Source organism: Canis lupus, chromosome 7 (assembly GCF_011100685.1).
Source record: "Canis lupus familiaris isolate Mischka breed German Shepherd chromosome 7, alternate assembly UU_Cfam_GSD_1.0, whole genome shotgun sequence".
NCBI lineage: Eukaryota > Metazoa > Chordata > Mammalia > Carnivora > Canidae > Canis > Canis lupus.
The window spans coordinates 53971612-54074452 of record NC_049228.1 but is presented as its reverse complement, the minus strand read 5'-3'; the positions used below and the strand labels follow the sequence as shown (position 1 = coordinate 54074452).

At 39.3% G+C, this 102841-nt stretch overlaps 2 protein-coding genes and 1 pseudogene across 7 annotated transcripts; 1 reads left to right on the top strand and 2 right to left on the bottom strand.

Annotated features, from left to right (window-relative positions):
- Window positions 1-24541: 24541 nt before the first annotated feature.
- Window positions 24542-45747, bottom strand: SLC39A6 (solute carrier family 39 member 6). The gene is made up of 10 exons (NM_001287155.1): window positions 45106-45747; window positions 42493-43227; window positions 40570-40753; window positions 39598-39767; window positions 38134-38352; window positions 32892-32997; window positions 29764-30141; window positions 28422-28502; window positions 27067-27257; window positions 24542-25756 (listed from the first exon to the last, which is right to left on the bottom strand). The coding sequence occupies exons 2-10, from the start codon at window positions 43216-43218 to the stop codon at window positions 25604-25606; spliced, it is 2208 nt and encodes a 735-aa protein (NP_001274084.1). The 5' UTR covers window positions 43219-43227; window positions 45106-45747; the 3' UTR covers window positions 24542-25603.
- Window positions 45748-45890: 143 nt separating this feature from the next.
- ELP2 (elongator acetyltransferase complex subunit 2) lies at window positions 45891-94543 on the top strand. 6 transcript variants are annotated; one of them, XM_038543488.1, is made up of 22 exons: window positions 45893-46086; window positions 48674-48752; window positions 53051-53121; window positions 57133-57289; window positions 57702-57779; window positions 59538-59602; window positions 60394-60460; window positions 60959-61099; window positions 63081-63176; window positions 64628-64728; window positions 64929-65060; window positions 68528-68677; window positions 71460-71648; window positions 73819-73885; window positions 75044-75139; window positions 75289-75346; window positions 76143-76215; window positions 84125-84317; window positions 85886-86007; window positions 87757-87890; window positions 88436-88549; window positions 93295-94543. In XM_038543488.1, exons 1-22 carry the CDS (start codon window positions 45949-45951, stop codon window positions 93449-93451), a joined length of 2478 nt encoding a protein of 825 aa, XP_038399416.1. In that variant the 5' UTR covers window positions 45893-45948; the 3' UTR covers window positions 93452-94543. The 6 variants fall into 6 exon arrangements, 5 of the variants coding, with proteins under 5 accessions (XP_038399419.1, XP_038399416.1, XP_038399415.1 ...); XM_038543487.1 differs by having other exon boundaries at window positions 73816-73885; XR_005362507.1 differs by lacking the exon at window positions 87757-87890 and having other exon boundaries at window positions 45892-46086; window positions 73816-73885; window positions 93295-93434.
- On the bottom strand, window positions 61402-61775 carry LOC102151696 (annotated as a pseudogene).
- Window positions 94544-102841: the final 8298 nt, after the last annotated feature.

Below are 102841 nucleotides of genomic sequence, written 5' to 3'. Positions count from 1 at the left end.
ACTATTTGGTGTGATATACTTTAAAATTGCACCTTCCCTGTGACCCTGTAATTTCGCTAATTGCTCTCAATGCTAGGGAAACAGCAGCGCTGCTGTAGGCTAGTTGGGTGTGGCTCATTCACAGCAGATAAATAGATTAATTGTGATACTGCATATTGCAGAATACACGTAGCAGTTTAAAAGATTAATAAATCCAGTGGTGGATTGGAGGTTTTTTTTTTTAAGTTCCAGGATGAAAAATACACATTTGTTTATGAAGTGTATATTGTGGGGCACCTGGGTGGCTCAGGCCTTTGAGCCTCGGATTCTTAATTTCAGCACGAGTTGTGATCTCGGGGTTGTGGGATTGAATTCCCCCATTGGCCTCCCTGCTCAGCGAGGAGTCGGCTTGGGATTCTTTTCTCCCTCTGCCTCTGCCTCTCCCCACTCCCTGCTCATGCTCTCTCTTTCTAAATAAATAAATAAAATCTTGAAAAAATAAAAGTGTATATTGTATATGAGGTCATAAGTATGTAAATGCATGGCAAAAAGTGCAGGAGAATACATACTACATTAACAGTAGTGTCAAAGAGAGGATCAGAATTGGAGCCCTTAAGCTATGTGTATATTGTTTTTATTTTTTACAAGAATTGGTTATGTATTCCTGATAAAATTTATTGGTTTATGTATTCCTGATAAAATTAAAAAATAATTTCAAAATCCATAATTAATCCAGTATTTTGACGTGTGACAAATGACATATGATCTAGGAAAAACCTATACATTTTGACACAGTACTATGGGTTCACAAAGGGAGCAGAAAGATACTGTCACGTTCCAAATATTAATATAAACTTCAAAAAAGATAAATGAAAAACCACAGGAATTCTTGGGTTTTGAGAAGCACTGTTCAAGAACTTTACACCAAGTAGGCATTAATATGATTTTGAGAGGCAGCCTGGGTGGCTCAGCAGTTTAGCACCGCCTTCAGCCCAGGGGCCTGGTCCTGGAGTCCTGGGATCCAGTCCCAAGTCTGGCTTCCTGCATGGAGTCTGCTTCTCCCTCTGACTGTGTCTGTGCCTCTCTCTCTCTCTCATGAATAAATAAACAAAATCTTTAAAAAATATATATATATGTTTTTTGTTTGATTATAGTTTATCATTCCCATTTTTAATGTTACTGCAACTTGAGGTTCAGAGGATACCTCAAGAGGTGAGATAATAATAATAAAAAAAAGAGGTGAGATAATGCTATTCTCTTTTCCTCTCACTTCAATGTCTATTTCCTTCTCTTCACTCTTCTTTCCCTATCGTATGTCCTTTTGTTTTTCCCATCTGTTTAGTCTAGTTTTTATTTATTTTTTTTATAACATTTTTAAAAAGATTTTTTTATTTATTCATGAGAGAGAGAGAGAGGCAAAGACATAGGCAGAGGGAGAAGCAGGCTCCATGCAGGGAGTCCGACGTGGGACTCGATCCTGGGACTCCAGGATCACACCCTGGGCTGAAGGCAGGCGTTAAACCGCTGAGCCACCTGGGGATCCCCTTAATCTAGTTTTTAGCCTGAATTTAAGCAGAGTTTAACTTATCTGTCTTCTGAGACCTTAAAGTAGCTTTAGTGCTATTCCCTTCCATGAACCTTGCAGCCACCAAAATTGCTAAATATCATTCCCAAATTATGTCTTCACCTAAGATTCCAATTCTTCATACTCGCTTATTCTCTACTTCAATTCTATTTGAAATTTAATGACCACCATAACTTCCACCTTCTTTTCTTTCCCAACCAGTTCAATGTATGTAAAAAGTTCATACCTGTATCATTTACTGATTTGAATGCCTTATTTAGCAATCGCACTACTAATCTATATTATTTATAATCATATAGTTTATGGGGATCCCTGGGTAGCTCAGCAGTTAAGCACCTGCCTTCGGCCCAGGGCGTGATTCTGGAGTCCCGGGATCGAGTCCCACGTCAGGCTCCCTGCATGGAGCCTGCTTCTCCCTCTGCCTGTGTCTCTGCCTCTCTCTCTCTCTCTCATGAATAAATAAATAAAATCTTTAAAAAAAAATCATAGAGTTTATATATTCTCTCCCCATCTAGATTTTGTTCTCAGTGACTCAGCGAAATCACCAACTCTTCTGTCTTAGTCTTCATTCTGATTTGGCTCCTCCTGCTCTGGACTTCTACAGTATTCTGTATATGTGTGAAACATGGCTTTCCATAGGAAGCTGTTAGATCTATGCTTATCGACATTGCTACTTATTGCTGTGTTTTCAAAATATTGGTTGTAGCTGTATATGCCCTTAGGTAATCTTTTTAAAGATGATTTTTTAAAATTTTTATTTATTTATGATAGTCACAGAGAGAGAGAGGCATAGACATAGGCAGAGGGAGAAGCAAGCGCGATGCACTGGGAGCCCGACGTGGGATTCAATCCCCGGTCTCCAGGATCGCGCCCTGGGCCAAAGGCAGGCGCCAAACCACTGCGCCACCCAGGGATCCCTAAAGATTTTATTTATGTATTTATTTGAGAGAGAGGAAGAGAGCATGAGCAGGGAGGAAAGGCAGGGGGAGATGGAGAAGCAGACTCCCTGCTGAGCGTGGAGCCCAAAGTGAGAGCCCAATTCAGGCTTGATTCCAGGACCCTGAGATCATGACCTGAGCCAAAGGCAGATGCTTAACCGACTCAGCTACTTAGGCACCCCTACCCTTAGATAATTATGACTTATTTTCATAATATCCTCTGACTATATTTCTTGATTTTGTCCTTCCAAATATAGGCCTTAAATTCAGAATAATGCATTTTTTCCATAAACTATCTTTGGCTTTCCTGGAATGGGCATTAAATAATAAAGAGCTGTGCCCCTTCAACTTAAAAAGAGAAGCCTATTGCAAGAAGAGACTATAGGCCAATGTCACTTATGAATATGGAAGCAAAAATCCTTAACCAGGGGCCCCTGGTGGCTCAGAGGTTGAGCGTCTGCCTTTGGCCCAGGGTGCGATTCAGGAGTCCCGGGATCGAGTCCTGTGTTGGCTCCTGGCATGGAGCCTGCTTCTCCCTCCTTCTATGTCTCTGCCTCTCTCTCTCATAATAAATAAATAAATAAATAAATAAATAAATAAATAAATAAATAAATAAATAAATATTTTATAAAAAGAAAAAAAGAAAGAAGCCAGAAACAAAGGTCACATATCATATGAAAAGAAAGAAGCCAGAAACAAAGGTAACATATCATATGACTTCATTTATATGGAATGTCCAGCATAGGTAAATCCAGGGATAGAAACATTTGGTAGAAGCTGGGGGAGAGGGACCAAGGGAGTGACTGTTTCATGGAGATTTTTTTTTGGAATGATGAAAATATTTTGGAACTAGATAGAAGTGATGGTTGCAGCACATTGCAGATGCGTGAAATGCCACTAAAGTTTACACTTTTTTTTAAAGATTTTATTTATTTATTTGACAGAAAAAGAGCACAAGCAGGGGGAGCTGCAGAGAGAGAGAGGGAGAAGCAGACTCCCCACTGAGCGGGAAGCCCAAATGAGGGGTTCAATCTCAGGACCCTGAAATCATGATCTAAACTTAAGGCAGATGCTTAACTAACTGAGCCACCCCGGTGCTCAAGTTTACACGTTAGAATGGTTTAATTCTAAAAAAAAAATAAAAAATAAAAAATAAGGGATGCCTGGGTGGCTCAGTGGTTGAGCATCTGCCTTTGGCTCAGGGCGTGATCCTGGAGACCTGGGATCGAGTCCCACATCGGGCTCCCTGCGTGGAGCCTGCTTCTCCCTCTGCCTGTGTCTCTGCCTCTCTCTCTATGTCTCTCATGAATAAATAAATAAAATCTTTAAAAAATAATAAATAAAAATAAATAATTAAAAAACGAATGGTTAATTCTGGGGTTCCTGGCTGGCTTAGTCTGAAGAGCATGTGATTTGTGAGTTCAAGCCTCATGTTGGGTATAGAGATTACAAAAAAAAAAAAAAAGACATAAATAAATAAAATGCTTAATTCTGTGTTATGTGCATATTATCTCAGTACCAAAAAAAAAAAAAAAGCCTAATAGGAATAATTAGGTTTATTTCATATATTTTCCAAATTTTAATTGACCCAAAACTGCTGTGAGGGCTTTTATATTTACCAAATTTAAGATAAAAGAAAACTCACAGGGCAGCCGGGGTGGCCCAGCAGTTTAGTGCCACCTTCAGCCTGGGGTGTGATCCTGGAGACCCAGGATCGAGTCCCTCCTCAGGCTCCCTGCATGGAGCCTTTTTCTCACTCTGCCTGTGACTCTGCCTCTCTTTCTCTCTCTCTGTGTCTGTCATGAATAAATAAATAACATTAAAAAAAAAAGAAAATTTACAAACTAAAAAAGTTTAGTCTTTCTAAGTTAAATTATGTATAAACTACTAATATATATATGTTTCAATGATGTACTTCTCAGATTAAAGGAAGCATACGAGGGGCACCTAGATGCCCATAGAATGATTCATAGAACGTGTGACTCTTTTTCTCGGGGTCATGACTTCAAGCCCCACATTGTGCATAGAGATTATTTCCAAAAAAAGTAAGATAAAAAGTATCATATTAATGCTCATGTACAAGGGCTGTACAAAAATAGCCTACAATAGATTTTACTTATAGGTTTCCAGGTTTAAACATTCCTGTCAACTGAAGCATGTATAATATTTCATGAACTAAATTAAAGGCCCTGGAGATTATTTACTAATTCTCAGAATTATCATAAATTAGTCCCCAAATAATTCTACTCTCCTGTATTCTGATAATGGAACTAAGTATGATAAATTAGGGAAAGCTGTTTAGTTCTATCACCAATTTTATGAACTGCCACTGTCTATAACAGCTACACAATCAGTTTCTACCTGATTTTAGACCTAGAGCTTTTAAGTTCTGAAGGAAATCAGAGAATAACGTCAATGGGAAGGACATTAGTGACCACTATTATCAACTTACACAGTGGTAAAAATCCAAGGTGTTAATCCTTGTACTTAAATCTCCCGATTAGAAAGACACGAGCCACCCTCAATTTATTTTGCTCTTGGTATCTCTTGAAGCATAACAAATCACCTTAAAACATGAACTTCAAACAATAACAATCATTTTATTTTACTAAAAAATCTGGGAAATCAACTGCGCTCAGTTAGGTAGTTCTCATTCAGAGTCTTACATAAAGTAATAGCCAGAGAGTGGCTAGAGTCATGCCAAAGCCTTCATCACTCATATGTTCAGTGTCTAGGCTAGGAAGACTCAGACAACTGGGAGGTGAAACAGCAGGGCCCTCCAGACCATCTCTCTTCTAATCTCTCTCTCTTTCTCTCCCTCTCTCCTTTACACCTACCTCTACACATGGTAGCCTCAGGGTAGGCAGATCCCTTCCATGATTACTAAAGCCTTCTAGAGTTAGTGTCCCAGGGGCCGCTGGAAGTCACACAACATTGCTTCTACTTTATTCTATTAGATGAGAAAGTCAAAGCCCACCCAAGCTCATGGGAGTAGGGACGCAGACTCAACCTCTTGATGGAAGGAGTGCTAACAACTTGCAGACATGTTTTGGAATCACCATATACTAGAATACTGTTCCAGGCAGAGTTCCTTATGTGGGGAGTCTTAGGAATTCTCCAGAAGCAGAAGACTACAGATAGGAAAAGCATACACCCAAGATCTTCAGATCAAGTTTTCAATTGCATGGAGTACACATTCTGACCCTAGACCCACAGAACTAGATCCAAATACCTGCAAACAAAGATTATTATGTTCTAATGTCTTGCTTGCTTGCTTGCTTGCTTGCTTCCTTCCTTCCTTCAGTAATCTCTACACTCAATGTGGGCCTCAAAGTCATGACCCTGAGATGAAGAGTTGCATGCTTTATTGACTGAGCCAGCCAGGCGCTCTTGCTTCTTATTTATTTATTTTTTAAAGATCATATTTATTTATTCATAAGAGATACAGAGAGAGAGGCAGAGACCCAGGCAGAGAAAGAGGCAGGCTCCGTGTGGGGAGCCCAATGTAGGACTCCATCCCAGGACCCCAGGATCATGACCTGAGTTGAAGGCAGATGCTTAAATACTGAGCCACCTAGGCATCCCCTGTTTTTTATTTTTTAGTTATTTTTTCTTCCTCTCTTTTGCTTAAGACACCTGATACCAGGACGCCTGGGTGGCTCAGTGGTTTAGCACCGTCTTCAGCCCAGGGCATGATCCAGGAGTCCTGGGATCGAGTCCCACATCAGGCTCCCTGCATGGAGCCTGCTTCTCCCTCTGCCTGTGTATCTGCCTCTCTCTGTGTGTGTCTCTCATGAATAAATAAACAAAATCTTAAAAAAAAAAAAAAAGACACCTGATACCTCTAGAGTGCAATCCCTATAAGGCCCTATTTTTGGGATGCCTAGGTGGCTCAGTGGTAGAGCACCTGCCTTCAGCCCAGGGAGGTGATCCTGGAGTCCCAGGATTGAGTCCCACATCAGGCTCCCTGCATGGAGCCTGCTTCTCTCTTTCTCTGTCTCTCATATGGAAGGGAAAGAGAGAGGCAGAGACATAGGCAGAAGGAGAAGCAGGCTCCATGCAGGGAGCCCGAGGTGGAACTCCATCTTGTATCTCCAGGATCACACCCTAGGCTGAAGGCAGCACTAAACCGCTGAGCCACCGGGGCTGCCCTAAATAAAATCTTAAAAAAAAAAGGCCCTATTCTTAATATTGTTCTTTTTATCTTTTCTTTTCTTTTCTTTTCTTTTCTTTTTTTTTTAAGAGAGAGAGAGAGAGCATGAATAGAGGGAGAAGCAGAGAGAGAGAGAGAGGGAGAGAATCTTAAGCAGACTCCATGGCCAGCACAGAGCCTGACCTGGGGCTGGATCTTAAGACCCTGAGATCATGACCTGAGCCAAAATTAAGAGTCAGTCACTCAACCAACTGAGCCACTCAGGCACCTCTGTTCTTTTTATCTTTAGTTGGTCATTGGTACTGAGTCTAATACCTAGTGTGATTTTCTTATGATTTACCTAGAACATATAATAAAACCAGTTGCTATGTTTGTATCCACTTTCCTTGGAGGGCCACCCAGTTCCCACTACTACTATCTTTCCTCAGTTCCCAATGGTAAAAATTCCATTGATTTCCTAGTTAATTAGCTTCAGTTACTAACAATTCTTTTTTTTTCTTTTAAGTCCCCCAATGTGGGACTTGAACTCATGACCCCAAGATCAAGAGTGGCACACTCTACCAACTGAGCCAGCCAGGTGCCACACCAGCAACTTTTTATACAGCTTACACTGCAACAGACAAGGTATTCAAAGGTTTATAATCCCTATCATGTCATACTAGGAAGGGACTTTACTGTCCACCAAAAAGTATGTGTGTTGTGGCAGGGGTTAGGGGGGTTAGGGGGCGGATTTTACATGGTAAGTTAAGGAAATAGCAGCAAAGGTAAAGGTAAGCCACTAATTTCTTAGAATCCCTCTCCAAAGTTCATAAACTTGAATAGGCAATGATGAAAATAGAGCAGCTCCAGATAGATTAGCCTCTCAAGGTGGGATATGTGCTATCTTAAAAATGTTTGGCTGGCCCTTTAGCAACACGGGTTTGAACTGCATGGGCCCACTTATAAATGAATTTTTTACAGTATAGTACTGTAAATGTATTTTCTTTTCCTTAGGATTTTCTTAACATTTTTTCTCTAGCTTACTTTATTATAAGAATACAGTATATAGGGATCCTTGGGTGGCTCAGCGGTTTAGTGCCTGCCTTTGGCCCAGGGCATGATCCTGGAGACCCAGGATTGAGTCCCACATCAGGCTCCCTGCATGGAGTCTGCTTCTCCCTCTGCCTGTGTCTCTGCCTTTCTCTCTCTCTCTCTCTCTCTCTCTCTCTCTCTGTGTGTGTGTGTCTCTCATGAATAAATAAATAAAATCTTTATAAAAAAAGAATACAGTATATAATGTATATAACAAAATATGTGCTGTTATTGGTAAAGCCCAGTCAACAGTAAGCTACTTGTAGTTAAGTTTTGGAGGAGTCAAAAGTTATACATGGATTTTTGACTGTGCAAGGAGGTTGGAACCCTTAAAAAAAACCTCACCTTGTTCAGGGTCAACTGTACTTACATCCCTACAGACTTCTCTGAAATCTTTAGGATTACAAAAATGTTCCAGGAAACAAATAAATTAGGAGATCAGGTACTTCGACTGATTTTCCCATTCATGTAAATACTGCCTGCCATACAGCCTTTGTCACATCAGATGATTCAACAGCTCATCTTCCAACAAAAGGAACACGAAGTACTGACTTTAATTCAATAACAGATGATGTTCTCTAAGCAACCTTCCAATCAATGGAATCTTGACAATGGATCTGAACTTCACAGAATAATAGATCCTGCAGGCTGACTTCATCTGTCCCCTGCTAAAAGGGGGAAGTGAGAAAGGAAAAAGATAACCCTGCAAGCAGATAACTAGTCTAAAGTGTTTCCAACAAAACATCAACTACTCTCACAGGATATAAACAATTATTAGACAAGGCCATTCTGTGACTGTAGTGAAATAAAACAGAGTGAAGGTCATTTTGAAACCACAATAAATTGCTAACATCTTCCTCTTATAAATAACATAAATGATTATAGGTCCTTTACCAACACCAATGATATTTCTAACCCCACCTTAATTCTTAGGCATTGTAGATAAAAATTACCAAAGATCTACCCACTCACCAAATTACCCCTGCCTCTGGCCAGCACCCGATCCAGAACAGACCCCTGCTTTCCTTAACCCCCACAGAATCAGCCAACACAAGCTCAAACGTTATAATAAGCCCCTCCCAATTCTTTCCCAAAGACACATCCACAGTTTCTCTGATGCACATTCTCCCTTGCTGCAGCAAACTAAATAAACCTCACTTTAGGGGTGCCTCGCTGGCTCAGTCGAGAGAGCACACCACTCCTTCAAGGTCATGACTTTGAGTCCCACAATGAGTGTAGAGATTACTTTAAAAAAAGTAAAGACCTGGGATTGAGTCCCACGTCGGGCTCCCGGTGCATGGAGCCTGCTTCTCCCTCTGCCTGTGTGTCTGCCTCTCTCTCTCTCTCACTGTGTGCCTATCATAAATAAATAAAATTTTTTAAAAAATTAAAAAAAAGATTAAAAAAAATAAAAATTAAAAAAGTAAAGAAAGAAAAAGAAAAAGCTACCCCCCAAACCCCTAATTTTAAGTAGTTCTTGTGGTTTTTCAGCTGATGAGCTTTAAAACAAGATATACATCAAACTGTTAGTGGTTAGCTCCATGGGTAAGAAAACAGATAATTTCTTCCTTACAGTGTATATATTTCAGGATGGTTTGAGTTTGTGACCATAAGCATGGATTGAGAAAAAGAATAAATATATTTTGATTGGGGCCAGAGAAGGACCTCCACTGGCTCCCTTTACCTACAAGGAAAAGATCATATGCTTAGTATGGTGTGCAAGGTTCACATTAATTGAGTTCCACTATTCTCAGCAGCCCCATTTTTCACAGCTTCCCTATGTTCTTGAGCCTCTAGCAATGCCAAACTTCTCTATTTCTTGAATCCTATGCAATTGCATTTTCTACTGCCTTCTATCCCTTTAAACATGCAAACAATATCCTTCCTGCAACTGTCTGCCCTTTCTCCAATAAAGAACTTCATTTTAAAAATTGGTTAGAATCAACAGATATGTGTACAAACAAAATGCAGTGTATACACATATAACTGGATGTTGTTCAACCATTAAAAGTAATTAAATTCGGATACATGTTACAACACAGGTGAACTTTGAAAACAATATGCTAAGTGAAATAAGCCAGACATAAATGGACAAATATTGTCTGATTCCACCTATACTAGGTACCTTAGGTAGGCAAATGTACAGAGACAAAAAGTAGAACAGAAGTTACCAGGGACTGCGCAGAGGAAAGAATGAGGAGTTACTGTCTCAGGTACAGAATTTCTGTTTGTGATGAATAAAAAGTTCAGCAAATAGCGGTGATAATTGCACAACATTGTAAATAGACATGATGACACTAAATTATACCCTAAAACATGGCTGAAATGGTAAATTTTATGGGATACCTGGGTGGCTCAGTCAGTTAAGCATTAGACTCTTGATTTTTTTTAAAGATTTTATTTATTTATTCATGAGAGACACAGAGAGGGAGAGACATAGGCAGAGGGAGAAGCAAGCTCCCTGCGGGGAGCCTGAAGCACGACTTGATCCCAGGACCCCAGGATCACTACCTGAGTCGAAGGCAGACCCTCAAGCACTGAGCCACCCAGGTGCCCCCTGACTCTTGATTTTTGTATAAAATACTTAGCAGCATCTGTGGCCTCTACTTCTAAATACAAGTAGCACTCCTCCTCCCCTCTGTGACAACCGACACTGTTCCCGTATGTTGCCAAATGTCCAATAGCGGGCAACATTGGCCCCCAGTGAGAACAACGTCTTCAGAACTCCTCTTAAGAACTACATTGCCTATGTTTGATTTCATTTCTGTCTTCACCTCTAGACCATAAAATCCTCAAGAACAGAGAGATCTTCTTTTTCATCTTATAGTAGTCAGTGTCTGATTCTTTTTTTTTTTTTTATGATAGTCATCACAGAGAGAGAGAGAGAGAGAGAGAGGCAGAGACACAGGCAGAGGGAGAAGCAGGCTCAATGCACTGGGAGCCTGATGCGGGATTCGATCCCGGGTCTCCAGGATCGCGCCCTGGGTCAAAGGCAGGCGCCAAACTGCTGCGCCACCCAGGGATCCCCCCCCTTTTTTTTAAGATTTATTTATTTAGGGGCATCTAGGTGGCTCAGATGGTTGAGCATCTGCCTTCAGCTCAGGTCATGATCTCAGGGACCTGGGATCGAGCCCCACTTTGGTCTCTCTGCTCAGTGGGACCTCTGCTTCTCCCTCTCCCTCTGCCTTTCCCTTCCACTCATGTTCTCTCTCTCTCAAATGAATAAAAATATTTATTTATTTTAGAGAGAAAGCGAGAGTAGAGGGAGACATAGAAGGAGAGGGAGAGGGAGAATCTCAAGTAGACTGTGTGCGGAGGGCAGAGTCTAACACCTGGGCTTCATCTCACCACCCTGAGATCATGACCTGAGCTAAAAACAAGAGTCAAACAACTTAACTGACTGTGCCACCCAGGCACTCTGCCAGTGTCAGATTCTTACTGGGAACTTCATAGGAAGAAAGCTGGGAGGCCAGGTGAGCTTTGGCAGATCTTCACAGACCTACACAGAAATCTGGGGCCATTAGGTCCAGCCTTCCATTCAGTGCCTTAGTTACTTCTACAATATCCTAGTCCATTATTCCTCCAGCCTCTGTTGGGCAGTCAATAGAGTCCATATTTATGTCTATCATAAATAAATAAATAAATATTACAAAAAAAAAAAAAAAAAACCTAAGTGCTTCCTAACGTCCCTGAACTCAGCCGCTCCATGGTTCCTCCTAGCGTACATTCTCCCTCATTACAACAGCTAAAAACCCAACTTGTTCAATGACTGGTGTGTTGTTCCTCGTGGTCTTTGACAGCTACATAGGGAACACCTAACATAAGCTAGGCACTGGGGATACAGCAATGAATGAAACAGACAAAAAACTCTGTCCCTTATGTAGCTTTTTAAAAAGATTTTATTTATTTATTCATGAGACAGAGAGAGAGAGAGAGAGGCAGAGACACAGGCAGAGGGAGAAGCAGGCTCCATGCAGGGAGCCCGATGTGGGACTCGATTCCAGGACTCCAGGATCACACCCGCTGGGCTCAAGGCAGGCGCTAAACCGCTGAGCCACCCAGGGATCCCCCTCCCCATATAGCTTTTATGGTGGTAAAGAATGAACCATGTATGTAAGTGTAAATACACCTTGTGCTGGGGTGTCATGAGCAAAAGTAATTGGTTGGGGGGATAGTAGTATGTGTTAAAATATTTGTATGTATAATGCATACATTTGTTATGCATTATGCATTTGTGTTAGGATTTTTATTTTTTTTAAGATTTTATTTATTTATTCATGAGAGGCACAAAGAGAGGGAGAGAGGCAGAGACACAGACAGAGGGAGAAGCAGGCTCCATGCAAGGAGCCCGACATGGGACTCGATCCTGGGTCTCCAGGATCATGCCCTGGGCTGAAGGCAGTGCTAAACCGCTGGGCCACCCAGGCTGCCCATGTTAGGATTTTTTAAATTGCTTAGCCAGGGGAAGCCTTCCTAAGATGACATTTTGAGATCTAAAGGAGAAGCATGGGCCAGGCAGCTGTTTCAGAGAGTTCCCAGCAGGGGCAACAGCAAATGCAAGGGCCTTGGGTCTGGGTTGTGCCTGGTGGTTCGAGAAACAGCAAAAACTCATGTGGCTGGAGGCAGTGATCAGAGAGGAGAGTAAGAGGAGGCAGAGAGTAAGACGAAGTCCAAGGAGGGAAGAACAAGCATACAGTGCCTTGTAGACCACTGCAGGGACTTTGGCTTTTACTCTAAGATGGAGAAATGTTGGAAAGTGTTGAACAGAAAAATGGCATTATCTTACCTACATTTTAATGAAAAAAGAAGAAAAACCCCATTCTAGCTGCTGTGTTGAGGAGAGGCTGGGTAAGAGGTGGCAGCAAGTCAGGGAGACCAGGCACTCGTTATAACCCAGTGAGAGATGATCAAGACTGAACTCAGGGCCTTACAGTATTTAGAAGTGGGGAAAGGAGAAGAAATAGACTAAACATATCTGAAGGAATAGCCATTGAGTTAGGAGGAAACTAGTGTGGAGTCCTAGAAACCCTGAAGAATGCATTCGAAAGAGTAAATGATCAAATGTCAAATGTTGCTTATAGACCAAGAGGAGGATGGGAATGGACTATTAGATTTAGGAATATCTTCCTTGGGACTTTTCAGGAGAATATCTGATTCCATTATCCCACCTCTTTGTTGGGGTAAAATATCACTAAAAAAGTAAGCTTTATGTCTGACATGGGGCCTGAACTCACGACCCCAAGATCAAGAGTCACACACTCCATCGACTGAGCCAGCCGGGTACCCTAAAATATCAGTTTGTAATACACTATATAACTTGCCTATTTATCTTATTTTATTGTCTGTCTGTTCTTACTAAAGTTTTATTAGGGTGGGGATTTTTATCTATTTTTCTAATTAACAAAATACTGTGTAGAACAGCATCTGGTCATAGTAGGAGCTCAATAAATACTTGCTGAATTAATGGTTTCAGATCCATCATGCTGGTCTGACATTTATGAACATGCCTACCTATTTGGCAGTGTTTCTCTAGAACAATTAGAGTATGTTCTAGACAGGTCTTAAAATACTAGGATGGTTCTCCTTTGTTCAAAGGCTGGCATTTTATGGTGCAGCCCAACAAGTTCAGCCTGTTTGGCAGGCAATTATCTTGCTACTTCATGCCTCCCTATCCAGCACCATGCACTTCCACTGAATTGAATTAAAAAAATCCATAACCAGCCAACCCCACAGAGCTCAGGATATGTGCCTCATCTCTAATAATGGAATCATAAGTTTCAAAGGAAATGGAGAAAAAAGACATTAGACATCAGACTGCGAGATCTCTTTTAAGATAGGGGTGCTTATCTTGAACTCCCAAATATTTCAGCTTTAAAGACTAATAGGAGGTTAAGCCTCTTCTGTGGCATCTAGTAGCCCTGAGACTTTCATCAAGCCAATGAATTTAACCAAACTTCATTTTCTTCATTTGCAACTTGTAACTAATCAGGTCTATCTTGTAGAGTTATCCTAAGGATTGAGAGAATTATGTATAAGCCTATAACAGACCTTAATAAATGCTATCATTTTTACTTCATAACCTTTTTCCATTTGTTGAGTGTTTTCAGCTACAATAAAGCGGAGGTAGGGAACTTTTTTATTTTTTTATTTTTATTTTTTTTATGGAAACACCATACGATAAAAAAAGGATATGTGCCCTTTTGGATCTGGCTTATTATTATGATTCATCATGATGTAGACAGTTATATTTTTGAGTTGTATCTTGTCTCATGAGTGAGAAATTTTGTAATATATAATTTTTTATTACGATGAAGAGTGATTTGAATCTTTACCGTAACCCCATAATTCATGTCTCTGTGTGTGCCTTCCTCCTGGCAAAGAACAGGAAATACCTTTAGGTTTATTCAAATATTTGTGTCCATTAGGCAGCATTTAAAGTTATTTTCACAGAGATCGTGCACAGATATGTTAAATAAAACTGGTTCTTTAAATTGACACGGAGGGGAAAAACCTAATAGTTGAACACAGATAGCATCATTTCTAAATTATAGTCCTCCTCTCAATTTGTAAAATTTAAATTGCATTAAAATTCCACAAGGCGGCAGACTGGTTCCATTAAATTGGGCTTACTGCATTGATTTAAATACATTCTAGATATTCCCAGTATTGGCATTCTCAAGTATAAAACAACTTGTTAAGCCAAATAGGGAATCTATGAAGGTATTTTCTCCCAGAGACAACTTTAGAAATTATGTTTAATTTTATAAATCAGTTCACAAATCTTACCATTAAATTAGTTGTAACAGAATCACAGAATTTTATGTTTAAACCGAACATAGGAAATAATTTATTTAATTATATAATTCTGCCTGAGTGCAAATATCTTTATTCTTGGCTTAAAAAAATCCACGGCAGTGGGAACATAAAATGGTGCAGTTGCTGCAGAAAAAGGTATGACAGCTCTTCAAAATATTGAACACCTAATGATATGATTCAAAAATTCCACTTCTGAGTATATGTGAAAAGTGACGCACAGACCCAAACAGGTATATCCATGTTCATAGAAGCATTATTCACACTGTTAAAGTATAAGTAACCCTTCTATATCAATGAATGAATGATCAATAGAATGTGGTGTATATATATATATATATATATACACACACACAAACACACATACATATATGTGTATATGTATTCTTGTGATAGTTCTGCAAATTTTTAAAAAAGATTTTATTTATTTATTCATGAGAGACACAGAGAGAGGCAGAGACACAGACAGAGGGAGAAGCAGGCTCCATGCACCGGGAGCCCAACATGGGATTTGATCCTTGGTCTCCAGGATCACGCTCTGGGCCAAAGGCAAGTGCCAAACCACTGTGCCACCCAGGGATCCCCTATTCATCCAACTCTTGAGGGACATTAGGGTGGTTTTCAGTTTCTTGCAGTTATGAATACAACTGCTATACAGCTTTTTGTGGAAATATAAATTTCAATTACTTTAGGGTAAATACACAGAAGAGGGATTGCTGGCTCATAATGTAGATGCATGTTTATTTTTTTAATTTTATTTACTTATTTATCTTTTAAAAGATTTTATTTATTTATTCATGAGAGACAGAGAGAGAGAGAAGCAGAGACACAGGCAGAGGGAGAAGCAGGCTCCATGCAGGGAGCCTGACGTGGGACTTGATCCCGGGTCTCCAGGATCACACCCTGGGCAGAAGGCGGCGCTAAACCGCTGAGTGACCCAGGCTGCACCCCTCCCCCTTCCTTTTTTAAAGGTTTTATTTATTTATTCATGAGACACAGAAAAAGAGGCAGAGACACAGGCAGAGGGGAGGAGAAGCAGGATCCATCCATGCAAGGAGCCCAATGTTGGACTTGATCCTGGGACTCTGGGAATCCAATCCTAAAACAAAGGCAGAGGCTCAGCCGCTGAGCCACCCAGATATCCCACATGTTTACTTTCAAAGAAATTGCTAAGGAGTGTTCCATAGTGGCTGTACATTTTGCATGATCCACCAGCAATGAATGAAAGTTCCAATTGTTCTATGTCCTTGTCAGTAATTGATATTGCCAGTATATTTTTAAAATTAAAAAAAAAATTAAGTAAAACTCTATGCCACACGTGGGGCTCAAACTCATAACCCTGCGATCAAGAGTCACATGCTCAATTGACTGAGCCAGCCAGGTGCCCCACCAGTATTTTTTATTTTAGCCATTCTAGTAGGTGAATAGTGATATCTCATTATGGTTTTTATAAATTAATTTGAGAGAGAGAGAATGAGCAGGGGGAGGGGCCAGGGGAGAGGGAAAGGGAGAAGCAGACTGCCCACGGAGCACAAAGCCCAACTCCGGGCTTGATCCCTGGACTCTGAGATTATGACTTGAGCCGAAGGCAGATGCCCAACTGACTGAGCCACCCAGAAGCCCCTCTCATTATGGTTTTTAAAAAAATCATTTAAAAAAGTTGTGTGCCATGGATCTTCAAAGGAAATATTTTGATGATAAATAATTTTCTCTGAATGTACTTGTTTTTTGGTCAGTTTTCTTTCTTTCAACTTGTCATTTAAGCTTTCTTTCAACCTGGCATTTAAGCTTTACCACTAGAAATATGCTACTCCTTTCAAAACCCCATGAGATTGTCCTCCAAATCAACCATTAATATTTTTTTTAAAGATTTTATTTATTCATGACAGACACAGAGAGGCAGAGACACAGGCAGAGGGAGAAGTAGGCTCTATGCAGGGAGCCTGATGTGGGACTCCATCCCGGGTCTCCAGGATCACGCCCTGGACCAAAGGCAGGGGCCAAACCGTTGAGCCACCCTGGGATCTCCAACCATTAACATTTCAAAAGCTGGTTTTGTCCCTGATGTGATTTACTAATTTGTATATACCTTGATGGTTAGAGATATTCAAGTATTTTTTTGCTTCCACCCATAACAAAAGGATGTCCATGTGTGGGACACTCAAGTAGAACCAGTAGATGTGAATAATATGGACAAGGGCTTCCCATCCTTCCCAGTGCTGTACCTACATAAATTACTAAATGTAATTTCATGATGTTACAGAATTGAATGTGAATCTACCTCTATTTACTTATTCATTTATTTTAAATATTTATTTATTCATGAGCAACAGAGAGAGAGGCAGAGACACAGGCAGAGAGAGAAGTAGGTTCCCTGCAGGGAGCCCGATGTGGGACTCGATCCCAGCACTCTGTGATCACGCCCTGATTGAAAATATCAGAAGGAAGCATAATTACCTGCCTCTCATTATATAATTATTAAAGACTTTAGCAGAACACCAGCAGTTAATACCACTAGTAGAAAAGGCATAAGAAAAACAGAATGCAAAGAAAGCACAGGAAACCAAGTGAAGAAGATCTTTTGGGATGTATACACATTTCTGCTTCTGCACTTATTTTCATGGAAACCATTACGTATAAAGAACTTTGAGCAACATCCTAATTGACTCAGTGCACGTTTGGCAATAGTACCAGTCTGTCTTGTCTTTAATGCATGGATTCTTTCCCTACCTGCATCATGTGCATGTAGTGTATATTAAATAAAAGTGATATTAAGAGTGAAAAAAAAAAAAAAGGCAGACCACCCAAACCCTGAGCCACCCAAGCATCCCTCCTTGGGATTTTATATGTAGACAACCATGACATCTGTGATTAGAAACAAATTTCTTTTCCAGTCCATATGCATTTTAATTTTTTTGGCCTTATTGTATTGACAAGGATTTCCAGTAAGATGTTGAAAATGAGTGGTGAGAGTGGACACCCTTGCCTAATATCCAATTTTAGGGGAAAGGCATTTGTTCCTTTGTCATGAGCTAAATTTGCCTTATTTTTTAAAATTTATTTTAATTTTTTTTCTTAATCATAACTCTTAACCTTCAAATATCTTTGTTGTATCAATTAATACAGCATCAAGTGATATGATCATGTTTTTTTCTTGTAGTTTTCTTGTACTATTCTGGTCTGGTTTTTAAAATAAAGTAATGTTAGCTTTATAAAATGAGTTGGGAAGTGTTCCCTCCTATTTTTCAAGTGAGATCATTTACTGTTAGTACTATTCTTCTTTAAATATTTGGGAGAATTCACCAATGAAATGACTTCAGCCTGGAAAATTTGTTTTCAGAAGATTTTAATTACAAATGAAATTTCTTTAATAGTTATGGTACTATTTAGGGTTGCTTATTCATCTTGGGTGAATTTTGGTAATTTGTGGTTTTTGAGGAATTGGTTCATTTTCTCTAAGTTGCCAAAATTCTGTAAATATGGTTTTCTTTTATGCTTTTATTTTGAACTGAAAATGAAAATGTAACGTATTAAAATTTGATGGATGCAGCTAAAACAATATTTAGAGGGCAATTTATAGTATTAAATGAAGACAAGATGATTTCAAATCAATAATCTAAGCTTCCTCTTAAATTAGGAAACAAAGTCAAAATAAACCCCAAACTTATACTTAAAAATATATTTAAACTTAAAAATAAGTGCAGAAATTAATACAATTGAAAACATAAAAGACACATGAGTGAAACCAAAAAGTGTATTCTTTGTGAAAATCACTAAGATTGATAAACCTTTAGTCAGACTTATCAAGAAAAATAAGAGAAAAGAGACATTACCAATAGTAGAAATGGTATCACTACAAAACCTACTGCTATTATTAGGAGGATAAGCAAATACTATGAACAACTCTATAGCTATAAATTTTGCAACTTAGATATAATGGACTGATTCTTTGAAAGAAACAAAGTACCAGGGCAGCCCCAGTGGCTCAGCAGTTTAGTGCCGCCTTCAGCCCAGGGCCTGATCCTGGAGTCTCAGGATCGAGTCCCATGCCGGGCTCCCTGCATGGAGCCTGCTTCTCTCTCTGCCTGTGTCTCTGCCTCTCTCTCTGTGTCTCTCATGAATAAATAAATAAAATCTTAAAAATAATGTTAAAAGAAACAAAGTACCAAAACTCACTCAAGATGAAATATGTAATCTGAATATTCTTAAATCTATTAAAGAAACTGAATACATAGATTAAAAACTCCAGGCTCATATTATTTTAGCAGTGAATTCTAACAAATATATATATATATATATATATATATAAATTTTATTTATTTATTCATGAAAGACAGAGAGAGAGAGGCAGAAACACAGGCAGAGGGAGAGCCAGGCTCCATGCAGGGAGCCTGACATGGGACTCGGTCCCAGGACTGCAGAATCATGCTCTGGGCTGAAGGCAGGGGCTAAACTGCTGAGCCACCCAGGGGTCCCTTTAATAAATATTTAAGGAAGAAATACCAATACCATTTCTACATAATCACTTCCAGAAAATAAAAGAGGAGAAAACACTTTTTCTACTCATTTTATGCAACCAGCATTATTCTGACACTAACACCAGACAAGGACAGTACAAGAAAACTACAGACCAATATTCATGATGAACAAATAATATAGAAACAAAAGTACTCAATAAAATATTTGCATAGTGAACTCAGCAATACGAAACAAAGATAACATTTCATGTATTATGGGATTTAAGAATGCAAGGCTGCATTCTTTTTAAATTTAAAAATTAATGTAATCTACCATATTAAAACCACATGATCATATCAATTGATACCAAAAAAGCATTTGACAAAATTCAACATTCATTCATCAAAATTCTTAGCAAACTAGAAGTAGAAGGAAATTCTTCAATCTGATAAAGGGCATCTACAAAAAATTACAGCTAACACTATAATGATGAAACATTGAATGCCTCTCCCAATACGACTGAACAAAGCAATGATGTCCATTTTCACCATTCCTATTCAACATCATACAGAAGTCCTAGCCAGTGCAATAATAAAAGGAAAAGAACTATAAAGCATACACATTAGAAAGGAGTAAAATGAGTTCTTTTTTTTTTTTTTTAAGATTTTATTTATTCATTCATGAGAGACACAGGCAGAGGGAGAAGCAGGCTCCATGCAGGGAGCCCAACGCAGGACTCAATCCTGGTCTCCAGGATCAGGCCTTGGGCTGAAGGCGGTGCTAAACTGCTGAACCACCCAGGCTGCCCTAAAATGAGTTCTACTCATAGAGGACATTACTACATAGAAAATCCCAAACTATCTACAAAAACCTCTTTTGATAGGGGTGCGTGGCTGACTTGGTTGGTGGAACGTGCTACTCTTGATCTTGGGGTTGTGAGTTTGACCCCCATATTGGGTGTGGAGATTACTGAAAAATTTAAAAATCTTTAAAAAAAAATCCTTTAGAATAAGTGAATTTAGCAAGGTTGCAGGATATTAGGTTAACATAGAGAAGTCAATTTTATTTCTATTAGAAATTAGAAATTAAAATATAGAATTACTTAAAATGGCACCAAAAATGTGAAATACTTAGATATAAATTTAACAAAAGGTATGGAGGATTATGCATGTTAAACACTGTGCTGATGGAAGAAAATTTTAAGAATTTAAATAAGTGGATAAATACTAGTTGTTCACTGATTAGAAGACTCAATATTATTAAGCTGTCATTTCTTCCCAAATTTATCTCTAGTTTTAACCTGACCATAGTCTAAATCCAAGCAGAATATTTTTGGATATTGAAAAAGGTAATTCTAAAATCTTTATGGGAAAACAAGGACTAGAGTATCCTAACATTTTTGAAAAAAGTAAGCAAAATTGGAGATTGCATTATTTCAAGACTTGCTGATTTTAAACTTATAAAAATTCAGGAGTGCTTGTCTGGTTCAGTCAGAAGAGGATGAGACTCTCGATCTCCTGAGTTCAAGCCCCACGTTGGGTACAGAGGTTAAATAAATGAACTTAAAAATAATCAGTAATCAAGACAGAACAGAAACTTCAGTAACAGATTCAAATAAACATAGCCAGAAAGTTACAGTAGTCAAAACCGCAGAAAGTGTGGTACTACATATAGATGGATAGATCAATGGAATAGAATAGAGCCGAGACACAAATCATTGTATAAATGGATATATGGTAAAATGATTTTCAACAAAGGTCAAGATTATTCAGTGGGAAAAGGACAGTCTTTTCAACAAATGGTGCTGGAAAACTGGATATCCACATCCAAAAGAATGAAGTTGTACCCTTACCTAATGCCTTATGCAAAAATTAACTCAAATTGGATCTAAGAAATAAGAACTAAAGCTATGAAACTCCTAGAAGAAAGCACAGAGGAAAAGCCTTGTGACATTGGATTTTGCAATGATTTCCTAGATATGACATCAAAGGTACAGACAACAAAAGAAAAAATAGACAAATTGGTCTTATCAAAATTGAAAATTTTGTAGGACAATATTAAGAGTAAAAAACCCATAGAATGGGGGAAATATTTGTAAATTACATATCTGATAAGGGTAAATTACATATCTATAATATGTGAAGAACTTCTACCACTCAACAAGATAACCAAACAACCTGATTAAAACATGGGCAAAGAACTCTAACAGGCAATTCTCCAAAGATTTACAAATGGCTAACAAGCCATGAAAAAATGCTCATGATTAGTCATCAGAGAAATGCAAGTCAAAACCACAATGAGGGATGCCTGGGTAGCTCTGTGGTTGAGCATCTGTCTGCTTTTGGTTCAGGGAATGATCCATGGGTCCTGGGATCTAGTTCTGCATCAGGCTCCCTAGAGGGAGCCTCCTTCTCCCTCTGCCTATGTCTCTGCCTCTCATGAATAAATAAAATCTTTTAAAAAACAAAAAACAAAACCACAATGAGACACTTCACACCCATTAGGATGGCTATTAGCAGTAAGTAACAAAACAGAAGACAAATGTCGGTGAGGATGTGGAGAAATTGGAACTCTTCTACCTTCATAGTTGGTGAAATTGTACAGTAGCTGTGGAAAGTGATACGGTTATTCCTCAGAAAATTAAACCTAGAATTCCCACACAATCCAGCAATTCCACTTCTGGGTTTATATTCCCAAGGAACTGAAAGTAGGAAAATAAGATATTTGCAACAGCCAAAAGGTGGAAACAAATCAAACATCCAGTGTTGGATAAATGGATTAATGAAACATGGTATATGCATGCAGTGAAATAATATTCAGTCTTAAAAAGGAAGGAAATTCTGGCACATGCGATAACATGGATGAAACCTGAAGACGTACTAAGTAAAATAAACTAGACTCAAAAGGACAAATTGTAGGATTTCACTTAGATGGTATACCTAGAATAGTCAGATACAGAGACAAAGAAATTGGACATTGGTTACCAGGGGCTAGAGAGAATGGAGAATTATTGTTTAAAAAGTACATTCAGTATAAGATGACGAAAAAGTTCTGAAGATGGATGGTGGTGATGGTGGTACAACATGGGACGGTATGTAATGCCACTGAAATGTATCTTTAAAAATGGTTAAAATAGTACATTTTATGTTATGTATATTTTAACGTAAGTTTTTTTAAAAGGAAAAAAATCTTCCTAGTTACCAATAACATAATGCTTATGATGACAGCTATGAAATTGGTAATTTGCTACTTTAATTTTACACACACAAAAAAATAATTTTAATTACAGTTTATATGCTTTATATGGGAACTTCATACTGTTCTTGGAACTGTAGTTTCTCTTTCTGGTCTACATTAGTTCCTCCCTCTCTGCACATTTCCCCTCCCCTCCTCTTCTGCTCTTTCTTAAGCCCTTGACCTCATAGGGTGGGGATACCACAAAGCAAGTTTTTAAAGGACTTCTCAAATTCTAAAAAATATCTTGTACTTTTAATATGCTAAAATGTTTTCCTTTAACCCCAAATTATTCAATTTTTGATTCAGTCATGACTTTAAGTTTTTTCTCTTTAATCTGCTGTATATCACAGTAATAGGTTTTCTGATGAACCATGTTTGTGTTTCTAGGATTGCCTTACTTGATTGTATTATATACTGAGTTTGATTTGCTATTTGGGATTCTTGCACCCGTATTCATTTTTGCTTTTCCTACATGATCCTGTGAGTTTTGGAGATGGTCTGAAATTTTACCCAATTTAGAAGCTGCAAGTTAGCCTGTTATATTTCATGGATTATGGCTGAAGACAGGAGACTCCTGGGACAGGAAGAGGAAGCATTTGATTGCTCATTCTGTGCAAGTAGCATGAGCAGCATTTGCATTAGTACCTCTAAATTCCACAGCAGCAAAGTGAAAAGTCTCAGGCGGATGCTGTACATGCTGTGAATTTGTGCAGCAGCTGAGCTAGGGGAATTCGCCTCTTACACAAGGCCTGATTTTTGTCTCAGAACTCATCCTTCAAAGTTGTTCACTGATAAATGGCCGGAGCAGAGTGGTCAGTGCCTCCCATTGTGGACATAGCTAACAAGAATATATACAAAGCCTTGGGGTCTGAGGTAGATTGCCTTTCCCAGCATGGTTTTGTTTCAAGATTACACCATCCTCAGTTAACACGGACATTCTTTTTTCTAATCTCAGAAACTATTTAACAAGCTAGGTATTTATATGCTGCTTAGTTTTGGTAAAACTCACAGTACACAATACCTTCTTTGAGAGAAGAAAGGGTAGAATTTTGATGTGATTAACAGTAATTGACTGTCTATTGTTTTTTAGTAAACATTTATATTTTTCAGAAAATTAATCCATAATGTTCTCAAGTATACATAACCTATGTCTTTTTCTTTTTTTTAAGATTTGAGATACAGAGCACAGGAGCAGGGAAGAGGGGCAGAGGAAAAGGGAGACGCAGGCTTCCCAATAAGCAGGGAGCCTGATGCGGGGCTCTATCCCAGGACCCCGGGATCATGACCTGAGCGGAAGGCAGACACTTAACCACCCAGGCATCCCTCTATGTCAAGGTCTTTTTCATTCAAGGTATTACTTGTGTATTTTTCTATCAGTCTTTCAAGTTTTCCCCTCAGAAATCAGCTTTTGATTCATATTCTACAGCTCCTATATTTTCTTCTAATCTCCATTCTCCCCCATATGAAGTCATGGAAACAAACTCCTTAAATCTCCCATGTCTCCACTACCTAGTTCACGCTTGAGTGGTAACTATCTTTCCAGTTCATTCTGTTTTGTGGGTTGGTACAGTTCTTCCACCTTCAGAATCTGTGATAAGTCAAGTCTGTGTTCCTCAAATTCAAGGGACATTTCCAGCTCTTCCAGAACTTCCTCATCTTGCACTGATCTCAGCAGTGAGGTAGGTCTGTGGGTAGGATTCTGAAGCAGAGTAATTCATCTAGTGGAGATGCTTCATGTCATCCTTTAAAGTACCCTCAATCCAAGTTCTCCTGTTACCCATATCCATCCCTTTCATTTGGCTGGGGAATAGAAATGCTGGTCCAGTTGACTCTCAGTAGGCCCGCAGTGGGATATGGGCCTTGGCCATTTTTTTTTTTTTTTTCTGATTCTCTTTAGAATGTAGGGTATCTATGCTTCTTCTCAAGCTTAAGGCTCTGGTTGTTATATAAGAAAAATTAGGGGCAGGTTGGAACAAATTGTGGGTTAATTTTTTTTTAAGTGTCTTTGTGGTATAGAATTTAAAACTGAGGAATGCCACCCAATAATATAAGTGAATTGATAAGTATACTATAATCTGGATGATACTTAAGAAAATCAGACATCTCAAATTCAGAGACGGAAAATAAAATGGTGGTTATGAGGGGCTGTGGGAGGAGGAAATAAATTGTTTAATGGATATAGAGATCTGGTTCTGCAAGATGAAAAGGTTCTGGAGATCTACTGCACAACAGAGTCAATATGCTTAAAAATAATATGAGCTGTATGCTTACAAATAGTTATGAAGGTTAAAAAAAAGAAATCATATATTTGATATCAAGATGACATGGGGAATTTATTTTGTAGAAAAGCAACATCTAGAGAATGCCACAGACAGCCCTAGTATGTCTAAAGTACTACATATAAAAATGATAATTGCTCATTATGACAACACTGAAGCACTGAAAGATACCAAAATACTTTCTGAATCCAAGGAGTCAAATTATACTCAATATGGTTTTAATGTCCTTGCCTATCTCAAAGTTCAAATATGCTGACATTTGGTAAATCAGATAACCAGAACATTCAATATCTAAGTTTTCTGGTCATACATAGACTTACTCATACTCATCTGGTATAACTCCACAGAAATATTTTAACATTCCGATTTCTTCGTTAAGCTATATGTTGCTTGAATTCATTAAAAATACTTAGACTTCTCTATTTTACAAAGTTAAATTTACAACTAAATTAGTAAAAAGTGCTCACTGTGGGTTATTTTACTTTGACAAGAATGTTTTATGAATGTACTCTATACTTTACTAATATTGCCTTTTTAATTTAGATTTTCCCTATTTTGTAGCCAATTTTGTGACTTAGTTTAATTAAGAAATCTGTGGCTTCTTAATTCTTACAGATTCTTCTCTTTTTCTATTTCTTAGCTAAAATTCAGTACGAGCTTTATTGGTATCTCAGGCTTTCTGTGTATCCTTATTCTTAAATGCCAACAGTTCTTCAGAGGCTTGACATCCAGCATGGGGCTTACTGTGTTAAATTAGTTCTAGAAAAAGCATTAAAGACATTTTTCCTGAAATATACAGAATATGTCATGCCAAATCTCTTGTTTATACAATAAACTGGTAAAATTGGTAAATTGCACATATAGCTCATATTCCCAAAATAGAATAACTTAAATATTAAAACGTACCTTTGTGTTACCACCATAACTGACCTTGTAAGTGTAACAAATGGAAATATTCAATAAAAAAAATCACGAAATCCACTAACCGTAAAGGCTGCATATCACAGCATATGAACTCTCATCTCCCTATGACCTATTCAAACTACAGACAGCAATATTTTTCTAAACTACTCTAGCATTTACGCCCTAACTAGAAATTTATACGAAACACAATTTTATGTTCAAATATGGAAATAAGCAACATAATTCCAAAACCCAAAAGTATCCCAGCATTCTGTAAAAAGAAATATCCCCAGCGGCTACATCCATGGTCACTAGCATCATTGTGCAGCATCTCAGGTACCTTAAAGAAAAAAAAAAAAAAAAAAAGAGCAACATTTAAGTTTTCAGAACCACAGATTAGTTTTTAGAAGAATTTACAGGGCAGTAATATTAGCTCTATTTGTAGATGGATATAGAGACAACCCCTTAAAACAGGACCATATACACACTGACTCTAGCTAATAATGTCACACAGTATTTCCCACCAGTTTAATTAACAATGATTATTCACAGTATGCTCAATTGGTCAAAACTTATATTCGTCCAGTTTGCTTCACTATAAAACGAAGATCTGTATTGATTACTCTGCTTTAGTTACTGACTGTAGCTGAACCAAACACTAACATGTGGCTTACCTAAGTTCAGAGATATGGAAACTTTACATATAAAATAAAATTTTAATCAGACTGACTGGGATTGTTACGCAGACTTTGGTGACAAAAAGAAGTAACTCCTTTGTCTATCAGTAAGGAAATTATGAGCATTCTGAAGTATACACACAGTATGTCAACAATACAAGGCTTGTGCTGGGTTTCTGAAAAATCTATACACAATCAAATGCCTGATTACTGAGATTCTACTCTCATCAGAAAAGGGCACATATTTTTGTGTATCCTGAACTTATATTAGGCAGGATAGATGTGCTTGTGATTAACAATCCAAAAAGATAAACTCCAAAGAACCTGTATTTTCTATGCTAACTTATACAGACTCACTTATCATTACTGCATTTACTCTAATGCCTTTTTAAAATTTTAATTAATTTATTTTAAAAGTAAGCTCTACGCCCAATGTGGGACTTGAACTCACAACCCTGAGATCAAGAGTTGCATGCTCCACTGACTGAGCCAGCCAGGCCTGCCCTAAAGACTTTTTAAAGATTTTTTTTTTTTAATTTATTCATGAGAGACAGAGAGAGAGGCAGAGACACAGGCAGAGGGAGAAGCAGGTTCCATGCAGGGAACCTGACATGGGACTCAATCCTGGGTCTCCAGGATCCCACACCCTGGGCTGAAGGTGGTGCTAAACCACTGAGCCACCAGGGCTGCCCCACTAAAGCCTTTTTAAAAATGAGGTTTCACAGGGTGTCTGGGTGGCTCCATCAGTTAAGCTTGGTTTTGGCTAAGACTGTGATCTCTGGGTCCTGGGATTGGGCCCTGAGTATGCTCAGCACTCAGTGGGAAGTCTGTTGAGATTCTCTCCCTATGCTCTGCCCTCCACCCTGGCATTCTCTCTCTGTCTCAAATCTTTTTTTTTTTTTTTTAAGAGGTTTCACTGATCATTTTCCCTATTTGTTAGTCAACACTGTAATTAGACTTCTTAAAAACTTACCATATCAACCAGAGCAACATACATGAATAAGCCAGCAGTAAGTGCAAATATCCACATAGAAACATTTTCAGCATAATGACCAATGAAGATTCCTGTTGCCATTCCAAGATATGCCAGCATAGCTGACAAAGCATTATAAAGAACAGCCTGCTTAACAGTCATGCCAGCCTTTAGTAAAACAGCAAAGTCACCTTTAACAGAAAACAAAACAGTGGACAAAATAATGAAAAAAGTCACTTTTCAGATACCCAAGAAACTTCCCAATTTAAGAAATTCTCTAATTTTTTTGAGGAAAAAAAAAGTAACTTAAAAATTATCCAGGGATAAAAAAATAAAAATAAAAATAAAAATAAAAAAATAAAAATAAATAAAATAAAAAAAATAAAAAATATAAAAAAAAATTACCCAGGGATAACAGTAGTAATGTAAGTCACCCTAACAGCTCTATAAATTAAGGTATTTTTAGCCAAAGTTTTTTTTTAAGGCTCCCACTCTGTCAATGAATGATAAATACTATGAACTTATTAAAATTTGTGATCTTGCACTGTCTTCAACAGGCTTATAATCGGGCATAAAGAAGAGGAGGATAGAGAACACACATGAAATGATCAGCAAATGGCAAAGGCAATTTATAATTAAGAGCTAGAGAGTCTAGTGCTCTAGTTATAAAAGGATAAAAAGAGAAATTGAGAATAGCTAAGAGAGGCTTCATGGCATATGAAGGATCTAGAATGTGGAACATAAACAAGATGTTGAGGATTATAAGCATCCATCAGGTAGATGAGAGGTTTCTGAATGGTAGAACACATGCCAAGGAACAAAATTGAAAATGGCCTCACAGGTGTGTGCAAATATGTATCTATCTTTAAGGAGAAAAACAAGGACACGAACTGGGATCTAGAACAACTCTGGGAAGGTTTTTAAGTCCTGGTGACAGGAGAAAAATATTAAAAACACAATTTGCCCATGTCTCTCTCCTTTAAATGAGATCTCTTTGCCAATGTCTCTCTGTTAATGGGAAATTTGATTGGTGTAGTCTTATTCATATTGTAGATATGAAGATAATGATCACTGATGTCACCAGTATGCTGGTATAAGAAGGCATTTGGTAGGGTAAGAGGATGAGAAGAGGCCCAGGTATCTCTCTGGTAATCCCCCAGGGGCAACTGTGTAATCATACTTATAGCAGCAGAGTTCTGGTGGGAACAAACATACTCAGTAAGAAAAGAAAGCTGGCTAGGTTAGTAGAAGGTATAAAAATTATGAGGAAGCTTGCTGGAACTATCAATAGCAAAAGCCAGTGACACTAGGATACGTCATCCCCCTGGAAAATACTGTTTATGTGGTTCCCTTACCTAATTCATGAGGCAACTCGTGACAAAACACAGCAACAGAAGTACTTAAACCACTTGACAAACCTTCAGTAAAAGCAGCCCCTGGGTAAAAATCAATCAGAGAAAGTTTGGCTACATTATTTTGTGGGTGTTTTGTTGTTGTTTTTTAAATCTTACCAGCATACAAAATGAGATAAAAGAAGTGAATTATATTCTGGTCTTGAATTAACAGAACTTTCTCAGCTGCACTCTGCATCTTCTTTACAAGTAACGCTAGATTACATTCAATTAGGTTTTGATTTCCCAGTGGATCACAAGCAGATATGATTTAGAAGTGAAAGTTCCACTATGCTTCAGAGTGATTAGAGAATCTTATCACAGACCTGAGAAGTAATTGCTATCACATAAAACATTTATGTTAAAAAAAAAAAAAAAAGATTTAAAAGGTTTAGAAGAAAATGCAGCAGTCAAGAGTACAAATATATTTCACTGGTCTCCGAAGAATTCACTATGTAATTAGACTTGTTTACATTTATTCTTTCACTGTCAATAAGGAAAGTCTAAGACAAATAGTTCTCTCCATTTTAAAAGTAAACACTATATAAAACTAACTGATTGCTGCTTACAAAGTCTGACCAAGCATTTGCATGTCCTCCTTTGTTGCTTCTGCTGTGCACAGTACATAGAGAAAGAAGGGCACCAGGTTTCCAGGAGCCAAGGCCTGGGCTCTTCTCTGCCTGGCTATAAAATAGCACTGCCTTCTTGGACAAGTGGTTCACCTTGCCAGGTCACAGCTGCCTAACTTGTAACTATTTCCACTGCTCCTTCCAGCACCAAGTTACTACAATTTTTAAGTATTCTACTATCTCTTGATCATGATAGAACAATTTAATAGCAAAAACTCTCTATTCATATTGTAGAATGATAATTTTTTGGTAACTGAATTTATCAGATATGCCAAGATTCCTTCAATATAAAACATGATGAACAAAAGCATCTTGTACCTTAATATTGTTTATATTGCAGATAAGGGAACTTTAATGTAAAAATAAACAAACAAAAAAACAAACCCCCAAAAACCAGATGCTCCATACATCTTAGAGCTTGATTGTAAGACTACAAACTAAAAACAACTTTTCAGTTACTGCTTACGTAATGGGGTAGGCAGTTTGTAGCACTTAATCTTATCTAACGTTTATTGAGTACTTCATTGTCAAAGTAGCTACAGAAGAAATAACATTCTGATAATCTTAGAAGTAATTAGCTTTATCACAGTTGCCCTATTCTTTGTTGAAAGTGGAATGGTGGTTTCACATGACATTTTCAGAGTCAGCCAACAGGAAGCAAACATGTAGAGACATACCAATTGCGAGGCCATCGCTGAAATTGTGCAGACCGTCACCCATGATCACCATCCAGGCCAACGTGGCGATGCCGGCATCCTTCAGCTCCTCCCGAGAGTAGCGCTGACTGTGACTATGGGGGTGGTGGTTTTGGTGGTGGTGGTGATGCAGAATATGATGGTAGTCATGATGGTGGTGAATGAGATCATCTGATTGGCCGAGTGTATCATGAAAATGCGAATGGCATTTATTCTTGCACCCTCGGGGTACATATTCATTATAGACCTCTTGTGGATGAGCATGAGCTATCATGACCTCTTCTTCTTCCAAGATTGCTGGCTGCTGAGAATCAAAGTGGGAGGGCTCCTGTGAGTCTGCTCGTAAATAGCCTTCAGGTCCTAGGTATAAACATAACGGACATTGGGTCAAAGTCAGAAGGCTTTGTTAATGTGCTTGGACACATTTCAAACATAACCATTGACAAACTCAAAAAATAACTTAGAGCGTGGCAAGTTTCTCACTTGCAGAACTAAACAGAGTATTGCTAATGTAAAACACCAACAGGTTTTAATGCATTTTAGTAATGGTCTCACATATTAAGAATGGATTTTCAACTTTAACCCGCAATAACTACCCTCAAGATTCCCCCTTGATTTCTTCTGCCTCCTTATATTTTTCCTTTTTCAAGTTTTTATTTATTTGTTTATTTAAGATTTGATTTATTTGACAGAGAAAGAGAGCGAGCGAGCACAAGCAGGGGGAGTGGCAGAGAGAGAGGGAGAAGCAGGCTCCCTGCTCAGGACTTGATCCCAGGACTCTGGGATCATGACCTGAGCTGAAGGCAGATGCTTAACTGACTGAGCAACCCAGGTGCCCCTCAAGTTTTATTTTATTTTATTTTTAAAGACTTTATTTATTTATTCATGAGAGACAGAGAGAAAGAGAGGCAGAGACACAGGCAGAGGGAGAAGCAGGCCTCATGCAGGGAGCCCGACGTGGGACTCGGTTCTGGGTCTCCAGGATCCCGCACTGGGCTGAAGGCAGTGCTAAACCGCTAAACCACCCAGGCTGCCCATCAAGTTTTAATTTAAACTCCATTTAGTTACCATACAGTGTAATATCTGCCTTACACTTGGAAATATGACTTTTTTCCTTATAAAAGCAGCACATACTTATTTTAGAAAAACACTTAAGAAAAATACTGAAAATTGGAAATAAAAAGCATGTATAATTCTGTCCTCCAACTTCTTTTTTGAGGGCAAATTTCAAGGAAAAACAAACATTTGAAATACAATGATCACCAAAGAGCATTTATCATCTACTTGTGCAAAGAAAAGTAAATTGCAACAAAACGTTTTGTTTTTTCCCTTTGCCCTGTCCACTGATCACACTTTTCTTGGGAATATTGCTGACATTGTGGTCCAGTTCCAGGGCAGCTATTCCCTCTCACTGTTATATATTTCACTGGACTCCATTAAAAAGGTTGAAGAATAGACACAAGAAGTGCAAGAACACTTTACTCACTTTTTAGAGAAAAAAGTATGTTAAAAAACAAAATGTGGACAGGAAACTGTACAAGTAGACAGTAGCAACGAAGCAGTTTTTCTCCCTTGTTAGTTGGCAACTATCTAGTGAGTACTTACTCTAGCCAAGTACCTGCTGGGAACTGAGGATGGAAGGAAGCATGACAAAATCTCTAACTTCAAGCAAGTTATGTTCTTGTGGGGTGACAGCCACATTTCATAAAGAAACTCATATGCAAATAAGGTCCTATAAGGCACTGGAAAGCATGGACAAAAACAGAAAAGGGTAATGTGAAGGACAATAACTGGGAGACCTTTGTCTTTGGGTGACCAGGGAAGGTCTCTGACCCCCAAATGATGGGAGCAGGAATTTATGTGAAGATCTGATAGGAGGGTTCCAAACAGAACAAGGCTCAGAGATAAACCTGGTGTGCTCACAGAATGAAAAGAAGGCCAGTGAGACTGTACACAATGAACAATGGGAGAGAGTAGAGGGTAGGGTCGGACCATGAAGGTAATGGCGAGGAGTTTAGTTTAAAATTTTAATCTTAAAAAAATAAAAAATAAAAAATAAAAATTAAATTTTAATCTTAACTCAATCTGTCCCGTAAGAAATGCCAAGCTAACAGTCAAGTTATAGGAAAAATAATAACTTTACAATGACAATGAATCATCGTGTCAAGTGGCACAATATATCACTGAAAAAGATACAGTATCACATTGTGGTTATTTCTGCCCCAAATGATCAATCTAGTCATAAAAAGATTAGAAACACCCCAAATGAGGGGCAACTTGATGCAACATTTGATTCTGGACTATACTCTGGACCTTTTTTTTTTTTTCAGTGGAGGGAAAATATAAAGGAATCATAAGACAACTGGAAAAAACCAATGTGGTCTAGAGACTAGACAACAACATGGTATCAAAATTAATTTCCTGATTTCAGTAACTGAACCGTGGTTATATAAAATAATGCCCTCAGGGCACCGGGTGGCTCAGTGGTTGAGCATCTGCCTTTGGCTCAGGTCGTGATCCCAGGGTCCTGGGATTGAGTCATGCATCGGGCTCCCCATAGGGTAGAAGCAGGGTACCTGCTTCTCCCTCTGCTTATGTCTCTGCCTCTCTGTCTCTCATGAATAAATAAATAAAATCTTAAAAAAAAAAAAAAAGACAATGTGCTTTTTCTTAGGAAACATATACTGAGCATTTGAGGATAAAGAGACATCTCATTTGTAACTTACTTTCAAATGGTTTAGCAAAAAAGTGTATGTATATATACTCAGAGAAAGAGAGAAAGAAATAGAATAAGGGTAGGTAAAATAACTGGGGGATGTATGAAAGATACATCCCCCAGTATAATACAAGAATAATACAAAGTTCTTTGTATTATTCTTGAAACTTTTCTGTATGTCTGAATTCAAAATAAAAAAATCATAGAATAAATGTAAATATAATATAAACAACTTACTGGCAATGAAAAAGAAAAGGTATGACATATTTCAAAAGTTGAAAAATAAAAAAAAAATTTAAAAAGGAACAGGTCCTCTCTCCTCCTGATAGTCCAAGCTGCCTGCAAACCACAGAGCATTAAACTTCCTCTAGCCCTCAGATTTATTAAGACTTACGATCCTCTGCATCTACTTTCTCCTCATTTGTTGAAAGTTGAGATTCATACTTGGACAGCTGCTTCTTAATCTCCACATCATCATCAGTTTCAGGTTTTTTCTGATTCTAAAATGACAAGGGAAAGCAACACTTTAAAATCATTGATATGTTTATGTGTACAACTGTAAACAAAGAGCTAAGCAAAAGATCCAGAGAAAGACAACAGGTAACAAACCTTTATTGGGATGAAAATCATCCAAGGGCAGGCAGGGCCTGTAGTTAATTTACACAGCACCTCGTCCTATGTTTTAGGCATAAAAACTGCTCAGGAAGATGAAGCATCAAGGCTTTAGCATTAAGAAATGTTGCAATATTACATATTCATCTTTTTCAATGTCCCCTACGTCATCTACCTTAAGTGTGCTCTGGGAGCCTGTTAGAAATGAACAATCTTGGGCCACACCTCAGACCTAATGAATTAGCACAGGGATTTTAATTAGATGCCTGGATGATTCATATGCATATTAAAATTGAACTCTGCCGCAGGTTATCAATTTAGAACCAACTAGAGATATTTTCTGCAGCATTTAGTGACCTGCTAACCAATTGCTTGGTTCTTTCCATCCCTCTTTTGGACACTGAAACCCATATACTTCGCATACTTTTTATAACCTAAAACTATACCCTGACACTGATTAGGTGTTTGCTATTAAAACTAAAATACTTTTCCTATAATAAAACACCATTAACAAGCTTTCTTTTTTTAAACAAATCTCTAGTAGTTAGCCTCAAATTTATCACTAGGTTTTTTAACCACCTGAATACCATGCTTGAGATACAGTCCTTATCTCTGAGCCCAAGCATAAAGGTCACCGTTTGAACAATGGTGCCTGTGCATGATTTATTTACACAAAAAATAATACTCAAAATGATGAAAACGGTCACACAAGTAATATATTTCTTATTTGCAGTACTTTTCAATTACTTAAAAAATCACCACCAGACCCAAGATTTCATTCTAGCTCTGATAGCATATAAAATATCTGTACATTCTTAGATTATAAGAGATCTTAAAGGCAAGCACACGGACACATCTCTATACCTACTCCTAGCTTAGTTCCTTAAACAGAGAAAGTACTTCAATACTTATGACAATAAATTTAGGATATTTTATATCACTTCAGTTAACACTTTCTTTCTTGTTGGGCAAGGACTCTCCCTAGCACTTATAGCTTAACCAATTCTTTCATTTTATAAGTATTGGGGATCTATATTGTTCCCTCTGCTGAGTACTGGCAATATAATGTAGAACAGGATACACATAGTGTCCATTTTCATGAAGATTATCATCCACAGGGAGGGAGGCTTTACAGATATAATGATTAAATAATTCTTTGATTGTTATTTTTAGTATGTTTTACAAAGTAAAAACACATAGTGCTATAAGAGTGTGTATAACAAGACCTAACTAAGTCCCAGGACAGGATTCCTTGAGAAAGTGATCCTTACACCAAGACCTAGAGATAAGCAGGAGTTTGTGGGGGAGGGTAGGGTGGGTGGTAGAGAGGTGGGTCCCAGGTAGGGAGAATAGCACATTGGAAGGCTCTTAATATGAAGGGGCCAGTCACACCCCAGAAATGAAAGGAGTGCAAGGTGGTTGGGGCTTAGTAGGTCAGAGACAGGGGGCTAGAGGCCAGGTGGCAGAAGAAGACTGAGACAAAGCAAACTAAGTTAAAAGTGTGGACTTTGTGCTATAAATATCAGGAAGTTGCTGAAGGAAGGATTTTCAATGATCGGGTACAACTTCCATCAGATTTCCATTTAAAGAAATCATTTTGCTCTTCTCTGAACTGGGAGAAGAAAACAATAAAACACTGTAGACAGGACAGCTGGAAGGGGCTGCTATCACCCAGGTAGGAGATAAGCATGGCTTAGACTAGAATGATAGCAAGAACGGAGAGAAATGGAAAGGCTCTGGACGTATTCACTAAAACTAGCTTGGATATGAGGACAAGGGAGATATCATAGATGACTTGAGCTTCCGAGTGTGAGCAATAACCTTCACTGGTAGAAAAAAAGCTTTTGAGGCTGAATTTATTATAAAAGTCCAACTATCTATATCAAGTATGAGATGTAACCCTAATTTGAATATAGAGATTTCAGATTGACATAAATGGTATGATACATGGAATCTCTTAGGGGTACAGAATAGATATCTTAAGGGAAATCCTAGGTACTGTTACAAGGCTGAAGAAGTTCTCAACACTCATCATATAAGGAAGAGTTTTTGTTCTTTTTGAGAGAACAAATGTAATTTAAAATTGTTGAATGAGTAATGCTAAGATCTGGACACCTCTAACAAAAGATAAAGTCAATATATTCTAAAAAGGAAGAGAACAAGTAACATTTGCAAAACTCCTGTGGGAAGTCTGTATAGAACCTATGCTTACTTGCCATTTAATGTTTCTTATATATTCAACAAATATTTGTTAACTATCTATCATGTGCCAGATGCTACTCTAGGCATTGGAGATATAGTAGAGGTCCTGGCTCTTAGGAGCTTATATTCCAGTCGAAATTATTTTATTTTATTTTATTTTATTTTTTTTCAGTCGAAATTATTTTAGAAAAGAGATCATCAAACCTCTTTGACTATAAGTCAAAGTATGCATATATAGTAAAACATACTGTATTATTACTGCTGCCTTTAAAAACACTGGTCATGACAGAAGAATGATTTCACAACTAAGTTATAACCTAGAGTTTGAAAAAAATCGTTCTGTATTAAATAATAGAGTCTGCTTCTTAAAAGCTTAAGAAAAGCTTAAGGTAAAATCTGAAAAATAAATTGAAACGACCATGTTAAAGAAATGACGGCATGTGAACTAGAGATAGAGTAAAACAAACAAATCTCCAAACCTCCACCAAAAGAAAACTAAAAAGGATCATTTGTTTTTTTAAGGAAAGAATTCCAGAGAATGTAAACAAGTAGGATATACCCTCAAATCAGTCCAAGTGAAGCAACTGGGATGACGGGAACATGGAAGATGACTCCTTAGATTAAGAATGAATAAACTAGGGCGCCTGGGTGGCTCAGTCAGTTAAGCATCTGCCTTTGGCTCAGGTCATGAGCTCATGGTCCTGGGATCAGTCCCCTGTTGGGCTCCCTGCTCAGCAAGGAATCTGCTTCTCCCTCTGCTCCTTCCCCTGCTCATGCTCTTTCTCTCTCACAAAAATAAATTTAAAAGATCTTAAAAAGAAAAAAAGAATAAGTTATTCTTATTTCACTTCTTTCCTCTAACTTTAGGTTCAGAAAAGAGAAAGTTCAAAATTTGTAACTTGAGGTTTTAGTGAATGTCAAATCCTTAAGGGCAAATATTCATAGGATGGAAAAGGAGGCAACTCTCCTGTTCGCACATGCACTTGTTTCTCACAGTGAGCTCCGTGCTCCGGAAGAACCAACTACGTTTGTTTTCAAACCCCTTCAGGCCAGTTAGGCTTGTTTACTGTTAATTGCACAATTTAATTACATATGAACAGTGAAATGATGGTGAGAATAGTTGTTTCTATGAAAACTTAAGCTGAATGCTTTTGAAAGATTCAAAGACAAGTTGTTGCATAAAATTTATAAAGCCTAGATTCTACTCTCAAATAGCTTTCCAAGTGTGTAACCTCTTGTTCAATTTGAGAGAAACCAAAATTGGAGATTGTAGATGAAGGAGCATGGCTACAGAAAAGAAATGATCATATAGAACTCTGAGTCAGAGAAAATCTTGGTCACCATCAAATGACCAGAATATGAATGTACAAATGTTTTAAATTAAAACGTTTAAGATGTGTACATATCCTTTTTAAGAATTCCCATTAGGACAGTCTTTTGATTGGCTTGCCTGGTCACATCAGTTCAAAAGGGGGCAGATATTCATAGGTGACTCATGGGGTGTTTTTAAAATTTTTTTAAATTTTTTAATTTTAATTTTTTTTTTCATGGGGTGTTTTTACCAGAAATAAAAAGCCCACGGTTTGGCTTCATACTATTTTCTGGCAGCAATTTGCTAAGGACAAGACTTTGAAAGTCACAAGCCTTCTGAAAGACAACAGAATATTCAGCTACTGGGTGAAACATTAAAGTTAAGCACAACAGTTATTCATAACTACCAATACCAACAAGGTATCCACAATACTTCTTTAAAAAACAAAACACATAGGGACACTTGGGTGGCTCAGTCAGTTAAGTGTCCAACTCTTTTTTTTTTTTTTTTTTAATTTTTATTTATTTATGATAGTCACAGAGAGAGAGAGAGAGAGAGAGAGAGAGGCAGAGACACAGGCAGAGGGAGAAGCAGGCTCCATGGAACGGGAGCCCCACGTGGGATTCGATCCCAGGTCTCCAGGATCACGCCCTGGGCCAAAGGCAGGCGCCAAACCGCTGCGCCACCCAGGGATCCCCAAGTGTCCAACTCTTGATCTCAGCTCAGGTCTTGATCTCAGTGTTGTGAGTTCAAGCCTCAATGTTAGGCTCCACCCTGGGGATGGAGCCTATTTAAGAAAAAATAAAAAACAACAACAAAAAAACTCCACTTAAACAAAAATACCCACAACACTTTACTGAGGGGTGACTGACAAAAAAAAGGTGTACATACTTAATGTGTATATATATATACATATATATATATATACACACACACACATATATCAATGAATTTGGGTATATATACCCAAGAAACCATCACCACCATCAAGGCCATAATCATGATGCTTCAGACTTTGAGGACTCTGCTTGTGCCTTTTTTGCTCTTACACAGATGTTTATCCTTTGCCATTCTTAGCCTCTCAAGAGTCTGAAGGGAATACTGAAAATAGAGAACTCCAGGATTATTGAGATAGAGAATAGCTCTCCATGAATGCCTCTGGGAACAAAATTATCTCAGGGTACTGAAACCCTCTTGAATGAAGATCATACCACTGGACAAACTCAGCTAACAGTCTAGTTAGAATACCACTCACGGGGCAGCCCGGGTGGCGCAGCAGTTTAGGGCTGCCTGCAGCCCAGGGCGTGATCCTGGAGATCCGGGATCGAGTCCCACATTGGGCTCCCTGCATGGAGCCTGCTTCTCCCTCTGCCTGTGTCTCTGCCTCTCTCTCTCCTGCTCTGTATCTCTCATGATTAAATAAAATAAAATCTTTAAAAAAAAAAAAAAAAAAAGAATACCACTCACGTAAATGTCTGATGCATAGAGGTACACAGTACTTTTTTCTTACCTTTTTCTTTTTATCTTTAAATTGCTTGATCAACGTGAGTACATGTTCAACAAGAAACATGAAATATAAGCCACCCAGAGCTGTGAGACCCTTCCATGTGGAATCAAAATAGGTACTTTCTTCTATGTTTTGAGAAGACAGATGACTGAAAAGTGGCCCTCTCTTCATTTCCATTGCAGATTCTTCATGGCTGTGACTATGGTGGTGACTTGCGTGAGACTACAGGAAAAACAGTATGTGTTTCATAAATTCATTAGTTTCATACATGTCAGAAAAATTGGGTAAGCAATAAGTCAAATATGAAACCATTCGGAATTAGGCAATTAATGGGATACTTCAGTGCTGAGGGCAAGTTTAATACATTAAAATGACTCATGTGCTGCTAGCTTAACGTATCAAGTGCTAAGGCACTTAATGGCATGCATTTGTTTAGTGTGAAGCCAGATATGTTCCCTAATGACTCTCACACAGGTAGCAGGTATTTTCAATGTTTGAAAAGTCAACATGGCCACAAGTAACAGGGAACTGCTAGACTTAATGGGCAGTGTTTACTGTTTATACTCCAAACTGAAAAAGCCCATATTAGTCCTGTCACTGTGCTTACAAGATGCTGAATCTGTGCCCTGGGCCCTGGCAGGTATCTGAGGTCGGGTACACCACCCCAGCTGTCCACGGGGGAACTAACACTATGGCATGTCAGGGAAGGGGACGTGGAGCACACCAACAGGATTGAGATGGGGGTGGCTACAGGATACACTCTACACAGGCTGGTTGATGCAGCAGGTATTCCTGAATACCAGTGGGGCCCAAGGAGCTTATCATGGCAAAACATTTTTTCACTACAGAATGGAACATGATGAGATATGTAGAGCTCTAAGAATGATTTCTTTTCCCCACTTACCTGTAAACCTTTAAGGGAAACTTAAAAGATGAGATCCAAATACTTGATCTGAGGTTTTTAATGGGGCTCTTAAATAAACTTTACTCAAGTTATTTTAGAATTTACTCGTGTCAGTGAGTGTCAATCTCTAGTTACACACATAAATCCAACTCTACAGGAAAACTCATTTCTTGAGTAGAGAATCAGTTTTTATTTCTGTGGCAATTACACTAATATAAGCAGATAATTCATGTTGTTGCAATCTGTCACAGTAATACTATCTGAGCAGAATCTGTCTTTTTATTAATTGGGTCCAGAAAGTTAATCTGTATTTAGTAAATTCTCTTAAAGAAAAAAGCAAAAAACAAACCACAAACATATGTTAAGGCCTAGCACAAAAATACAGCTTTTAGTCACCAAATATATTCTTTTTTTTTTTTTTACCAAATATATTCTAAACTCAATTCTTCTAAATCAAACTTCGAACCTTTTATATCAATACGAAGAATTCTAATACAAACCAAAAACATATTAATGTTTTTCACTGAACAAAATATACTAGTAGGACAAATGACTGTACTTACATGTGGAAGGAGGTGTAAAAAAGCATCACCACTCAATGTCCCAACGGCCAGTGCCACAAGGAAACTTAGGAGAAATTTGAAAAACACCCGATTCATGAGAGGCACTAAGATAACGCCAAGCAAAGACAGGAAACTGATGATGGAAATGGCTATGAAGCCACCAACCCAGGCTGTCAAATAAAACACAGCAACAGAAAAATTATACAATTGATAAGCTTTAAAAGAGTGGCATAAAGCAACTTGTCAAAGCAAGTGGCAACTCAGTGAATGGGGCTGTGGCAATAGAGCAATAACCAAGAAATCTGGTGCTGGCAACAAATGAACAATCTGACTGAACCCTCCTGGTAAAGAGCAGAAGTCTGGTGGAAAGTTCTTCAGATGGGAGTGAGAAGAGAAAATGGTTACCAATGATGAACTCTAGATGATTTGGGAAGTGGACTCCCATATAGTTAAATTATGGAAGAGAGAAGAGTTTTTTGTTTTTGTTTTTTTTTTTTTGAGAAGAGTTTTTTTTTTTAAAAAAAGGAAAATAAAAGAAGAATGAAAGAAACCGAGAATTCAATAATTTCCTCAGTAAACAAAGCAATTATTTATTTACCATAGTTTTTGAGTAACACGGGTCTACACTATAGCAGAACTTATCCTAGTTTCATTTATTAATAAGAACATGCCAGAATTAGGCTCCTAAACAGTGGGTATTAACTTTGACCTTCTGAAACAGTGTGACAACATATAAGATGCCCAAATTTTAGAGGCCCTGATCTCCTGTGGGATGGCCTCAGTTATAATCTCTTTTGTTTTTTTTCTGAAGGCAAGGCTAACCGGCCTGCTTTCTTCACATTCAAGGCAGAGAACAATGAAGATACTTGGAATTATACTAAAAAATGAATAGCTTGATGTAAATGTAAGGAAAAGTGCAGCATAAACTTACCTACTTGAAATTATTTTTATATAAAAAAAAGGCAACTCTACCTATTTGTAAAGAATAGGTCTTTGGAGGAATTTCAGCTTTCTTTTCACTTGTTGTATGTATCAGACATGATCTAGCGTCAATTTGATTGATGATGGCTGGGCAGAGATAGTTGAACTCCGTTGCATTCAGCATAGTCTGGATGCCCATGCCATGAGATGTAAGCAACTTTGACGCATTGAAACACTGCAAGAAACAAAGCAGTGAAAATTACCAAGAAGCATACCAATCCAAAAAAGTTGTCTGATGATACAACCAATACCCTTTCCATACTGAAGCTACTTTATTTTTTCAAGCTAATGCATTAAAACCAACTTTTGTCTTGAGTACTTCGGAACTTGCCTCAAGTTCCCTTGAGATACTATGTCACAATGGTGATATCCCACCTCTTCTGCCTGTTTCTTCTTGGGGGAAGCAGTTAAATTGCTACTAATCTAGACAGAAAGCCCCGAGTGGAATAACCTTGAGGATAAATGGACATTCACAAGCCTGTTAACTCATTGTATAAACCTATTAAGGAAATGAGCTTTAATTTTGAAATGGAGTTCATTAGAGATTGAGAAATACGTTGTTTTAGTACCAACGCTACCCTATGTGGCCTAAACAAGCCCAAGACACGTCACTCTTCCAGCAATGACTATACTTGCAATACTTAGATCAGGTCTGTACACTTGGCAAACTCTATAAACCTGGCAAAATACCTACGAGAGAATATTAAATTAGGTAAATTACTCTTGTGGAGGGCAAGACTGGTTAATAAAACAAACTTGTACCAGCAGGCAGCTATTTCAACAGCTTAATTAGATGACAAGCTTAGTTTGAAGAGAATCCCCTCTAGGTAATCTAAGCTTCCCTTTTTACCCCCCCCCCCCCAAAAAAAAAGAAAAAAAAAATTGGCAGTAGCACCTGTTTCTCATCTTCTGTAAAGTTATTTTAAATTCTCATAGTTCTTGGCCAAAACTACTCAGGAAAAACTTTATTACTGGTGTCACAATGGGAATGACCGTTAGGATTATTTAGGAATTGGTACAGTCCTAAAATGACTTGAATGAAGAACTCTTTAAGTTCTGCCTATTAATGCATACCAACTAATTCCTTGTTCTTGACATCTCTCAGCCAAGGAAAACTGTGTACAGTCTGGATGTCTAGTCTAGGAACAACATATGAATTCAGAACCTCCCTGCCCAGACTTTTATTTTTTTTATTTTTTTTTTTAAGGTTTTTTTTTTATTTATGACAGTCACAGAGAGAGAGGCAGAGACACAGGCAGAGGGAGAAGCAGGCTCCATGCACTGGGAGCCCGATGTGGGATTCGATCCCGGGTCTCCAGGATCGCGCCCTGGGCCAAAGGCAGGCGCCAAACCGCTGCGCCACCCAGGGATCCCGCTGCCCAGACTTTTAGATTGTCTAGCACATGATACTTGGTAGCTGCTCCAGTTTCAGCACTCCATAAGTCATTGAGATTTCTCTTCCAAAAAGGTAACACTATTGTTCTTCATGCCTTCTTTTGTGCCTTCAACCACACCTTTCCCTAAAACATGGGATTCTAACTCCTGCTTTTTTTATCTCGTTTTCTACTTTTCATTAACAATATTCACCTTTTAAAGACTTTATCCAAAAAAAAAAAAAAAAAAAGACTTTATCCAAAACTAACCTTGATTACTGCTTTCCACATGCATTTTAAATATCATACTAGAAAATAGTTTCAGCTGCCAGCAACATTCTTACCAAAAAATGATCCCCCAAATTTTGAATCAGAAAGGTTTACAACATAGCAGGGACAAGGGCCTTTGGGCCAAGTGTCTGGATAAGAAGAAATAACGTCTCTTTTCAATAACGTCATCATTTTTACTATATACTCCGTGCAACTAAAGGTAAAAGGTGATGGACAAACAAGCAGGCATAACGAAAAGCATTCATCTTACCTCCTGAGTATTCTCATTTGTGTTTCTGGAATACATAAAGCCTTTTCTGGGCTCACTCACAGATTCATTTGTTTTCTTACTGGTCAGCCGGCTCACTCGGCTTTTTTCTGTGATACTGGGTGGTGTGGAACTGCTCACATCTTTGGGGAAAAGTTTTCCAGGTTTTGGAGTGTCTATTGTCTCTAGAAAGTGAGTTCCTTCAGAGACAGCATTATACACAGTTGAGGTCACTTCACTAGCAGTAACACCATCCTTGATTAAAACATTCCTTTTACCATTGGCATGCTCTGATCGGTGAGATCCTTTCCCCTGGCTGTTTCTGGGATCCTTACCCAAACTATCAGATTCATGGTCTGGACAAAGAGCTTTCCGATTATTTTTATTGGAAGCAGCATGATTACGGTGAGAGTGGTGATCATGGTCGGAGTGATGGTCATGGTCATGGTGTATATGGATTTTTTTAACCTTATCTATGCCTATATTCTGAAGCAATTTTCTGAATCCTTCGACTGACAAGGAATTATTTTCTCCATAGCGGTGGAAAAGCTGCTGTAGATGATGTCGTCGTGTGGTAACTGCCAAGTCAACGTTAATGCCAGATTCCCAATTTGTAATAATTTTCTCAGTGGTCTGAGGGAAAGCAGTTGCTGGTTCTAGTTCATGAAGGGGATTTGTGACTGACAGGGTGAAGGTCAGAATCAAGATTACAGATAAATTCCTCGCCATTGCACCTTCCTAGAGAAGACAAAAAAAAATATTCTTGCCTTCACTTTTAAAACAAATTAAGAAATCTTATGCTGAAAATCAATACTAATCAAGGTTTACAGAGCATCATTTAGTGTGACTGTGTAGTACTACATGTGAAAATATAAAGAATTACATATATAAAGGAAATATGAAGAGTCCTAGGCTCCTCTACCCTTGCATTGCTAAAACACGTGCAACAACTATAGGATAGTTGAGTGCTGAGACCATAATTAGCACTGCAAATTAACAGTAATTCAGAAATTGGATATTCATGTGGTCACAGCCATACTTGGCAACCTATTACTGCTCTGTGGACCCTCAAAAGGGATCATCAGGTAAGAACAAGGATTCAACACAAAACGCAACTAGCCCCCCATCATCATTGTTCATAGGATAATCTTTTAATATATAAAAAAGTAGAAATGGTAATATCAAAATAATTCACCTTTGAAACTTTTTTTTAACTATGTACAAATTAATTTGAGGCCTCTTCCCCGCATCCCACTCCTCAAAGGTACCTAGTTTTGTCACTCTCTTGTATATCCCTTAGGATGTTTTCTATGCATACTCAAGTAGATGTGTCCTTTTTCCTTCACACAACCGGGATCCTTTTTCCCCCCACTCAACAAATGACACTTTTTGGGTCGGTTCTTATATTGATCTCATTCTCTTGAATGACTGCAAAATAACACCCTTTGAAGTAAATTAAACTTCCTAAAAAAAAACTGTATCATTCTTATGTAGCTGTAAAACAGTGAAAATTTTATCATAGACTATCATCACTCATCCACACAATAGTGTTTGGAACCAGAGGCCTACACTCCAAAGAGAAGAATCAGGTTGAGCCTTGGGGTGCCTGGCTGGCTCAGTCAGTGGAGCTTGGGGGTCCTGATATTGGGGTTGTAGGTTTGAGCCCACACTGAGTGCAGAGATTACTTAAAAATAAGACCTTTAAAAGAGTAAAAAAAATAAAGAGCCCATTTTACATGTATAAAAATACCAAGGTGAGTCTTGAAAAACAGAGCTCAGTTAAATACAGAAGTTATAGTCCAGATAAGTGGATGAACTGATATCTCAGGACCCCGCAGATGTCTAGCACCAACGAAGGACGTGATTGTGACCAAATTCACCTGCCTTCAGCCGAAGAAGCTAGGGGTTGGGTTCCGGAGCTAGGGAGCAAGGACGGGGCAACCTAGATGTACGACTTTCAGCTGTTTCCTGCACCTGGAAAAGCTGGTAATGATACATATGTGACGGATGACTTGAGAAACCACACGAACGAATGCCTGTGCAGGTGCTCCTTAACTGTCATTTGTTGCACACTGCTGCTTATCATCCCGGGAGCCCTGGAAAATAGAAGTATGACTACCACAGGGCTAGTCTCCTGAAAGAAGAATTTTCAGGGCCCGAAGTTTTGGTAATTCAGTTAATAATATGCAGAAGAGAAAGATTAAGAAATCATTCGTAGGAGAGAGAGAGAGAGAGAGAGGCAAGGAGCGGGGTGGGTGGGGACGGACACAGACGGATGGTTCAGCGGGAAGCTCCACGCTTTTCTCCAGGGAGGATGCTTAGGGCGGTCGCGGACCGGGCGATCTTCTCTTCCCGGCAAATCAGCATATGCGGAAGAAAAAAGAAAGCCGAAGGGCAAGGGCCTGGAAAAAGGGGCGAGTGGAGAAAACGGGAAAGAGGACACGAAACTGCTTCCAAAGGCTTTTTATTTTTAAGCACGCCAGTACCTTCTTCGAATGGGAGGTGAACCGGACAGACTGCTTCCTCCTAAAGTCCTTCCTTCGCCGGACCCCGAAGCCCAACCATGCCCGCGCAAGCCGGGCCTCCACTGTCCCCTCCCGAAGCTGCGGGACTCACCTCTCCGCGGCCTCGCCGTCCCGCGGCCCGGCCCCGCGCGCCGGCTCGGTGCCCCGCGGGCGGTCCGGAGGGTTCGGAACCGGTCCGTGCTTCTCTCTGGGGAACCTCTACAGGGCGCGGAGAGGCTGCGGTCCCATCGGCCCGGCTGCCCCTCGGCCGGGGTGCCGCCGCGCAGCCACGGGGAAGCCGCGCCCCACGCGCCTCGCCTCGCCTCCCGGGAGCAGGAGGACAATTACTAATTACCGCCGCGCGCAGCGCGCCGCCGCGAACCACCGCCCCCGCCGGCCATGACTGCGGGGCATGCGCAGTGCGACCCGGGACCCCGTCCGCGAGCGGCGGATCCGCGTGTCCGTCTGTTCGCCGGTGCCAGGGGGCTCGCAGCAGCGGGGAGGGGCGAAGGCGCGGTCAGAGCGGGCCCCGAGCGCCGACCCCAGCTAGCCGGGGGCCCTCCGCGGCTGTGTCCTCAGGCTCCGCCACCCCGCCCTGGGAGCCTGGCCGTGAGAGGCCGCGGGACGTTCCTGAGCAGCACGCGAGCCGTGGCACACGGGCCCCGGGGGAAGGGCCCCGGCTACTCCAGCGAGGCCCTCATTCCCGGGACGGACGCTGTGCTCCCGCGCTGGGTCAGCGCCCGCCACGGAGCCGCGAGCCGCGCTCGGGAGGCGAGGCCCACCGGCGCCGGGCGAGGGGGCGGGCCCGGCGGGGGGCGCGGCCGCCTCCGCCCCGCCCCCGGCCGCCTCGGAAACGCGGTGCGAGTGGCACCCGCGCGAGAGGCGGCCGGGCGAGAAGTTCCGCCCCGGGGCCGGAAGTGCGCGCCCCGCTCTCGGCCGCGGCCCCGCCGGCGACATGGGAGCGCCGGTGCTGGAGGTGTCTCACGTGTTTTGCTGCCCAAACCGGGTGCGGGGAGCCCTGAGCTGGAGCTCCGGGCCCGGAGGACTTTTGGCCTTCGGCACGTCCTGTTCCGTGGTGCTGTACGACCCTCAGGTGAGAGAAGAGGCCCGACGCCCTGGGGCGCTCGCTCGGTCCGAGCGGCGGGAGGCTGCGCGCGCGGGACTTCCTCGGCCGCTGGCTCGCCTGGCAGCCTGGGGCCACCGGGGCCTGGCCTGGCGCCCCACGTAACCCCGCCGGAAACACAGCCGCCTCTGCAGCCTTCCCTGGGAACTGTCGTGGTGTTGACCAGTTTGAGTTTTAAAGGATTTGCAGTTTGGGTCTGGATGAAAGCCGTAGTCACAGGTGCTTCCTCATTTCTGTGTTTCCTTCAGAATTATTTAATAAGCTTGTATTGGGTTTCAAAGAAATACCACTTGCATTTCGGCTTTGGAAATAGACTTTTTTTTTCATGTTTATTTTATTTTTATTACTATTTGTGTATATACATATTTTTTGAAGATTTATTTATTTACTTATTTATTTATCCGTGATAGACCTAGAGAGAGAGAGAGAGAGAGACAGGGGCAGAGACACAGGCAGAGGGAGAAGCAGGCTCCATGCAGGGAGCCCGACGCGGGACTCGAACCCGGGACCCCAGCCAGGATCGCGCCCTGGGCCAAAGGCAGGCGCCAAACCGCTGAGCCACCGAGGGATCCCATATATATATTTTTTTATTGGAGCTCGATATGCCAACATATAGCGTAACACCCAGTGCTCATCCCGTCCACTGCGCCCCCCTCAGCGTCCGCTCACCCAGTCACCCCAACCCCCCGCCCGGGAATAGACATTTTAAGGAAGGCATCATTGGGGTAAAGGTCAAAAGGGTTAGGAATCCTAAGCTTTAGTTACAAGGCAGGACTTGCACATTCCTTGAACTTCATCCATTCAGTTGATTTTTTTTTTCTTGCTGTTTTACCTAACTTTTCAAGTGACGGTTTTTGCATTCTTCCCAGAGTTGTTGTGATTCCATTCTCATTGTCTAATTTTGGACCATACAGTTAGTGTTGCCTCTCAAAGTGATAGAAATGAAAATGCCATGCTGGAAATAGCTATTTGTATTTCTTGTACTGCTTATTAATTTGATTAAAAATCCCATTATTCTCATAACCTTTTTATACTCAGATTTGTATATGAAATGGTTGTATTCATTTTCCGTATCTTTTTTTTTTTTTTTTTAAGATTTTATCTATTTATGAGAGACACAGAGAGAGAGAGAGAGAGAGAGAGAGAGAGGCAGAGACACAGGCAGAGGGAGAAGCAGGCTCCATGCAGGGAGCCTGATGTGGGACTCTATCCCAGATCTCCAGGATCACACCCCTGGCCAAAGGCAGGGACCAAACCCCTAAGCCACACAGGGATCCCCTCATTTGTATCTTGAGCTTACTTGGCAAGCTTGTTTTCCTATTATTGTCATGCATTCTTACTGGCAACTGAAAGCATGAACTCCAAGGGTAAACTTTACCGAATCAAAGGCTGACTCAGCTGGAGAAGCCTGTGGTTCTGCAGCCAATTAATGTATTTGTGGCCATGTTAGGGAATTTTAAGTTACCAAAAAGTATATTGGGCCTAAAAAGTAGTTTGTTTTGTTAGATATTTACTGTTTGGACACTTAATTAATTATTGAAATAAGAGCATATCAGATGCAAAAATAAAGTTTTGGAGTGATATTCAGCAAATTTTTGAGGACCCTCTATGGGCTAGCCCTGGACTGGTGGTGATGACACAAAGAAAAGAGGTAACATATTATTCCTGCCCATCAGGGAGTTCTTTTTTTTTTTTTTTTTTTTTTCCATCGGGGAATTCTTAATCTGGTGAGAGAGACAGTGAAATACTATGAATTTTTCCACAATTTCAAGTAATTTATGTGTGAAATACACTAGTTTTTTTGCACATTTACATGTGCATACTTTTTAATCAGTCTTGAGAATTTCAGTTGCATATAAGCAGATAGAAAGCTAATGTTATTGGCAGTAGAGAAAGGAGTCTAAAGAGGAAGGCACTGTAGTCACAGAGTTAACTTAAGCAGTGTGAGAAGTAAAGAAAGCCCAAGTGTGGAGGGATTTTGCTGAAATGAAAGTCTCAGGGGCTGCTGGGAACTTGGCTGTAGGCCTTGAAAGGAGCTGGTACCTGAGGACCTTAGTTATAGCTAGGTAACTTTATATCATTAGGGCTGAAGGACCCAATACCTGCAAAGTTGAGCCATGAATTTGAATCCAGTAATCATGAATTCCTCTATTGAAGGGTTTTTTGGGTCAATACAGCTCTCGGGTTGGTGTAAGCATGGTAGAAGTAGACCTGTGGGAGCTCAAGGAAGAGTTACCTTGTCTAGCCTGGGATGTAGACAAGCTCTCCAGTAGAGAGGATGGAGGTGTTTAACAGGAGCTAGCAGATGAAGACCTGGGAGCTCAGTGTGCTAAGAGCACAGGACATAGAGGGGAGTGTGGAGTGGTGGAAAAGGCAGGCACATGTTGGAGTGAATGGAGAGTTTATAATTTAAAGTTTATAAATTACGGAAGGTGATTCGGTTTGAAGTAATCCTGAACTTTTTATTAGCATCAAAACCACTGATACCTGACTTTTATTAATTTATTAATTTATCTATGGGATAAATTGTAATTTACTGATGTTTTCTTCTCTAAAGAAAAGAATTGTTGTTACCAACCTGAATGGTCACACTGCTCGAGTCAATTGCATACAGTGGATTTGTAAACAAGATGGTTGTAAGTATCAATCTGGTTGTTAATGCTGATCTTATTTTCTGATAATGTATGATTAGTAATTTTTCTTTTCATCACTTGTCTTAACATTAGCTTATCTGATATGCATTTGGAAAGCAGAAGAAAAATGGTATGCCCAGGGAAACATCTGACCTGTACTTTATAGAAATTATGAATGACACAGCAGTGCCCAGGGTGAGGCAGCCCCTGACTATGGCGAGACCCTCTCCATCACCCACAGTTTTTGACCTAAAAGCCTGTAAACAGGGCCTGTGTTGGGGTACAGGCTGGGATTCAGAGGATTTGGCTTGAGATCTATCTCTGCCACATACCAGCTATTGCTTTTTTTTTTTTTTTTTTTAAAGATTTTATTTATTTATTCATGATAGTCACACAGAGAGAGAGACAGAGGCAGAGACACAGGCAGAGGGAGAAGCAGGCTCCATGCAGGGAGCCCGACATGGGGTTCGATCCCGGGTCTCCAGGATCGTGCCCCGGGCCAAAGGCAGGCGCCAAACCGCTGTGCCACCCAGGGATCCCCCAGCTATTGCTTTTTTAGGCGGGACATTGCATCTCTGTTTACCCCAGTTTACATTGTAGTAATACCTAAAAAATAAATGCTTAGACTTGATCAGGTGACCTTAGAGGTTTGCAACACTTGTGAAGTCAAAATTATTTTCAGAATAACAGAAGTTACTCAAAACTTTCATTCTCATCCTGTCATCCTGTCTCAAGTATATGGTGGCATATTGCAACAGATTTATTTATTTATTTATTTATTTGAAAGATTTTATTTATTCATGATAGACATAGAGAGAGGGGCAGAGATACAGGCAGAGGGAGAAGCAGGCTGCATGCCAGGAGCCTGATGCGGGACTCAATACCAGGACTCCAGGATCACGCCCTGGGTCAAAGGCAGGCGCTAAACTGCTGAGCCACCCAGGGATCCCCCTGCAACAGATTTAATACAGAAGCAGATCTGAAAATCCAGTTGTATTCTAATAAAATCAGATGTTAAACATATTTGCAGAAATATAAAATAGTGCCTCTCTTTCCATTTTTTATTTTGGAAAATATAAAGATTCCCTCCATCACTCCCTGCAGATGTTTTTTTATGTTAGCGTGATGGAGTTCATCATCATTTTTAAATAAACTAATAAAGTAATTTTCAAATTTCTGGTTTAATTTCTAATGTGGTTGATATTGGTGCATATAGTCCATATAAACAAAAGTTTTTTGGGTTCTCAAAAAATTTTAAGGGTGTAAAGGAATATTGATAACAGAAAATTTGAGAATTACTGGACTAGATTATCTCTAGGTCTCTTTTATCTCTAAGATTCTGTGACTAAAGAGTTTTTAGGGATCCCTGGGTGGCGCAGCGGTTTGGCGCCTGCCTTTGGCCCAGGGCACAATCCTGGAGACCCGGGATCGAGTCCCACGTCGGGCTCCCTGCATGGAGCCTGCTTCTCCCTCTGCCTGTGTCTCTGCCTCTCTCTCTCTCTCTCTCTCTCTCTGACTATCATAAATAAATTAAAAAAAAAAAGAGTTTTTAATTATCATTTTGGTTTTAAAATGGTGCTTCTGAAATCCTATGGAATTTCTTCAAACATCATGTATACACACACACCCCTATGGTATTCTTATGGACTGAATTAATTTTATTTTCCATAAACATTTATTGAGAGCATTCTGAGCCATGTGCAAATGTAGAGTTTCCTGAACGAGTAAGACTTTGCTGTAACTTTATTTGTGACATTAAAAAAAAAATTTTAGTAAGCTACTTATTTCAGTTGGTAATGCAAAATTAGTCACGTTAGGTCAGTAAAAATCATTAAATAGTAGAAAGAGTGGCTGTTGGTGCAGATATTAAGCACAATAGTAATTATATTAATTGCCACCAAATGACATCAAAGACTCCTTGAATTTCAGTATAGGGATTTATTATAAAATATTAATTTGGTTTTATCTTCCCTTTAAAAGTGAGGGATCGCTGGGTGGCACAGCGGTTTGGCGCCTGCCTTTGGCCCAGGGCGCGATCCTGGAGACCCGGGATTGAATCCCATGTCGGGCTCCCGGTGCATGGAGCCTGCTTCTCCCTCTGCCTGTGTCTCTGCCTCTCTCTCTCTCTCTCTCTGTGTGTGACTATCATAAATAAAATAAATAAATAAAAATAAAAGCTTTAAAAGTGAGGTTACATAAAATGAACTGCTTGTGTTTCACTGTAATCTATAAGTATTACATTTGATTTCCTCTAAGATGAAGGCTGTATCACCAAATAATTAACATTTTTTTCTAACCCAAGTATTAGTGACATATAAAATTTTAATGATACCATTTTATATTTTCGGGGGTGCCTGACTGGCTCAGCCAGTAGAGCATGTGACTCTTGATCTCAGGGTTGTGAGATCAAGTCCCATGTTGGTTGTGGAGCCTACTTAAAATTAAAAAAAAAAAAAAAAAAAAAAAAAAAGTATCTTTTTTTTTTTTTTTTTTTTAAGATTTTGTTTATTTATTCATAGAGACACACAGAGAGAGAGAGAGAGGCAGAGACACAGGCAGAGAGAGAAGCAGGCTCCACATAGGAAGCCTGACGTGGGACTCAATCTCCGGATAACACCCCAGGCTGCAGGCGGCACTAAACCGCTGCGCCACCGGGGCTGCCCCGTATCTTTTTTTTTTTTTTTTAAGGATTTTTTTATTTATTCATGAAAGACACAGCGAGAAAGACAGACATAGACAGAGGGAGAAGCAGGCTCCCTGCAGGCAGTCTGATGTGAGACTCAATCCCAGAACCTTGGGATCACGACTTAAGACAAAGGCAGACAGTCAACCACTGAGCTACCTAGGTGCCCCACCGTTTCATATTTTTAAACTGATTTTTAACACATTACTTTTCTCTACCTTATAGTAATTTCCCAAATCATGTAGTTAAATGGCTTAATTTCTGTGATGTATGAAGAGATTAAAGCCCAGAATCACAGCTGGCTGGCAGTAGAATTAGGACATGAACCTGGGACTTCTGACTACAAATCCAATATCCTTTAGACAATCTCCCAACTGCTTCCCCTAAGTATCTAGCACATAGGCCAGAAGAAACAAACCAATGGAAAATACAAACCCAAATTCTATTTGATTATTTCTTCCCCTTTTGGTTGTTACTCCTTCTGTTATCAACAAGAAGTTGTAAGTGGTTAAAATAGCTACTTTAAAATATTTGTCTTATTTCAAAAATAGGTCATTTACTTGGTAGCAGCAGCTGACTATAATGTCTTACATGTTATTCCTGCCAAAAGTGTTTAGACTGAATCTTACATGAGGAAACAATCAGATATATTCAGATTGAGGGTCGTTCTTCAAAACAACTGGCTAGGACTTCTCATTGTTGCAAAAAGGGGGGACTGGGAAACTATTCTAAATTGCAGGAGACTAAGAAGATATGACAACTAAATACTGTGTGGTCCTTAGATTCAGAATTTTATTTTATTTTTATTTTTAAATATTTATTTATTTATTTATTCATGAGAGAGAGAGAGAGAGAGGCAGAGACATAGGCAGAGGGAGAAGCAGGCTCCCTGCAGGAGCCTGATGTGGGACTCGATCTCGCAACTCCAGGATCATGCCCTGTGCTGAAGGCAGAAGCTCAACTACTGAGCCACCCAGGCTTCCCTAGATTCAGAATTTTAAAAAGTTATAAAAGACGGTACTGGAACCACTTGGGGCAATTTTAGTATGGACTGTATGTCACATTAATGATACTGTATCAACTGTTAAAACTGTTGAATATGATAATTGTATTGCAGGAATGTAGGGCAGTGTTCCAAATCTAGTAAGATAGATGATAAAGTTTTTGAGAGTCAGGGGTCTTGATATCTGCAATTTATTTTTATTTATTTAATTTAAAAAAATATTTTATTTATTTATTAGAGGCACAGAGAGAGAGGCAGAGATGTAGACAGAGGGAGAAGCAGGCTTCATGCAGGGAGCCTTATGTGAGACTTGATCCTGGGACTCCAGGAACATGCCCTGAGCTGAAGGCAGACCCTTAACCACTGAGCCACCAGGCATCCCTGCAATTTATTTTTAAATGGTTTGTCATAAACAAAGAGGTCTATATATATATATATATATATATATATAGATAGATAGATAGATAGATAAAGATGTTACATAAATGTGGCAAAATGTTAACAGTGGTAAGTCTAGATAAGGGGTGTATGAGTTTTCTTGTATCCTTTCTGTAGCTTTGAAAATTTTCAAAATAGCTAGGGAAAAAATATTTATGGAAATATAATTTTTTCTAGCTCCTTCTACTGAATTAGTTTCTGGAGGATCTGATAATCAAGTGATTCACTGGGAAATAGAGAATAATCAGGTGAGTAGACATGTTTATAGTTATAAGAAATGACTTGTATCTGCTTTTATTTTTCAGCTCTTTTCCTTATAGCTACTGTGTTCTTTTATGAAGTTGCTTCATTTTTATCAGTAATCCAGATCCTATATCTTCTATACTTCACATGCCCTGTATCTTTCCTCTAATATTTTCTCCTGTATTCATATGACTGTTACTCATTTCTGTTAATTTCCATCATTTTGGAATGGTTTTCAGACTGCACTTACAGGGGCTGTTCTGTTTTCAGTGATAGCAAAAATTAATACTGCCCATGTTCATAGGAAAAATGTTACCATGTGGATTATAGCTTTACATAATTCTGAGTAATGTTATGATATGCAGTGCTGAGTATGGATGGATCTCTATTGATGAACACTAGGTCATTTCTAGTTGTAAGCAAAGATTAAAAGCATGTTAGACATTTGGACATCTGTCGTGCAGAAGATGAAGATGAGATAGAATCCTGTTTATAATTCATGTACATGGTTTTGAAGGAAAAAAGGAACTTAAATAGCTAAAGTACAAGGGTAGCTCCATGAATATGTGCTCTGACTTGCTGTACCACAACCATGATGCTGTGAGTGCAGTAGAGGTTTGTTTTTGTTTTGTTTTGCTTTATTAAAGATTTTATTTATTTATTCATGAGAAAGAGAGAGAGAGACAGAGACACAGACAGAGGGAGAAGCAGGCTCCATGCAGGGAACCTGATGGCGGGACTTGATCCCGGGACTCCAGGACCACTCCCAGGGCCAAAGGCAGGCACCAAACCGTTGAGCCACCCAGGGATCCCAGTGCAGTGGAGTTTTAAGAAGTGGCCTTTGAGTTGGGTAGGGATAATTTCCTTGGGAGGAATTTAAGGGGCTAGAAGTCCTGGTAGGAAGACTGGTATAAATAACAAAGCTCAGGTGGCTAGAAGTCCTGGTAGGAAGACTGGCATAAATAACAAAGCTCAGGTGATAAAGGAGATCGCCTGCTCAGAAGTATCCAGTCTTAACCAAAGCCTAAGATGTCTTTAGGACAGGCTTCTCTAAAGTTTATTCAGAGAATTATTCATCTTTCAAGAAGTTAACATGAAAAAAGGAGTCTGGCAAATCAAGGTTGGGAAATACTTTTGGTATATATACCTAAAGTATAAATCCTATACTTTTTTTTAGAGAGTCCCAGTGTACCATGAGTATAGTGAAAACCCTGTAGAGTTCTGACATGGACGAATGTATCTTCGTTTAACTAGCATTTGCCAAATTTCTTTCAAGTCTGAACTTTTTATTTTTTCTTTTAATCTCTTAGCATTCTTTGTAACTCTGAATGACATAGTTTTGGAAACGTTCCTAGGCAATTCATTGTAGGCAGTAAAGTATAATAGAAGATCGTGTGGGAATGTGAATATCACCTTTAAGAGTTTGCTTTATTAGCAGGCATTTGGTAGTCATTGATGATTTCTAAGCAGAAGAATACGAATGTCAAAGAAGACTAATCTGACAGCAGTGTGCCAAATTAAAGTAGGAAAAAATATGAAGAAAGTGGTGGGATGTGTTTTTGAAGGGAAGATGATTTTGACATTGACTAGTTATCAAAGGGGTAGGAGCTGGTATCAGGGGAGTGAGTAATTAAAAATAGTGGGATTCTGTTTTCAGGTCCTGGAAGAAAGGTGCTTCTACAAAGAAAAAATAAGGAAGTAGGAAGGAAGATGTGGAATTTACTTGTAGACCTGTCACTTGAATTACTGGCCAGATATCCAGACTTGTCCTCAGAAGGAGAGGATAGGTGTGGAGGTGGCGATATTGAAAGCACCTAGACTTGAAATAAGAGCAGAGAGGGGTGTAGCAAACTTAACTCCTGTTTGGATTGATCTTGGCAGAGGAATCCAAAGATTGATTTGAGCACTCATTTTTGAGATTTTCGAGGTGACACTTGCAAAACTCTTTCCTCAGTGTTGCCTTATACTTCTGTCAATAGAGAGGACTGTACTTGAGCAAGTATCTCATGGCAGACAGCAAACTTAGAAGCCAGAAGAGAATGTGAGGCCAGATAGGGTGGAGGACAGCAGGAGGGTTAAACTCCTAAAAGGGGATGAATGAAATAAGAGGATTTAGGGGGAAGGGTCCACACATGGAAACCTTAAGAGGCTTACAGGTTCCTTTTCATACGCATTTCCATGTATACAGGTGCTCAACACACTTTGACTTCTGATAAAAGGAAATAATCCTAAACTGGTATAATGAGAGATTTGCACCTCCAACGATTAAGTATTGTTTATTAACAAGCTGGTGCACTTGAGAGGTTTCTTTTGTTTTTCAAATTATCTGATGGTAGATATATAATCCTGCTTAAAAATGTAAACTGAGTAATTTCAAAAGATTTAATTTTTTAGGGAGTAATGATACAGACTCATGTAAAAAAAGTTTAAATATAGAAAAGTATAAAAAAGGAATTATGAAACCTCAACAGAATTAATAACATTCTAATGACCATTATTCTAGGTGTCTATTTTGTCTGTATAATTATACATAAAAGAGATTATACTGGGGATCCCTGGGTGGCTCAGTGGTTTAGTGCCTGCCTTTGACCCAGGGTGCGATCCTGGAGTCCCGGGATTGAGTCCTGCGTCTGGCTCCCGGCATGGAGCCTGCTTCTCCCTTTGCCTGTGTCTCTGCCCCCGCCCCCCCCCATGTCTATCATGAGTAAAAAAAAAAAAAATCTTTAAAAGAGATTATACTGTACTTGAGTTTTTAAAAATGAGTTTTTAAAGAAGCCCAAGGTCAATGATTATACTAAGTTAACGTACAGATCCTAATACATAACTGTTAATCATCATCTTGAGTGCCAGAGTTTTGCTTAATTCAGAAAACAACTGAGCAGGTGTTTTTTTTTTTTGAGCAGGTGTTGAAGGGGCTTTTCTATTTCAGTAGACAGCAGATTACAGAAGACATCTCACACATTTCGAACTCTAAAAAGTATACCTAAAATAGCAGAAATGATACCACAGGGAATAATCTTGCATGGCAGGCAGGTAGATGGGATTTCCTAGTTCCATTTGTGATTTTTTTCATGTTCTCGCTGTACCGGATTCAGGCAAGTATCATGAGTGTATGCTAAAAGTACTTGGTAAAAGTTAGATGGAGAATAGATTACCCAATTCCAAAGTATGATCTCACATAGTATCACCAAAAAAATTAACTTCACAGTGAAAAAACCTGGCAGACACTACCTCTACTACAATACCAAAGTTAACATCACTAAAACTGGGACTGAGTGACATAAATGTATTGTCTAATGTAATGCTAGTGGATAGTAATGATGTCAAAATGTATAACCAGAATATAATATCATTAGGAAATATCACACTACAAAAGAAGGAACATTCCACAAAGCTGGTTGTAGTCTTCAAAAATATCAATGTTGTGATTGTCTTTCTCTGTTATCTTTTTTATTGGCTACAGTGTATGCCTATGATAATTTAACCAGTTCCTTTTAGAAATTTTAAGTTGATTGGAATTTTTCACTATTATAAAGAGTGTGGATGAATGTCTTTCTGCATTTGTCTTTTATTATTTGTTACACTAATGTAGGTAGCATCTCAGAGTAGATTTTTTTTTTTTTTAAGATTTTATTTATTCATGAGGGACAGAGAGAGAGACAGAGAGGCAGAGACACAGGCAGAGGGAGAAACAGGCTCCATGCAGGGAACCTGACGTGGGACTTGATCCCCGGTCTCCCGGATCACGCCCTGGGCTGAAGGTGGTGCTAAACCGCTGGGCCACTGGGGCTGCCCTCAGAGTAGATGGGAAATTGCTGTGTCAAAGACTGTGTAGGTCTATGTGTCCTTACTGTGGTCAGACCATCTCTGAAGTTTACATTCTCTTCAATTTGAAAGAATGTATTTCTGTGTCAGGCATTTTAACTGTACCTTTAATTCTGTGATTTTAGTTGAATAAAGATGGAACTCTTAATTCCTTTTTTATCACATATTTTTGTCCATTCTTTCTGATACAGCTTTTAAAAGCTATCCATCTTCAAGGCCATGAAGGACCTGTTTATGCAGTGCATGCTCTTTACCAGAGGAGGGCATCAGATGTTGAATTACATACATTGATAGTTTCTGCAGCTTCAGATTCTACCGTTCGAATATGGTCTGTAAAGGGTTCAGAAGGTAGGTTTAGAGACACTATAATCCAAACGAAGTAGTAATTGTCAAATGAATGACAGAAGAACATACATACCATTTTCAAGTGTTTTAAGTCCTTTTGTTCTCTGTAATGTTGTTAAAAGCTGATCATATACTGGTGAACATTAAGGAAGGCATGTGATGTAATGAGTGCTGGGTATTCTATAAGACTGATGAATCACTGACCTCTACCTCTGAAACCAGTAATATGTTAATTAATTGAATTTAAATAAAAATTTTTTTTAAAGTTGATCATTTAAATTGACATGGTCACTGGGGTCCCAGGATTGACCTCTCTCATCCCATCCTGCACCCAGGGCTGTATTGATGCTACTCTACCTTTTCAGGTAGATAAGCTCAAAGTTAGTTGTTCATGATTTTTTTTATTATTTCTTAGTAATGTGCCTTCAGACCTTGAACTTTGGAAATGGATTCACTCTGGCTCTCTCTTTATCTTATTTGCCTAATACTAATGGTGAGTACCCTGCTGAATACACATTAAAACAGCAGTATATTTTTATCTCCATACAAGCAGAACCTAAAAGAAACATTGGGTCTTAATTTCATATCTAAGTGTTTTCATGAAACAAGTTGAAACATGGGTAATATACTTTTTAAAAGAATTAAAGTATAGTTGACAAAATGTTAACTTTAGTTTCAGGTGTACACCTGAAACAGTGATTCTACTACTATGTACCTTATGCTATGACTAGAAGTTTACTTTGGTTTTCAGTATTCAAATGATCTTTGTACATAAAATTAAAGGAAGCTGCTAAGAATTTTGATAACTGTTGAAAATTTAAGTCACTTAATATGTACTTGGTATTGATACTGTTATCTATCAGATATCAACATTTATAGGTCTTATTTGGGAAAATTAACTCTCTGAAGGTGAAGGTCTAGGATAAGTAGAAAAAATACTGAAGATGGACCCTATGAATCTGTGAAGATGAGAGCCTTTTCACATCTTGCATAATGACCATTTGCTCGAGACCACTTAAAATTTCCCAATAGGAAACTTTCCCTTTATACTCTGAAACCCGTCTGTCTGTACCTTTGATTATCCTCCACAAAGTTTATGGCCTGTGAGTCGGTCCATCTCTACCACCTAAGTTGCCTGGAGAACATAGCTAGCGCAGAAAGGCAGGCCTGGTAACTGTCAGTCTCTGGTGCCCTCTGTAGCAGGAACTGCTACTCTGCGGTTTCATGTGATGCTCCCACTTTGTGTGAGGGCTTCCCAGTAGGAGGAATTCATACATTCTGGCTTTATAACAGAGAATTTAGTTTTCTTCCCATCCACACTGAAGTCATGTGACTGGGGTTTGTTTTTTGCTTGATTTAAACTGAGAAAATCTTTGAAAAGCACACTTATATTTACATTTACTTAGAAGAAGTCATTTTATTTGCTGTCCTTTGGTAAAATGAATTAATTTTTTATAGCCTCATCTTTCATAGCATTTTAACCATGTGCTTTTTTTTTTTTTAACAAATTGAGGTATAAGTGATATATTAGTTTTAAGTGTACAACATGATTCAGTCTTTTTATATGTTGAGAAATGAGTATGTCAGTACAGTAGGTGATTAACATCCCTGACCATACATAGTTACAGAATTTTTTTTCCTTGTGATGAGAACTTTTAAGATCTACTCTTCTTAAAAAAAAAAGAAAAAAAAAAAAGATCTACTCTCTTAGCAACTTTAAATTGCATAATAATTACATGCCCTTAATAATTACAATGCCCTTTTACTTTATTCTCTACATGCTTTATGAATTTGGTTTTACTGTTGAAATCTCAAACAAAATGTAAGGTGCTTCAAGTAACAAACATACCCTTAAGTTTTTGTGCATTAGCTGTGATGCTAGGCTCATAGCTCTTATATTTTCTCACTCAGTTGGGCTAACAACTTTTTGGATTAATCTTCTGGTTGGCTTGATGAAATGCTCCCAACTTGCTTCTTGTGTTTCTCTTTTCACCACTAATTCTATCATAAATGACACATGATGGAGGAAAGGACTCTCGGTTAATTAGTAGTCATTCTTTGCCAAGGAGCCATTTAATAGAACATTTTAGAGTGTTCATTTTATTCTTATTGACATTTATTGAGGACTTTCAATTTATTTGTTCAGGGTGTGGAAAATAGAAGCCTGGATTCTTTACCCAATAAAGAATCCAGCATTGGTGGTAATAACATGTGATGGAACATTTACAGTAAAGCTTTTTTATTCTTCCAGTACCAATATTAGCATGTGGCGATGATGACTGCAAGATTCACTTATTCGTTCAACAAAATGACCAGGTAATTAATGATTTCATTAAGATACTAGAATTATGTTCTGCTTAATTATACATCTTAAAACAGACTATTTCCAGATTGTAGAATTTTAGGGTTGTTCTAATCTAAACCAAAATAATCCAAAAGGAGAATCTTTTTTGACAGTCCTCTCTTAAGACAGCTTTACACTGTGAACACCAAGTAAGTGCTGCCTTGGCCATGTGGTCCAGAGTTGTTAGGTGAGAAACAGGTCATTAGATGGGGGAAGGACAGGAGGAATATGTGGGGTAGTAGATTTTCGTTTTCTTTTTTCTTTTTCTGTAAATTTTAAATAAGTATAACTTATGGTGAAATTCCCCTGGCGGTGTTTATTTGTTGTTCTGAGCTTTACCTATACATTGAGTGGTTAAATTAGAGGAGGGAAGTTGCAGAAAAGAGATTAACTTCAGGCTTATTTATTTAATAATGGAAATACCTGTTTCTTTGCATTCTATAAGAAAGTTTAAAATGGTTGTGAATGTCCAGCCAACCAACTTTTTTCTATAGGACAGCGCATGTCAGTTTATCTGACAAACATTTAGAGTATTTAAGGTCTATAGATACTATCTTATCTACCTAGATGAGTTAAATGATTATGAGATTTTTTTCATTCCCAAATGAGACCTCTATCTTCTATCTGATCAGATAGTGTTCCCAATTTAAAAATAAAAAACCATTAGGTGTGTTAGGACTGGCTGTGATCCCAATGAAATCACTGATATACATGAAAATACTAAATTCTCACATCAAGCCTATGATTTTTGTTATCTTACTAGTTTCAGAAAGTGCTTTTTCTCTGTGGACATGAGGATTGGATAAGAGGCGTGGAATGGGCAACCTTTGGTCAGTATGAAATCTTGCTGAAGTACATATAATGGAGCAAGTGTGTGGATCTTTCAGAAAAGGAGCTTCTTAGGTTTCATTTAATGTTTTCTTTTTACGTGATATTTTTCTATTGTCTCTATTAGAAGATACTTACCCCTTTGTTATCTATTAATTGGGGTGATAGAGGGTGAAATTGATGTTTTAAACAGGACACTAGCTGACTATTACCCATGCAGACATTTCTTGAGTTCTTTGTAGAATCTTATAGACTGTATAAGAATGCTGCATGTTAAAAAAAAAAAAAAAATGCTGCATGTTGTAACCATTTATTAGCATTGTATGTATATTTGCTAATGTTACTAAAAAAGATTATAGGTCAAATGAATGAAGAGTAGGGAAGCAAAGTCTCAGTTTTTCAGGAAATCTAGAGATCACCATATTGTAGAGGAGAAAAATCTTATAACTAAATTTAAGAATATAATGTTTAAAAATATATAACATTTGTTGTTTTATTAGGTAGAGATCTTTTCCTAGCAAGCTGTTCACAAGATTGCCTGATACGAATATGGAGGCTGTATATAAAATCAACATCTTTAGAAACTCAAGATGATGATAATATAAAACTGAAGGAAAATACTTTTACAATAGAAAATGAAAGTGAGTAATAATGAAAATATTTAATGTAACAGCTTCCTAGCTCATTCATCTGTTTCACTACACACCTGTGTGAAGGTTATTTTTTCAGAAGTATCAGTATCAGATCAGATACATTTAAAAATTTATTTTTTATTTTTTCATTCATCAAAAAAACATTCAAGCTCCCAAAACAAATTTGAGGAGTTAATTTGGGTTTGAATTGAAGAGCAAGGCCAAGTTAAATATGAAAACCAAGGTTTCATTTGGTAAAGCTGAAATCCATGTACACATTCTAATCAAAGACCAGTCCCGCGTAGGATTTTTCAGGTGTTCGCTGCCTTTGCTGCTTTGGCTTTGCTTTTCCCCTTCCCTTTTTCTTGCTTTACCTTCAGCCTTTTCCTTTGCCTTTGGTTCATCTATATGGGATACTGTCCATGCTGGTCTAGAAGGCTCTTTTTGTTTCTCTTAATTTCAGTCTCTATTTTCATGTCATCTTTTTTCATCTTGTACTACACACTGAGTTTGCTCTTGACAATGTTTGGGTACCACCACAGTTGCTATCTCTTGAACATCTTTCATTAAAACATCACTATCTATTTTAAGAATACTTTTTTAAGTTTGCTGAGTTCCTTTGGGGCATTCTTTTTTCTCTTTTCTGCATCTTCCTTTTCCACTTACTCTGTAAGCTTTTAGCCATATGTTACCTGGGAAGCGGGAAACTTGGAGACCAGACACTGCACACAAGCCACGCTGACCGGAAGCCACTGCCTATACGTTTTTTTAAAAAAGGTTTTATTTGAGGATGTTATTTTTCATATATGAGATTTATTTTTCTTCCTAACCATACTAGTAAGATTTTTAAAAATTGCTGAAAATGTTTAATATTTTCTTAGTAAATTAATTTGTAAAATGATGCCAAATTTTCAGCGTTAGCATAGGAAGATCTAAAGGAATAAAGAGAATTATCTATACCTTTACTGAATAAGAGACATGCCAAAGCACTATACTTCAGTGGTATATGTAATTCTGATTTTCTTACTGTCTGGAGTCAGAACAGTCCCCCTGCATGATAGATCCTGCTGGAATGTTGTATTTGAAGGAAATATTTTTGAGTATTCAACTAAATTATAAAGTTAGCCCTCAGTGAGCGTTGTTTACCTAGGAATACTCTTCCTTGTTATTACTCTGTTTTTTAAAGCCCATTAGGGTTGGGATTTTGTAACATCGTTTTATGGGGAGAACCAAAAAATCCTTAATCAGTGTGTTATGAGTAGCTAGCTAATCCCAAGTAAGAAATTTTTGTGATATTTTTATCAATTATTTTATTTGAACAGTCACAATACTGATTTGACTTCCTCTATTTCTGTATTTAAGCTAAGTTTCTTAAAAATAGTATTAGGTTATTACACATTGATAGTGTGGAGAGCAAGGAAAGCTGACATGTCTGGTTTTGCTTTTTAATTGCAATGTAAGAGTAGTTGTTCCTGAACACTTTTAAAATTGAACATATTCCTTAGCATGTATTTATGATTAGATAGAAAAACTTGAGGGAAAAATTTATATATCTTTAGAACTTTTTTCTTTGTAATTTTGAACAGTGGATAAAATTAATTTATTTTTTGTTGAATCTAAATCATGTTCAGATTTTTGTTTTTTTTTTTTTTTTTTTTTTTTTTTTTTTTTTTTTTTAAATTTTTTTTTTTATTTATTTATGATAGTCACACAGAGAGAGAGAGAGAGAGAGGCAGAGACATAGGCAGAGGGAGAAGCAGGCTCCATGCACCGGGAGCCTGACATGGGATTCGATCCTGGGTCTCCAGGATCGCGCCCTGGGCCAAAGGCAGGCGCCAAACCGCTGCGCCACCCAGGGATCCCTTTTTTTTTTTTTTTTTTAAATTTTTTATGTTCAGATTTTTGAAGGAGGGTATGTAATTGTACAATTTGGTTTTAAAAATTCTTTTTAGAAGGGCTTTGAGAAAAGAAAATGTCATTTTTGTTATAGGTGTTAAAATAGCATTTGCAATTACTCTGGAGACTGTACTGGCTGGTCATGAAAACTGGGTAAATGCAGTTCATTGGCAGCCTTCATTCTACAAAGGTAGGGGAAAAGCCGTATATGTATCTCTCATTTCAGGTAAATCTCATGTACAGAATGAAGTGGTGGCTCCCCGCCCCCCCCCCCCCCCCCCCCCCCCCCGCCCCCAGTGTGATTAAAAATCTCGAATGAGGAGCCTGGCTGACTCAGTCAATAGAACATGCAATTCTTGATCATGAGGTTGTAAGTTTGGGCCCCATGCTGAGTGTAGAGGTTACTTAAAATCTTTAAAAAAAAAATTATAAAAAATAAAATCTGAAATACATTTTTTTTTAAAGATTTTATTTATTCATGAGAGACACAGAGAGGCAGAGACACAGGCAGAGGGAGAAGCAGGCTCTATGCAGGGAGCCTGATGTGGGACTCGATCCCAGGACTCCAGGACCACGCCCTGGGCTGAAGGCAGGCGCTAAACCGCTGAGCCATCTAGGGATTCCCTGAAATACATTTTTAAGTTGGCAAAGTATAAAACTGCAGCTGTTGGACATGTTCTGCTGGACAGTCAATTCCATTGAAACTTAAACTCCTGAGTGGGAAAAGTGTGAATGCTGCCCTGATGCTGAAACCACCACTCCCATTTTAAGTCTCTTAAAACTTTTCATCTAGTCATTATGGGATATAAGAGAAATTGACTTTTAAGCCAACTTCCAACTTCACTGGAACCTTTGTCCCTGGAAATAAAAAAGTTGGCATAATACTGGGATGCAACATTTATGAAAAAATAAGACTCTCTGTCCCTTTCTTTTGCCCTCAATCTCCCATTTGTGAAGTGATGTTTGCATACTAAAGCTGGCGCTGTGGTGTAGAGCTGAATAAGGCATAAGCCTCACATTCCTCCCCCAGCTTATTCTCCAAGACAAGAGTAGAAAATATGAATAATGAATATGAATGTAATCACCATTCAATTGTTATTAATATTGTTATATTAGTATTGCCATATTTGCCAAATATTGCCATATTTGTTGTAGTTAAAAATATATGTATATTGTTGGTATCGAGGGACCCCTGTGTATTCTTTCCTGAACCTTTTCCCCCTCCGTTCTTCTCTTAGGGCAACTACAGGACTGAATTCACTGCATATCATTGTCATGAGTATTTTTATACTTATGCTACACATTTATATAGCCCCAAACAGTATTGTTTTACAGCTGTTAAAACCTGGCATCAATATATACTCTCCTCTTACAACTTGCCTTTTAACTTGACATGTTTGGAGATCTATCCATGTTGATTCATATCGCTCTAATTTTTATTAAAGTATAATACTCCATTATCTAAATATACCACAACTCATTCATCTGTTCTTCTAATGGTAGATTTATGTAGTGTTTCCAAAGTTTGGCTATAGTAATGCTGCAAGTGAATGTTCTTGGAGTACTCATATCATGTTTTTCTAGTAATCTATAAACATAATGCTTGTTGGTCACTTTAAAGCATTTGCTTTTATTCTTTAGATGGTATTCTCCAGCAGCCAATGAGATTGTTGTCTGCCTCAATGGATAAAACCATGATCCTCTGGGCTCCAGATGAAGAGTCAGGAGTTTGGCTAGAACAGGTAAACATGTGAATATTTAAGGAACAGGAAATTGGGTTTAATAAACAGTAGTTAACTCCCAAGTTTGTATTCCTGGAGATGCAAATGTTTACTCTTTATATATGCTAAATAAGAGGGAACATAACAATCTCTGAAATCTGTGATTTCTACTGTGTGAAGTGTGGAATATTGATTACATATTATTTTCTATTATTGCATAGGTCCGAGTAGGTGAAGTAGGTGGAAATACTCTGGGATTTTATGATTGCCAGTTTAATGAAGATGGTTCCATGATCATCGCTCATGCTTTTCATGGAGCATTACACCTTTGGAAACAGAATGTGACTAACCCAGTAAGAAAAGCATATTTAAATAAAGCATTTGTGATCAAATAGAGTGAAGTGAAACCTAGATAAGTTATGTTACACACTTATAATACTTTGCAGAAACATAGTAGATGTGCTTAAGTTCAAATGACATCATTTCTTATTATAGACATTAATACTGTAGTTATACTAAGAAACTTAAAGCTCTTCTAAGGCATAAAGTATTCATTTGTCCATCATTGTTGAGGTTCTGAAATTTGTACATAGGTAAACTTTCTACATAAGTGAACTCTAAGCTGTATAAATTTTAAGCTCTGCCTTTAAACTCTATGCATTTTTTGATGGGAATGTTTCCTAAAATGTTTAGCTTCCCTGTCTTCTTAAAGGAAATAACATAATTTGGTTTTCCCGTGGACAGTTGGGTGCTCCATAGATAATTACTAATGAATGATTGACAAAAGGGCAATAAGACCATCTGTTATTTTGTGAAGGAATATATTAATGCTCACAGGGCTGTTGATAAGTGTAATTTTATTTTATTTATTTATTTTTATTTATTTTTTTGATAAGTGTAATTTTAAATGGTCCTCTAAATCCTGGGCTCTTTTTACATCTTTTTTAATAATAGTCTCTTCTCAAAGTGAAGTAATCTTCTAATCATGTGTCTGCCTCTCATCATTATTCCATCTCTTTCTCATTTGCTTCTGGTCTACTTCTTTGGATTTGGGAAATAGGATTGCAGGAACAGTAACTAAGAGCACAGGCCTGGGAACTAGATAGCCTGGGTTCAGAGCCTGGCCCCAGCATTTACTGGCCCTGTATCCTCGAGGGCATTGCCTGACCTCTGGTCTCAGGTTCCTCCTCTGTGAAATGTGGATGGAAATAGCTCCTACTAATAGGGTTTTTGTGGTGCTTCAGTGAGTTCATATTTGTACAGTATGAAAAACGGGGTCTGACACACATGTGGGACAGTATGTTAATATATTTCAAACCAAGTATATAAATGAGAGAAGAGCATTGAGTGAAATGTGAGTCAGTAGATTCCGAATGTGCATCTCATGGGTTACTTTATAAAATAAAAGCTCATGGATTTGTATAATCTTTAGTTGATGGCCTTTGTAATAGTTGTATCATCCATCTATGAAGATTTGACTTCTCGGTGCATGGAGTGATTTACTCTTTCCCTTATATTTTCCATTTGAAGTTGACCTTCAAGATTGTTTCTACTAGTAAGGAATCAGACCTGTATACACAGAGAACAAATTGATGGTTGCTAGAGGGGAAAGAGGAGTGGGAGTTGGGCCAAGTAGGTGAAGGGGAATGGGAGGTACAGGCTTCCAATTATGGAATTAAGTCATGGGAATAAAAGGCACAGAAGGAGTTATAGTCATGATATTATAATAGTGTTTATGGTGACAGTAGCTACATCAGTGGTGAGCATAGTGTAATGTGTAGATATATTGAATCACTATGTTGTACACCTGAAACTAATGTAATATTGTGTATCAACCATACATACACTTTGAAAAACAGAAGGATTGTTTTTGCTATGAAATGAACCAGGGTTGGGCACCTGGGTGGCTCAGTGGTTGAGTGTCTGCCTTTGGCTCAGGTAGTGATCTCTCGGGGTCCTGGGATTGAGTCCTGCATCAGGAGCCTGCTTCTCCCTCTATGTCTCTGCCTCTGTCTCTGTCTCTCGCGAATAAATACATAAAATCTTAAAAAAAAAAAAAAAAAAAGAAAGAAAGAAATGACCAGGGAATCATCAGCTAAGGCACCTGTTTTAGATTTTTAAATTTATTAGAGCACGTGTGCACGTGTGTATGCATGTGTGGGAGGGAAAGAGGGAGAAGAAGAGAATTCCAAGCGACTCCTTGCTGAATGTGAAGCCCAAAGTGAGGCTTAATCCCATGACCTGGAGATCATGACCTGAGCCAAAATCAGGAGTTGGAGGATGCTTAACTGAGTCACCCAGGTGTCCCTAAGGCACTTTTAAATAAGATATTTTTTAGGATAAATTTTTTTCTTAACTTGAAGCTCCTTTGAGTCATATTTCAGTTTTAGTTTTTGAGGGCCTTCATAGAAAAAAAAGTGTCAGATGAGTTAAAAAAAAAAAAAACAAAAAACCTCAAGCCACAAGACAGAATTCAGGGAACTTATAATTTGACTTCAGATTTATAATAACTGCTTACCAAGTATTTAAAGTGACTTTAAAAAAAATAGACTTTATAGACTTTATTTTTAAAGAAGTTTTAGGTTCACAGAAAAATTGAGCAGAAAGTACAGAGAGTTCCAGTACACCCTCTTGCACCCATGTGCATAGCCTCCCACACCAGAGTGGTACATTTGTTACAATTGAGGCTGATTTTAAAAACAAACACTGCAATTCAGGACTGTTATAGTGGAAAACTGTACTGATAGTCCAAAAGTGCTGCCCTTTGTTCAGAGCTTTTTGAAAACTCCCATTAGTGCTAACTTTAGAATCAGTTTTTATGTCACAGAAGAAATTAATAGCATTTCTTAGTCACAACTGTTTAATTTTTTTTTTACCAGAAAATAATATAGCTTAGCTTAATCACTGATTTCATCATACTTTGCTTTGAGTGACCTTTTAGCTATTTATACAAGTCTAATTTTACTCTAAAGATTGTTTTACTACTACTTGAGGTGGTTCAAAAAGATGCTGTGTGGACCAGACATAGGACATTTTCTGTTACTTGATTGTCTCTATTCACATGGTTGCTGGTACAGGCTCCCTCAAGAGGTGGGCCAGCTAGGTTCGATTCAGCCTCTATTCTGTATACCTGTAGCTCCTTTTACTTGATAAAGAAAGCTATCAGGGCACCTGAGTGGCGCAGTTGGTTAAGCATCCAACTTTTGGTTTAGGCTCAGATCCTGATTTCAGTATCTTGAGATCGAGCCCCACATCAAGTTCTGTGCTCGGTGCAGAGTGCTTGAGATTCTTTGTACCTCTCCCTCTGCCTCTCTCTCTTGTACACGTATACTTTCTGTCTCCTGTCTCTAAAATAAATTTTAAAAACTTAAAAAAATTTAAGCCAATCAGGCACACACTCAGAATCTGCTGATTCATTTTACATAATACTCTTTATTATGTAGTTTAAACAAAAATACACAAATAATACGTATTATGTGCCAGCATTGTTCTGCATATTTTACAAATATAAATTCATTCATTTAATTCTCGTAACAGCCGTACAAGCTTGGTAACTCTTCTAGAAGAGTTCTTTGAGGCAAAGAAAAGTTAAATAGTATCTAACTTCTAGGAGGCTTTCAGTAAATGCTGAATTGAGGGGAATTTCCCAGGATTAATGCCTTAAGATCCAATCTTGTTTTTTAAGTTTTTCACCTTGCTTGGGACATCAGTGTTTTCCATCATTAACCCTGAGGGCAGAAGGCATTATCATTATCAGACTTGATTTTGAGTAGCAGTGATCTCTGATTATTTTGATGTGTCATGAGTACTTTCATTGCAGAGAGAGTGGACTCCAGAGATTGTTATTTCAGGACACTTTGATGGTGTCCAAGACCTAATGTGGGATCCTCAAGGAGAGTTTATCATCACTGTTGGTACTGACCAGACAACTCGACTTTTTGCTCCATGGAAGAGAAAAGACCAATCACAGGTGAAATGTCTTCCTACTTGACTGATGTACTTTAAAAAACACCCTTGAGTGCGTGAAAGGGGGGGCAACATTGTTAGGCACTATGGAAATGCAAGTGAAAACCGTGATGTGCTTCTACAGACTATATAGAATGGCGGTGAAAAGTACTGACAGTAAGGAGTGGTGGTAAGGATGCAGAGTGGCCCAAGCTTTTATACTTTGTTCATAGGAGTGCAAAACGATACAGCCAGTTAGGAAAACGTTTGATGTTTTCTTAAGAACTTAAACATACATATACTTTTTACAATTCAGACAATTTAAGTGTCAGTTTTCAAAATTTACTTTTGTTCTACATAAAAGTTAACTTATCCCTTATAATTTTAGGTTTAATTCATTAGGAAATGCTGTCAAGTTTGCAGTGGAAACTAATTTCTAAAGTCATATAGTGTTAGGTAATAGTGATTGAGGGCAGTTTTTGTTTAATAAACTTTTCAGTCTTGGTCCTGAGCTCAAAAAATTACAACCAGACTTTACCACTGGCAAGCCATTGAACTGTGCTATGTGGTAGAGAAAGCCTGTGTACTCAGTTTCAGTTTGTTTCTTTTCTTTTTTTTTAAGATTTTTTTTTATTTGTGAGCGAAAGAGGGAGCGAGCATGAGTTGGGGGGAGGGGCAAACGGAGAGGGAGAAGCAGACTACTTGCTGAGCAGGGACCCTGACTCAGGGTCGATCATGACCTGAGCTGAAGGCAGACACTTAAACAACTGAGCCACCAAGGCGCCCCCTCAGTTTCAATTTCTGACAGAAATTCTTGGAACTGACTACAAGTCAGTCCTTGAAAACAAGCGAAATCTGCCACTTATATTAGTACTTTAGTAGCAGCGGTAGATTCAGATTATAGAGTTGAAGACATTGGGAGCAATACTAGAGTCCATTAAAAAACAAAGCAAATGATTTACAGTTCTTTTCTTTCTTTCTTTCTTTCTTTCTTTCTTTCTTTCTTTCTTTCTTTCTTTCTTTTCTTTTCTTTTCTTTTCTTTTCTTTTCTTTTCTTTTCTTTTCTTTTCTTTTCTTTCAAGATTTTACTTATTCATTCATGAGAGACACACAGAGAAAGGCAGAGACATAGGCAGACAGAGAAGCATGCTTCTCTCAGGGAGCCCAATGTGGGACTCGATCCCACACCTGGGATCAAGCCCTGAGCCAAAGGCAAAAGCTCAACTGCTGAGCCACCCAGTCATCCCTGTAGTGCTTTTCTATGGCTCTTTGTGACTTGTTACCAGTATAGTTCAGCTGTTGTTTATTAATCATCCACTAAAAAATGGATAAGTTGGACTTCACCAAAATGTAGAATTTTTGCTCCTTGAAAGATACTGTCAGGAAAATGAGAAGACCAGTCACAAACTGGGAGAAAGTATTTACCAAGTACATCTCTGGTAAGGGATTTATATCCAGGGTATATAAAGAATGCCTTAGAACTCAGTAATAGGAAAACAAAACAATCCTATTAAAAAAAAAAAGACAAAAGATTTGAACGGATACTTCTCCAAAGAAGATATAAGGAAATAAGGACAGGAAAGGATCCTCAACCCCATAGTCATTAGGGAAATGCAGAGTAAAACTACAATGAGGAACCATTACACACCTATCAGAGTGATTAAAGTAAAAGATTGACTATACCAAGTTTTGGTGAGGAAGCAGGCGGCTGGCACTCTCCTCTACTGTTGATGGGATTGTTTTTTGTTTGTTTTGTTTTGGTTTTTTTAAGATTTTATTTATTTATTCATGAGAGACACACAGATTGAGAGAGAGGCAGAGACACAGGCAGAGGGAGAAGCAGGCTCCACGCAGGGAGCCCGATGTGGGACTCAATCCAGGGTCCCCAGGATCACACCCCAGGCTCTAGGTGGCTCCAAACCGCTGCGCCACCAGAGCTGCCCTGCTGATGGGATTGTAAAACATAATGTCTTTGGGAAATAATTTGGCAGTTTCTTAAAAATTTAAATATGCATCTATGATATGATTTAGCCATTTTACTTATAGGTGGTATTTACCCAAGAAAAACAGAAGCCCATGGCCATGCAAAGAAAGGTTTCTACAGAAATGTTCACAACTGCTTTTTCAGTAAAAGACAAAAACTGGAGGGATGCCTGGGTGGCTTGGTGGTTGAGGGTCTTCCTTTGGCTTGAGGTGTGATCCCGGAGTCCCAGGATCAAGTCCCACATCGGGCTCCCTGCATGGAGTCTGCTTCTCCCTCTGCCTGTGTCTCTGCCTCTTTCTCTCTCTCTCTCATGAATAAATAAATAAAAAATCTTTAAAAAAAAAAAAAGACAAAAACTGGAAACAACCTATGTGAATGGATCAACAAGCTTATGTATGTGTATGTATATACACATAATATACACATATCTATACAAGGGAATATACTCAGTAACCAAAAGGATTGAATTATCAATAAACACAACACAGATGAATCTGCTCTGTGGTCATATTTCCATGGCATAATAAATGATTTTGCATCTCATATTTTGCTTGTTGAAATGAATTTGAGGGATGCCTGGGTGACTCAGTGGTTAAGCACCTGCCTTCGGCTCCAGGCACGACCCTGGAGTCCCAAGATGGAGTCCCACATTGGGCTCCCTGCATGGAGCCTGCTTTTCTCTCTGCCTGTGTCTCTGCCTCTCTCTCTCTATCTCTCTCTCTCTCTGTCTGTCTCTCATGAATAAATAAATAAAATCTTAAAAAAAAAAGAATTTGATTTTGAAATGTATGATCATTTTTGTTTATCCTATTTTAATACCCAGGTGACTTGGCATGAAATTGCCAGGCCTCAGATACATGGATATGACCTGAAATGTTTGGCAATGATTAATCGGTTTCAGTTTGTATCTGGAGCAGATGAAAAAGTTCTTCGGGTATTTTCTGCACCTCGGAATTTTGTGGAAAATTTTTGTGCCATTACAGGCCAGTCTATGAATCTTGTGCTTTATAATGTGAGTATTCTTCTAAATGTTTCAGCTTAAATCCATGCACTTCATTTAAGAAAAAATTTGTTTTTAAGATTTTATTTATTTATTCATGAGAGAGAGAGAGAAAGAAAGAGGCAGAGACACAGACAGAGGGAGAAGCAGGCTCCATGCAGGGAGCCCAACGTGGGACTCGATCCCAGGACTCCAGGATCACTCCCTGGATGGAAGGCAGGCACCAAATCGCTGAGCCACTCAGGGATCCCCTTCATTTAAGAAATTTTTTGCTTAAATCTGTAAAGGAAGCTCATTGCTAGAAAGGAAGTCAAATCATGTTATTGGCTTGACAACCTTTTTTGCACACTGTGGCATACAATAATTTAAATGTTAAAACCAGAAATATCTTTAAAAGGTAGCCTGAGACACTGTGAAGAATTACATTATGTCAAGGCAGGAGCCATGTATCATCACTGTGACAGGTACTTAAAATAAAACAATATATAGTAGGCCATACTTTCAAGATTTCCATGTAGCTGTAGGTTAGGGATAGGGAGCAGTGGAGTTGAAGTACTTGGAATTATTAGGTGAGACCAATGATATATAAATTATAAAAATTATAAAGTAATTAGTTTCAAAGTTATGAAATTAGGAAGATAGTTGTGTTACACAGAAGTGTGAGCCTCATATGGTTCTTCACTGAGAGTTGGGTCACAGATTTGGTTCTGAGATTTAAAAGGATAAGTGTAGGGAGAAGGGGGAAGGAAGGGAGAGGGAGTGAGCGAGTGAGCATCGGGGTAGCCATAGCTATTCAAATGAAGAGTAGTATAGCCAGGGAAATGGAGAGAATGGGAGAAAGTCCAAGTGCTGGAGGACCTTGGGAGGCAGGCACAATTAGACTGGGGGGCTCTGTTGGCGGGGGGAAGGAGGTCCTCTAACCAAAGAAGGTTCTGAAAAGTACTTTGGTGTAGAAAGTATTATGTGAGACCAGGATACATTTGAGCCTGGAGACTGAAAGCAGGGCAGCTAACACCAGTCTGGATAAGACTGAAGAAGAAGAAAATGAGTCATTTGAAATAAACTTTCCAACTAAATTTCCTTGACTGTATACTGGGCACCTCAGTATACATAGGCTTTCCTGATGATGAGAAGATTTAAGATTCTATTCTGCTTGTTTCTAATCATAATAGACAATGGGAATGAGATTAAAAAGGAACTCTTGATTGGGATTATTATATAGAGCTGCAGGGGTGGAAGGGCAGTTAGTTTCAGGATCTCTCAATTGTAGGGGTTGAAATGTGGTTTTGGGATTCCATGAAAGCCTTAGTCCAGGTAAACAGTCAATTCTGTGTCCTAAGATACAGAAATTGCCTAGACCGGAAAGCTTCTTGCTGTACTTTGGGTTTTGTTCCCATTCTGAATGTGGGGACAAGTTTGTAGGAATGCTTCTTGCTTCTCTTTTTCATGCTGGTTTGTTGTTCTTGGTGTCTGAAATAAAGCATGCTGTCTCTTATATCCTGGACTGTTGTTCCTGATGAAGGCTTAAGTTCCCATTGCTCATGTTTGTGTTGAGTTCCAGCCTTTGTATATTAAAGTCTGAATTGTAAGAAATGCTCTTATCATCTGGACATGTGCCAATTTTTATAGTTAGCATATAGTTTCTTTTAATTTGATGTAAATTGCATAGTATAAATAGATTATTGGCACTTCAGACAGTACTCTAAAATTTTTTTTAAAGATACCGAGTTATTTAAATATGTTTCATGAAAATACTCCGTGCTTTTTTAGGAAATGGTCATGTTTGCAGGAGTATCATTAGGATATTTTTGGGAGACTCTTGGAAGTAGAGCCCCATGCATGCCATTTTCAGCCTATTCTTTGCTAGAAACCAGACCAGTGCATGCCTTCTCAGACTCTGAAACTCACTGAACTGTTAGAGTTTGATGAGCTCATGGAAGAAAGGATGCTGGACTTTATGGATTGGGTGTAGAACGTTGGGGGTTAACTGCAGCCTGTCTTCAGAGAGTAATTGCTTAGCATTGCATCTGTTGGTTTAGAAAATGGAAGTGTGGGCAGATATCCACTCAATGTGATCTTTAAATTGCTCCTCTGCATTTATGAGCATGACATTTTTGTGTGCCTGAGGTGTAGTAGTAACTTCTAGTATTTAAAACATGTATCATACTTTTTATTCCAGCAGGACAGTGATCTTCCAGAAGGAGCTACAGTCCCTGCCTTGGGGTTATCAAATAAAGCTGTCTTTCAAGGTAAGGCTTTTAGTGTCCAAAAGTTTTGAATCCATAGTGGTGTTTAAAATCTAGTTATAAAAATAAATGAATGAATGAATGAATGAATAAATAAATAATCTAGTTAAACACTTGGATAATATGTACTTCATGTTCATTACTGATTTAAAAAAATTTTTTAAAGGTTTATTTATTTATTTTAGAGAGAGTGAGCTGGAGGCAGAGGGAGAGAGAGGTCTTAAGCAGATTCCAAACTGAGCATGGATCCTGACGTGGGGCTTGATGCCATGACCCTGAAATTACAACCCAAGCTGCCAATACAAGAGGTGGCCACTTAACTGCTTGTGCCACCCAGGCACCCCTGATTTTTTTTTTCTTAGATTTTATTTATTTGAGAGAGTGAAAGCAAGAGAGATATAGAGGAAGAGGGAAAAGCCGACTCCCTACTGAGCAGAGAGCCCAATAGGAGGCTTGATCCCAGGACCCTGAGATCATGACCTGAGCCAAAGGCAGACACTTCACCGACTGCACCCCTTAGGTGCCCTGATTTTTTTTTTTTAAATCACAACACATTTGTCTGCTTTCTCCATCAGACATTTCATAATAAATACTTTGGCCATATATAGACCCTGAAATAGGTACAGCTTTCACAAAGTGTGTTTCATAGAGCACTACCACTACCACGTTTTTTTTTGAATACCACATGTTAATATGGGTGGCCTGAAGAATCTGATTTTTTTAAAAGTTTGGGAAATGTTAGGTCAAAGAAAAAAGGATTCTGGGCAGCCCTGGTGGCGCAGCAGCGGTTTAGCGCCTCCTGGAGACCCAGGATCGAGTCCCATGTTGGGCTCCCTGCATGGAGCCTGCTTCTCCCTCTGCCTGTGTCTCTGCCTCTCTCTCTGTTTCTCTATGAATGGATAAATAGAATCTTAAAAAACAAAAAAGAAAGAAAAAAGAATCCGTGGAATTGACTGGTGCTTCAAGGAACACATTTGGAATTTGGAAGATATTGAAGTAATGGAAATACCCTTGGCTTTGGAATCACAGTGATGCATCTTTGAAGTACAATTAGTACTTTGAAGTGCCACTGCTTTCTGATGGTTGTGATATTGGGACATGTACAAGACATATACATATAGGGGCTATATTCATGATGTTGATGTGTTTCATTTACACTAGGAGATATAGCCTCTCAGCCTTCTGATGAAGAGGAACTATTAACTAGTACCAGTTTCGAGTATCAACCAGTGGCCTTTCAACCTTCCATACTTACTGGTAAGAAATGGTAAAAAGGTGGTTTAATAAGAGTCATTAGTACACATAGTATGATACCTGTCACTGTTGACCTAAGTAAGTGCTGTAGAATTCACTCATTTGCATGAAATCAGAAAAAAAATAATTCCAGTGCTATACGTTTATTATAGAACCTCCCACTGAGGATCATCTTCTGCAGAATACTTTATGGCCTGAAGTTCAAAAACTGTAAGTTAAACTGTGCAAATCTATTTGGTCTGATTCTGTCATAACTTGTAATTTTTTTTTTCTCCCCACAACTTGATTTTCTCCTTTGCTTTCTTGTTACTTATATTGTCCCCCCATCTAAAAATCTTTAGTGGATAAGGGACAAGAATCAAACTTCACATAGATTTTTATATTACTGTGTATTTACTAGATTTTTATTGGTCTTTGTTTTTAAAGTAGAGACATAGCATTATATCTCTTTTACTTTTTTTTTTTTTTTTTTAATGATTTTACTTATTTATTTGAGAGAGAGGGATAGCACAGAGGGAGAGTGAAAGGGAGAAACCAACTCCCTCCTGATCAAAGAGCCCACTGTGGGGCTTGATCCCAGGACCCTGAGATTGTGACCTGAGCTAAAGGCAGATGCTTAATCAACTGAGCCACCCAGGTGCCCCATTTCTTTCCCTTTTTCAAAAGGACTTCTAAGATTTATTATTCTGTTTTTTGTTTTTTTCCCTTGGGTGTTTTTCCATCAAAACCTTTCCTGGATTTATTTGTTGTATTGGCTGGTGGGGGTGGAGGTGTGAAATGTATTTTAATCTAATTGTTTGAATAAGTTGTAGCACTTTTAGGAAGCTGGCCTGTTTCCCAGTCTCTCTGTTTTTTACCCTAAATGCTTGCCTAGACAGAAATGTAATGTCCCTAAAAGAATTGTATGTTACGGAGATTGATGTTCTTTTCACATGTTAAAACTTTGCAGCATGAAAATAAGTATATATACTAATAAAGGGATTATGCATTTTTTTTTAAATTTTAGATATGGACATGGTTATGAAATATTTTGTGTTGCTTGTAGCAATTCAAAGACTCTGCTTGCCTCAGCATGTAAGGTAGGGAATTTTTTTTATTCTACTTGGTGACATGTTATTTGAGTCCTCAGGCTCTTAAAAGTTGTGGTAATAGAGGCAGAATGCTCCGTGAAAGGCCACTGGGACCTACTTTTTTCTGAACTTACTTTCTCAATCTCATTTCCCTTCTTTCCCTTCAAAATCTTGCAATTGAGGGGCACCTGGCTACCTCAGTTAGTAGACCATGTGACTCCTAATATCGGGATGGTGAGTTCAAGCCCCATGTTGAGTGTGTAGAGCTTACATAAAGAGAAATAAAATAAAGCCTGCAGTTGGATTTTAAATCTGTTTGAGCCACACACTTTTGTTTTTAAATACTTGGTTTAAGTTGATGTATGCCCGATTTATTTATTTTTTTTTAAGATTTTATTTATTTATTCATGAGAGACACAGAGGCAGAGACCAGGCAGAGGGAGAAGCAGGCTCTGCAGGGAGCCCGATGCGGGACTCGATCCGAGGACTCCAGGCTTGTGCCCTGGGCTGAAGGCAGGCGCTAACCGCTGAACCACCCAGGAGTCCCTTGCCTGATGTATTTAATCAGATGTTTCTAAGTGACCTAAAAAGATAATAAATAAATTGAAATAATTGGGAGCCCTGAAGACACAGGGAAAGGAGAAGGAGCCCTCTGCTCCATTTGAGTTTCTCCAGGAACAGATGTGGTATCGACTGAAGTGAATGGAGTCCCTCAGCCTACGCCAGGGTGAGGCAGGGTGGTGCCTGCTCACTAGCACATGGCACTGTGGAATAGTGCTCTTCAAGCTTTTGCCTGGGAGAATGATCCCAAACTTAAAATTCAGTATTTATCCATATATTCATACTCTGTGGAAGGAGCCAGTGTATATGGAGGATTGTCTGAAAGGTCTGAGATCTACATATTTCTCTACATTTTCTAAAATTCATTTACTTGTTTTAAACGTGATAATGCGAGCTGCCTATGTGGCTAGGCTCCTCTGTCCCTGCTCTTTCTGCAGCTTCTTGCTGTTGGCCTATATTGTGAGGCGTCATAAGTATCAATATACCCCTCCTGCCTTATGTCCTTTGCTTGTCCCTCTGTGAGGATGGTACTGAGAATACTTCCTTGGTGGCAGGGGCCTGTGGAAAGAATGGAGTGTGGTATCAGGAAAAGCCATGCTTCTATTGAGCAGCTTATTTGTTTTTAGCTTTTGGGCACTGTTGGTCATATAATTGATTATTTTTCCTTTTCAAATGGTCTTGCTTTTATAGCAAAAATGTGCAGCTTTCTTTTTGTTATTTGTATACTTGTTCTGTGTATTTTATATTTAAATAAACAATAGAAAAGCGATGTGGATGTTAGTGTGGCTTGGAAAGTTTAAATCTGCAGATTTACCTGAAGGTAGCTGGGTTTCTTGAAGATGCCAGCCACATATTTGGTTTTCTTTGGTAAAGCAGATGATTAGATGTATCTTTCTTTGAAACTAACATTTTTAGCAATTTTATTTGGGTGTTAGTAGCATACTATAAGTTGCGTGTTGAAAGTGAACAGTTTGATAAGTTTTAACATGTTTGTTTATACCTGTGAAATCACGACCACAAGTAAGATAATAGACATAGCCATCAACCCTAGATTATTTCCTTTGTCCCTTGGTAAGTCCTCTTCCCTGCTCCTTCTTACCCTCTGCTGCCTCATCCCTAGGAAACCACTAATCTGTTTCCTGTCATGATAGAGTAGTTTGTATCTTCTAAAATTTATATAAGTGGAATCATGCCGTATTTCCTTCCTTCCTTCCTTCCTTCCTTCCTTCCTTCCTTCCTTCCTTCCTTCCTTCCTTCCTTCCAGCTCAGGAATAAATAAATAAAATCTTAAAAAAAGAAACTGCCAATCTATTTTCCAAAGTGGTTGTACCATTTTGCAGTTCCCGCCAGCAGAGGGACTTTGAGTAGCTTCACACCCTTATCAATATTTTGTACTCCACGGTCAATCTTTTTAACTATTCAGTTTGGTGGGTAACATCTCGTGATTGTAATTTGCATTTTCCACAAGACCAGTGTTGTTGAGCATCTTTTTATGTGCTAATTTTCCATCTGTATCTCTTCTTTGATGAAGTATCTTCAAATCTTCTGCCCATTTCTTTATAGCAATTGTTTTTCCACTACTGAATTTGGGAAAGTTCTTTATATACACTGGATACAACTATCAGATAAATGCTATTTAGATAATTATTCCCAATGACTTGTCCTCATTTCCCTAACTGTGTTTTTCAAAGAGCAGAAGTTATATGTTTTGGTGAAGTCTGATTTACCAGTTTTTTTTCTGTATTGGGTTGTGTGCTTTTTGTGTAATGTCTAAGGAATCTTTGCCTAACTGAAGGTCACAAAGATCTGCTACATTTTGTTCTAGGAGTTTTGTAGATTTTAAGTTTTATGTTTACATCTTTAATTCTTGCATTCTTTGCATTTGGCCTGGAATTTAGGTTAAAGTTGGTTTTTTTTGCATGTCAGTATCCAATTGTACCATCATTATTTGTTGAAAAGACTACTCTTTTATTTACTGCCTTTTGCACCTTTGCTAGAAATCACCTGTCTATATATGTATGAGTCTTTTTCTACACTTTTATTTTCTTCTGTTCATCTTTTTTTCTTATGTTGATGCAGTACCACATTCTTTTAATAGCTGTAGCTTTTTGTAATAGGTCTTGAAATCAGGAACCAATTCTCTTCTTACTTTTCAAAGTTATTTGGAGGAGATTATAACAATATTGGGTTTTTTGACATGCAAATGCACTGTCTCATTTATTTAGGTCTTTAATTTCTCAGGATGATTTTTTAAAGTAAACATTTTATTTAAATATTTTATTATTCATCAGAGACACAAGGAGGCAGAGACATAGGGAGAAGGAGAAGCAAGCTCCCTGCGGGGAGCCTGATGCAGGACTTGATCCCAGAACTCCAGGATCACACCCTGAGCCGAAGGCAGACGCTCAACCACTGAGCCACCCAGGCGTCCCAGTAAACATTTTATTTTAGAATGATGGTAGATTTAACAAAATGTTGCGGAGATAATATATAGTTTTATCTCACCCAATTTTCCCATTGTTAACATCTTACTATTAGGAATGTTTGTTTTGTAGTTTTCAGTGTCAGGTCTTAGGCAATTCTGTCAGATTTACCCTTATTTCAAATATTTTGTATCTTTTCCTTGCTTTTTGTATATTGATCTTACATCCTGGGAGCTTTCTAAATTTGTACCTTTATTATACATGCTATAGCATTTCCACATAGATTCTTATGTTGCCTATGAGTAAAGAAATTTCCTTCCTCATATGCATGTCTTAATGTTGGATAGAAATGGTATAGTAATAGCAGAAATCCTTGGCCTAATTCCTCACCTCAGGATTCCTTCTTTGTCCATTACAGGTGATGTTTGCTATAGACTTTTTTGTGATTCTTCTCTCTCAGGTTGCCTCCAATTTCTAGTTTGCAGAGAGGTTTTGTTTTGTTTTGTTTTTGTTTGTTTGTTTTTTTTTAAGATTTGTATTTATTTGAGAGAGAGAGTGAGCAAGAGAGAGAACGTGAGCAGGGGCAGGGGAGAGGGAGAAGCAGGTTGCTCACTGAGCAGGGAGCCTGACATGGGACTCGATCCCAGGACCCCAGGATTATGACCCTCATGAGCCAGAGGCAGATCCTCAACTGACTGAGCCACCCAGGTGCCTCTGCAGAGAGTTTTTATCAGGAATGGAAGATAGATTTTGTTAAGTATTTTTTCTTCATCTGTTGATATGATCATATGGTTTCCCCTTTTCAGTTTATTAATATGGTGAATTACACGGATTTTTAAAATAATAAACCAACGTCACATTCCTGGAACCAAACCCCACCTGTTTATAGTACATTATCATTTTATATACTGTTGGACTAATTTTTCTAAAATTTTGTTAAACTTTTGTATATAATATATGATGGATATTGAAATATAGTTTTCTTTTTTTATTTTTATTTTTTTGAAATATAGTTTTCTTTATATGGTTTTGGTTTCAGAGTAATATTAACCTCTTAGAAATATTTCTTCCTCTGCAATTTTCTGGAAGAGTTTGTGTAGAATTTGTATTACTATCTTTTTAAATTTTTGAGAAAAATCCCCAGTAAGCCAACCAATCCTGGAGTTTTCTTTGTGGCAAAGTTTTTAACTAGAAATATAATATCTTTAATAGATATAGGACTGTGTAGCTTTTCTTGAGTGCACTTTGGTAGTTTGTATTTTTCAGAAAATTTGTCCCTTTTAATATTGAAAGAATATCTGGTGATGTTACCTTTGTTTTTTTTTTTGTTTTGTTTTAAAGATTTTATTTTTTTACTTGAGAAGGTAGTAAGATGGAGAGAACACAAGCCAAGGCGCAGAGGGAGAGGGGGGAAGCAGACTCTCTGCTGAGCAGGGAGCTGGACATGGGGCTCGATCCCAGGAACCCTGTGATCATAACTTGAACTGAAGGCAGGTACTTAATCAACTGAGTCACCCAGGTGCCCCAGATGTCATCTTTCTTACAACTGTTATCAGCAATTTGTGTCTTCTCTCTCATACCTTTTTTTGGGGTGGAGAGCTTTCTGAGAATTAATCGGGAAAATAATTATTTTTTTGGTATTTTCAAATAACCAGCTTTTTGGTTTTGTGGATTTTCCTCTGCTGCTGTTCTTGTTTCTGTTTCATTGATTTTTTGCTGGTTTTTTTTCTTAGATTTCATTTCCTCTACTGTTTCTAGTTTAATAAGGCTAAAGCTGAAGCCATTGATTTCAGATCTTTCTATAATTTTTTATTTTTTTATTTATGATAGTCAGAGAGAGAGAGAGAGAGAGGCAGAGACATAGGCAGAGGGAGAAGCAGGCTCCATGCACCGGGAGCTCGACGTGGGATTTGATCCTGGGTCTCCAGGATCGCGCCCTGGGCCAAAGGCAGGCGCCAAACCGCTGCGCCACCCAGGGATCCCGATTTCAGATCTTTCTAATACAGATGTTGAGTGCTATAATTTTCTAAGTATTATTATTAATTTGTTTTTTAAAAAGCTTTTTTTTAAAGATTTTATTTATTTATTCATGAGAAACAGAGAGGCAGAGACATAGGCAGAAGGAGAAGCAGGGTCCCTGCAAGGAGCCTGATGTGGGACTTGATCCAAGGACCTGAGATCACGCCCTGAGCCAAAGGCAGATACTCAACCACTGAGCCACCCACGTGTCCCTCTAAGTATTATTTTTGAGGCATCCTGTAAGTTTTGATAGTTCTGTTCATTTTCACTAAAAATATTTTTAAATTTCTCTTGATTTTGTCTTTTTACCTATAGGTTATTTTGAGATTTATTATTTAGTTTCCTTATACTGAGTGTTTTCCAAATATCTTTCTGTTACTGATTTCTAATTTAATTTCTTTATGGTCAGAAAACATAGTATGATTTGAATCCTTTGAAATTTAATCTTGGTAATCTTGGAACATGGTAAATTTCCATGTTCAGTTAAAAAGGATGTGGATTCGGGATCCCTGGGTGGCAGCGGTTTAGTGCCTGTCTTCTGCCCAGGGCATGATCCTGGAGTCCTGGGATCGAGTCCCACATTGGACTCCCTGCATGGAGCCTGCTTCTCCCTCTGCCTGTGTCTCTCATGAATAAATAAATAATATCTTTAAAAAAAAAATAAAGGATGTGAATTCTCTTTCTGTTAGGTGGAGTGTTCTGAAAATGTGAATTATGTCAGATTGGTTGATAGTGTTATGTCTCGATACTTTTGAGTTTTATTGAGAGTAGCTTTTTGAGATCTATATGGTTGTGGGCTTATCTTTTAATACTTGTTTTTCAATCAGTTTTTATATTTTGGAGCTCTGCTATTAAAACATTTATGATTTGTTACGTTCTCTTGATTAATTGACTAGTTTATCATTATGGAATGATCCTCTTTATTTCTGGCCATATGTTGTGCTCTCAAATCTATGTTGTCCAATGTTAATATACCCACTCCAGCTTTCTTTTGAGAAGTGCTTGAATTATGTATCTTTTTTCCACCCTTGTACTCTTCAGCTATTTGTTTCCTTTTTTTTTTTTTCAAGTGGGTTTCTTAAAGACAGCATACAGTTGGATCTTACTTTTTTATTCATCTTGATAATCTTCCATTTTAATAGTGGCAATTGTGAGGCCATTTACTTTAAAAAAAAACATGAGATATAATTTTTAATTAGAGATTTTTTTTTTAAATACAGATTTTATTTATTTATTTGAGAAAGAGAGAGTGCAGAGTGAGAGGGAGAGGTAGACTCCCTGCTAAGCAGAGAGCCTGATGTGGGGCTTGATCCCAGGACCCTGAGATAATGACTTGAGCAGAAGGGAGATGCTCAACTGACTGAGCCACCCAGGTGTCCCTTAATGTAATAAATAATATGCTTAGATTTAAATCTGTCATCTTGCTATTTTGTTTTCTATTTGTTCCATCCTTTCTTTTTTTTCATTTTACTTACTTTGGGTTAATTGATTACTTCTTATGAGTGTTTTATTTCTTTTGTTTGGTTAGTAGATATAACTACTGTGTAATTTTATTGGTTGTCTTTCATTTCATAGTGTACATCTGTAATTTGCCACAGTCTGCCTTCAAGTAATGTTGCACTGTTTCATGAATGATTTAGGAACTTCACAGAAGTATACTTCTGTTTCCCCCTACTGTGGTTTTGTTGGACACTTTACTTCTTCAGAGAAATTCCTCAAGATTTTATTTATTTATCCATGATAGACATAGAGAGGAAGAGAGAGAGAGAAACACAGGCAGAGGGAGAAGTGGGCTCCATGCCAGGAGCCCGATTCGGGACTCGATCCTGGGACTCCAAAATCAAACCCTGGGCCAGAGTCAGGCGCCGAACCTCTGAGCCACCCAGGGATCCCCGTGATCAGTCAGTTATCTTTTGAAGAGATATAAATAAAAAATTTTCCAGCAGATACCAGTTTCTTTCTGCCTAAAGGATATTCTTTAACATTCCTGGTAATGTATTTCTGCTGGTCCTGAATTTTTTGAGCTGCCTGTCTGACAGACTCTGTCTCTCCCTCATTTTTCAATAATGATTTTTATAGTGGGTAAGATACTGTTGGTTTTCCTCTCAGTACTTTAACAATGGAGCTCCTTTTTTTTTTTGCATTGTTTCTGATAGGAATTTGCTGTAATTTTTTTGTTTCTTGGTGGTGGGCTTTTCCCCTCCAACTGCAATTTTATTTTTTATTGCTGGTTGTAAACAATGTGATTATTTTCTATATAATTTTCTTCATGTTTTGGGTTTTATTGAACTTCTTGGATCTGTAGGTTTATTGTTTTTATCACATTTGGAAATTTTTCGGCAATTATCTTTTTAAGCATTTTTTCTTTTCTTCCTTTGTGGAGACTCTAGTTACACTTCTTTAGCTGTTTGAAGTTGTCACAGAGTTCAGTGAGGTTCGTTTTTTTTTCTCCCAGTCAAATTCATTTTGTCCCAGAGATGAGTGTTCTTTGTTGCCAGCTACCTCGTATTTTGGAGTGCTGTTATTTCCAGGCACTATGTCTGTTTTGTTTTTTGTTTTTTGTTTTTAGTTATTTCACACAAGAGTCAGTCCAGTCCCCAGTCCTCCATCATATTGACCAGAAGTGAAAGTTTCTAAACTCTTAATTACAAATTAATACACAAAGGTATTCTTCTTATAAAACATTGAAATATTGTGATGACTGTGTCAGTTTCTGATGAGTTACCTATGCTAATCCCAGTCTTCTTCTTCCAGGAGATTACACCTGCTTGTAGTATGTACCTGCTCTGAATTTTTTCCTCATTTATACATATAAATAAAACATACCCATAGAAACAATATATTATTTATTTTTAATGTGGGTTTTTTTCCAGTTTATTTCTACTTAAATTGCTTGTTTCATCTCTGTCCTCCAGGCAGCTAAGAAAGAGCATGCAGCCATCATTCTTTGGAACACTACATCTTGGAAACAGGTGCAGAATTTAGTTTTTCACAGTTTGACTGTCACACAGATGGCCTTCTCACCTAACGACAAGTTCTTACTAGCTGTTTCCAGAGATCGAACCTGGTCATTGTGGAAAAGGCAGGACACAATCTCACCTGAGTTAGGTAAAACAGCTTCCAGTTGGAAAATTACTAGTGAAACACATATGTCCATTTTATCTACTACTATTTTATCTAGTGAGGAGCTACTAGTTGAAGAGGAGTAGAAGTAATACCAGGGTGAAGGCCACAGTCTCACTTTCATGAAATCTTTCATAGTTGTATTCTGAGGAAGACTTGACCTTCCTTATAAGATTTAAACACAGTGATCTTTGAGTTGACTTCTTGTGATTATATAGTCAAGATGGCAAGTATTCAGACATCTCCGTTAAAAGAAACAGAAATCTAAAAAATATGGATTTTGTGGATTGTTTCAGAATGCCAGCATAAAACTGAATGAGTGGCATATTCTGGCATTAATTAAAAACAAAGGGAAAAAAAAAACCAACAACAAACCTTTGTGTTGTTGGAGCATAGCCTATTTCTCTTACCCTGGTTTCTTTGGGTAAAGTCTAAAGAGTGTTTAATATATCTTCATGTTGTGTAATTGTTTTAATTTTTCCATTGATATAACTTGCATGCAGTTTGATCTTGTGGTATTCCTAGTCTCTTAGTTTCTTGTATTTTAGACTGACACATATTAAACAGTACATATTAGAACAGATTGATTTCTTTTGCAACTAGTGATTTCCTAACACGCAGCTTTTACTTTATAAAAAGTTGATGTGAAACTAATGATATATCCATTAATGTATTGTATCTTTATGGATTATGGTTAATAGATATATTCCTCTTCCCTCTTCATAAGTAATTATATGTTTTAGGTTTAGTCCCCCTGAGGGCTAGTAGTTATCTTACATTTAAATCTTAAAAGGGAAAAGGTTGTTTTTTGTTTTTTTTTTAAGATTTTTTTTTTATTTATTCATGAGAGACACAGAAGAGAGGCAGAGACAAAGGCAGAGGGAGAAGCAGGCTCCATGCAGGGAGCCCGATGTGGGACTCGATTCCGGGTCTCCAGGATCAGGCCCTGGGCTAAAGGCAGACGCTCAACCATTGAGCCACCCAGGCATCCCTGTTTTTTAAGATTTTATTTATTCACTTGACAGATTACCAAGGAGAAAACAAGCAGGAGAAGTTAGTAGGCAGAGGTAAAGGGAGGAGCAGACTACCAACTGAGCAGGGAGCCAGATGTGGGGCTCTGTGACCTGAGCCAAAGGCAGATGCTTCACCTACTGAGCCACGCAGGCGCTCCAGGGCAAAGATTTTTTTAAAGTTTTCATTCATTTGTTTTTGTTTTTGTTTTTGTTTCCATTATTGAAGAGTGCATTACTCTTTTATCCATATGTGTAAATCTGGCCACTTCCTGAGTAAAGTTAAATTGCTCAGGCTTCTCTCATGGGCATAAGTTAAATTTTAGTTAAGCACCTGGAAGATGTCACTAGAGAGCTTTCCCTCCTGGGAGAGTAACTGTGTGCCTATAGCCTTCTGGTGAGGGCCAGCTGCCTAGTGTGTTGCAAAAGTCCACATGAATAAATTGATAGCTAAAGGGCTTGATGGATATGGCACATAACCATAGGTTTCTACAGATAAAGACAACTCTGCTTTGTGAGTCATGTGTATGGTGTTTCTTTCAGACCCAGTTTTTAGCCTCTTTGCCTTTACCAACAAAGTAACTGCTGTGCACAGTAGAATTATTTGGTCTTGTGATTGGAGTCCTGATAGCAAGTATTTCTTCACTGGAAGTCGGGACAAAAAGGTAATTTTTTTAAACTTAGTAGTTTTCAAATGTAAAATAATACTACAGGTGTATTTGGATAGAAAACATATAATCCTGACTTTCTGATCTTATTTTTTAAAAATCTGTATATTCTCTTCTGTGTTGTTATTGTTTTTTTTAAGATTTTATTTATTCATTCATGAGACACACACACACACACACACACACACGCAGAGGCAGAGGCAGAGGGAGAGGGAGAAGCAGGCTCCATGCAGGGAGCCCAACATGGGACTCCATCCCAGGTCTCCAGGATCACACCCTGGGCTGAAGGTGGCACTAAACCACTGAGCCACTGGAGCTGCCCTCTTCTGTGTTTTTCATATGCATGCATAAAAAGGCTTTTTGTGCTAAATTCTATAAATACATTTCTCTGAAATATCAAATACTGAGAAGAAAACCTTTCAGACACATGATGTTCCTCAGATGACCCCAGCAGGAGAGAAGTGGTGAATAAAATGGTTTCAAGACTAACCAACTAGGAGAGCAGGAGGGGGTGGAGGGGATCTACGGGGGAAAACAGTCGCTGCTTTTCTTTTTCATACATTTATGAATTAATTTTTCTACATTAGATAATTACTGCCTTTTCATTCAGTGGAGGAAGCAGTTTGTGTATGTGGGTGGGTGTGTTTCCCAAGCTTTGAAAAAATCAAAAAAAGTTAGTTAGGTGTATGTTCTTGACTACTGCCCTCACCCTGGCCTCTGGTCCCTCCTGTTCTCACACTCTTTAATGCCCTTTCCTTTTTCTGCAGTGCCTGCGGACCAGAGGTGGTGAGGCAGTTGAGCGTTTCCTTTCCTCTTCCTGCCTTCATCAGTTTGTCATGGTCCAAATCTCCTTAGCAGAGGGCTAGCTCTTGCCTTGTCACTCAGTGAATCACTGAAATGTCATCCTCTAAACCTGTTTCTCTTAGATGTTCACTTGTGTCCATTTGCCTATTCATTTCTTCCCTGCCCCTTCCCTTGCTGTGCGCTGCTGGCTGCTGAGGAAGCGGGGCTTCTCTGCCCTCTGCAGTCTCGCTGTAGTGCATGCTCCAGCTGTGGCTCTCAGGGGTGTGTCGGGACTGAAATGGACAAAGTGTCATCCACCACACATTCTCAGAAATGCACTTCTGTTTAGTTGGTCAGAGGCTTCTGCTTGGAGTCTTGCTTTGGTCTGGATTTTACAAGTGTCATCTGCTTCACTGCTCTCTGTTTCTTAGGGACCAGTCACACCCCCTGGAGGCATGAGCTTCCAGGGAAACACCATTTTTTACACAGGGTAGCATCATGGTTAGGTGCTCTTGACTGCTGACTTGTTTCCCTGAGCGACTCGGTGGTATAGAGGAAGATAGGTTTGATAGGTCCCCATGCATTGTGTGGTAACTTCTTAGAGACGTGCAGGATGAGCCTCCTGGTGAAGATGTGACCGATAGACTCTCCCTGGATCAGAACTGGTTTCCTGAGTATCAAAGAGCATGCTAGATAATCTCCAGTCTCTGGGCAGGGGCAGTCCATCTGGGACCAGCACACTTAGGTATTTGAGGTCTCACAGACTTGTGTCTGCTACACTGTGGCTTCTCTCTGATGCCTGAAATACCTGAAATCCTGGAACATCATCCACAAATGTTGATGAGGCATTTTTCTAAACGTTAGAGTGAATATTTTGCATTATCTGTGCCACTGATACTCTTGATGCATTGCTGGAAACCTTGCAAAGAGAAAGCTTCACAGAGTTTGATCTGTCTCTATTAGGTGGTTGTGTGGGGTGAGTGCGACTCCAGTGATGACTCTGTGGAGCACAGCATTGGCCCCTGCTCCTCTGTCCTGGATGTGGGCGGGGCAGTGACAGCAGTCAGTGTCTGCCCCCTGCTTAACCTTTCCCAAAGGTCAGTCTCCAAGTGGGGCTTTGTTTTACATATTTGTTAAGACTTGATTCCTTAGTATGTAGCTCTCTCATACTTTGATTTGTGCTTTTTCATAGCTTCTGAGTTGCTATTTTTTCATAATGCTTAGGTTTCTTATAAGAATTGTTAAATCATCCAAACTCGATGATATTCAGAGTGGAGAAAATGGGGATTGGGAGTGTGGCTCAAAGGTTCTTATGTCACCAAATTTAGAACCTTGGTGCTTTCTTGGTAACAAGTGTCTTCAGTAGAACGGGAGCGCCTGCAGCCAGCCAGGGAAACACTGGTTTATGGGCTTTGCCAGCAGAGAACAGAGGGAAAACTTTGAGCACCCATGATGGAGAGAAGTTCCATGAGGGCACAGTAGAAGCAGTGCACTCTCTCCTCAGCTGGCATTTTTAAACAAAGCCTTTTGTAAGCCATGGACAGTTGGAAACAGGTAAAGAACTGCCTTCCCTTAGAGTGATGACAGAGATAACAGAAATTCATGTAATTAATCAGTCTTTTCTCCTCTCCCTTAAAAACAGATACATTGTTGCAGTAGGATTAGAGTGTGGAAAGGTTTGTTTATATACCTGGAAAAAGACTGATCAAGTTCCAGAAATAAATGACTGGACCCACTGTGTAGAAACAAGTCAAAGGTATTTTCTTACTATTTTCACATTCATCACATTAGATTTTGTTATAAATATGCAAATTATAATTGTATTTGTTATCAAGCATTGAGTTTTTATTTTTAAAAATAAGTTGCTCTTTTGTAGATCTTTTTTTTTTTTTTTTTTAAGATTTATTTATTTGAGAGAGAGTGCACGCACATGCAAGAGTAAGGTAAGGCTTAGTGGAGGGAGAGGGAGCAGATTCCCCACTGAGCAGGGACCAGATAGGCTCCACTTAACCCAACTGAGCCACCCAGACGTCCTTGGCATCTAGTTTTTAGTGGCAGTTTTTCTCGAGTTTTATTGGAAAGTAATCAATACATATGACTATAAGTTTATGGTCTACAGCAGGATTTACATACGTTGTGAAATGTTACTACACTATGTTCACCTTACATCCATTTACTTTTAGAGATACAATAAAAAGGGAAAAAAGAAAAGAATAAAGGAAAAAATGTCTCCCCTAATGAGAACTCTAGGATTTACTCTCTTAACTTCCCTGTCCGTCATCCAGCAGTGTCAGCTGTAGTCATCATGTCGTACATTACATCTCTAGTACTTGTCTTATAACTGGGAGTTTGTATGTTTTAACCACCTTCCTCTGATTCCCTCTCTCCTACTCTTTGTATCTGGTAACCATAAATCTGATCTCTTTTCCTGTGAGTTTTTGTTTTCTTTTTTCTTTCCTTTTTTTTTTTTTTTTTGTTTTCCTTTTTTTTTTTTAAGATTTTATTTATTTATTCATAGAGACGGCGGTGGGGGGGCAGAGACACAGGCAGAGGGAGAAGCAGGCTCCACGCAGGGAGCCCGACGTGGGACTTGATCCCAGGTCTCCGGGATCATACCCTGGGCCGAAGGTGGCGCTAAACCGCTGAGCCACTGGGTCTGCCCTTGTTTTCATTTTTTAAAGATTCAATATATAAGTGAAATCATAGAGTATTTGTCTTTACGGGCAATTTTATGCCATATTTACATGGAGAGGGACATAAATCTCTCTTCATGGTGCTTACCACCAAGTGGTACTGTGGTAGTCTCTTGAGATTGATGTTTCTTACTATTGCACCAGGTTGTTGTTTTGTTTTGTTTTAAAGATTTTATTTATTTATTCATGAGAGACACAGAGAGAGAGAGAAGCAGAGACATAGGCAGAGGGAGAAGCAGGCTCCATGCAGGGAGCCTGACATGGGACTCAATCCCAGTATTCCAGGATCATGCCCTGGGCCGAAGGCCGGCGCTAAGCCACTAAGCCACCCAGGTGTCCCCACACCAGGTTTTTTAAAAGTTTACTTGAACAGATTGCTTGTTTGCATAATACTATCTTTATAGACAATGCATTTGAGATGAAAGTGATTTTTATAATGATGTTTAGAATGTGATTATAGTAGATTTGTAGTAAAATTGGATTAAAAGTATTGGTGATTTTTTGAAATATTAGAGATTGTGTTTTGGTATCCTCATCTTGTGTTTGAACACTTCAGCTTAGAACCCATGTTGGAGCAAACGGTCAAGTGCACTTCAAAGCCACATGACTGCTTTCTAGCACAAGATGCTCCCTGAGCCTCATGCCCTGCGCCTGGGCTTTTGCCTCCTGCGCTGGCTTAGAGCACCTGTCATTTACAGCCTTCTCCCTACTATCACTCACTTAGGTAGCAGGATCCTTTTTTAATCTAATTTTTAACCCAAATTATTCTTTAAAAATATCTGAATAATTGAAAAGTCACTAACCTCATTCTGTCAGACTTTTTTTTAGAATTCTTCAACCTTCATATATCTGAACTGTTCAAAATAGAATGTCAAAATTCCAAGTGACAGTATCATGATGAAAGTGATGGGTTGGTGGAGAGAGAGACCTGTGAGCAGATGTCTTTTACAAGATATTTCATCCAGGAGAGTTTGTCTCCTTGTTGGCAAAGCATGTTAGTACTGGTAATAATTGTATTGGTTAAAATGTAATCTTTGTTCCTGCTGCCCTTTTGGCTTCTCTCCCACCTCTGATGGTGGTTTTAGCAATTGAAACAGTTCATGTTGGGGGCGCCTTGGTGGCTCAGTCAGTTAAGTGTCTGCCTTGGGCTCAGGTCATGATCCCAGGGTCCTGGGATCAAGCCCCACATCAAGCTCTCTGCTCAGCGGAAAGCCTGTATCTCCCTCTCCCTCCTGGTCTGCCTACTTGTATGCTCTCTTTGCCAAATAAATAAAATATTTTTAAAAAAGAAAGAATGAGTTCATGCTGTTGCTTACTGAAGAGGTAAGTACTTCAGTATGATATTCCATATTCTAGGAATTTGAAATTTTCTCTCTTCCTGGGCTCCCTCCCTTGCCTTCTTCCTTTCAGCTTGCCCTACCCATGGTGCTCATTCTCTTCTGCAGGTCCTGAATGTGGAATACTGGTAGGAAGGCCCTGAGACAGCAAGGCAAGGGGACATGTACAGAATTTGTATTTTTTATTTCAAGATTTTTTTTTAAGTCATTATGATGTGTTAGATTTATAAGAAATAATCCCTGACTTAACCACATTATACTATTTGCATTGTTAATATCCCAGTTACCAAATTTCAGTATCTTTCAAATCAAAGTTTATGCTCATAATGAGATATAAAGGTAAGTACAACCAAATACTGCCTTTAAGGTTGGCTCCTCAAACTCCTGTCTTCTAAATATGATCTATTAACATGCTAGATTTAAGGGGAATATTACCCAAACCCACCATGTTAAGACTTAAAATAACAAAATAAGTACTCCTCAAAGTAGCTCCCAAGGGGAGCAGTATGCAATTGGTCCTTGAACAGTGGGAGTTAGAGGTTTATACCTTTTGACTCCACAAAGCTTAATTTCTAACAGCCTTCTGTTGACTAGAAGCCTTAGTAATAACATAAGCAGTGGATTAGCCCCTATTTTGTATGTTATATGTATTTAGCACTGTGTTTGAATAAAATAAGCTAGAGAAAAAAAATGTTGCTAAGAAATTGTAAGAGAAAATACATTTATGGTACTGTACTGTATGTATTGAAAAAAATCCGTGTATAAGTAGACCCATGCAGTTCAAATCTGTGTTAAGGGTCAACTGTACTACATGTATTTCTTTCAGTAATGTCACTACTTCAAACCATTCCTCTCATGAAATGTGAGCTCTTTAATATTATTGATAACAAATGAGATGCTAGTGATGTTGGTGTGACTTAAAATATTTTTGGAACTTATCTTTAGAGATTGTGTTCAGGACCAGCTTACTAGTGATACAAGAAAGCCAATTATCATATCTTTTATAATTGTACTCATTTCATCACTTTTTTTTAAAGTGTGGCATTGATTCTATTTATAAAGTTCATTTCCATATAAGTCTTGACTCCCTTCAGTAACCAGAGTCAAATGCACAGATGTACTGTCACTGAAGATAGTGTTCAGGTCATCGCCTGCATAGTATGGAAGCATTGCCTATAAGAAAATTTCAGGAAACACTATGTACAGTAGCATTGTTGAAGTGTGTGTAACCTCCATTATGGTCATTTGCAAGGCCTCACAGTCATGTGGTTACATAGATTCTGGTATGCCCATTTTTAAAATGTGTTTCATTACCTCAAGGTTATATTTCATTCCTGCCTTTCATTCTGAGAGTGCATCTGGTGATGTGTGGGGCTCTCAACATCTGAAAGTATAATTTGTGTGCACAGGTATTGTTTTCAGGGTTTACTGCCTTAAAATCTACTTAAGTTTTTAACTTTATTCCTCTTTGGTTTGGAGGTCTAATTTGCAGGTTAAATTTATAGGGTATTAAATTTTCATAGGGATTTGACAGTGTTTGTTTGGTATCATTCTAGGCCTGCAATGGGGTTGAGGGGGCATTAATAAGAGTGTCTTGCCCAGGGTCATGCAGTTGGAGGTCATGTTGGAGACCAAGATTGTTTCATTGGGCAGTTTATTAAATCTTTTGTTATTTTACTTATCCAGCAGTAAAAACATGAGTCTATCAATATCACAGGGATGTCAAAAGAATAAAATATTTAGAATATGTTGCAAGTTGGAATTCTTTAAAAAAGAAATACCTTTAGTAATGTTATTTGAAAAACTGATTTTAATAACCATTTTATGAAATACACTTATTCAAACAAGATTTGACAGGAATTCATTGTCTATTTCTTGCTCTTTTTGGTAGTGTCCTTTGTCAGTAAGATATTTAGGGTTTTAAGTAAATAGAGTTAAGATATTTTTGGGTTTAGAATAAAATTGCTAAAGTATTAGTGATGACATTTTAAAACCTGTACTTTTGAATTTTTATAATAATTTTTTTCTTGAGTATAGTTGACATAGAGTATTACATTGGTTTCAGGTGTACAACTTAGTGATTTGACATATTTACACGTTATGCTGTGTTTACCCCAAGTGTAACTGCCATCTGTCCTGTCAGTCACTATGAGGGCATCATTGACTGTATTCCTTATATGATGCTTTTTATTCTCGTGACTTATTCATTCCATAATGGAAGTGTGTATCTGTTTCTCATCCATTCTGTCCAACCCTCCACCCCTGCCCCTTTGGAAACCATTAGTTTGTTCTCTGTATTTATAGGTCTGATTCTGCTTTTTGTAAGACCTTTACATTTTGATTTTTCAGATTTTGACTTCCATTCATGTTGACATTAATAACAAGGGCATATAAATGAAATTAATACATAGGGTAAATATTTTGTAGTCCTAGCATACATTCCTTTCATGATTTTTCTATCTTTGTTTTAGCCAAAGACATATGCTTGCTATCAAAAAATTATGCTGGAAGAATTGTAATGGAAAAACTGAACAGAATGAAGCAGAAGGCACCGAGTGGTTACACTTTGCAAGTTGTGGTGAAGATCACACTGTGAAAATATACAAAGTTAACAGATGTGTACTGTGATGGGGTTAATAACTATTGGCATGTGGTCATTGGTGTCTTAAAATATTTATCCTGTAAATAGATGTCTTTCTTTACCTTGTAATTTTATCTAGTTTCTTTTTAAGCCCTATAGCAGTAGTTCTTATTGGGTCACAGACCCTTTGAAATCTCATGAAAACTGCAGACTCTTTTCTCACAGATGTATATATGTACACACCCTCAGAACTTGGCCCACACTTTGAGGGATTCAGACCTGCATTCATGTGTCCCAAGTTAACCTCTGTTCCTTCTTTCTTCATGACTGAATTTGCCTAATTATGCGTTGTTTTGGGCCTTTTCATATGCGCTTCTTTGGGACATTTCATTATTTATTGCCCTCTTCAAAGAGAGGACATGGAAAATAAAAAAAGATAAAACCCAGATTACCCAATTTTTATTTTAACAATTTGTGTAGAGACCACACTTTGTGTGGTCTTGACCCTTTCTTCCAGTACACACCCACCATTCTAGGAATTTGGCAGGCACTTGTGAATTTGAACTGTAGTCAATTCTTCCTTGTATTTAAAAGTACATAGATTCTTTTACAGTTTGACTTAAAGCAGACTATCCTGACATTTACACTGATAGATGTAGGACCTGAAAAGTAGAGTTGTGTCTGAATCACCTGAATTGATGTGAAGTCACATACATGAGTTATGAGAGAAAGGATGTCCCCCAGGGTGAGTACATAGTGGGAGCAGAGGGAAGAAGATGCTTCAAACAGAATGTTGGGTGTGCCAGCTGAAGTTTGGGACATGGGTCATGAGAGTCGGGAACTTTGGGAGTTGGGTGGAGGGAATTTAAGCTCTGGGGGAGGGGTATGATGAAAACTGGCATGAGAATGGAGATTTCCTCTGATCCAGAGTCATCTGACAAATTGGCAGTGAAATGAATACTGTGAATAATAAATATGCTGAAGGAGGGTGGTGGTGAGGATTTTCTTCATTGGAGTTTGCCATTATCTAATGTGACATTTTGCTTCCAAAGGAATTGAGATATTTTGTCTAAATCGAGATTTCTAGACTGACACTATCCAGTATTTCTAGAAATAAATAATCTGAGCTACTTAAGTAATTTAAAGTTTTCTGGTAGTTATGTAATAAAAGTTAAACAGGTAAAATTTATTTTAGTGACCTCTTTTAACCCAGTATATCCAAAATAGTATCATTTCACATATACAACATTAAAGATTGTTGAGGTATTTTACCCTTAGAGCCTATCTCAGTATGTACTAGCCACATGTCACTAGTGGCCATCCATATTTGGACTGTGCAGTTCTAGGCTACTGAGTCTGTATAAACTTGTCTTACACCCTCAAGCACGTGTGTGCATGTCTACACCAAAGCAATGAGAGTCTGAGTTCTCAACCTCAGAAACCAGGATGCCCTAAAGTACGGGTTCCTTTACCAGCTAAAGGATGTGAGTTTTCACCCCCATTTGGCACACAGGGATTTGTTTGGATCCCATCCGTGTGGGATTCCGGAGCAGATTGATTGAACTAACTTGGTGTTTTAGAACATTTTCAAGCACAGAACTCAATTTCCTAAAGTTCCCTGAAAATAGACCTTGTCTCAGACTGAATTCATGGTTATTGTTTTAATTTGTCAGTTGGGTTTGTATTAGTTTTCGTGTGTGGTACTGAAGCATCTTTCTCAGTAACTACCTGAGTAATTCAGTAAGTGTTCAAAGGACTTACTGTACACTGGGGCAGTCTACATTGTAATTCATACACATATGCTGTAATTTTACATGCCTCTTAATCTGCTAAAGGAGCACACCCTTTGACCATATCATATCATGAACCACATTGTTCATCATATCTAAAGCAGAAAGGGACTCTTGGAACTTTGCTCCAGAGTATTTCAGAGTCCCTGACCTGCCTTTCCCTCTTCCCTGATCTCTCACATCTCTGCCTGATTCACAGCGTTAGAGTTCAGATTGATGCCAAGTGCCAGCCTAAGCAGTTGCTATCTTCTGACCTGTACAACTTTCCTAGATGGGGGGGAGAAGTTATTGGGTTGTTCTGAGTACATTTTAATCTTGGACAGCACAAAGCCAAATAAGAGGAAGCAGAATTGGTTATGGATCCCAAAGGACGAATGCGGGAATTGGAAGGAAACTGCAAATTCAGGAATAAAATGCAAGGACAGACTCATTCTCTCTTTTAAATTAGAAATTCTGACCACCACAAAATCCTGAGTGGTTTAAGGAATTCCAGGCCTTCTGTGAACTACTTTTGTACAGACCCATGTGTTTCTCAAGGCCCCCTAAATGGAGTTGGAACCTAGACTTAAAGAATCAGAAGCACGTTTAATCCAGGCTCATGCTGGCAATAAATGTGAGTAAGCGTTTCCCCACACATCTACATGGAGATAATACTAGTGGGTCAGTCTGACTTCCATTTGGCTGTGTGTGAAGGAAAATCCGGATGTTCTTTCTGGCCTATGCAAGGTGGAAGTTTTCTCTCAAAAGGAATCAAGGTAGAGGTGCTTGGGTGGCCCGATCAGTGAAATGTCCAACTCTTGATTTCAACTCAGGTCATAATCTCAGGGTCGTGGGATTGGGCCCTGTGTCAGGCTCCCTACGCTGGGTGTGGAGCCTGCTTAAGATTCTTTCCCTGTTTCTGCCCCTCCCTGTGTGCTCTCTTTCTCTAAAAAGAAAAAAAGAAAGGAATCAAGGTAGGCAGACCAGGATGGGCATGGAGACTCCTCAACATGATCAGGGACCAAGGCTGTTTTTCTTTGTTGTCTGCGATCCTCAGTGTGTGACTTCCTCACAATCCAGCATGGCTGCTTGGCCTCCTGCCATGATCTTGGCATTCCAACCAACAGGAAGGAAAGGCTTGTCCCTAGCTTTAAAAAAGCTTCTTGGAAGTCCACACAGTTCTGTTTAATCTCCTTGGCCACAATTTAGTCTTGTGCTCTACTGAAAGAGAAACTAAGAAATAAAATTTTTATTGCAGGAGCCATCTGTTCAGCTGGGAATTGAGGCGCTTTGTTCTGGAAGAAAACAAATGTTAGTCTCATTTTGTAAAAACCAACCACCTTGTAGCATTGTTTTCAGGATTAAATGAGCCAGCACATGAAAAACGCTAGTTCGGGATCTGGAAATACATCAAAAGATACCAACTGTTTGAGTTAAATAAAGCTCTGCTCATATCACCTCCGTAGAGCCTTTATTAATCCCCTTGTTTCAAGTATTCTTTCCTTTCTCTGAATTTCATGGTATTTTATTACCATTTTTTTGTGGCATTTCTCATTCCCTTTTATTTACATATATCTTCCATTATGTCACTCAGATTCTTTCTCTGGTAAGAAAGTTTGTCTCAAAATGATACAGGGAATTATAAGCTCACATAACTGAAAAAAAACAGTGGTAGGACAAAGTTCAGATATAGTTTCATCAGGGCTCTGTGCCCCTTTCTCTACTTCTCTCAGCTGGTCTCCATGGGTCAGCTTTCTTCCAAGGCTGCCCTCCCCTATGGGTGAAAGCAGCTGTTGATGTTGTAGATTTCCTTGCCTTATATCAAAGGAAATAAACATTAAATCCTGAACTTTATCTGACCTGAACTTCCTGAACTAATCATGGTGGGCAGTGGGGATGGGGAGGGTGTGGTGGGGTGGGAGGGAACCACACTGATTAGTTTAGGCCTATCTGATGTGGCAAGAGCCATGGATTACTCTGGAGCTGGAGGCAGGGTTCCTCCCATTAGGACCACACGACTGTTCTATGTGAGGTAGTTTTCCAAAGCAAAGTCAGAAGGGCAGTGGGTGCTGGATAGGCAACCAATGAAATCCCACTATACAAGCCTACTAAAGCCTAAACATGGGGCATCAGATTTGTTTTCTTCTCTCCACAGCATCTAGCACAGTGTGTCTAACAGTGTATTGTCAAATATTTGCTGAGTTTAAGGATGAGTAAATTTGACAACACAGATGGCTGGCTGGTGGAGGAAGGATTATCCAATGTAATCCACTAGGCAGTAAATAGAATAATTGGTATCCGATCCTTCCCCTGCCTCCGTGGCCTAAAGGGGTTGGTGGCAAAGAACTGGAGGGAAGGTGTCAATGCAGAAGAGACCAAGAAGGAGGTGGGCTTGCCCAGTGGACCTGTGCCTGAATGAACATAGGAAGAAGCTGAAACCTCCAGAAAACAGGCTCAGGAAAATCCCACTCCATCCCCACCCCATCCACCCATCCTGTCACTTCTGTGGTCCGCCCAGTACTGGCAGGGTTTTGTTTTGTACATTATGGATTTAGATATAATGGAGCCTTGTTCATGATTCCAAACTGCCCTTTTAGCTTCTATTCACAGAAAAGGTCTTGTGTCCCTGTAGGGGAGGGAGCTTCCTGGAGTTTCTGATCTTTCCACTGCTTTTAAGTTGTTTCTCCCAGAACTTCTACTTCTTCAGGCTTTGGAGAGAAACCTGCTCCATTGCTGTCTCTCCTCCTCCTGCTGTGCAGACTCTGCTCATTTCTCAGGTGTCAGATTATCTCGGCTAGCAGGTTCTCATTGTTAGGGAAGGATGCATTTAACCCTAACAGGAAGCAATAAATCCACTGTGGAAACCAGATTTAGCCTCTGAAACACTCACCCTCCATCCCAGCGGCTTGGCAGGAAATTTGATCCATCATAATGGCAGTCCCCAAATACTTCCAGGATCAAGAGGCCTCGGTTGGGGTTAGCCAGTAGGAAAACCTCTATCTTCATCACCATTTAAGACTTGACCATTGTAATGTAACCTTTTCAGAAGCCTCTCCCATGAGTTGAGTCTCCAGCTCCTGACACTGACCTTCCTGAGCCCCAACCTGCACTTAGATGTCCTGAACTGTCTTGTCTCCCTGTGCCTGAGTCCCCTCCTCCCTGCATCCACCAAGGCACCCACTCCAACAGTGTTGCCTAAGCCAGTCCTCCCTCTACCCCATTTGTCTCTGAATTCCTTCATTTCTGTACCATCTGGGCCCTCCCTGCTCCTCACTAGGACTTCTGGGCAGCCTCCCTACTTGCCTCAGTGCTGTTGGGGTGTCAGACACACCTTTGACACAGCCACTCTCCTGTCAGGACTCCCTGGCACCTTCCTGACACTTGGGGCTGCAGAGTTTGGCCCACTCCCTTTCCTCACTCCCTGTCCTCCCACCCCTTATCCCTGCACAACCACAGCCTGTGCTCCAGCCTCCTTCAGGGTCGTGCTTCTGTAATTTTCTGAGCCTTTTCGTATCTCCAGCATTTGCACGTGGGATGCTGCCCTCCCTCTCTCACCTTCTCTTTAGAGAAGCACCAGGCTGGGGAGGCTTTCTCCTTTACAGCCTCAATCTCTTGGGAGCTCCCTTCTCCAGCACTGTGTGGTGTAGAAGGAGTAATCTAGCTGCAGACTTGTCTTCTTCCCTGGGGGCCTCTCAGGCACACAGGCTGCTGTACTGACTGCTATCTTCCCAGACCGAGTGTGTTCCTCACAGGGAGCAGCTCCCCAGTGAACACTGGATGACACCCCTGCCAGTGCCCACTTGCATCTCTGTGACTCAAGCCTGGGGGTTGCAGGAGGTTGTAGCTGGTCTCTCTACTGCCCATTCTCCCCACGCAGTCGTGCCCATTAGATCTACCTAAATCACCTCTTGGGAACACTTTTGTGCTCAGAAATGTTCAGAATGAAATCGTAGTTCCTTTAGCTTGATTTACAGCCTTCCAAAATCTGCCCCCAAACCTACCGTGTCTTCCGCAACCACTATAGACTTTAATTCTGAGAAGTACTCATACAACTTTTGCTGAGTGAATGAAGAATACATTCTGTAGAGTGGAGGTTTTTGCAAATGGAGTCCATGGCCAGGGAACCCTGGGGATGGGGTCTTCTAGAAGTCTGTTAACATGGGAGCAAGGGTTTGGGCGATTTATCATCCAAGCTCGGTGAGCTGGACCAGGGACAAAGCCTCACCCAGTGAGAGAGATTTTAAGTACAGAATCAGGGCTGTCTCTCATGTCTGCCCAATCTGACCTGTAGGTACATATTTTTCCTAGTTCCATGTTGAGAGAGGGCCATAAGTAGGAGCTGAAGAACTTTCCCTACGAAGCTCTAGACTTTGGGTGCAGAAGCTAGCTTCTTGGGACCTCAGCATGGACCAGCTCAGGCCCTAAAAGCTCCAGGGTCAGCAGTGGACCAGGTCAGACAAGGCAGTGGCAGGCAGGAACCCACTGAAAACACATGGAAGGCATTTCACTCATGGGGGCAGGAGTTTCTGCTTTAGGCAGGGTAAGAATGGGCAATCTGATTTCTGATGTCTCTGTCAGGAGACCCCTGGGGAATCTTGGTGAATAAATTTGAGGGTGCCAATTAGAGGCTGAGCCTTCTGGCATCCCCCACTACTTTCCCTCCCTTCACAGACACATTGCTATGGCCCAGGTCAAAGGCTTGCTCCTTTGGGGTGCCTTCCCTGAACTTCCTGGTTGGAAGTAGCTCCTTTCCACTCCCCTGCAATTCTACACCTCCTTCTTGGAGTGGTGGGACAGTGCTCAGGCCACATGGCCTAGTGGCTAGATGTTCAATAGCTCATTTCCCTGCATGGCTCCATAGGCACAATTGCTTCCCATCCTCCTGAGTATGTGGTGCCCTGGGCAGAGTCAGGAACTTAAAGATATTTCTTGACCGAATGGTAGTTCAAGAATTTTGAGCTGTACCTAAAAGGATACAATTAAAGTGAAAAGGCCATCTATAGGATGGGAGAAAATATTGCTAATTATTACCTGATAAGGGGTTAATTTCAGAATATATATTTCTACAACTCAACAATTAAAAAAAAAACGAATTGAAAAATGAATTCAAAGGATTTGAATAGACATTTCTCCAAAGAAGACATACAAATGTCCAAAAAGCATAGGAAAAGATGCTCAACACCACCAATCATTAGGGAAGTGCACATTAAAACCAGAATGAGATGTCACTTCACACCCAGTAGAATGATTTCTATAAAGAAACAATAGAAAAATAAGTGTTGGTGAGAACGAGGAGACATTGGAACCCCTGTGTACTGTTGTAATGCAAAATGGTGCAGCTGCTAGTGGAAAGCAGTATGGCGGTTCCTCAAAAATTAGAACTACCACATGATTCAGCAATCCCACTTCTGGTTCTATATCCAAAGGAACTGAAAGTAGAGTCTCAAAGGTACTCATGTTCATAGCAGCACTATTCACAAAAGCCAAGAGGTGGAAGTAATCCAAATGTCCCATCAATAGATGAATGGATACGTAAAATGTGGTATATACACACAATGGAATATTATTCCATTTTAAAAAAGAAGGAAATTCTGACACATGCTGCAATATGGATGAATCTTGAGAACGTTATGCAAGTGAAATAAGCCAGTCACAGAAAGACAAATATTATATGATTTCACTAATGTAGCCAAATTTACAGAGACAGAAAATAGAAGGGTGGGGGTGGGGGCGGCGGGAATGGGAAGTTGTTTCCTGGATACAGTTTCAGTTTTGCAAGATGGGTAGAGTTCCTGGAGAATGGTTGCACACAGTGTGAATATACTTAACACTACTGAACCGTACTCTTAAAAATGGCTAAGTCGGTAAATTTTATGTATATTTTACCACAACTAAAAATAAATTTTAAAAAAGGAGTTCTGCACTGAGTTGACCCATTCAGATAATTCACTAGGCAAACTTGTTGGAAAGCAGCCCCCTTGCAGATCTGGGATTTGTTACTTGGCCAACAGAACACCTTGAGCAGAGGTAGGTACTCCTTACGTTCCTAGGGAAATATGAAAGGCCCTCACTCCTCGGAGTGCAGTTCTTGGACCTGAGTGACAGCATCACCCAGGCTCCTTAGAGACTCAGAACCTCAGGCCCTACCCCAAGCTTGAAGAATCGGAATCTGCATTTTAATAGACTTCCAGGCAATTCAAGCAAATATATGCCTGAAAAGCCTGGCCTAGAGGGGATCCTCTCTGGGAAGTAGGATAATAAAAGTAGGGGTGAGTGGCACAGTCACCAAACAGTCTTTGGGGTGACCAGCCCTCTCCCAACTTAGATACGGGAAAACCGAGGCCCTGAGGCCCATAGAGGCTTGCACCAGAGAGGCTGCTGGACGCATTTAGCTGGAATTGGTCACTGGAAACTGACTTCACACGTGCTGACTTGTCTGTCTTCTAGCTGTGTGCTCTTGACCAAGTCACTGCACATCTCTGTGACTTAGCTTCTCCACCTGTAAGAGCCACCTCATGGATCTGCTTACTTAAGTGTGGAATAATGAGTACAGGTAACGGCATACAGGTGCCCAGGGCGGTACCTGCTCTTGCCGTTATTGCCAGAAGTCACATTTCAGGAGAGTACAGTGGAGAGAGGTGAAGATGCCACCAGTGCCCAAGGTTCTAGCTCCAAGTGTAGGCAGAAGGGGCTGGCGGTGGTCAGTGATGCCAATGAGCAAATTTGGGCATTCGTTCATGAATATGTTCGTTCCAGAACAAGTATGAATGCTTGACCAGTAAGGACCTGTGGATCTGGCAGTGAGGATGAGCTGGGGCTGTCTGCAGGCAGAGGCCCCCTCAGCACAGGGCGTGCCAGGATTCTGCCCCCTCAGCTGCAGCCCCAGAATGAGGAACCTCTGGCCAGGGCCCTTATACACCCCCCTACACCCCCAATGCAACCTAATATTCAGGGGCTGGGCCGGGCCAGGAGGGGCAACACTGTGCATGGCCCTCCGGCAGCTCTCGAGCTGAGCCAAGCTGCAGCCCTCGGGCTGCTTTTTATGCAGGCAGAGGCTGGGCCCAGGGATCTGCGGGGTACATAGGGTACATACGTCATCACGCATCGCAAGGGCGTGCGGCACCTGCACAGGCTGCAGCCAGCCTGGCTGGGGCGCAGGCGGTGAACTTGTGCCATGGGCGCCCTTCCCACCTCCGAGGACCATGGTATGCTTCGGAAGCCAGGGGTCCACCCCTCCTTGGGTGGGTCGCTCTACTTGGCCCACACCTGAGTCCCTTCACCTGGCTCCCAGCGCTTGGTGCCTCTTCACTGCAGGTTCTGCGCTAAGCCCCCTAACTTGGTTCCACACCAGGCACCTCACCTAGGCCTCCACTACCTGGTCACCTTTCCTTCCATCCTCCGAAGCGGGTCCCCACCCTGGGATCGCACCCGAGTTCTCCCTCCCATCCTCGTGCCGGGCCCCACCTTGTGCACCTGCCCACTCGCTCCCGCACCTGCGCCGCGCTTCCGACGCCTGGGCCTGGCCTGCCGCTCAGTATGAGGCAGCGGTGCCCCGGGTCAGAGCCGCCCTGGCTCGGGCACCCCGGCCGCAGGTCCAAGGGCAGAGCGCAGGAGGCCCTCTGGTCGGAGTCGCAACCCAGCTACGGCTTCGATGGAGCGCAACCGCTG

Coding starts and splice junctions, on each gene's coding strand:
- SLC39A6 (NM_001287155.1), bottom strand. CDS start 43,218: ATGGCGAGGAATTTATCTGTAATCTTGATTCTGACCTTCACCCTGTCA. Junction 39,768..40,569: donor GACCTATTCTTTACAAATAG/GTAGAGTTGCCT, acceptor TTTATTTGACAG/CCTGGGTTGGTGGCTTCATA. Junction 28,503..29,763: donor CAGCGATGGCCTCGCAATTG/GTATGTCTCTAC, acceptor ATTTTTACCCAG/GGGCTGCTTTTACTGAAGGT.
- ELP2 (XM_038543487.1), top strand. CDS start 45,949: ATGGGAGCGCCGGTGCTGGAGGTGTCTCACGTGTTTTGCTGCCCAAAC. Junction 61,100..63,080: donor TTTTACAATAGAAAATGAAA/GTGAGTAATAAT, acceptor TTTTTGTTATAG/GTGTTAAAATAGCATTTGCA. Junction 75,140..75,288: donor TCAACCTTCCATACTTACTG/GTAAGAAATGGT, acceptor CGTTTATTATAG/AACCTCCCACTGAGGATCAT.